The sequence below is a fragment of the Ochotona curzoniae genome, unplaced genomic scaffold, assembly GCF_017591425.1.
Source record: "Ochotona curzoniae isolate NIBS_2020 unplaced genomic scaffold, NIBS_Ocur_1.0 contig_4514, whole genome shotgun sequence".
NCBI classification, from domain to species: domain Eukaryota; kingdom Metazoa; phylum Chordata; class Mammalia; order Lagomorpha; family Ochotonidae; genus Ochotona; species Ochotona curzoniae.
The window spans coordinates 6258753-6395605 of record NW_024466312.1 but is presented as its reverse complement, the minus strand read 5'-3'; the positions used below and the strand labels follow the sequence as shown (position 1 = coordinate 6395605).

Below are 136853 nucleotides of genomic sequence, written 5' to 3'. Positions count from 1 at the left end.
GCCCAGCAAAACCTTGCCCATCACACACTTGGCCATCAAGCACACCAGTGGGAGCCGCAGCCTCATCAGGGTGACCCCCAGAAAGCCACACCAGGTCCACCCCAGCCCTGTTTCCTGCATATGCTGGTATGTCCAGCAGACTAGTCCAGGAGGTCCCACATCCCATCCGGTTCTCATACACACCCATGGGTGCAATAGTCTCCCTCAGCCCAACTGACTCCACTATCCAGCTCATACACTGTGGGTGCTGCCACCTTGTCCAGTCAAGCCTACTTCCATCCCTGGTTCTCATGCTCACCAGGGAGAGATGCAACCCAGAAGAGGGGTACCCAGTTTTCCTACTAGGCCCACTCCCAGCTCCAAATCTTATACTTTCCAGGTGCTGCTACGATCCAGTCTGACATGACTTGCCCCAATTCCCAGCACTTGCCATCAGAAGCTGTGGCAAAACCCAATCAGCCTGAACTTATTCTGGCTCTTGCACGTACCAGCAGATACAGTGGCCTAACCCAGCCTGGCTCTCCCCCTAACCCAGCTCACATGCAGATCAACAGATGTTGTAGCCCTACCCAGCCTTGTCCGCTCACCAACCCCAGCTCTTACACTCACCAGTGAGAGCAGTATCCCAGCAGGGGAGCCTCTGCAGCCCCCTAACAGGTTCACTCCCATCCCAGGGTCTAGTGTGCACCAAGGGATGCTACAGCCCAGTCTGGGATAGCCTCACTGGCAAGTGCTGTGGCCAGGCAGGAACTATAACCCAGCCTAGTCTGGGCTGCCCCAGCCTCAGCTCTCAGGCTCACCGGGGAAGGCTGCGTTCTGACAAAGGAACTCTCTAGGCTTCTCTATTAGACCACCTCCAAGTCACAGATGTCACAAGTGTCGGTATGTGCTTGGCCCAGCCTGACTGGGCCTGCCTCCTGTCCTGATGTTCACTAGGTGCCCAATTGGCCAACACCCATTCCAGCTCTTACCAGTGGATACTAAAGCCTAGTCCTTCCCCAGACATGGTTCTTATGTGGTTCAGTGGGTGCTATCACCTAGCCCAGCCTGTTCCATACAAGTGCTATGACCTAGCCAATTCTGGTACACACCCAGACCCAGGCCACACACATGACAAGGGATGCTGCAGTCATGTCCAGCCTGGTCCATGCCTCACCAATCCCAACTCTTTTACGCACCAGTGGGAACTGCAGCCCGGCAGGGGAGTTCCCTTAGCTCCCCAACCAGGCTCGCTCCAGCTACAGATTTTGTGTGTGCCAGTGGTTGCTCCAACCCAGCCAGGCATGGCCACCCTTGTCTTCGTCCTTGCCATTGGATGCTGCAGCCTGGCCTGGCCTGGCTCTCCCTGAGTTCCAACTCTCACCAGTGGATGCTGCAGCCTAGCCCTGCACAGCCTGCCCCCATCCCTGTCTCTCACGCAAACAGGCAGGTACAGCAGCCTAGCCCAGCATGACCTGCACTCTGTCCTGGCTCCCACACATGCCAGTATGTGTTACAACTTGGTCTGACCCTGCCCAGTCCACTCCCGAAGCCAGTCCCACACTGCTGACAAGTGGAACAGCCTTGCATGGTTTGGACTGTACCCAGCCCCAATTCTTGTGCTAACCAGAGAGAGTTACCAGAGCAGGTTCATTTTCATGAACTTGGTTCTCTCTCTTGAGTTCCCTGAGAAGAAAGAAATCCAGGCACAAATATCCATGGTCCAGAGCACCCACCACATCCTTTCGAAGCAACGATTTCACAGCTTCTAGGTGAGAGATGCAAGAATTCAAATCTGGTCCAGGTTGATGTTTCATCCTCCACCATTAGGAGGCAGCTTGAAAGATAGGTGCCGGGCCCGGCGCGGTGGCGCCAAGTGGTTAAGGTCCTCGCCTTGCATGCCCGGGAACCCATCCCGGCAGCCCCACTTCCCATCCAGCTCCCTGCCTGTGGCCTGGGAAAGCAGTCGAGGATGGCCCAAAGCTTTGGGACCCTGCAGTTGCCCCGCTCACTTGGGGAGTGAATCATCAGATGGAAGATCTTCCTCTCTGTTTCTCTCTGTATATCCGCCTTTCCAATAAAACATAATAAAAATAAATCTTTAAAAAAAAAAAAAGAAAGAAAGATATGTGCCTGCTTGTTTGATGTGAAGACACAAGAGCATCAGGACAGAGACGTCCCCATCTGATCCAGCTGCCTGAAAATCTCTGCCTGACTTCCTTCCTTTCGGCTGAAGGCATTGAAACCCTCCTTTAAAATGCAAATATCATCTGAGAAACTTGACACATAAATCATTGTTTGGCAGACATGCCCACAGGCCCATAATCTGAGGCAGCTTATCCATCATTGCTGCCATTCTCCACACTGTGCTACCTGGAGACGTGTCTGGACTAGACAACGATAGGGAGGGGACACCTGGGTTCTGAACTCCATGCTTTCCCCTGCAAAGCAAGGAGGGGTATATTTGATTTTCCACACAACCCCAAGTCCCCGTGCCCCCTGCACTTCACTGAATGTGCCCTTTCAACATTGGCTGTTCAAATGGCCACTGTGATGGCATTCTGAGATGGAGAAGGCAAAGCCCACCCTTTTAGAAAAGAGGTGGGAGGGGAAGCCATGGTGACACAGCCTAGAATGCCACCCCCATCAGGGTGCCTGGCTTGAGCTGTGGCTACTCTGCTTCTGATTCAGCTGCCTGCTATGTACCTGGGAAGGCAGCTGAAGATGGACCAAGTGCTTGGGCCTCTACCATCCATGAAGGAGATTAGAATGGAGTTCCTGGCTCCTGGCTTGGGCCTAGCCTGGCTATTGTGGTCATTAACCAGCAGATGAAGATCTTGTTCATTTTCTGTCTCTCCTCTTTGTCTTTCCCAATCTCTCTCTCTGCATAATTCTGCCTTTTAAATACATTAATATTTTTTAAATAAAAAAGAGGGAGATAGATGAAGAGCTATTGCTCTTTCTCCTTGGTCTTGAACTTCCAGAACTGTGAGAAGTAAATTTCTCTGTCAGTTTCCCAGGCTAGGGTATCTTGCATGACAGCGCAAACATTGGCAGGCACTTCCCACTGCCATCAGAGGGCAAGCCCAACCTTGTACACATGACCTGGGAATCCCAGCACAACAGAGAACCTGCTCTGCCCTGCCGTTGGCATTTAACCCAAGTCTCTTTGCTCTGTTTCAGCTGCTGGTTGGGGTTTTTTTTAACTCATTAGGCAGGTGAATCTTTTTGAAGTTCTCGCTTAAAGCAATTTGATATTCAGGCAGTGCGTGTGCACTGGAAAGTCAGAAAACTGTTCATGTGTGAGCCTCTCACTCTATGCCCAGTACCAGCTGATGGATGCAGCAGTGCCCCCGAGCCCAGAGCCCTGCCTGGCAAGCCTCATCCCCGCTAAATTGAGTTATTCCGACAGCCTTTGATGCTCTGGCTTTTTTCTCCTAAGTGTGCATATGAAAGCTGAACAGCAACATAATTTAATTCTTCAAGATTTTCTTTTTAATCACTAGGGTGACTTTTGAGGGGGAGATACAAGGGGAGAAAAAAAAGAGTGTTGACCCCATTTTCTCAAGCTGAAATTGATTTAGCTCAAATAACTCCTGGAATTTGAATTAGGTATTTTTCTCCTGCTGGGCGTGAAATTCAGACTTGGTTTTCTGGCAGCTGGGCACAGCTGTACTACCCGTGAATCCAACGTGAACTGGAGGAAGTTGGTATGGGCTAGGACAGGACCCCACAACTCTGAGGCCCTGAATCAGTACTGACATGAGAATGTGATCACATCCACATTCCTGTTCCCCAAGGAAAACAAGACGGTGACCAAGAAGTAAGAATGGAATCAAAATGACACAATCACTGTTGCCTAAGAGCTTCTTGCAAAGGCCCAGCGCAGTAGCCTAGTAGCTAAAGTCCTCACCTTGCACGTGAGATCCCAAATGGGCATCAGTTCATGTCCTGGTGGCCCTATTTCCCATCCAATTCCTTACTTGTAACCTGGTAAAGCAGTCGAGGCCAGCCCAAAACCATGGGACCCTATACTCATGTGGGAGACCTGAAGAAAGCTCCTGGCTCCTGGCTCCTGGCTCCTGGCTCCTGGCTCCTGGCTCCTGGCTTCAGATCGACTCAGCTCTGGCTGTTGCAGTCACTTGGAAGTGAATCAACGAACAAATCTTCTCTGTCTCTCCTCCTCTCTGTACTTCTGATTTTCCAATAAAAATAAATAAATCTTTTAAAAAGGAAACGGTGTGCTATGAAGTAGAGCCTGCTTCCCCTTGAGCCAGATGTGCACTCAGAGCATTGTTGTCTAGTTACTCAATGAGCAAGGGACAACTGTGTGTGTAACCAGGCACCTTGCTAACCTGAGCCAGCTAACTTCCCCAGACAAGGACTGAATTTATAACTATACATAGAGCACGGTGGTCTAGTGGCTAAAGTGGACCTCGCATATGCTGGGACCCCGTATGGGCACTGGTTCTAACCTCAGCAGCCCCACTTCCTATCCAGCTCCTTGCTTGTGGCCTAGGGAAGCAGGCAAAGACGGCCCAAAGCCTTGGGACCCTGCACCCACGAGGAGACCTGGAAGAGGATCCAGGCTCCTGACTTCGGATCAGCTCAGCTCCAGCGTTTGTGGTCACTTGGGGAGTGAATCAACGGATGGAAGATCTTCCTCTCTGTCTCTCCTGCTCTCTGTGTGTATCTGATTTTCCAATAAAAATAACTCTTTAAAAAAAACTATACATATTTCCATACAATACAATTAGGAACAATAAAACCAACCTGAATTCTCCTACCAAAAACCATTCTTGGATATGCCAACTAAGCAAGGCATCTCTGTTGAGCCACCAGCTGCTTCCCCCCGCCTGCCCACAGCCCCTTATCTGCATGTGCTTGACCCAGGGGCACTCTGGAAATGGAACTCCAGAGTTGCACAGCTGTGCTCACCTACCTCCAGTTTAAGGTCCTTTAGGCCAGGACAGGACTGGTCTGGATCCCCAGACCCCAGACCCAGCAGATGTCACCATCAGAGAGGCTAGAAGGAGGCAGGCTAGGCCAGGGTGAACAAATCCTGCTCTCAGACTCCACCCACCTTATTCGCAAGGGTAAGGAGTCTTCCAAAAGTTCGTGGAAAGTATGTCTTATGAAAAAAAGAGTTCCAAACATTTTGCACAAAACAACCTTATCTTGATTCCACAGCCCCATGAGATGTGTGAAGTGCGCTGGTATTTCTTTTACGATTCACTCATCGCTTCCGTTTCTAGGTGACCGCTGGCTGCTTGCAGCTCTGTTCCTTGATCAAATAACACGGTCTTTCTCTCAAGGACAGGGTGTATTTCAAGAAGCATGAACATTTAACATTTAATTTTCCAGCTTTGCTTTCTTCAGGCCTCATACTTAATCACATGTTTCCTGGAGATGGAGAGGGAGAAAAATCTTACCCAAGCCACGGCCACTCCCTCAGGAAACCAGGAAAGGGGTAGAAAAAAAAGCTTCCCCAGCTTGAGACATGATTAAAGAGTCAGCAACAATTCAGTCCATTTTAGAATTACTAACTGAAGCGGTGACAGTAATTGCCCCAGCCGGAGTTGGCGACTTCATATGCTCCTGTTTGGATTAGTGAACAGTTCAATTCCAAGACGTTGACTGTAAATCCCAGCACTGCCGGCTTCTCTCTGCTGAGCAGCTCAGGACTGTGTGAAGTTGCCATTCACGTTCAACATCCTCTGAGGGACAGAGATAAGTGAGTGAAAGACAGGAGTATTTGAATAGCAAGCGGTTTCCGGCAGCCTCTCCTAGGCCCCGGGGGCACCAGTCACCATGAGGCTGACAGTGCTCATGCTGCCACTGGAGCCACCTTTGTGTCACCTTTGGCTGACACAGCAGCATGATGGAGGACAGTAGGGAGCTTGAGCCCCAGCTCCACCGGGGACACCCCACCCCACTCCTGTCCCCAACCCCCATGTGTCTCTCATGTCACGTGGTTCCTCTCTGTCTCTGCTGGCTGGATTCGTCCTGCCGCAGCCTCCCCATCAACCTCCTGGTCACGTCCCTCTGGAAGGACAGACCAGCACCACTGACCCACAAGGAGATCCGGGAAAGGACTTACTCACAGAAGCTCACATGGGGTTGTGCTTGCTGCTAAATCACTTACATCAGAAGCCAGATCTCAGCTGAGGCTGCAGCCACATCAGTCCATGCTTGGAGTGTGTGTTCATAATGTATGCAGAAAGGGGGCTTCCCTAAATGCCATGCCAGTTAAAGGTGAGCAGCCACGGTTATCTGCTGGCTGCAGCCAATGACTGCCTGTCCCCTGGGAACCCAGCCAGGAAAATGCCAGCTCCTTTTCTGGCAAACAGTTTACATGGCTCGATTTATAACATGGGGTCCTAACTTTACATCCAAACACTGCAGGGCCCCTGGCTGACTGCTGAGCCCTTTAATAAGCCAGTGTTTTCTCCAGTGAAGCAAGATGGTGTTTTTCTTCCCTGTCTAAGCTAGAATAAAAGAAGGGCCACCCCCAAGGCTTTAGTAAGGTGGGAAAGAGACTCTAGGAGCTTGCTAATGCCCTTGACCTTCACACTGATAGGCTTTGTGCTAACAGGGGAAAGACTCTTCGTTCTCCCACTTTTTACCCTGGACTGGTCCCAGGAAGCCAGGCCAGACCCAGAGGTGGGCTTCCCATAAAGTTAACAAAGCCCCCCTCTCTGAAGTTCTGAATGGGGTAAGGGAAGGGAGGAAGAGTATGACCTAAACATCAATGATTTTTGGGCCCAGCGCGATAGCATAGTGATTAAAGTTCTCGCCTTGAACGCACCAGGATCCCATATTGGCACCAGTTTTAATCCCGGCAGCCCTGCTTCCCATCCAGCTCCCTGCCTGTAGCCTGGGAAAGCAGTCAAGGACATCCCAAAGCCTTGGGACCCTGCACCTGCCTGGGAGACCTGGAAAAAGCTCCTGGCTCCTGGCTTCGGGTCAGTGCAGCACCGGCTGTTGCGGTCACTTGGGGAGTGAATCATCAGACAGCAGATCTTCCTCTCTGTCTCTCCTCTTCTCTGTATATCAGCCATTCCAATAAAAATAATAAATAAATCTTTAAAAAAAAAAAAACAATGGTTTTATAAAAAGTTGCAAAAGTAAGATTTGAGGGTTTTGTCGTTCTTTGTCAAGGCTCCTAAGAAGATGTCATCTTCTAGTCTTTCACAGAATTCAAATCTCCTCCCGCACCCACCAGACCTGGGACTGCAGGTACAGTCCCCTCGCCCATTTGTGTGACATGAGGTCACCCTGCTGACACTAACCGGCCCACAGAGGAGAGGGGTCAGGGGGCATCTGGAAAGCTGTAGATGCTGATCGTCCTTTCTACTCTCAGTGGTGAGATACACAGCCACAATATTCTGCAAGCAAGCCGAGGTCACTGCGACTTGGGTCACTCCAATCACCTAGCAGAACACTAACATCAGCTTCCCAAAAATATACCCAGAGACCAGCTCCCCTTGCCTGCTGCATGTTCTCTACCTGCAGTAGACACCTGCCCCAGTGGGCTGCCCCTTCCCTTCCAGGGCCGCCATCCCAGGTTCCTCTCTTACAGTCAGCTCTTGTTGCCTGGTGGCCTCCTGTTCTTTCCCCTGGTCCTGTTCAACTCCTTCCAGCTTCCACGCGCCACCTTCCCCTCCTTTTAAACTCAAGACTGAATCCCTGTAAGGCTCAGGTGTTTCTTTCTCTCATTCTCCCTCCTGCCTCCACTAGCCCGAGTGCCGGCCCACTGCTCAACAAAGAAACAAAGCCCCTTTGTATTTGTGCTAACAATCATCCAAGTATTTGCCAAAGAGTGAGCCTATAAAAAGAAAAAAAAAAGGCATCAAAGGGGTTTTACTCCTGTCCCTCCAATCACTCATTTGTTCATTCAACAGCTGAGGCCAGCAGAGGGACCAGTGCTAGCCATGGGCATCAAAAGCAGCCGGGGAGTTTGTCGCAACACAGCCCCAGGTCCAGGGCTACCCTGTGGATTTGCAGCAGCTCCAACGCCACCCTTGATGGTGCTGCGCTGCTGGTTGAAGGCCACGCTTTGAGGAGCACCGCAGCCCTCCTAGGAGGCCGATGGATGCTGGTGTGGGATTCATAAGCCACTGGGGAACATTCACAGTGCACACATTCATGTCTGCCTCAGGGCCTCTGCACCTGCCTTGCCTCTGCATCCTCTTCAATCCCCTCTACTACCCCATCCTCCCGCCATTGCTTGAGGGCTTGAGACTTCATCAAAGTCTCCCTATGCAGCCATCATTTGCACAAAGACAAAGAGAGAGTGAGAGAGAGAGACATGCACATACTGTTCTCTATTTCAACTCCATATTTCTTTATTTCATAGAACTTTCCAGAATTTGCTCTGGGTATTTTTTTACTCATCTTTCTCAGTAGAATAGAAATACCCTGTGTACATGCACACTTCCTATTTTATGCTCCTATATAGCCTCAACACCTAGCATGGAGCCTGGGAGACAGCAGGTACCCTATAAAAATGTCAATCCATCAACTAATTCTTCTGGAAAGTATTCAGTGAGTTCCTACCCTGGTTCTGGATGCTAATGGCACATCAGTGGACAAAACTCACAACACACACACACACACACACACACACACACACACACACACACACCTCCTCTTCTTAGAGCATGTGCTTTCACAGGAGATTGTTAATGACCAAACACCATAATACATTACTATATTGTGTAATGTGCTGTTAGATGTTAAGCACAAGAGAGAAGGATTGGCAGAGTAAAGGGAGTAAGATGCTTTGAGTGCGGGAGGTTTAGATGAGGACTGAGATTTTAAATTTAGCGACCAAGGAGAAGACAGTAACACTTGAACAGACCTCCAAGTTGAGAAGATGTGCCATGTGGACATTTTAGCAAGAGCTCTCCAGTCAGGATTTAAGCCCCTAAAGCAGCACTGAGCAATAGAACTTTCCAGAAGTGACTGCAACACTCCACTCCAGTGCTCACTAGCCACCCACAAGGGATGTGGAGTCCCATGCAGTGGATTAAGTTGAGGGTGAAGCGAAGGAGAGACTTTATCAATATAATGGATGTGAAAACCTCTCCAGCAGTCAGTTTTCAGCTCAAACGAAGAGACACAGAAATAAGAAAACACACGTACATAGGAATGTTCAACCAAACATCATCTACTTATGTGGTAAAGTTAAGGAGCTTGAGATTGGCTTAACCAGGGTTTGGTTTGGTTTTGTTAGTGTAATCCCTGCCTAAGTGACCGTGTGCTCATAATCCAAAGCAAAGGGAGATTTATAGACATGTAGAATGAAAATCTGATGTGACCATGAACCCAAACATGAAGACAATGTCACCCCTAGCAAAGCCAGAAGACAGAAGCGACAATGCGAAGACTGTTCCCTCGAGGCTGAGTGGAGCACAGGCCTCCCCAAACCAGCTCAAGCACAGCGAGGCTGTCGCCCCTCCAGTCGTGACACAACTCGTTGCTCTTCTTGAAGCCCATATATCTGTGATCATTTCTGAAACTGACACTGGATAATTAGATTCACTCGGTACTTGAATCCACAAGACACAAGAGCACAGTCTCTGGTGGCAGAAGACAGAAGATCTGTTAGGGTCCTGATCAGGTAGTTTCCATATGTAAGTGTTAATACATGGTGATTCTCTCCTCAACAGCATCATTGGAAAGTGAGCCACACATGTATCTTTAGAAGCCATTTCTGGGGTCAGTGCCATGGCTCAACAAGCTAATCCTCCAAAATGGGGTGCCAACATGGCTGCTCATGTCCTGGCTGCTCCACTTCCCATCCAGCTCCCAGCTAATGGTCTGTGAAAGCAAGCAGAGGATGGCCCAAGTCCTTGGGTCCCTGCACCCATGTGGGAGACCTAAAAGAAACTCCTGACTCCCAGCTTTCAGACCAGCTCAGCTCTGGCCATTTTAGCCATTTGGGGAGTGAATCGGTGGATGGAAGATCTTTCTATCTCTCCTTCTCTCTGTAAATCTGCCAAAATAAATAAATCTTTAGAAGACTTGAGGAATACATAAATTCATTATGTCTAGATGGAGTATGTTTTTTTTTCTTTTAGAATGGCTGATCAGTATGCCTTAACAAATTACTTATTTCTTTGAAAAAATAAATAAATAAAAGTAGGAGATGAACCCAGGAAGATGAGACAGAACAGCAAAGACAAACGCAGGAATTTCAACTTTTGCTTCAATGAGTTAGGATTTGTTCTAAGTTGTTCTGAAAACAGTGACCCAATTTATGCCTATAAAAGGATTCTTGGGGCTGCTCTTGGGGTTTGACTCTGTCCCCCAGAAACTCCTGTGTAGGAATTTAATCCCCAAATTCGGGAGTGAATGGTATTGGGAGGTGCAGCTCTTGGGAGGAGACGGGGTCCTGAGGATAGACCCACAAGAACGGAAGAGAGGCCTGAGCCAGCACACCTGCTCCATCTCCACAGGATGTGACGCAGCAGAAAGGCCTTCCCCAAGCAGGCGGCAGCTCCAGGCTCACAGACCTCCCAGCAACTGGAACACTGAGCCAAAGAAACTTCCACTCCCGTAAATTGCCTGCTAGCTCTTTCAGCAACAAAACACCCTCAGACAGTTGGGTGCTGACTGGGGAGGGAGGGAGACATCTCAGAAGGCTAGGGGAGGCAGCCAGGTCAAAGTGGGTCAGATCCGGACAGCAGCTGTCAGGGAGGCGTTAAGTGTCCGCTCCTGAAAATATCTTGAAGGTTGAGTCCTAAGGATTCCTGACAGGCACTGATTCAAACGTAGATTATGCTCCTAATATATGCCAGGCCTTTGCTCCCAAGTGCTTAGAAACTCGACTTGCCAGAGACACACCAACCAACCCTTGACTGTGTGAGCCATTCGCAAGACAGATGGCTCCGCAGGGCATTCCTTCTCTCCATGTCCTACAATTTGGTCTTCAAATATTGCCTCTTCAGACCCGAGCCACTCTAGACCACTGGCACTGTGAAATCTGTTGTTATTCTCCCATTACTCACCCACCAGTACTCCACGGGACCCACATAAAGAAAATAGATGACTTGGGACTTCCATAAATCCTTCATTCTCCTGTTTTATTTCCCGTCCATCACCTCCTCATTTATTCTTAATACTCAGGTTTTTTTTTTTTTTTCATTCAAGGCCAGGTCAGCTCCAGAGGACTTCCATCTTCCTGCTCCCAAATCTGCCACACACCCCCATCCTCCGGGGACACACAGCCTGAGGGTGGGGGATGGGAATCATCTGTCTTCTGTAGCCATACGGATAAGATGCAATCACTACTGTGGTCGGCATTGTTGTGCTTTGGAAGCTAATTAAGACAATTAGCTATTAAATACCAAAAACCATTAAGCTAATTGAAATAAGCCATATGCAGTTTGCACCCTTGTGTAGACAAAAAAAAAAAAAAAATTACCATGTGGCTAGATGGTGGTACTACATTCTGATGCCAAAATAAATCAGGGAATATGGGCGCCACAGATAGACATGTCCTAGCACCCCATCATTTTAGTGCCACAAATTGTTTCTCAAACACATTTGATTTGGGGAGCTTTTGACTTTATTGGGAAAGAAAGCACAGTACATCCCTGTCTAAATGTTTCTTTCAGGCTGTAAAACAGCAGCAGCATGCTGTTGCCCTGCTTCTGACCCAACCCTGTAGCTCAGTACAGCATCCAACGAGACCCAAAGGAGAACAGCAGCCTGCTCAGGGCTTGTCTGGAGTCCATCTTGAACTTAGCTGGATCTCCAGGCAGAAAGGCAGCACCCTGTGATTTTAGGCTATGCCTGGCAGCCACAGGTCATGTTTGTAATTTCCAAACAAGGGGAAGCCCACGGAGAGTCAAAGATGTTCTATAAGTAGTGTGTGTTTATCTGGAACGTTTTCAACTTCATGCATCACAACACCCAGCTAGAATGTCCATTAGGTAAAAAAATGAAGCTGGTCAGAACGACCAGGAATTCAGGGACTCAGCCCCTCGAATGACAGTGGCTGTCTGCATTTCATCCTGGCCTAGCTCTGGGTGCAGGGAGGCTGCCCCACCTCTGAATGGCAGGACACACGATGCCAGTGTCTGTTTGGTAACTCACGTAGATAAAGACGTATCCTCCCTGGCTGTAGGCAACTGCCTAGGTGGCCTTGTACCAAAACAAGTGCTGCACTGCTGGAAAAACAACAGCCAGGAGCTGGCAGGCATTCTAGGCCTGGCTAATGTCAAATCTGTGTGAACTATAGTAGTGGACTGGCATAATTGCTTATTTTTGTTCATTTGTTTATTTCTAAGATATGCAGGGAAGGTGGGGGATGCCAAGCTTGGACATGCTGTCCCTGGCTCCTGGGAGGGAGGTGCTGCAGATTGCCCAGGGACAAGGATCTGGGGACATGTTCCAGTAGGGGCCCCTAAGGGCATGTTTGACTTCTGGGGGCTCCCAGGGATCAGGCCACTGTCCTTGCGGGTGGCTGAGGAAGCTGAGGCAGGGTGGTTTAGGGGAAGAAGCCAGAGGGCACATCTGGATCAGACCAGGACATCTCTAATGTGGGAGACCTGGGCTGGGCTAAGTAGCATCATGTGCTCTGGCTGGCACACATGAAAGTTGGAGCTGGAGGGCATGCCTGGCTAAACTAAACCATAATATATGCCCACGAGTGGGCCACGTCAGGCTGGGCCACAGCACTTTCTGGATCACGAGAGAACTGGAGCTGGGGGCAGATTCTATAGCAGATTTGTGGACTCACCTCTGAGGGACTACAGAACCCACCAGCTTGTGCAAGACCTAAGGGTGGTGATGGGCCAAGCCAACTCATCAATCCCTGAAGGAACCTGAAACAGGAAGGAGGCCAGGTTGAACCAGGCTACAGCACCCACCAGCACCTACAAAGGCTGGGACTGAGAGCAGGCCATACCAAGCAGGGCCACAGCATCTATCAGCACATATGAGATCCAGGGATGGGAGTGGGCCTGATAAGGTAGCCTGGGAAACTCCCCTGTCCAACAGCCAGGGCTGGGAGTGGGTCAGGCCAGACAACGCTGCAGCACTCATCGTCAGATCAGATCCGGGGGCAGTTCTGATTCGGCCAGGCCACAGTACCTGCTGGCAAATGCAAGAGTCATGATGGGGTGTGGGCCACCCAGGGCTGGGCTACACTGCAAGACCCTCCAGCCAGAGCTGAAACTGGGGACAGGATAACCTGAGCTGGGCTGCAGCACCTGCCAGCAAATGTGAAGACTGGTAGTCATGCCAGACGGGGCTATAACACCTGTCAGCACATGTGGGCTCAGTTTGGGGATGAGCCAGGCTGGACTAGGTTATTGCACCCACTGGCACATGTAAGAACCAGAACAGGCATGAGTCAGCTGGGATAATCCCACTGGCAAGTACCAGTACTGGGTGCAAGTCACATCAGGCTGGACCACAGTACTCCCTGGCAAGCACAAGATCTGGGACTGGGAACAGGCCTGGTAGAAGAACTGTGGGCACTCTCCCACTAGATTACAGCTCCTACTGGAGAACACAAAAGCCAGGGCTAGGAGACGACCAGGATGAACAAGGCAGTGGCACCTGTTGACGTGATGTGTAGGCCAGGCCTGAAGGGCAGAAAGGGTTTAACTAATCCATAGCACCCATGGGTGTGCATGAGTGGTAGATGTAGGCTGGGCCAGGCTAGGCTGTACTGCATACCAGCACATGCAAAAACCAAGGCTGGGAGTGCGCCTGGTAGGGATTATTGGGGGTCACTCCAACTATGCTGCAGCAGTTGCCAGTGTGTGTTAAGACCAGGCCTGTGGCAGGCTGGGCTGGGATAAGCCTCAGCACCCACCAGTTCTCATCAGAGATGGGGCTGGGGCCAGAACTGACCAGGCAGCTACATTCACCAGTATATGCATTGACTGGTGCAGGTGAGAGACTGAACCTAACTAACCCTGCACTGGATGACGCACACAAGAGTCAAGTCTGAAGTCACCCCACATGTAGCTTTGTTGGGAGGACTCCCCAGCTAGATCACTTATCTCTAACCCTGGCCACAGGAAAATCGTAGGACATGTGGGTCCAACCTGGGAGTACTTGTGGCAGGACTGGGCCTGCTCAGTTGCTGATGCCTGTGTAGTGGACAGCATGCCTTGGCACACACAGGGGACAAGATGGCCAGCTCATCTAGGCCAGCAGAGCATGTCGAGTGCCTCATCAGATAAAAGAAAGCAGAATAGGTTGGAGAATTCCCCTGCCCAAGTGTCTGTGGATGTACTAAGGTGAACTTGGTCAGGCACAGACTTCAGATAGATTTTCATTCCTGCTGCAATGAAGCCAACAATGTCTCAGAACTATCAAAACGGGGGCCTGGCACAATGGCTTAGTAACTCAATCCTTGCCTTGCAAGCACCAGGATCTCATATGGGTGCCAGTTCATGTCCCAGCTATTCCACTTCCTATCCAGCTCTTATACTAATGGCCTGGGAATGCAGCAGAGCATGGTCCAAAACCTCAGGAACCTGCACCCACATGGGAGACCACAAGAAAGCTCCTGGCTCCTGGCTTTGGACATGTTCAGTTCCAGCTGGGGAGTGAACAGAGGACAGAAGACCTTTCTATCTCCTTTTCTCTCTAAATCTGCCTTTCCAATAAAAATAAATCTTAAAAAAAAAAAAAAAGGAACTATCAAAACCACTCACATAACACCCTCAGGCCACACTGGGCCTCTAAGAGGTCATCAAAGGACCATCCCCATCCGCAGGTGCTGATGTAGTTTGGTAGCAAAGAGCAACCTCCTCCCTTCTCCCCCACTTTGGATATAGGAAGGAAAAAAAGAAAAAAGAAATGAAACATTTGTCCCAACCATCTTCTTCCAAACCTCAACCCTCTCCATTCTAATTGGAGGCCCATATGGGTGCACATTCCCCTCAATTATGTAAACAATATTAAAAATAAAATAAACTTTTAAAAAAGACATATTCTCCATGTATCCGAGTACATACCCAGTCTTTGGGCTTATGGGATAGGATGGCTGATCTGGAGCCCAACCACAGGCACACCTCTTCCCATTTCATCTATGGCTAAATGGCCCCAGGAAACCTAAAAAGAGATCTAATTCTAAAACTCGCTTTTCCTTGTAGCTTCGCCATCCTGTCATTTGTCCACTGTTGGTTCGCTCCCCAGCTGTCTGCAATAGCCTGGGCTGGGTCAGGTAGAAGACAAGAGCCCAGAACACTGAGTCTCCCACTGGGTGGCAGGGATCTCAGCACACAGCCATTGCCTGCTTCCTCCCAAGGTGTACATTAGCAAGAAGCTGTATCTGAAGCAGGTGCATCAAGAATCGAACCCTACACCTCACTGTGCAAAGCATGCAACATCACTTCTGCTCCAGACAGCCACCCCAAAGCCAATCTGACAAGAAGCGCACCACTCAGAAACTGTAACAAGTCACTCCTGGGAGGGGCTTCCACACATCACCACTGAGCCTCGCAGGAGCCTGCTAGTCCCCTTTTGTCCCTTCCATCACATGAGGACAAAGCAGTAGTGCACACCTGCTTTGCAAAACGAATTCTCACCAGATGTTGAACCTGCCAGAGCCTTGCTCTTGAACTTCCCAACCTTTAGAACAGATCCCTACTGTTTGTAAACTCCCTACACTAAGGGATTTTGTTAGAGCAACAGAAACAGATGAAGACAGAGCCCAAAGTCATCACAACTTACCCTGCTTCCTTAGTGGCCAAATAACCCCCTCAGCCAGGGTGTTTTGTGGCAGTTCCCTCCCCTGCCTTGCTGCCCTATCTCCCTTTAAGGGGCACACTGGGTTCACTGGGTGGAGCGCACTAACCAGCCTGATCTGGGGAACCAGATAATCTTACTGCTTCCCTACTCCCCGAGCCCCCACTCCCTTCCTGCACACTGAATGGCAGGCTAGAAAAAAGGATTGTATGTCCTTGAGGATGGCGTTTATCACAGAAAAGACCACGCTGAGGCTTACCTGGGCTTTGAAAATGAGTATTTGATTTATTAAATGTATGTGTTTAGAAATTTATAGCTCCACCTAGAGCTTATAAATCAGCTTCAGAAACTTATTATCCTATTTGTAAGTCTAGCAAATATTAACATTCCCTGTGAGAGAGTTTTTGATTAATGCTCAATCCCATTTATAGACTTAGTTAATTAAACCCCTTTAACATCTTAAATGGCATTTGTAAATTGAATATATTCCGTTCCTTGTTAAGGTCTTTATCTGACTGACAAATCTGCCCAAGCATGAAAGTGATTCTTAAAGATGTATTACATTCAACACTCAAAAAAAGGGAGGGGGGAATCTTAAATACTCTTACTCATCCAAGCCAAGTATAAACTTGGGAATATATCTACTTAGAAATTCCAAATTCACAAATCTCAATAGATGATTCAACTAGAATCATTCAAGCAGACAGATATTAGGGAGCTCAAACAGGCCAAGTTCTCTTTCAGACCAAGTATCCGTGAACAGCTACAGGTGCACAAACTCTTCACATGGTAAAGAATAAATCTTGTCATGATTTCCTTAAACATTTGTGTACTTCACTCTTCATTTTCCCAATGCTACTAAAATGTCTAACCACACACACACACACAAAGACTTCTTTTCTCAGCTGAGATGGCGAATAAACCAAGGATTCGGGGTGGGTTCCAGTTAAACCCTGGCTAGTGACTCTAAACTTACAGGGTCTAGACCAGCCCCACTTCCTGTCTCTAACCCCCTAACTGAAATGTGGAGGTGGCTGAGTGGCCCAGGCCCAGAGATACATAATTGATTATTCAGATTCAGGCTGGACTCCAGTCACAACCCCAGACTGGTTACATCCTTAAGGTGAAGAACTAGAGAAGAGATGTATTTGTTTAACTCGTAGAGGATCCTATGTCTTCTTCAATCACTTCTTTTCTACTCTTGTGGATATTCAAGCTTGCCATTGAATTCTGCTTCTCTCTCACAGATTTGTCTGAAATCCAAGACCATTCTCCAATCCACGGCTCAACCCCACCTGTTCCCCCAGCCCACTCTCTGGGGTCCAAGTTCTTCATTCACTGGTAACGGAAAAGTGGATCTGCACTCTGTTCAACCTAAGCTAAAGGAAAGGTTCCTAAGCCTATTAATTTTTAAAGTTGTATTTGTTTTTATTGAAAAAGGCAGATTTACAGAGAGAAGGAGATAAAGAAAAATCTTCCATCTGCTGGTTCATGCCCCAAATGGCCACAATGGCTGGAGCTGAGCCTTTCCAAAGCCAAGAGCCAGGAACTTCTTCCAGGTCTCCTATATGGATAAAGGATCCATCCTCCACTGCCTTCCCAGGTCATAAGCAGGGAGCTGGATGGGAAGTGGACAATTGGGACAAGAACCAGCATCCATATGGGATCCTGGCATTTGCAAGGTATTAGCCAATTAAGCCATCATGCCAGATCCAGCTTACTGTTTTACCAACAGGCTATTTGGGGGTTCCCAGAGCCTCACAACCCCTGTTCCCCACACCTCCCAGCTGAGCGTGGCAGTGATCAGTGATGCCTACGTGAACAGTAAATCCACACAGGAGGTGCTGGATCCAGTTCTTTTATTCTAATTATCGGCTGTGTTTGAGATAGCAGGTGCTCCCATCTGCTGGTTCACTCCCCAGATGTCCACAACAACTGGGTCTGGGCAGGTACAAAGCCAGGAGCTGGGAATTTAATCCAGATCTGACACATGGCCAACAGGGTACCTGAGCCAAGACCACAACCCAGGACTCCCAGCTTCCAGTCCCCAAGCACAGTGTCCTTAGCAGCAACAAAGTCAGCAGAGCGACAACGGAGCCCAGCCCAGGCGCTAGGATGTGCTGAGCACAACCCTTTCTGTTGCGTGGCAAATAGAATAGAAATAAGCATGGGTCCTGCCCTGGAGCTTATTTTCTAGAATAAATATGCACACCATGTATTTGCATTTCCAGACTAAAGAAATACAATAATAAAAATAATAGCTTTCAACTACAGTGGGCATGGGGTGCAAATCGTCCATGAAAACAGAACATATTGATTTGGAACACTGATTCTCAACTCAGCCTTTGTATCTGATTCTCAGGCAGAGGATGGGGGTGGGGAATTTTTTTTTTTTTTAATCAGCCTGTGAAGCTAAGACACAGATATTGCTCAAAATCCCCAGGCGATGCCAAGACACAGACAGAATTGAGACTCTGGCTGAAAACAATGATTTCCTATCACGGTCACAATTGTGCCCTATACACCAGCTAACCACATAGATATAAACTTAACACTTGTTTTTTAAACCAGCCCATTTAATTTTTTTTAAGATTTATTTATCTTTATTGGAAAGTCAGATATATGGAGAGGAGGAGATAGCGAGGAAGATCTTCCATCTGATTTACTCCCCAAGTGACCGCAATGGCCGGTGCTGTACCGATCCTCCAGGTCTCCCACTGGGTGCAGGATCCCAAGGCTTTGGGCCGTCCTCGACTGCTTTCCCAGGCCACAAGCAGAGAGCTGGATGGGAAGCGGGGCTGCTGGGATTAGAACCGGCACCCATATGGGATCCTGGTACATTTCAAGGTGAGGACTTTAGCTGCTAGGCCACCGCGCCAGGCCCCAGCCCATTTAGTTTTAATTCATTTGTCTTCTTTATTTGAGAGGTGGAGAGACTGAAGGAGAGAAAAGGAGCTCCTGTGCACCGCTTCACTCCCCCGAGTGCCCACAACAGCCGGGCAGGGCTGGGCCAGGGCAAAGTCAGGAGTCTAGAACTCCATCCACGTCTCCCATGTGGCGGCGAGAACTCTAGAACTTGAGCCAACACCTGCTGCCTCCCAGGGTGCACTTGAACAGGAAGCAGAGATGGGATTCGAACCCAGGCTATGCTACATGAAATGTGACGTCTTGACCACAAGGCCAATCACCCACCCCTCAATTGCTTCATTTTTAAGTTATGTATTTATTTTCACCACATCCTACGTACGCAAGACAGAGTAAAAAGTCAACAGTGAATGTGTCCGTTCCACTGTTTGCTAATACATATGAAAAAGCCTGGTAGCTATCTTTTAATATTTATTTATTTATTTAACTTAAAAGTCAGAATTACAGAGAGAGGGAGAGAGACAGGGAGAGGGAGGTCTTTCATCTGCACGTTCGCTCTCTAAATGGCCAGAATAGCCAGTTCAAAGCCGGGGGCCAGGGGCTTCTCCTGGATCTCTCGCGTGCATTAAGAGACCCAAAGACGAGAGCCATCCTCTGCTGCTTTCACAGGTCATAAGCAGGGAGCTGAATCGGAAGTGGAGCAGCCAGAACACAAACCAGCACCCATATGAGATGCTGACACCACAGGCGAAGGGTTAGCTGGCTATGCCACTGCACTGGGTCCACCATTAAAACTACCCCAGCAGTATCTAAATTCAGCTCCCATCTCACCACTGGTGTCCATCTCCACTTGGAGAAACAGTGTGGGAACTCGGATTCCTAGAAGCAGCCTCATCCTACCCCAGGGCTGGATTCTTCCCAGCCATTTTAGGGATTTACCTTGTATTTGTTGGCACAACTCATTAGTTGTTTTTTTTTTTTTTTTTTAAGTTTCCTGCACAGGCCACATTCATTATGGGACAATTCCACCCCCTTCAAAAGTCCAAAGCCCAGGGACCAATGCTGCAGTGTAGTGGGTTAAGTCTACGATGCCAGCATCCCATAGGACTGCCAGTTCAAGTCCCAGATCCTCTGCTTCTGATCCAACTCCCTACTAATGGCCTGGGAAAGCAATAGAAGATGGCCCGAGTGCTTGGACCCTTGGACCCACATAGAAGAGCTGGATGAAGCTTCTGGCTCTTGGCTTTGACCCAGCCCAGTCCTGGCCATTGCAGCCATTTGGGAAGTGAACCAGCAGATGGAAAATATCTCTTTCCCTCTCCCTCTGTCTCTCCCTCTCTGTAACTCTATCTTTTGAATAAACAAATCTTCAATAATAGTAAAGTCTCACATCTTGACCAGCTGCTCCGGGCCTTGCAGTCCAAGCTGGAGGTCCCCTAGGGAGGAGCCATTTCCTGGGGATGTGTCCTTGCCTACCACCCTCCCAGCCACCTGTTCCCAGCCCCTGCAGAGCTGCATGATCTCCTCTGCAACATGGAGCCTGAGGACGGCCATGGTGAACTGATGTCACAGGGGACTGTACACATTTCCACCACATTTCCCCATGCCCAAGCACGAAGAGGGGGCTGCAGACCAGCATAGACATCCATGGGTCCCTCTGCTACCACGGAGTGGTTTTCTAGCGAGACAGATAGGACTTGAAAACCTTAAGGAAAGCGGAGACCCAAGATTACGCCCCTATTGAGAATCCCCTGGCCACAGACTCAGTATTCCTCAGCCAGGGAGAACCCAGTACCCACCTGGACCTCAATTCCTACCAAAGAACATGCTCAGATCGTGGTGAAAGCCGTAACTAAGCATAAAGCTCCCTGGCAACTCTTACAGGATGTTCCCAGGGTAGCCAGGATTTGGCATCGGGGGCTGGGCGGGGTGGGGAGAGCAGGGGGAAGGAGATGTGATTATAGAGCTGATTAAAATGCAGGTTCCCAGCATCTTAGCACAAGTTCCTTGGGTGGCTCTGACACAAATGGGCCCCAGGACACACAAAGAAACTCCCCGCTAAGGGGCAGGGACAGAGCTGGCCAGGACAACAGAAGTTGCAGAAAAGAAGGTGGGGACACCAAGGCAGCCCCAGCTCCCCAGGAGACAGTGTGCCAGGAAGCAGGAGATGAGCTGGGCCCCCATACCATCCTGCTCCCATCATCAGCACTCCAGGTAGCTGTGGGTGGAGGAGGAACCCGCAACAGAAATAGGACACAGAGCCTTCATGTTGGCTGAGGCTCTGGGGCCAGCTCTTGGCAGGGCCAGCCTCCCATCCCCCCAAGCGCAGCTCCTGCAGCTGTTATAGAATGGCCCTCTCTCTCCTCTCCCTTCCCCTGTCCCCTCCCCATCCTATGGAATCACCACCATCTCCAACCTCCCACGCTCCTGTAAGCACCAAGATATTCTTACTAACAGGCACGGTGAAAACAACAGCTGTGGCCGACACAAAGACACATGAGACCCAAAACATTCACCCAATTCTCTTAAAACCTTACTGGGTCCCGAGTAGAGCGGCTCTGTGATCTCTGGGTCCTTCCTACCCTCGTCCTGCTCACTCCACACCCTGTGTCCAGGCACCACGGGATGGGGCAGGACTACCAAGCCCGCTCCCTCCGGGCCTCCTGCCATCTTACACACCAGGGGAAGACAACAGGTGCAGGCAGAGCGAGCTGTGAGAGCAGAGGGGCGTGGCAGGGCACATTCAGGGAGCCTGGTTTTGTTTCCTCCTCAGATCCCCCTCCTCCATCAAGCTTCCCCCAGCTCTGAGCCCTTGCTGCCAGCCAGCCCCTGCCCTGCCTCCTCTCGGTCCCTCATCCCCCAGGCTCCTACACCCTGTGCCAGAGAGACTGGGTATTAAGATGCACCCGGGAGTGCCTCTACACACCCTCCCCCACCTGCCACAAACCTACCCACGACTCAGTTAGCACTTGATCAAACGTTGTTCAATAAAAGGAAACAGTTTCAACAAAATTAGAAAGAATCCCAGCAGCCGTCTCCCATATGAAATCTTCCTCCCCGAACATAAATGCTACAAATAGCAGCGCCTTCTCTCCGCTCACACAAGCGGTGAGTCACGCAACTGACCGCATCCTCTCTCCATCATTTCATTTATGCATCTGGAACTGAAATTCCTCACTTAGCATTTCCCCAGCTTGCTTCCTGGATCCAACCCACCATTCAGTGCTGGCCAGAAACCGCTTTATTGTGGTTCTCATCAGTGGCTTCACCCCAGCTGTGTGGGCAGCGTCTGGCACAAGTGTCCTTGAGTTCGCTCTCTTTCTCACCTGTCCCTGGCTGCCCGCCCTTCCCTGGGAGAGCTCCAAGTGTCAACAGACACAGCCATGATTCAAGTCACCTGACAGGATAAGAGAAGAGATGTCACAGCATCTGCCAAACGGGACACATTATTGCCTGCATCTGTGCCCTCAAGGAAAGGCCCCCGGGCGGTCCAGGCAGATGGCCCTGGAGCTGTGACAGCCAGAAGCTGTCACACATGCCTCAGATGTCTCCAGTGAAACAAGGAGATGTCAGACACCCTTTTGGCTCAGCGTCAGAAAGGGTGCCAGCCCTGCCCTGTGCTTCAAGGGGGGCTAGAACATGTCTGAGGCTGACAAACGCTCAGCGCAGCTGCCCAGGAGGTGGCCATAACCCCATTCTCAGGAAGCAGAGGGGAGAGGAAGTGAGTGAAGGACTCCAAGTCCTTACTGGAAAAGATCTCCTGGCACCTGCCCCCTCCCACTCCTTAAGCCAGGTAAAACAGCTAGCAGGGGACCAAGGTGTTCTAAAAACCATCACAGCTTCTGTGCCCTCTTTAGCCACCTCTCCTGGCACATCCTCCAGAGCCGAACCTTCAGGGCCAGCTAGGGCTCACCTCTGCTTCAGTCAGGTCCAGGTCTGGCGACCCACACCCCAGGGAGGGGATGCTCAGAGGTCCCTGGAAGTGGAAGTCAGAGCACATCCAGGTACCAGTGTATGATGTGGCAGAGAAAGTCACTGCCTGGGACACCAGCATCCTACATGAGCCCCGGCTTCCAGAACTGGCTGCACTATTTCTCACCCAGCGGCGGAGGATAGTTCAAGCATTTGGGTCCCTGCACCAACACAGGAGACCTGGACGGAGTTCCAAGCCCCTGACTTCAGCTTCTGACTTCAGTTTCTGCTGTTGGGGCCAGTTGGCGAATCAACTGGCAGATGGAAAATCTATCTTCCCATCTATGTAACTCTTGCCTTTAAAGCAAATGCATAAACATCCTTAAAAATAAATAAGTAGGCCAGCACAGTGGCATATAGGCCCATCATTTCCTTGCAGCACCAGCATTCCACACAGATGTCAGTTTTACTCCCAGCTGCTCCACTTCTGGTCCAGCTCCTTGCTAACGGTCCAGGAAAGCAGCGGAGGATGACTCCAGCGCTTGAGCCCGAGCATCCACATGAGGGACCTGGAAGAAGAACTGGCAAATACAGCTCTCTCTCTAACTCTTTCAAGTAAAAATAACTCAGTCTATAAATAAGTAAATGGTCCCCGAGGACAGCTCTCTGGCCATCTCCACCCATCAGGTCCCTTTTTAGGTGTGCACCTGTCTCATTATTCCCTGGTGGCTTCCATGCCCATCCTGGCCCCCTTGGCCCTCTCTCCTATCCATCAGGAATAAAACCCCTTCCCCCCCAGGCCCAGCACAGGGCAGGAGGATCTCTGCCCTCCCTTGGCAAGTGAGATGGGAAGGAACAAATACTCACACCTGCTCCAGTGACTGGCATGCCAGGCTCTGATGCTTCTGGGGAAGGAGGGCTCTCCTTTTATTCCTTCTTAAGATTTATTTTATTTTTATTGCAAAGTCAGATATACAGAGAGGAGGAAAGACAAATAGGAAGATCCTCTATCTGCTGGTTCACTCCCCAAGCAGCCACAACTGCTGGAGCTGAACCAACCCGAAGCCAGGAATCTGCTCCAGGTCTCCCACGCAGGTGCAGGGTCCTGTGGGCCACCCCCAAATGCTTTCCCAGGCCACAAGCAGGGAGCCAGATGGGAAGCGGGGCCACCAGGACCAGAACTGGCACCTATATGGGATCCTGGCACATTCAAGGTGAGTACTTCAGCCACTAGACCACCATGCTGGGCCCCTTTGTTCCTCTTTTAAGATTAATTGGTTGATTGATTTGATTTGATTTCATTTGACTTGAAAGAGTTACAGAGAAAGAGATCTTCCATCTGCTGGTTAACTCCCCGAAAGACTGCAACAGCCAGCACTGGGCCAGGCTGAAACCAGGAGCCAGGAGTTTCTTATGGTCTTCAATATGGATGCAGGCGCTCAAGCCGTTGGGCCCCATTCCGCTGCTTTTCCAGGCAGGGAGCTGGATCAAAAGTGGAGCAGCCAGCGTCCATATGAAATGCCTGCACTGGTGGTCACCGTTTAACCCCTTACACCACAGTGCTGTCCCCATCGCCATCTGGCTCACTGAAGCCTGAGCTTTTGTGTGGCCCACACTGCGCTCTTCCCCTTCCGAAAGCCTCCCACTCCGTGCAGTCGCTATTTTATGGTTGAGTCCTCAGCTAATGGCCAAGAAGAAATGATTGACACCACCTATGCCCAATGCAGAGTCCAGTCTCCCTGGCTCAGATAGCCCCCTTTTCCCCTCCGAGGGTGTGGGAGAGGGCCAGGCCCTTCTTCAGAAGCCAAACCACATCAAGGCCCCAAGGAGAGCCAGGCTGGTGCAGGAAGGGTTGGAATAGGAGGTTCCCACCATGTCTTTGCCTGGAATCAGCTCTGCACGCGGTAGGCATGGGTGCGGCTGACCTTTCGAAATTCCACCCTACCTTGGGAGAAAGGTTCCTGTCCTCACGTCGACCAAGGCGGGCCAAGCACAATTAGAGGCCACCCGGCGCCAGAGGCCCAGGGAGCAGGCGCCCGGAGAGAAAGGCGGCTAATCCGCGACAGCTGGGAAGGCCCAGCTCCAGACCAACACAGCAAACAGCCCACCGCGGCCTACCGTTGGGGAACTAAGCTGTTGGCCTGAATGCACACGAGAACGGCACGGCAGAATACGCAGGGAGCGGAGCCAGCTCCCAGAGAACGTGTGGGGCTGAGGGAGCCCCCGTCCCGGCTGTCCAGAGCAACCCGGGACCGCAGACATCCGCCGCCTCGCCCAGACCGGAGGAAACCGAAGGAACGCAGCGGGTCCAGCAGGTGGCAGTGCCGCGCCTGCTCGTGACCACGGGGGCCTTGCCGTGTGCGGGAGCGGCCACCAGGGGGAAGCACGAAGGACGGAAGGCCTCCTCAAGGTGCTGGTTGCCTAGCAACTGTGCCGCACCGGGCTCCCATTTCCACCTCCTCTTCCTCCTCCTCCTCTTTCTCCTCCTCCAGGCCTCCCAGGTTATTTCTGGCAGAGCAGAGATTGTTGCACAAGGAGCGGCCTCAGGAATCCCAAAACTGCCTCTTTTAAGCCAAGAGAATCTATAACGGTCCCAGGGACCCCAAAGCCAGCCCTGAGCCCTGAGCCCTGGAGCCGGTCTGGCATCCTCCGTGGCCGAAGTGGGCCAGCCTTCCTCCCCGTCTCTACAGCCCCATCCTTCCTAAACAGGGTTGGAGTTGCCAGCCAGGGTGACCTTGGGCTTCCTGCTGCTCCTCAGCTGCATTTGAGGGGGTGCTGCGGGCAAGATAAGCACTGCCCGCCAGCTCTGACCTGCTGTGGCCCTGACTGCTCCCACCCCACCCTCTCCAAGGACTCTGTCCTTGCCTAAAGCTTCCCCCCAGTGCCCATGGCCTTGATCATGGAATTCTCCCCTTGTCCCCCTTCCAAATTGATAAGCACAACCGGAGAAGAAGCCAGAGGCGGTGGGTGGGGAGGGAGAATGAGAGGCAGACGCCAGACAAGGAGTGTGGTTATAATGAACGCAAAGCCTGTGCTGGTCTATGGGGAGGCTGCCTGTGGCCAGCCCCAGGAGGAGCCCCGCGGGAAGCCAGGGATTCAGGCCCAGCTCGGGGTGCAGAGGAGTCCCTTGGCTCTGGTGTCCATCATACGGGCATGTGCAGCTCATTGTACTCGTCCTGGCCGTCCTCGTCGAAGTTGGGCTCGGCGTCTTCCGAGTCCAGCTGCAGAGGCAAGCGGAGAAGGGCAGAGTGGGAGAAGCAGGGACACAGCAGGCTACTCCCCGCCCTGGCCACTCCTGTTGCCTCTTTCTGAGGGGACCATGACCCCAAGTTGCCCAAAACCTGCAGCCCAGACACAAGGCACCTGCTGATCATAACATTTGTCACAAGGGTGGAGCGGGTCCAGCAGGTGGCTAGACCCATGGCCACTCCTGCTCCTGCTCCCCTGGTCTGCCACATTTCAGCATGGATGCCCTTCTTCCAGCTGCTAAGGGGGACAGGATGGACCCAACGCCCCCCTGAACCTTAGGTGCTTTTGCTCGGCCCACAGCCCGCACAGCTGAACTTACTCTGTCCCAAACCATTATACTGAATGCACTGCCTGGATGAGCACTTAATCTTCCCGACAGCCCAATGTGGCAGGACCCCCTCTCTCCCCTCCAACCATGTAACCTGCCTAACATCACACAGCCAGCAAGTGGCCCGGTGGAGATACAGCAGCCAGGTCTCTAGCTTCAGGACCCACCTGACTCAACACTGCCCACCCGGTCAGAAGCCCCCTTCTCTTACTGCCTGTAGCTCTCTCTCCTGGAAGAGCCGGGGCAACAGGCAACGCCTCAGAGGCACCGTGAGCAGCAGCAGGAAGGGGAAGGCAAGGGAGGCCGCCGTGGACTTGACCACCCAGAGCAGCACGATGCAGGCCAGCTGGATGCAGGTGAACAGGTGCATCCGCCACGTCTTCACCTGGAGGGCAGGCATGGGACCTCACCACGTGGAAGCCCAGCCTGCTCCCGCATCCCAGCCATGCCACTCTGTACATCATGTGCACCTGCAGCCCCAGGAGCTCCCCTCCCCACCCCCACCCCGTGCTTCCCGGCCTGACCTTGGTCACATAGGGCTGCTCAGGGTGGTGCTTGGCTGGCATGAAGATGAGCAACAGGCGCTGGGAGAGCTGGATGCCAGACAGCGACGTGACACCCATGTACAGGAAAATGCCAAAGAGGACAGCCAGCGGGATGCGACGCAGCACCGCCCCCATGACGATGGACAGGCCTGTGAGAGTGACACAAACCCAGCCGGTCCCTCAGGCAACCCGCCAGGGTGGACACACCTGGTGTGCCGCAGCCAGCCCCATGAGGACGGACGGGGCTGGGGGCAGCAGGATGCAGGGTCTCATTCCCATTTATAGAAGGCGGGGAACCAGGGAAGGGCTGGGAGGAGGCTCCAGGAGCACCGGGCAGCAGGGCCAGAGGGGGCGCTGGCCTGAACGTGAGCACATTCAGAAGGGAGTGGGCAGGCGTGGGACAGAGTGGGCCAGGCTGTAGGCTCCGTGGTGGAGAGGGGCTGCGGGGCCGCGGATGGGGTGCGGGGAGCAGCCGCGCTCTCACCCACGAGGCTGGCGATGAGCACCCCGGTGACCCGCTGCTCCCGCACCTCCTGAATCTGGGGTTTGTCGCCCGGTGCGATGGCAGTGCGCATGACGGTGAGCGCGTTGACATGGGTGACGGAGCGGACAGTGGCGGCGGTGAGCCACGGCAAGCCAAAGAGACCACAGAGCCCACCCAGGGAGCCGATCAGTAGCAAGTCAAGGTGGAAGCCGGAGCCCTTGAGTAGCCTCCGGGCCTTCTGGCTGACAATGAGCCTGCAGGGTGACATGGAGAGGCGGGGCTGGGCCGGTTCCCTCTTTCCATCCCCTCCTCCCCCGCAGCCCCATTCCTCCACACTGGAGCAGAGCCATGTCCTCGCACCGTGGGCAGTGTGGTACTATCACAAACACTTGATCCTGGCTCTCACCCATCATTGTGTTGGGCGACACATGTGTGCCTGGATAACGAAACACACTGTCCCCGGCGCTGACATGTGCCACGATGCACGCAGGGGTGGTGACACTGTCCTCAGGCCAACACACCTGCCCCAGCTGCCTGCCCCATCCCCTCCTCCTGCTCTGACCTAAGGACCGCTGCACCCCTAGACCAGCACTATGCCCCTACCTAAACCCTGACACCAAGCCAAGGAGAGAGCCCAGCCCCTGCCCCACCCAGCCGGCGCCCAACCCACTTACGCTGTGATTTGTGTCTCCATGAAGATGAGGATGAGGACCAGGAGGGCAGGGACAGCAGCCGCCACCATCATCCAGGGTGGGAAGGGCCGGGTGCTGCCCAGGGGCGGGATGAACCATGTGCGCTTGTGAGGCGAGGTCACCGAGAGGCCCGTGGGCACCGTCAACTTCTGCGAGGCAGGGAGAATGCAGGGCTCGAGGCCGCAGCGGCATCCCCGCACCAAGAAGGCCCCTGTGAGTTCTCAGCCCCCCACAGCAGGCCAGGAGGAGCTGACGCGTAGACAGGTTTGGGGGAAATTAGCGTTGCACCCTTTAAAGTCACCGTCATGCCACGGGTGTGGTGAAAAGCAGAGAAGGGACACATCTCGCTGAGCCGAGACCCGGCCTCCAGCCCCACACCCCAACAGGTGCTTTGAAAACTCCAGGGGCTCCTCCTCGCCCCACCCACCCAACACTAAGCTGAGTTCCAGCACTGCTCCTGGTGCCCCCTTGCTGGCCGCATGTAGCCAGGGCTCACGCACCTGAGTGTAGGTGTCTGTGATGGAGTAATCCACCAGGACCATCACGAGGATGGAGATGGGGATGCCAAAATCTCCAATGATGCGGCGCGCCTGCCAGGAGGGGAAGGAAGCAGAGGGAGGTGGAGGAGGGGAGGGCCACAAGCACCTGCCTGGGACCCCTCTTTCTGCCCCTGACCCCTGCCAAAGGTGGCACCCCCCCACACTTGGGGGCACCACAGCCAGCAGCCACACACCTTGCCACCCAGGAAGCGGCTGTTCCTGAACTTTCGCAGGAAGAAGGCGATGAGGAAGGTCCCTAGCATGAGGATGAGGGAGAGCAGGGCTGTGTTGGGCTGGTTCCGGGGGCCTGGCGGACCCTCGGTAGGCGGCAGGGCACTCCCGTTCAGCTCCAAACCGGCCTCTGGAACTCCTTCCAGCGCCCCCTCTGGGGGGTAGAAGGGCAGCAGGGGGTGCTCTGTGAAGACCTGGGTGAGGATAACAAGGGACATCTCATCACCCACCCTAGTTTCATCACCAGTGGGACCCGAAGAGATGACAACACACATTCAGCCACAGCTTGCGCTTGCGCATGCGCACGCACATACACACAGCCCTCCAGTCAAAAGGACCCGAGGACCGTTGGTCCCTCAGCACAGAGGCCGCGTCTCTGGTCCATCACACAGCTGTGCTAGTGCATGCTCACTGTACAACCTCCTGCCGGCCACCTGCAGCCTTTAACAGGCATCCCTCCAGCTCTGACTCCCTTTCCTCCAGCTCCGACCTGGCCCAGGAGTCCCCATTGCCCCAACAATGCCCTCCTCCCTTCTTGCCCTGTCTCCTGCTGTCCTACCCAAGGCGCTGCCCACCCCAATGGCTCTCCAGTGGCCACCTTGTAGAGCTTGTGGAAGGTCTCATAGATGAAGATGAGTGAGATGAGGAAGGCGAAGATCTCCTGGGTGAACGGCGAGATATAGCGCACCAGGAAGCTGCCCTCTGCGGCCACCAGGGCCAGCACGAAGACCACCAGCCAGAGGCCGACCCACACACGGCCAGTGAGGTACTCCAGCTCCTGAGCTTGGCAGAACTAGCAGGGGAAGGCAGCAGGTCACCCACAGCTGGTCTGCCCTGCTGGCTGCTGCCTTGTGCAGCTGCGGGAGGGGTGCCTACAGGGACCCATCCGCCCCTCCACCAGGCAAGCAGGGCAGCGCACGGACCAGACTCTCACCTTGAAGAAAGCCTCTTCAAAGACCAGCAGAGGCCCAGAGAAGCCCACCACCAGCAGCGGCTGGGCCCCCAGCAGAGAGAAGAGGACGCCCAGCACAGCCGTGGACACGATCAGCTCTGACACGCCCATCAGCCCTTCTGTCTTCTCCCCTGGGGTGGGCATGCTCAGTGGCAGGCCCTCGGCTCAACCAAAGTAAGCCGACGGCCCCAACAGCAGCAGGGTAGCAGGAGGGCCCCCTTCCCGTGGCAACCCTCTTCCCTTCAAGAATGATCCCCTGGGTACCTCCCGGCACTTGTCTCAGCCTCCTTACTTTATAACCAGCACCCTGGCCCAGACACCCTGCAGGTGACAGGGGCCCTTGAAGGACCCGGAGGAGCCCCTCACCTAGCAGCCCCCCGAAGGTGATGGCAGGACTGAGTGCAGCGAAGTAGATGAAGAGCACAGCTGCCACGCACTGCGAGTGTAGGGCGTCCCGCAGGTCGCTAGGGTACTGCGGGTACCGGCGCTTCACGTCCCGAATCAGCCCCCCGAACACAGAGCCTGTCCGCAGGAGGGGGTCGTCTTCAGGGGCCACCTCAGAGCCCCCCATCTCCAAAGCCAGCTCTGGGGGAAAAAGGGAGCTGCTGGGACTCGGACCACGACCCCCACGCCTGCCACCTACCCAAGCCCAGCCTGCCTGGAAGGGGGTGTGTGTGTGCGCGCGTGCTGACCTTTCCCAGGGGCCAGGTAGCCGCCCCGCGTGGTCATCTCAACCTTGGTCTGCTCACGCTCCCGCCGCTTGCGCAGCAGTTCACGCTGGAACGCAGCCACAGAGCGCAGCAGGTCCCGGCCTTCTACCTCCGATGGGGGGATCACGATACTGCCATCCAGGAACTCGCTGATGGCGCTCAGCAGGTCCTGCCGGTCGTCCGCCTGGTAGGCAGCCTCATGAAACAGCTGTGGAATGGAGTGGAGGGCAAAAGGGGCCGGATCAGTGAGCCAGTTAAGGCAGAATCCGCAGCCACACCATACCACTGCCATCTACCAACACACATTCCCCACATGGCAGTCCAGGCCAGGAGCCCTGACCACCCCCCATACCCCAGGGCCTGCAGGTACGCCCACCAGCAACCCCTAAGGAGGCACCATGTGGTCCACCTCACAGGGGCCCCAAGAGCCATGCTGAGTGCACCCCACAGGTAAACAAGGGTTTGGGACATCATCACCCCTGGCATTGAGAAGCTATGGTAGGGAGTGACCCCCCCCTTTAAGGCCTACAGCCCCTCCAAAGCTCTGGTACTGGACTGCCTCAGTTACCTGCCACAGCCCCGCAGCCCCACAGCCCCGCAGCCCCGCAGCCCCTCAGCCCCATAGCCCCACAGCCCAGCAGCCCCTCAGCCCCACAGCCCCGCAGCCCAGCAGCCCTGCAGCCCAGCAGCCCTGCAGCCCTGCAGCCCCGTGAACCAAGAGCTCCCCCACTAACAGCCTCCAGAGCATAGCTCCCACCCAGGAGCGAACCTTAGCCACCCTTCCCTCCACGCAGGACCCCAGGGGAAGAGGTCTGGGAACCCTGGCTTGGGGCACAACACCAACCTTGTCAGACATGAGGGTGGCAATGGAGCGCCCCAGCTCATGATAGTCGGTGCTAATGTGGCTGGGTCCCAGCATGACGAACAGGAAGCGCACTGGCACAGGGACCTCCAACACTGACTCCAAGAGCACAGCCTCACTCAGCCGCACAAAGGCAGCCGCTGGCTGCTCCAAGAAAGGCACACAGCCTGGCGGGAGGGAGGAAAGGGGGGACAATGAGGCATGGAGCGCTAGGCAAAAGGGAACAGTCAAAGCAGACTCAGAAGTGGGTATCAGTTGGGGTTGGCATGTACAGTTGAGCAGGTTGTACACTGCATCAAGAAACCCCCAATGGGCTGGGAGCAGCGCCCTAGCATCTAAAGTCCTCGCCTTGAAATGTACCAGGATCCCATATGGACGCCGGTTCTAATCCCAGCAGCCCCGCTTCCCATTCAGCTCCCTGCTTATGATCTGGGAAAGCAGTCGAGGACGGCCCAAAGACTTGGGACCCTGCACCCCCACGGGAGACCAGGAGGAGGCTCCTGGCTCCTGGCTTTGGATCAGCGCAGCTCTGGTCATTGTGGTCACTTGAGGAATGAATCATCAAATGGAAGATCTTCTCTCTGTATATCTGACTTTGCAGTAAAAATAAATAAATCTCAAAAAAAAAACAGAACCCCCCCTCCCCCAGCTACAGGGTCCCTCCTCACTTCTATGTCATGAGACTGCACCTGCTGGTGCAGGAGCCAGGAGGGGGCCTGGCTGAACACAGAGGAGGTGGAGCTCAAGTCAAGCACTGCGGGTGGCAACAGGGGCGCCCAGCCCTTCTCACCCACGAGCACAACGGTGGCCTCAGCATCTTCGGGGATCTTCTGAAGCAGCTTCAGGCTCTTCCCCCGGTGGCCGTCTCCCCCAGGCATGTGGAGGGGCTTCTAAGGACGCAGAACTGGAATAGGGCTGGGACCCAGACCGCAGGCCATGGTAGGCCCTCCCACCCACCCCCAACGCCAGCCCAGGGCTGAGGCCCCCGCAGCCCCCACCCTCCCAGCCTGGGGTCTGCACCCCTCCTCGACACCCAATCCCACCCCCTCAGCCACGTGCTGGCACTCAGATGGCTCCCCCAGCTCGGCCACACCGCCCAGCTAGATCCCTATCCTTCAGGGACCTCAGCACACACAGCCAATCCCGATCTGCTCAGCAACTTCACACCAGACCCAACCCCTTCCCAGGCCCACCCAGTCCATGTCCACACGAGGTCACTGACCTCCCTGGCGTCTGGGTCATGAGGCCAGAGCGGGGCTGGCTCGCCCACATCATCAGCAACGGTGGGCACAGCGCCGTCGGGGCCATGACTGGGGGTTGGATGATGGTTTCCCAGGACGGAGTTCACGCTGGAGCTCGATGGGTTTCGGGGGAAAAAGCCACTGTCCTTGTCATCGTTGGGATGGCTGGGGGAAAGAGGAGAGGCAGGTTGATGGGGGATTGCATTAGATGAGAAGCAGACGGTCGGGGCTTCCAACAGCTACTAAAAGGAATGGCACCCTCATGCGCAGCCTGGGAGGGTCCCCCAGCCCCCCAGCCCACACCTGTGTTTCAGCAGCAATGTGCGCAATACACTGGCCCTGTCCTCCGGCCGGATCTGGTCCGACACAATCATGGTCTCCACCACCAGGTGCGCAATGCCAGGCAGTGTGGTTTGCTCCAAGTCCAAAAGGGCAGCTCCTAGGGGTGTGGCCAACAGAGGGGCATGGGCCCGTCCACCCACCCACTCACCGCCACCTCCCACCACACCACCTTGCTCTTCTAGGGCAGGCTGGGCGAGCCAAGTGCCTCAGTGCCTAATCAGATCCACAGCTCCATGGGCCAGTACTAAAGACCTACTGTGTGCTGCATGGGTACTGAACATCTACTGGGTGCTGGGCACAGTACAAGACACCTCAGAGCTCACAGGCTGCTAAGGCATGGGATCTCCATGGCCCCAAAGGAGCAGCCAGATCTTGTCTGGGCTCAGGAGCCCAGGGGTGGGGGGAGGCAGCAGGGGCCAGGCACCCAGCCCAGGCTGAGCTATGTGGGGATGAAGGGGCCCAGCCCAAGTCCCCACCATGGGCAATGGTCCTCCTGAGTTCCAGCAGGCTGCGGAAGGACAGCGAAGCCACGTGGGGCTTCCCCCAGCGCTCTGTCTCCTCCTCCACATCCTCCTCAAACTTGATCCAGCGTGCTGTCTCCCGCCAGTGCGGCTCCTGGCTGCGATCCAGCATCAGCTCGTTCAGTTCCACGAACACCTGGATGCCAAGCACAGGGACAGCTGGGACGAGCAGGTCAGGTGCAGGACAGGGAGACAGGGCTCGGGGCAGAGGGCATACAGAGGCCACAGCCCCACACTCTGGGGTGCCACACCTCATGTGGCCTCCGGTCAGGCTGCTGTTTCTTCTTCTTCTGGCGTACCGTGGGGGCCAGGCCAGCTCGACTGCCCCTCCCACCCTGCACCCGGGACGGCTTCTTCACCAGATGCCGCCGCACGCCAGGATTGTCCTCCAGTCGATGGCCTGCAGGGAGGAGCGAGCGCCTGGTGAATGCAGGAGAGCCAGGCTCAGGGCCACCCCAGGCTCCTGCTCTGCCCAACCAGGCTAACGGGAAGGCACACACGTCACTGAGGGACCAGGCTGCCAGGACCACAGCCCACAATGTGGCTATCACAGTCGTCAGGAAGCAAAACTCAAGAAGGGAGAAAGATCAGCCAAGTGTCAATCAAAAGGAAGACCCCAGCTATACCTCCAGCTAGTCCCCAGCCCATCCCCAACCCTGGGTGGACCTTGAGGCCCTGCCACCGTCACCACCCCTCCCCTAAAGTCCCTGTAACTGACAGGTGCCCCAGGCACTAAACTCCCAGCACTTCCCATGGGCTCACCCAGTAGGTACATACCCTGCACACTCAGCAGGGCTCCCCTCCCTGCCACTCTACCCCTTGTCCCAGGCCGGCAAGTAGGCCAAGGCTTGCCACTCAGTTACTTACAAGCTGCTGCCCCCGCCAAGGGACTTAGCTGGCCCCCGGGCTGCCAAGGAACACAGTCCTCAAAGTCCAGCACAAACATCTCCAGGTCCTCAGAGGCCAGGGAACCTCCCGGGCTGGGGGCTCGATTGCCAGTGGGGCCCATGCCTTCGGCGTCTCCTAGCCCAGGGCTCAGCATCCCATTGGGCTCTGTGGTCTCCTCCATTAGTGCTGTCATTGTCCCGCGCAGTGGCCAAGACCTCAGTCCCTGCTCCTTACGGCTCTCCTGGGAGGCCAGAATGGTCTCCTTCCAACTGGAGCGGCAAGTGGCCAGCCCTCCCGACCCTGACTGACACCCCGTGTCCCCAAGCCTGCTCCTTGTCCCTGTCAACTCCCCCTGGGTCTGTAAACAGGTCCTCCCTTTGACCCTCCCATTCTGCCACCACGGCTGCTGCTGCCACTGCTGCCATCGGATTGTTCCTGCCCCTGTCCTCAGGCCCTGGCAACTTTCCATGACGTATTGAGCTCAAAGCCCTACCCTTCCCTCCCCCTACCCCACCCACAGCCTGAGGAGGAGGAAGAGAAGGGCAACAGGGCGGGACAGTGATGTGATGGCCCCGGCCTCGGCACGAAGCCCTATGCACGATGACAGGTGGCACAGAAGCCAGGGTACTGATAAGATGGAAGGAATGTACCAAGATCACAGCCAGGCCTGGCCGAGGAGGGGGCTGCAGGGGTAAGGAGCGCCTGACACAGGGAAAAGCAGGGTCTGGGTGAGCAGAGCGGCCCGGCTTTAGCAACCCTAGCTTGAAGGGGAGTCCAGACCTGGGGGACATAGGGAGAGGGGATCCCTCATTCCAGGGGTGACTCAGAGGACAGAGTCGGGCCTGCAAGGTGGAAGTGTCCCAAGGGCAAACCTCAGCTTTGGCAACCAGAGAGGTGGCTGTGTGGGGCAGCACTGACCTCACGCCATCAGCCAGGGATGCTGACAGGGCCCTGGCCCCTGGACAGGGGCTAGCAGACACTCTCAGAGGTCCCTGGCAGGCCAGGTGTCCCCACGGGGGCGTCCCAGACAATGAAGGTGCCCCAGGAATCACTCACTCTTCATGTCATCCAGGTCCGCAGAGCCCAGCATCCGGGCCTCCGCCTCATCCGTGGGCACCTGCTGCTCCGGGCCCCCCGGGTTGCCTAGGGCACTGCCTGGACACAGCCGCTCCCTCAAGTCGTAACTGGCCGATGGGCTCCAGGGCCGGGTCTTCTCCCCAGCCACCCGGGAGGCCCGGGTTCGCGGGCTGGGGGAGCTGGAAAGGCAACGAAGCAGCCTTGGACTTGACAAACTTCCCAGGAGGCCTGCAGCACTAGCCAAGGCCCTCCCGGGCACTAGCCAAGGCCCTCCTGGACAGAAAAAGAAGCAGGCCTGGCTCCCCACCCCCACCTCCATCACCCATCACTCCAGTCCTTCCCACCTCACTGGTACCCCTCCTCTGCCTTCATCCCCATCTTCTTCCTCACTCCCTCAGCTCAGCATCTCCTGCAGAGTAAGCCAGGTGGACAGAGAAGGCTCCCCTCTCTTTTCCTCTACTCTTCTCTCTGGGGTGAAGAAGAGGGTGACCTTGGGTTCTGCTCAGCTGGGGCCCAGGACTAGTACCTGACCAAGTGCTGCGGGCTCTTGTCAGGGTGTGGGCCCACTGCAGGCAGCGACCTGGCGAAGGTGGCCCTCCCAGCCAGGCGTGGGCTGTCATCCTCATCACTGCCTCCGATGGAAAACTGTGGATAAACAGGTGCAATCCAGGCCCTGCCTCAACTCACCTGCCCCCGTCCCACCATATCCTCACCCCTCTCTCCAAGGCACAGACGCTACCTTTGCCTTCTGGGGGGACCCTGAGGTTGGGGGTTCCACAGGTTCTGCCTCAGACTCCCCTTCCTCTTCTTCCTCTCCCTCCTCCTCTTCCTCATCCTCTTCGTCATCGGCCCCAGCTGCCCCTTCCTCCTGGATGGGAGGGGTGCCCTCCGAAGGGGGAGCAGAGGTCTTCTCCTTTTTCCGCTTCCTCCTGGAGTGCCGGGCAGAAGTGGCGGGCAGCCGCCGCAGTTTATGAGGTGGAGGCAGGCGCGCCGAAAGCGGGTGGTGGGTGTGGTGGGATGTGTGCCGGTGAACTGGGGGTGCAGGAGAGCCGGTTGAGGCCCTGACACAGAAGGGGGGCCCCTCCCTACCCCAGGGAAACACACCCCATTCTAGCTCAAGGCTCAAACAAGAACACCCCCAGTGCTCCCCACTCCACCCCTGCCCCGCCCGACAGAGTGTCCAGGCTCCTGTCACAGAGGAGGCCTGGTTAACATTGGGGAGAGGAGCGATGGAGAGGGACCATCATGAAATGGGGGTGGGGAGAGGAGGGCATGAGACAGCAGGAAGGACAAGAGTCACTAGGAGGGAGATAGGGCAGGACCAAAGACAAAGACGAAGGTCAAGAGGGGAGGCCCAGGCCCATTACCCTGCATCCACCCTATTCTGAGCCCCCCACCTCCCCGGCTCCCCAGCAGGTGGTCACGTGATGGGTGAAGGAGGCAGGATGACTTAACATGGCATGGTGGCCCAGCACAGAGTCCAGCACAGTGTCCGGCACGGGATGGCCCTGGGTGGCCAAGCCGGTGGTGAGCGCAGTGATGGGGGCGCGATGAAGGTGATGATGGTGAGGGCAGCCACACTAGGGGGGCCCGGGGGCTACCCACACGCAAAGTCCCGCTCGCTGAAGCTGCGGCTGGGTTTTTCCGGGTCCCAGGCCGGGGGTTTGCTGATGAGGTCCCCAAACCTGCTCACGGCCAAAGTCTTGCCCAAGTCATCGTCCTCCTCCTCCGTGTCTGGACTCAGAGGGGGCTCCTCCAAGGGTACCCGGACCTGCTGGGCCCAGACGGCCTCATCTAAGGACCCCAACTCCAATCTGAGCTGAAGAGGTGGGGAGGTCGACAGGCTCCCTCTTCCACAGCAACCCCTTTTCCTGCACTCCCTTCCCCCACCGGCCTGGGGCAGCACCCCAACAACCAACCTCTCCCAGGCTCCTGGGAAATACCAAGCCCGTTGCTTGGAGTGCCAAGGCTGGCCAGAAGACGAACCTTGCGCTCCTCTGCACCCCCACCCCACCCCCGCGCATCGGTCACCTGGGGTAGCGGGGAGGCGCCCCCGGGCGGCGGGATCCGTCCATTGGCCATGGTCAGGGACGCGGCTTGGGAAGCTCTGGCTCACGAAGGAACCCGAGACCCGGGTGAGAAGAAGGGGGCGTTGCGGGGGCCTAGTAGAGAGTCCTGGGGGAGGAGGAGGGCGGGGTCAGGATCCCCGCACGGGGGCTCCCCCCACTCCCGGCCCAAGCGCGTCCCCGCGGCTCAGCCCCTCCCGGAGGCGGCCCGCACCCCGCGTCCCGCCCCACCCCACCGTACCTGGGGGCTCAAGAGCCTGCAGGGCCCCGGCCGATCGCCGTGCCCCATGTCCCTCCCCGCTCGCTCCCAGGCGCGGCCGCCGGGCTGCCGTCCGGCCTTTCGCAGCGCAAAGCCGGGCGGGCTCGGGCGGACGCAGGCGCCGGAGCCCGTAGCCCGGGGCTCCACCTCCTCGCGCTCGGCCCGCAGCTCTGCCGCCGCCGCCGCCGCGGGGCCGCACAATGGGAGCAGCTGGGCCGTGACTCACCCCGCCCTGGCCGGTGCGGGGCCCCAACTGCCCACACGCTCCTGCTCCAGGGCGCCCCACACGTTGCTGGAGGCGGGAGCTCGGCCCTACATTCCCACAAACCCCCAAGTTCATCCCCTGCCTCCCCCTTCTCAAGCACCTTTTTCGGAGACCTTTCCTTCCCCTTAAGCTCTGGAAGGGACCTCCTCCTCTTTCTTGGGACCTGAGAGCCACAGGAAGAAGCACCTGGAAGAAGCACTGGCCTCATCCCTCAAGGCCTGGCCTCTGCAGCCTGGCACCGCCCACCCTGCGTTTGACCTTGGCACCGTCTACTACCTGCATCCCTGGGCCTCAGCCTCCCCCATCCGTAGCCAAGAGGAGCTTGTGTTGGGGGTGTTCTGAAGTTGCGAGGACCTCTAAGATTCAAAGACTCAGTTCCCACACTAACTATCCTGCCCCCTTGAGGTTACACCTCATTTTCAAGGGCAAAGGTCTTTGGAAGGAGGCTGGACCCCAGGCTGACCCCAGCCCTGGGCACCTAGCACAACCTCAGTTCCCATCAGTCCCTTGGGGAACACCTGCTGCAGCCTTAGGCAAGCATGAGGGGGAGCAGCAGGAAGAAGTGAGGTTGGAGCTGCAGGTCAGGATGAGGTGGAATGGCCTGGCCTGGGATCAGACACACACTCTGGGAAACAGCAGCAGAGGATGGGGGCCAGGTGTAGAGGAAAGAAGGCAGAGGCAAGGCACTGTGACCTTGGCATGCACCTTATCTTCCCTGAGCATTTGGCCTGCTCAGCCCAAGGAGAGAACTTCCTCAGTGCAGGGCAATCCCAGGGGATGGAGGGATGGGAGCCAGCACAGCTGGCCACCAAGCCCTGTGCTGGCTAGGCCCTCCCCACATCCCTGCCTCTTCCAGGCACCGGTGTGCTAATCTGCTACAGCCACCGAGTCTTTGCAGTATTGGTGTGCAGAAAGCGACTGTCCCAGCCACCACCATGTCGCTCACTCCTGCAGACCAAGTTCATAGCCACAGCCATACGTCCCTGCCTGGTATCATAGGTGAAACAGGACACAGAGGTGGGAGGCAGCTCCCCAGCAGGTGGTCACATGATGGATGAAGGAGGCAGGATGACTTAACATGGCATGGTGACCCAGTACAGAGACCAGCACAGTGTCTGGCACAGGATGGCCCTGGGTGGCCAAGCTGATGGTGAGCACAGTGATGGGGGTGCAGACATGAATGCAGAGTGGGCCCCCAAACTCACAGGTGGGATCTACTACTAATCAGGGAAGGATGTTACCTTCCGAAACAGAAGTCTTCTCTCTCTCTCACACACACACACACACACACACACACACACACACACACACACACTGCTACCTCAGAATATACCTTATTTAGAAGTGTTGTCACAGACAGTAAAGAGACCAAAGGTGGGCCCTGGTCCCCTAGGCTGAGTCCTCACCCCAAGAAAGACCAAAGATGCAGGTATAGTTCCCCCAGGACCCTGGGAAAGTGGCCAGTCTGCAAACATTCACCATGGCTGAGCCAGAAGCTGGAAGAACAGCTCACCTGGCCCTGAGAACACTTTGATCTTGGACTTGCAGCCTCCAGAATCATGGGACAATACATATCTGTTGTTAAAGGCACTCAGATTGGGGGTACTTCTGATATAGCCACTCTAGCAAACTGATCTATTCTCCCAACCCACTAACCCTAATGCTGAGTCAGGTCACGTGGCTCCCAAGTCTCACTGTGACTGTGACTTTTGGCAGGGTCTCTTTGCTTCTTCCAAGATCTCTCCGGACCTTGGAGCCTTTCCCAGCTGAGCACATGGCAGAGAAGGATCTCTAGTCTTCAATCTGCCCTGGACAACTTGGTCCCAGCACCTCTCCACTAGCTGGGGGTCGGACAACAGCTAGAGCTGTCTGGAGCTTCAGTCTCTCCCCTTGCACTACCTTCCTTTGCCCTTGACTTGCCAGGGGTGATGGAGTGAAATTACTTCCCAAGAGCCTATAGAAACCCATGCTCACCTCTCCTGTGAGGACAGATGTGGGAGATGCCGACACCCTCCCATTGCAGACTCAGGCTTTCAGAGGTAAAGGTGAGGACTTTCCATTTGCCAGCTCAAATCCCCCTGGCATCTTGCCTTCACTGCACACCATTACTGTCAATCCCCTGCAGTGTATTCCTCATGGGGTCTTCATTCCCATGACAAAGAGTGCCCTCTGCATACACAGAGGATGGCATCTCCAAGCTTAGACCCTGCAGACACTTAACTGGTGACAGGAAAGGTGGCAGCAGAAGTAGAAGCTAGTTCAGGCAAGGTTGGGACTCACGCTCTGCCCTCCCTCAGTTGCTTTGACTTGACCTTCGCACCCTGCACCTTAGCATCCCAGGATGCTTGTCTGGCGTAAGTGATATGCCACCCAGGCTTGGAGAAACAAGGACGGCATTGCCAATGTTCCCCACCAATGGGCCAGGAGTTTGCTGGGTGGCTTCCTCTGGCAGCCAGTCCCTGGAATCACTGTCTCAAGGTCCAACGTGTTGGGAACTACACCACGATGGCATTTATGTGTCATCTGTGGCATTTATGTGTCATCTGTGGCATCTACATTTTGGTCTTGCCCCATATTCTGAGATCTCTCTTGCCAAGGAAGAAGCCAAAAAACACATGCCCTGGCTCCCTTGCAGCTAGGGTTCAGCTGTGGTTCACACCACTCAGTCTCAACTATACAAAGCCTCATTCAGAAGCAAGCAGTGTGCACCATGGAGCAGCATGAGAAATTGGACCCTCTGCCAGGAAGGGAGGGGAGGGGAAGGGAAGGGAAGGGAGGGGAGGAGAGAAAAGAAAAGAGAAAAAGCAATCACCTTCTCTGGTCTTTCTAGTTTGACTGGAACAACATTCTAAGATCCAGATCTCTGGCCTGTCCTGCTCCTTGCTGGACCCACCTGGGCAGGCAGGCTTGCTTTGACTTCTGTTGTGTGCAGGAATGGGCAAGCAGGAGAGAAGAAATTGCCTTCAAGCCTTCCTGCGCTTTGTTCATTCAGAGCCAAAGCCTTAGGGAACAGAGGTGAGTTTGCAAAAGGAAAGGGAGGGGCCCGGTGCGGTGGCGCAGTGGTTAAGGTCCTCGCCTTGCACACCTGGGATCCCATATGGGCACCGGTTCTAATCCCGGCGGCCCCATCGGCTTTGCGCTCACTTGGGAAGTGAATCATCGGATGGAAGAAAAAAGGAAAGGGAGAGGGTTAGCAAGAGGGAGCTTTGCCAACTGGAAGACAAGGAGGTCCCCAGCCCCGTGGGAGGAGCCTTGAAATAAAAGGTGGGTTGTTCTGCAAATATTGTCAAGTAAGATCCCTGAATAACCCAGAGACTGACACATTCATTCTAGACTGCATGCCAGGCATGGGTTCCAACTGGCATGGCCCCTGTCCTCAAGCAGCTCACAGACATGCAAACACATAACATCCAAGGCAAAGCACAGTTAGGAACATTCAGGTGGCAGGGAGGTGACAATGAAGCAAAGACCCGAAGCCTACACAAGACTCAGCCATGCAGTGAGGGGTGGGTATGGAGCAGCGGGGGGATATGGAGGGAGAGCATTCAGGGCAGAAGCAAGGCAGGATCCAGTGTTTCTCTACTAGGAAGCATTCTCCCTGAAAATAGTGCCATAAGAGAACAAATAAGAAATGGGTGGGTAAACCAGGATGAACATTCTAGAAGGCCTAGTAGACAATGTAGTTTAAGGAGAAAAGCACAAATTCTGCCACAGCTGTAAATGGTGACCACATGATGCCATGGCTCAATAAACTAGTCCTCCACCTTGCATGCCATATGAGCACTGGTTCATGTCCCAGCTGTTCCACTTCTTATTCAGCTCCCTGCTTGTGGCCCAGGAAAGCATTAGAGGATGGCCCAATGCCTTGGGACCCTGCACTCATGTGCGAAAACTGGAAGAAGCCTCTGGCTTCACAGCAGATCAGCTCCAGCTATTGCAGCCTTTTCGGAAGTGAATCAGCAGATGGAAAACCTCCTCTCTCTGTCTTTCCTTATCTCTGTAGATCTGTCAACTAAAAATAAAAACTTAAATGGCAACCACACATCTCGTTCAGGCTGGCCAAGCTAAAGGCAAAGAAATGATTGGCACACAAACTGCCAACAATGCAGGTGTTTGCAACTGGCTAGTGCTTGGATATCCTCTTTCTGGAATCTTCACTCCTCCTGGCTGGCTCCAAGGAAGTACCTTGAAAGCAGGAGCAAGTCTAGAGCAGCTTTGCCTCCCTGCCTCAGAACCTGGCACCATTTCGAGAGCTTTAATAAATGTCTGTGGCTTTGGAGACAGGTACAAGAGTAATTATAGTAACTAATAAACTGAAGAAGTTTATGTGGAAGACAGAGAAGGCATGGACCCGAAGGGATCCGATGACAAGTGATGGCCCAAGCTCGCTCCTGTCCCCTGAAGTGTCCCTCTAAAGCATGCTGGGGTAGCAGCCACTCATAGACATGTGGCTCTGAGGCAATGGCTTCCCCACCCAGTGCCTGCCAGGAGCGTTCCTTGACCACAAAGCGGCTTGTGGTTAGCAGGCTATTGCTTGTTTGCTTAGCCAGTACATGTGTAATGGTTCCCAGTTCACTCAGCACATCCGTGTCCATGGGGTCACTCAGCTGTTCTGTACAGGTAGGTAAGCTATTGGTGAGTTTTACCCTGCCACCGTGGGATGGAAGCAAGGGAAGTTGTGTGCCTGTGGTCAAATAGCCACAAAGCTATGACACTATCCTGGATCTTTAAGATCCAAATTCTCTGTGTCCTTCTCCTACGTCACACTGATACCACTGATGCCAGATACCACACAAGCCCAGAGGCAGGGAGGCAAAGTGGGACATGGAACAATGGCTGAGCTCACAAGCGCAGCTAAGCAGCATGGGCAGCCTTCCATAGGCCTCCACAGCATACTGACAATGGAGGGGATAGATGTCACGCCACCTCCAGATGAAATGTCTCCTTGGCAAGGACCCTGCCACACTGAAAATGTGACAGAGCTCTATCCAGTTTGCCCATTTACCTCCCAAAATCTCAGGAATCCACATTCACATCACTATAGACCACTGAGCTTCACAGGGCCTCACAAATGTTTAAATATAAATGTTGTATCTGTAATAGAGCTTATGTTTTATTGGGAGCCAGAACAGTGATATATTGGGTAACGCTGCTACTTGTGGTACAGGCATCCCATATGGGCACAAGTTTGAGTCCCAGCTGCTCCACTTCCAGTCCAACTCCCTGCTAATGCACCTGGGAAAGCAGTGAAGGATGGCCCGAGTGCTTGAGCCTCTGAACCCCTCAGAAGCTCCTGGCCCTGACTTTGGACTGGACCAGCCCTGGCCATTGCAGCCATGAGAAGATTCTGTCTTTTCCCTCTCTCCCTGTAACCTGCCTTTCAAATAATCTTTTTAAAAAATCAACTTAGAAATCTCAATACCACTTGCCCCCTTCTGCCTCATTCTTGTCTTCACTCCCTGTTCCCCGCACAACCAATCTGCTCCTCCCTCTGGAGTCCACCACCATGAACATGGTATTCCATCCCCTCCTGCCTCCTTTCTACAGGAGACACAGCAAAGGGTCCTGAGGGCCAGTTTTGGGTCCTCTTTCTAGGAGCCAGATGGCCTCTGCTGGGCATTCTTCGTGCCAGCCAGCCTGAGGCTAACTGATATGTGTATGAAATAGATAAGTGCCTACTGGAGGGGAAAGGCCAGAGTGAACGGACAGTGCAGGGACAGGTGGGGCAAGTGTCTCTTACCACCTGTGCCCAGCATCAGTGGCACAGCAGTCGCTGTATGGTGGGCCGCAGATGGCTGGGTCCCAGGAGGAAGTGTGGCTGCCCACGGTACCTGTTTCCAGCTTGAGTGAGACTCCAGCAGCAGGCGTCACGGCCTCCGCCTCCTACTCCCTGACCACTCCTCAGCCAACACCAAGTGAGTGCATCCAGCAGAGCACCTCCCCACAATGGCTGCAGAGGACTTTGTGGCATTAAGATAACCAGGGTGCACAGCAACTAGGAGCACCAGGAAATAGATTTGGCTCCTCCTCTCTCAGCTGCCTAGGGCCTCACCTGGGTCTACAAATTACTCCGTGACTGGGAGACTGTTCTAGCCTGTCTGGTTCATGACCTGACCCAGCCTCTGGGCCGGGGCTTGCACGTGGGTCTCCTAGTGCAACACAGTTTCGGGCCAGAGGCTAGGACCTATCTCTTGGACCAGAACTACTCACAGATGGGAGGGGCTGCGCGTGGCAAAAGCACAGACAGTGAAGGGGTGGTGCACATCACCAAGAAAGTGGACTAATATTTTGGGAAGTTCTAATTTGCTTCAATTAAAAATTCAGGGCAGCTCGGAGCAAAAGAGAAGTAGGTGAGTTTACTTCCTGAGCCTCTGCCCAGGCCTTGCTGGCCCTCAGCTCCTCTGCCTGGTACCACAATTCCCTACCCTGGCAGTGTCTCCCGACTGGCCAGCTGCACAGGTCAAACTGTTTCCTCCCCACTCTCCTGTCAGACCATGCCAGGGCCCTGCTGGGGAGAAACCAATATTAGAAACCACCCTTTGCATAGGGAGCTTACAGATGCACAAAGAGGACAAGCTCAAGCCTCGAGGGAGAATTTAGGAGTCAGGGATATAAATGCAGCTCATTGTTTAAACGTTTGTCCTTGGGTACAGGACATTTTTTTTTCCTGTGTTTATTACTTTTCACTTAAGTTTTAAAGTAAGAGCTGTTTCAATAACCCATTTCAATTTCCAAGCATGTTAACTGCAAGGATTTAGAGATGTGGTAGGCTGGCTAGGCCAGGGCCACAGGACCACACCCGCTCCCAATTCTGCTGTCCCACCAGGCAAGCAGTCGACACACTAGCCAAAGCCTTGGCCAGACACAAAAAGTGGGCAGGACTCCTCAGAGAGCCTCACTCAGGGACAGGAAGCAAGAGCCCAAGGGTCACACTACACAGGTCAATGGGTGCCACCGCACCCAATGTGTTCATCCTTGGATTCAAGAAACACATTCCTGGGGGTGGCGCTGTGATGGTAACAACCATTATGCAAGCCAGTTCAAGCTGCTCCACTTCCCACCCAGTTCCCTGCTAATGTGCCTGGGAAAGCAGCAGAAGACTGCCCAAGTGCTTGGGCCCCTGCACCCTGTGGGAAACCCAGAGGAAGCTCCAGGCTCCTGGCTTTCAGATGGATTCAGCTCCAGCAGTTGCTGCTATATGGGAAGTTAATCCTCAGATGAAGTTCCTTCTGTCTTTCCCTGTAACTCTACCTTTGAAATGAAGAAAAAATAAATCTTTAAAAACATAAAACAAATTCACACTCAGCCAGGCTCAAGTTGTGAGTGGCGGGTTGTTTAGCTAGGACCCTGAGGGTTCATACTTGGTTCAAATCAGCTTAAGCCAAGGGGGTGGTGCTTCCTTCAGCTCACATAACCTAAAACTCAAGGGTGCCCACCTTCAGGGACAACTGGGCCCCAGGGCTCTAAGACATCTTCCACTTTCCACCTGCACTGGCTTTCTCCCTGGATGGCTCCACTTCCAGGAAAGCCATCCCCTTGCGGCCAGCAGCTTCCAGGTTGTTCCCAAGAAATCCACAAGCAGGAAACTTTATCAATAACTCCAGTAGAAGATCAGGACTGACAGGCCAAACCAGGCCACCTGACCAGTCCTGAGCCCATCACCACAATGAACATGCACACAAGCATATGCGCGCGCGCACACACACAAGTGGAGCTGGAAGTAAAGCAGTCAAGGACCATTGGATGAGGTAGCCCAGTGAGAGGGCAGGAGCAGAAAGTTCTGGACGTTGACCTCTTCCTCCACAGCTCAACATTCCCCCAGCCACCCTTCCCAGTGGCCTGAGATCCCCACTAGTTCCCACCTGGGATTCCAGCATGTGAATCCAACTGGCCCAGCTCACTGTAGCAGGGAGTCCATGCTGGGCCACAAGATGAGTCTCTGCCACTTGCCAATCAGATGCCTGTGGTTCACAGGCTCCACTTAATCCCAGGAGCCAGGGCCACACAGAGTATGGCTGGAAGTGGGCCCTTACAGCACAAACAAGGCTGCTTGGGCTGCTGATCGGGGAAGAATTACACTCAGAGTAGTTAAAAGAGGTTGGGAAAATTGGTTGGGCCATGAGTGATGCATCTAAGCACCACCACAGACACCTGCGATAGAAACAACTTTATTAGTACCTGAGAAAAAGTGCAGGAGGAACGCTCCTCCCAGCCACGTGGCCGGATCCCCTGGGCCAGCTAATCCAGAGGCCAGACCACTTCTCCTCTTTCCCTTCCACCCAGTGCCACCTGGTGCCTCACTGGCCGGGGCCCAGAGGCCAGAGGGGTACACAAGCAGAGCCTGGAAGCCAGAGAAGAACCATCCATGGCATGGTTTCTGAGGTCTAAGCCACAGTCAGAGGGCGAGTCTCATCATCGGTCAAGGTCCTCCTGGGTCACCGTCCGTAGTCCAATGGAAAACAGCTCTTCCCAGGGCTCCCGGATCCAAGCCAGCAGGGCTGTCAGCTGCTCCCGACACACAACACGGAGTGCCCAAAAGCTCTCCAGCCGTGACACCTAGCAGGGTGAGCAAGTGGGCTAGGTGAGACACATGAGGGAGGACTTGCAGCCCCTTCTCTGCTCAAGTCCTTTCCCCGGCCCCAAGCCTCTGTCAGTTCCCAGGAAAGATCTGGCCTCCCTGCTTTGTAAACTGAGCCCCAGCAACCTCCTCAAGAAGCCTCCAGAGGGCGTCCAGGATTAGTTCTAGTCCCTTTCCCCACCCGGGACCTAAAAAATGCCAAGATCTATAATCCACTCCAAGGAAGTATGTGTTGAGTTCCTGCCTCTACCACTTGGTAACGTCCCCAAGCCTCATCTGTAAAATGGGATCAAGTCCCAGTCCTCCTCCTCCTGGGGCTGTGAAGTGCACAGGGCTGGGACAGTGAGCCCAGCTAGCAAACCCCAAGCAGCTGGGGCCTAAGCAAAGGCCTCCCTGTTCATTTGTGATGGGGCTCACGTCCTGGGTGTTCCCACGGCCAGCTGCCTTGCTATCTACCTGCTGTTCATCCTCACCTGGCTGTATCCCAGATCCCCATACTCTGTGTATGTTCCCTCATCAGCAGTTCATCCTGGGCTGCGATCCCCACCCTCTCCAGTACCCCAGCATCATCTCCCCACCCTGTCTTCAGAACTCCCACCCCCTGCCCTCCCTTCCTCCCTCCCCTCCCACCTCTGTGCCCCCACCTCATCATAGAACACCAGGCGCAGGGCTTCGGGGGCTGCACGATAGAGCAGCACCGAACTCAGACTGCTTAGAGGCTGCTGGCCCCGCACGTGCAAGGAGGGCCCGGGGGCCTTCTCAGGGGCTTCGCCAGAAACTGTTGGAAGAGGGGGCTCTGCCAGGGACCCTGCAGCATCCTCATCTAACAGGTACAGTGTAGACAGAGTCAGCAGAAGGGACACAGGACATAGAGAGGGGCCTGCAGGGAGAGAGGCAGGGTGAGGCCCACAACAGAAGCCAGTGGAAGGTCGGGGTACTCCACCCCACTCCCAAACACCAAACCCCAAACACTTTCCAAACACCAGGGATCTCTAGTTTCCAACCTCTGAGGCCCAAGCCGAAGGAGTCTGTGCCAGTGCCCTCCCAGCCCAAACAAACTGGGAGTCCTCTATACCCCGACTCCTCTACCTCACTTCACAGACAGCCTAGACCCCCAAAGCACAAGGGTCTAAGCCACTCAGGATGCAGGTACCTCCTAGGACCACCCCTAGAAGCCGGGAGCCAACCTCTGAGTCCAGCCTGGGCTCATAGCACTGGCTACAGAAGTGAGAGCTGTCATGGGGCACTACAGGGGCTGCTGGCTCCAGGGGTGGGGCAGGGCAGCACGCAGACCTGACCTTCCACCAGGAACAGGCGAAGGTAGAAGAAGCGGGGACTCTCCAAGGAAGAGTCCTTCTCCAGCAGTGGCCTGGGGGGAACATGGCGGACACAGGAGGGTCAGTTGGCAGGGGGAGGAGGAGTTTAGGGGGCAATGGGAGGGAAGGGCTGGCTCAGGAGGGGGCCCAGGGTCCCCAGGGAGGTGTGAGCAGGAGCACGGGTGGCAGGACCATGTTTGGAGCTGCCCCACCTATGCCTCCCATGACCCACCAGAGTCGGTGCTGCGGGGTCACCTCCTCTTCTGTGGCGCTGACACAGCTCCTCTGGGTAGGGGGCAGAGACCCCAAGACATCTGCAGAGAGCCAGTGGGTGACAGGGAAGCCTCAGCAGGCCTAAGCTCCCCAGCCTAGTTCTCCGCCTTTCAACCTCTTCCTGTTCTCTGCAGTTCTCAATTTCATAAACTGGCACAAGCTCTGTGACCACCTGCACCACCACAGGGTGCACTACTGAAGGGTGCCAGGCTTGGGGAGCTCAGCCCTGAGGGTCCCGTCCCAACCTCCTGGCCTCTCCCTTCCCTGGCTCACCCAGCAGCTCCTCAAGGAAGATCCGGCAATGCCTGGCATCTCGGGGCAGCAGCACGCAGCCGCTGGTCCCGGCTGCCCACTCCAGCCGCAGGCTCTGCCCCGCCAGGCCCAGCTCTAGGCCGCTCAGATCCTGCAGGGCAACAGCCAGGGTCGGCTGCAGCCAGCCGGCTGGAGGCCCGCTGTGGAGGGAGATGGATCAATGACGCACAGTGTAAGGGCTGAGACGGAGAAGGAGGCCCCGGCTATGCTCCCGGCTCACTCACCAGATCTCCCCTGTCACCTTCAACAGATAAAGCCTGTGATCGGACACAACTACAAGGCCCAGAAATTCTGTGAAGCCTGCCAACACCACTGGCACCTAGAAACCAGAGAAGCAGGGAGGTGGGTGCATGTTTCTCCCCCAGCCTCTTCTCACTGCCCTGAGTCCACCCCATCTGTGAAGCTGGCCTTGAGCTCCGCTGCCTCTCCCTCCCACAGCCACTGCCCTCACTCTGCCCCCGGGAGCTTCTCTGCCAGTCATTGCTGTCTCCAACCCACCCAGCGCACTCTGCTTCAAACCCCTCAGTGGCTCCCGGAAGCCCACAGGACCATGCCCAAGGCCTTAGCAACCACACACCGTGGCTCCTCACCCCAGGCTGCCCTCGCCACTTGCTGCCCCCTCCCGCCTCCATGTCATGCTCCTTTTGTCACCCCCACCTTCCTTTTCCTTCCAAATTCTTAACTCATCTTTACCACTCAGTTTGGGCAGTACCTCCAAGGAGGATTCCTAACTCATGTGGGATCCTTCGCCCAACTGCAGTCCTTTCCCACTGCATGACAGTCACCAGGCCCTTTCTCCAGATGCTAAGATCAAGGGCTTGCACTCCTTAGCATTTGGTACGCATCAGGTGCTCAACAAACAGGCCGAGCAGCACTGAGCATCTGTAATGGCACCAGCAGCCCCCATATCAAGTGCCACGTGCCACGTGGAGCACTTCACTAACCTTCACTCTCATGCCACTCCTGTAAGGCAGGTGTGATCCCCAAGGGAAAAGGGCAGCAACCAAGGTTCAAATACAGCCACAACAGGACATTAACTGCTGTAGTGGAAACCCTGGGTCTGGCTCAACTTCCCATGGTAGGAACAGTGGGCACCAGGCTGCAGTCTAGGGGCCCTGGGCAGTATCTGGTGGCACAAACCTTGATGCAGCACTGGAACTCCTCCTGGGCATCACTGAACACCTCAACATCCAGGAAGAGCCGTAGTCGGTGGTCCACGGAGCGCAGGCCATGGCGCTCGAGGGCTGGGGGCAACCAGGGGACTGTCAGCCACCTCTGGCAATGCAGACTCCATCTCCACCCACCTTGCCCTTCCCCTCCATCAAACCCACTCCTGTCTGAGTCACCGCTACTCACGGGGACTCAGGCTCCAGCTGCTGCGGGAGTGGGAGCTGCTGGGAGCCTGATGCGAGTCGTCGGCAGTCCCAGCAGAGTGGTCGCTGTGGCCAGAGGGGTCACAGGCAGCGCCTGGGGACTCACAGGGAACTGGCGAATGCTCTCCCTGGTTCCGCTCCCTGTCAGGGCTTCTCCCGGACACAGCCAGAAGAACCACATGGTCGCTGCCACAGTTTGGACACACAGCAGGAGATTCTGCAGGGCAGGGCAGGGGGGAATGGATGCAGGCCCTATGAGCCCCTCCGCCCCTTCTGCACATCACACACAAGCTCCCCACCACTCCGTGACACTCCCTGCCTGGTCACAGGCCTCCTGCCAGTGCTGACAGCTCTGGGTTCACACACTGCACCATAACCTCCAACGGCAGTGCCCCCAGCCCCATGAGGGCCAGGCTGGACACAGCTTCCTCTTCCTCACGCACCCCACCTTCTAACCTCAGACTAGGCCAGACTCAACTAAACCCTGCTCTGGCTCCCTCCATGCTCCCATACTCCTGTATGCAGAATAGGAAAAGCGTTGACAATGCTAGAGCCAGATGTGGAGCCGACCCCAGCTCTGCCTAGTAATAGCTCTATAGTCAAGGCACAGAGACTCGGGCATGCCACTGGGCTCTATGAGGACAGCTGAAGGGAGGAGGGCTGAAGTCAGCTGCAGGGAGGGAAGGCAGGCTCAGAGCAGTTCAAGGTGCCAGAGTCCAGGCCAGGGTCAAAACTCCCTTCTCCTGCCTTCAAACAAACAGAGAGAAGACTAAACAATCTACACCTCCCACCCAAGGCCACCCAGCTGCAGGAAGCCATGGCCGCTACCAAGTGGGGGGGACCTGCTCCGTGCCAGGGATCTGCCTGTCACCAAAACATGCCATGAGGATGGAGGGAATCCCATTTTCTCGGTGCAGATGAGGTAACTGGTGTTCAAACAAAAGGAGCCCCTCACACAGGTAGCCTTCACTAGTAACGTCACACAGGAGAGACCCCCCAAGGCCCAGGGCTCCAGAGAGCACCAGCAGGGCCCAGGGGAAGCTGGGGCTGCCGCCATCATCCGGGTTGTACTGCTGGGTCTGCCTGCCAGGGCATGCAATCACCTGGACAGCAAAGCAGGCCTCCACTCTGAACCAAGTGGACACCCCTGCTCAAGCCGCTGCCAAGACGCAAGCAGCTGACAAAAACCAGGCATCTCAACACAGCAGGAGATCAAAACTGTCTCCTTCTTCAAAGACATTGCTTTTTGCTTGGCCAAGAGGAACCTGCTTGGAAGAATAGACTGGAGATGCCACAAGGCACTCCTGGGAATCAGCTAGCTTGTCAGGTCAGTCAGGAAGGACAAACCCGCAACCAAGCAGGGGGCAGCACTACAACCCAATCCTGCAGGAAGGGCACCTCCGGGCTTGTGCTGTTTCTGCAGCACTGGCCAAAACACCAGAAGGCCTCCAGGTTGTGAAAAAGTCATGGGTGTGTCACAGCAGGCAGGAAGACGGCACTTCCTGACCAGAGGGGAGAATCAAGAAGTCCCTTCTCCTTTTTGTAGTTTCTGCTTTCATTCTTGAAAACCCAGCAGGCGGGCAGGTTTTGGTTTCTGTTCCAGCACCCTGCCTCACCAGAGTTCCTCTGCTCCCTCCCCAGCCCAACTCTGCAGCAGAGAGGTCAAAGGCAGGGTAGGTACCGACCTGTCTTTGCACACAGAGGCCTCCAACCTTCCCCGCCACAGCGCAGACACTGGAACCTGCCCCTGGGCAGCTCCTTGGCTTCCCCAGGCAGCTGCTGCTGAGCTCTGTCGGTCACTGGGGTTAGGACAGCAAGCAGCTCCTGGGAGGGGCGGGGTGAGGGGATGCAGTTCAGAGGCAGCTGAGAGCAAGAGGATTTCCCATCAGCTCCCCAGCCTTGCAAACCCGGCTCTAGGCCCCATCACCTGGATGGCCACATGGGCATCGGGCTCCAGCACCACATAGCGACGCAAGCGCCGGTCAGGGCATATATAGGAGAAGCGCAGCAGGAGGACGGGCGCCCCAGGGAGCAGGCCTGAGCCCTGTACAAGAAGAGGGGACCAGGTGGAAACTGTGGGGCCTGGGGGTGTCAGAGTAGCAGTGTTAAACCAAGGGCATGGAAAAACACGCACTCAGAATCCCGTCTAAGACCTTGTGCTGGCATCCTAACTCTAGGGTCCAGCACAGCCCAGCCCTCACCCTCAAATGGGCTCCAGCATACCCTCGCCAACACACACACACACCAGCACCACTCCTGGGCTCCAAGCACCCCCAAGGACCGCAGCAGCAGCGCGTCCAGTGGCTGGCACGTACCCACAGGCCACTCCATCCTCACCTGGGGCCCTGGCTCCTCCTGGGCTGGCATCTCGGATTCCAGTTCGGCGGACTCCAGGCACTGCAGCTCCAGCCGTTCCAGAGTCCGGGCTGCCTGAAGTTCCACCTCAAACAAGTGGGCAGCAGTGACCCGGAGAAAGCACTCCTGGCCCCGCAGCCCCTTGGGGCCCTGCAGGCGACACACCAGCATGGGCCGGCAGAGCTCCGCTGAGAAGAGACCAAGAGAGGAGGCCTGGAGGGAGGGAATGTGGCCCCAAGACTCCGGCCCTGCTGCCAGGCTGGCCGGTCCCCATTTGCAGGTCATCCAGCATCACTCCTCCCAGCTCCTCCTACGGCCTTGCAGTACCCACCTGCTACTTCCTTCTGTACCTGCTCCTCTTCTTCCTCCTCTGCTTCCTCCTCTTCTTCCTGCTCCTCCCTCTCCTCTTCCTCCCGTGGCTCCAGCCCCAACCTTCCCTCCTCCGACATTTCTTGGGGGGAGAGCTCGGTGCCTGCAGCTTCCTCCTCTGGGGGCAGAGGGCTGGGCAGAGGCTCTGAGTCAGGGGAGTCCCGAGGAGGCGGTGGTGGTGGCGGTGGCATGTTGCAGGCATCAGCTTTGGAGGCAGCCGGAGTGGCACTCCCATAGGCCTCCACATGGTTCCTGTACTGCAGCCACTCACAGCCGAACCTCTCCCGGAAGCTGTTGAGCAGCTCCAGCTCCCGGTGCTGCTGCACAAACCACTCTGGGCAGGTAGGGGAGGCAGAGGTGAGTGGGCTGCACAAGGGAGGCAGCAGGTATCCCCCGAGCAGCATGTCCCCCCACGTGTGTGCTCTCACTTGCTGGTCACACACAAGCCAGCAGGGCACAACCCAAGCTGCCCTGGAGAGTCACGATACATAATCATGTTATGCAAGCTGCTGCAATCCCTCAAGAAAGAGACCCCATGTTTAACCTGGCCCCCCGTAAACACATATGCCCACAAGAGCTCCTAATGAGAGGACCGTGACACACTGCACAGCTGACATTCCTTGACAACCTTTGGTCAATGCTGCTGGGGGCAGGTACTTCTCTTTCCTCTAGTGTAAACTGACCTTAAGATCTTCTGGAATGTTCCAACCCACCTGACAATACCTCCTCCCATCATAGTGCTCAGGGGTCTAAGAGAACCAAGTGGGTAGCAGGGTGAGTGTCTTGGGCCAACTCACCGGCCGGGGAGGGGTCCAGCGTGCGCGGCTCTGGGTCTGTGTCACTGGGCTCGGAGATGCTGGCCCTCCTCACTCGCACTCGGCTCTGAGAGCAACATGACAGAGGTCTACCCAAGCCAGGGCTGCTGGCACTGCCAGCCGTGGCCACTCCAGTCTAGCACAGCACAGCCACTCCAAGGGGGTAAGGCTTCCCCACCACTCCCACGTCCAGGAATAAAAGCAGTGTTACCTTAACCTTCCGCAGTGGGGGCTGGGGCACAATGCCCCCTGAGGAGAGGCTGTCACTCAGCTCAGGGCCACCTGAGGTTTCGGTCAGACTCCCTGCTGACCAGGGTACAAGAGGGGCAGGAGGGCCCAGCCCTGAGGATGCAGGGGTCTGGCACATGACAGGGAAGAGAGAAGTCAGGATCAGGGAGCACCTGTGCCCAGCCCACACCAGCCCAGAGTGTCCCCTGGCTGCCCCCAGCTCCCTTGGCGGCACCCTCCCTTCCAGCAGCCCTGGCCACCCAGCTCCTTTGCCCCTACCACACTGACCTGGAAGTCCCTCGCTGACAGGACGCGACCATCAAGAAGGAACTGAGCAGGGACAGAGGGGAGACGGAGCGCTGGGGGTGGAGCCGGCCCAGGTGGCTCGGTGCTGACAACAGAGTAACACGGGGTCCAGGCCCTGGCCCCTCCCCAGGGATGGCAAGAGGGCGCCGGGAGGCAAGACCGAGTGGGAGGGGGAAAGCAGGGCACACATAGGACAATCACTCACACCAGAAGTCGTGTCCCTGGCCCGCGGGGACAAGTACTGCACGGTGGCCGCTCGGTGCTCAGGGTGGAACCACAAAGGATTCCCCTCCAGGAAGAGCTGAGGGAACAGGATGAAGAAATGAGGGGGGCCTGGGGTCTCCCCAGGTGTTTGAGGGAGCAGGCAGCCACCTCCAGCCCAGTGGGGCATGGCGGACACCCACAGCCCACCTTGCGGAGCTCTGTCAGCAGCAACAGAGGGGACAGCTCCCTGTGTCCTTCCAGCAGATTGTACGCCACATCCAGGTGCCGCAGGCTCCTCAGCTGCTCCAGGCCTGGAGCAGAGACAAAAAACGAGGAAGGGCATGTGGGTGCCAGCAGGCACGGTGGGGCGTGTGCCAGAGGAGGGGGCTGTGGAAAGACTAAGAGGAATAGCTCAGCCCTCCCCGCTTCCGAGGCATCTCAAGGCTCACGGTCCTGCACACCCTTCCACCTGTGTCCCGTGCTCACCACGCAGGCTCTGGAGCTCATTGCCTCGTAGTATCAGGATCCCCAGGGCAGCTCCCGAGGGCCCCATCCTTGGCACCGAATGCAAGCGGTTGTAGGAGATGTCCAGATAGTAGAGCTCCGACAAATCCTGGCAGGGGGGTAGGAGACAGGATCACGCCTTAACCAAAACCTGACCGGGGTTTTCCGAGCCCCTTTTTGACTCAGCCTTGACCTTGCTTAAGGAATTGTTTCCTCCACCCGTTCCCACTCCCGTGGAAAGAGCAGAACAAATGCCAGCGTGGTTCCTGAGAGCTCCAGACCTCAGCCCTGGCATGCCACTCCAGTGCCCTTAACTTCCTGCCTAACAAAACTCAAGGCTACCCAAGATTTCATTCTTGGTTCCAGCCAGTGCCTGATGTCCCAGGCTCTGTGGGAGGCTGGGCTCCCTAACCCACTCACACTTCAGGCTTCCAGGCCACACTGGGGCCATCCAGGGACACAGAGACACCCAGAAGCAAACAACTTGAGGCTGAACACAACCTCATTTGCAACCAAGCGTTCTAACCTTAGTCATTGTTGGATAGTCACTGGTTCAGCTGATGACTTTCCTAAAAGCTCCTGTAACCAGGGACAGGTCAGAGCACTTGCTTCAACAAGAAGGGACTGTCCACCTCACAGCCCAAGGAAAAGAACCATGCCATGTAGCCCAGAGTCGTTTCATGGCACCGCTTAAATCACCATGGCCTAAGTCAGGCTTCCAAAATGGGCCATGGGAAAGCTGATAGCTCCTAAAACTGCCAGCCAGGATCTAGGAGGCAAAGAACTGTGAGACAGAGCAGGCAGGGGCTACTTCCGGTTTTCAGAACTTTTTGCTTACAACATTGCTGGTTCTTTGATGTTCTCATTTCTGGACACGAGGAACCTCTTCCCCTTTGAGGTTAGTCATGACTCACAATACGGTCCATTGTGCTTTAGTGAACAAAAATGAAACATTTCTCTTTTCCCCTCAAGAATCTGGACTCCCCCTAGCAGGTTGTTCCCATTTGCCTGGAATACAGTTATAGACATCAGTTTGTTAAGAATCTGTCCTCCACGGGGCACAACCTAACTGGGAAAGCTGATGATCTAACTAGGCCGATAGGGTTTTAAAGATCTTAAGCTAAAATTTATGGAGGTTCACAAACCCTCTTGGAAAAACCAGGCATGCCAATCTTCCCAATGAGTCATAAAGGTAACTTCCTGCCAGACCTTGGGACAGAAGGCTATCCTGGGTATTTTAAAGAGGAAGCTTTGGGCCTGGCAAGGTAGCCTAGTGGCTAAAGTCCTCGTCTTGCATGCACTGGGCTCCCATACGGAGACCAGTTTGTGTCCCAGCAGCCCTGCTTCCCATCCAGCTCCCTGCCTGTGGCCTGGGAAAGCAGTTTAGGACAGCCCAAAGCCTTGGGATCCTGCACCCGTATGGGAGACCTGGAAGAAGCTCCCTGGATCCTGGCTTCGGATCAGCTCAGTTCCAGCTACTGTGGCCACTTGAGCAGTGAATCGGCGGACAGAAGGTCTTCCTCTCTCTCCTTCTCCTCTCTGTATATCTGACTTTCCATTACAAATAAATAAATCTTAAAAAAAAGGGGGGGGGGGGGTATTTACAAATCTGCAGGCTGCAGGTAAGGCCTGCTGGCAAGCTCTTGCCTTGGCTCCCTAGATCTTTTCTTGTTTTTTGTTTTTTGATACAGTTTAGTTGACAACCTAAATCTTTTAAAAGTAGTCTGGGGTAGGTGCTGTGGCATTGTAGCCTAAACCTCTATTTGTAGTGCCAGCATCCTACATGGGAAAAAGTTTGCGTCCTAGCTGTTCCACTTCCAATCCAGCTCCCTGCTTGTACACTGGGAAAGCAGCAGGAGATTGTTCAAGTCCTTGGGCCCCTGCACCCATGTAGGAGACCCGGAAGAAGCTCCTGGCTTCAGATCGGCCCAATTCCAGCCATTATAGCCATTTGGGGAGTGAACCAGCAATGGAAGATCTTTCTCTGTTTCTCCTCTCTGAAACTCTGCCCTTCCAATAAAAAATAAAACACTTTTTTTTTTTTAGTCCATTCTGAAACTGATTTTTAAATGTTCTACCAAAGTAAACTTAAAAAGGCATGTAGTCGGGCCTGGCACGATGGCACAGTGGTTAAGGTCCTCGCCTTGCACGCCCAGGAACCCATATGGGCGCCGGTTCTAATCCCGGCAGCCCCACTTCCCATCCAGCTCCCTGCTTGTGGCCCGGGAAAGCAGTTGAGGACGGCCCAAAGCTTTGGGACCCTGCGCCTGTGTGGGAGACCCGGAAGAGGCTCCTGGCTTCGGATCGGCATAGCATCGGCCGTTGCGCTCACTTGGGGAGTGAATCATCGGACGGAAGCTCTTCCTCTCTGTCTCTCCTCCTCTCTGAATATCCACCTTGCCAATAAAAATAAAATAAATCTTTAAAAAAAAAAGGCATGTAGTCAATTACCTATGTAATCACACCTATGTGAACAAGCAGGTCAAATCTACTGAGACCAGGCTGATTTTGTGAACACAATCTTACTTTTATTGTCTTCAATCAATCCAGGGGTAACTAAAGATAAAACTTGTTTGTTTCAGTGAAAAAAGTTATTAACATATCCAGATTCTAGTCCTGTTCATTTTCTTTTTCCTTTTTAAGGATTTATTTATTTGAACGGCAGAGTCGCAGAGATAGAAAAATTCTCCCTTCACTGGATCACTGTCCAGATGGTCACAATGGCCAGGTCAGAGCCAGGAGCCTGGAGCCAGGAACTCCATCTGGGTGGTGGGGGTTCGAGCCATCTTCTATTACCTTTCTCAGCACATTGGCAGAAAGCTGGATTGGAAGTGAGCAGCCAGGACTCAAACTGGCACTCAATATGAGCTGTTGGCACTGCAAGCACTGGCCTAACCCACTTGGCCCATACAGGTCCCCCAGTCCTGTTCATTTAGTGTGAGGTTTGATTATCGACTGGCCAACAGGACTGGGTCCTGCCTTACACATTTTGTCAGCCCTCAGCAAATTCTCAATTCTTCTAGTTTGTTTCAATACTTGCTACAATTCTCAAAATAAACGCTGCCAGGTTTTCATCCCTCCCTCTTGATTCGGCATCACTGAGAATGAAAATCAAGACTGCACTAAGCTCTAGGTCACCCTGTAGATAATCCGTCCCTGTCCCCACCCTCAACCAGAATCTGAAGAAAATGCCAGTGAGCTCCAACCACACTACTGCATATCACATGAAGAGGCCTCATCACACAAAAGACTGTGTGTGAAACATTACATGCCCAGAGCTGCTGCACCACTCCCACCCTAAGGGGCCCACTCACTAAGACCACAGCAATTCCTGAATCCTCAAGCTCTGCTCCAGGAAAGAACCAGGACCATGACGCTGAGGCCAGGGCAGCAGCAGAAACACTCACACCATGGCTCAAGAAATCCATCAGACTGCCCCCACCATCCTCTTGTCCCCTTGGGAGATGCTCAGAGCTCAACAGTGAGGGATCTTCCCAGCTGGGTGCCTTTGGGACTCAGAAAATGGATTTATAGTCTGCTCCAGTCACTGATCTTTTTCTTCGCATTTCCATAGAAATGACCTCCATTAAATGTTCACATCATCCAGCAAATATCCTCTATTATTGAGTCTCACTACACAGTTCAGTTGGCCCTTAATGAACAAAACTTTGTCAGGCAAGAAACGAATTGACATTGCTCAGACGAAAGACAAATGTCTCTCCCTGAACAAGGACCAAAAAGATTCTCATCTTGACCAATTCTAGTTGAGCCCTTCTAAAAAGCCTCTTTTTTGACTGGGCCTCAACCTTGGTCTATAAAAAAATTAAGAATACTCAACACAAATTCAACATAAATTATCTTTTTCCATATCTTGCACAATGATTCAGTGGCTAAATCCTCACCTTGCATGTTCCCAGATCCCATTTGTGTACCGCTTTGTGTCCCAGCTGCTACACTCCCCATCCAGCTCCCTGGTTGTGACCTAGGAAAGCAGTGGAGAATGGCCAAAGCCTTGGGACCCTGCACCCATGTGGGAGACCCAGAAGAAGTTCTTGGCTCCTGGGTCTCCCATTACCTCAGCTCCAGCCATTGCAGGCATTTGGGAAGTAAATCAATGGGCAGAAGATCTTTCTTTCTGTCTCTCCTTCTCTCTGTAAATTTGCCTTTCCAATAAAAAACAAATAAACCTTTAAATATATATATGTAAAACAAATTATCTTTTTTCCAGGATCAATATTGTAGCACAGTGGGTTAAGTTAATACCTGTGACACTGGCAACCCATACAAGCACCATTTTCAGTCCTGACTGCTCCACTTCTGATCCAGTCCCCTGCTAATGTTCTTTAAAAAGCAGCAAAAGATAGCCCAAGTACATGGCACCCTGCAACCCATGATGGAATTTCCATGCTCCCAGCTTTCAACTGGCCCAGTCACAGCTGCTGGAGTCATTCAGGGAATGAACCAGGCAATGAAAGATCTACTTTCTTTCACTCTCTCTCTCTAATATATATATATATATATATATTATATATACATATAATCTTATATATAATATATATAATTATAATAATATTGTAATAATTATATATAATATATATTATATGTATATATATTATATATACATATAATCTTAAAAAAACATTATTTCTATTTCCACAATAAAACTCTTGTGAGTATTGTGGTATTTCAGGGTAAGCTGCCACTTAGGATGCTCATGCCCCAGATTAGCGCGTCTGGGTCCTAGCTCTACTTCTGACCCAGCTTCCCGCTAACGCACACTCCAGGAGACAGTGGGTAATAGCTCAAGTACTTGAGCCCCTGCCACCCATGTGGAAGACCTAGTCTGAGTTCCGTATTCCAGTTCATGAACAAACAATGGAAATTATATCTATCTCAACCTCTGTCACTCTGATTTTCAAATCTATTTCAAGAAAAAGCAGACTTGAAGCAAACTGGGAGACCTCAATTGCTCCCAAGTGGCTCCCAGTTTAGGGCCACCCCAGTCTCAGCTATTGCAGGCAACTCGTGGATCAACCAGAGGATAAGCAATCTCTGCACCTCAATTTGCCTCTCAAAATAAAAAGAACTTTGGACAAAGATCCACGTGCCTCCCAGCAGCTCAAGCCCACATCCTCAGGATAGCTACCCCGGCACCCTTAAATTCCTACCAGGGAAAACTCAAGCTGCCAAATAACTGACTACTTGTAGCAGCCAGCACAGGGCCCCTGTTCCGCAGTCTCTGTGGGATTAGGGGCCTAACAAGGCTGAGGTACCCAGGTCAGCAAGCCCAGAGGAGTTTCACCAAGCCCAAAGCCTCCTTCTGCTCTTTGTGTCTACTTCCCTGGCTCTGCTCAGGCCCTTGCCACTCACCCATCTAATCTCCTTTTTAAAATGCCCAGTGGGGCCCGGCGCGGTGGCACAGTGGTTAAGGTCCTCGCCTTGCACGCCCGGGAACCCATATGGGCGCCGGTTCTAATCCCGGCAGCCCCGCTTCCCTTCCAGCTCCCTGCTTGTGGCCCGGGAAAGCAGACGAGGACGACCCAAGGCTTTGGGACCCTGCGCCCGTGTGGGAAACCCGGAAGAGGCTCCTGGCTTCGGATCGGCATAGCATTGGCCGTGGTGGTCACCTGGGGAGTGAATCATCGGACGGAAGCTCTTCCTCTCTGTCTCTCCTCTCTGTATATCCGCCTTTCCAATAAAAAATAATAAAAATAAATCTTTAAAAAATAAAATAAAATGCCCAGTGACCTCTGCACAGATTGAACTGGAGCTCAGTTCATGTTGGACCTTCTTTCCTATTATAATAGTTTAGTACTGATCAAAATCTGCCCATTCTTTAACTAGCACCCAGCTTTGTTCAATGTTGACAGGGAAATGGGACAACATGCAAAACAAGTGTTTTACCAGACTCTCAGCCTAGGCCCTGGTCTACACATTTACTCTCACTCTCTTATACAAAAGCACCTACTCAAGGCTGACATAATGGCTCAATTGGCTCTATGTCCATCTCCAAGCACAACTTCCCATATGGGTGCCAGTTCCTGTCCTGGCTGCTCTACTTCTCATCCAGCTCCCTGGCTTGTGGCCTGGAAAAGCAGTACAGGATGACCCAAAGTCTTGGGAACCTGCACCCACATGGGATACCCAGAGGAGGCTCCTGGCTACTGGCTTCGGATCAACTCAGTTCTGGTTGTTACGGCCATTTGGGGAGTGGATCAGCAGATGGAGACTCTCTCTCTCTCTCTCTCTATCTCTCTCTCTCTGTAATTCTGCCTTTTCAATAAATCTTAAAACAAACAAACAAACAAAAAAAAGCAGCTACTACTATGATTGTTACTTTAAAGGTGAAATAACAAGAAGTTACCTAATTGGCCCCAAGTGACACAGGCTGTCAGAAACTGAGATCTGAACTCCACTTTGTCTGAGCCCCAAAACAGCACCCAGAGGTGATGTCACCCAGTGGGAAGGACAAGGTGGCGGATGGGGCCCAGGAGAGAGTGTGAGAATAGTCAAAGGCCCAGGCTGGTAGGGTTGGTCAGCTGTCAGGCTGCGTGCACTCACCATGAGGAAGCCCTTGCAGTCCTGGATTTGATTGTGGCTCAGCTTCAAGAAGCGCAGAGCTGACAGGAGACGCTGAGAGGGTCGGGAAAAGAAATGGAAAAACACAACCTCACTACAAGGACACCACACCAGCCCACCTGCCCTTCTCCCGGACCGCCATCCCCAAGGTACTCACCAGGGAACTGTCTAAGGCCGTCAGTGCATTGTAGCTGAAGTCAGCAGAGAGCAGGGCCAGCCAGGGGAGGGCAGAGCACAGGTCCCCTCCGCAGGCTGACAGTAGCTCCTAAGAGGAGAGACAGGTGCATCTTTACTCCACTGTCACCCTCCTCACCCTACCAAGTCCGCGCCCTCCCATCCAGCCATTCTGGTCCTGTGCACTGGACTCCATCTGAGGATACGTGCCTCAACAGAACTTGGGGATTTGTCTTCAAGGGTTTTGCCGTGGGGATAGGAGAGAAGCAGCCACAAGAATATTTAATTCACTGCAAACCTCTGGACAGGGACAGAATGCGGCAGCAGCATGGGGGTGGGGGGGTGCAAGAACGCTGGAGGGAGGCAGGAGCGAGGAAGGCAGCAGAGAACAGCAATGCTTGCTCCCCTAGGTCTTTCAGGAAGCATCAGGAGCCACCTCCTCCTTCTTACCTCCAAAGCTTGCATGCTCCTGCTGCAAATCAGGGTCTCCAGCTGGGAGTAGATGGCGCGGAGGCCATGCAGGCAGTGGAGGGGGACACCTCGGAGCTAGACAGGGAAAGGGAGAGAGGGAGGAAGGGATAGGAAAGGGGAAGGGAGAGAAGGAGAGGGGAAGGAAGGGAGAGAGGAGGCAGAACTTCAGAGAAATCAAAGATCTCATCCCTACCTCCCCAGCGATGACAAAGCCCAGCTAAGACCAAGGGAAGCACTGAACAGGAAAATGAATGGACACCACACACTATGGGTTTGTACACCCAGGCCTGGTCTCCCCACCAAAAGATGCCACCTCTTTCCCCAGAGGTTGCCCCAAGTTAGGTTTCATGCACCACCATCACGCCCCAGTGCCCTGTACCTCCAGCTGTCGAAGGGACTTGAAAGGAAAAATCTTGATGGGCCCCGGGAGGCCAGGACCAGGGATGTAGACTAGCTAAAACGAAAACACACTGGTCACTATGGCATGGCAGATCTCCCTCCTGGAGCACAGGCACCTGCATCTCTGACATTAGTGTATCCTGGTCCTGCAGATGTCTTGCTCCCTTGACCCACTTGCAGCCTCATCCTTCTCCTGGGCTCTTTGTCCATCCCCCATCTCCACCCTGCCTGCCCCAGCACCTTGAGTGATAGTGTCTTCTGCAGCACATCGAAAAGGAACTGGAGCTGGAGGATGATGGGCGAGTCAGCAGGATGGGAGGGTAGAGCCACAAAGCCCGTCTGGCCCGGGCCCCAGGGCCCCAGGTACAGCTCAAACACACGTGTCAGCTGCTGCAGCGTGGCCGTGAGCAGGCTCAGCGTGCTACAGCCAGACAGCACTGCGTCTCCTGCAGAAAGGGCAGGTCAGGAGAAGGGCTTTCCTTTTATTCTGTCACTTTGTGACCCCAAAAGACATCCCTTCCCACCCCAATCACAGATCTCCCACTACAGGATCAAAGGGCTCCCCATTGCATCTTCAAAAAAGTCCTAATGATTCAACCTAATGCATGAAACGATTTGGCCACACAACTCTAACTACTATCTGTAAAGTTTCTTTCACCTTCTGCTCAAATAAGCCTGGTCTACTCCACTTGGATTCACAGCCCTCTCATTCATTCATTCATTCATTCTCTCTCTCTTTCTCTTAAGATTTATTTATTTTTATTGCAAAGGAACATTTACAGAGAAAAGGAGAGACAAGGATTTTCCATCTGTTAGTTCGCTCCCCAAATGACTGCAATATAGCCAGAAATGAGCTGATCTGAAGCCAGAAGCCTCTTCCAGGTCTCCCACACGAGTGCAGGATCCCAAGGCTCTGGGCTATCCTCTGCTGCTTTCCCAGGGCATAAGCAGGAAGTTGGATGGAAAGTGGAGCAGCCAGGACATTAACCAATCCTAGAACTTGCACAGGGAGGATAAGCCAACTGAGCCACCACACCAGGCCCCGGCTCCCCTCCCCCCGGCCCCCCACTCTCACTTTCTGATACATCTTCTGCTGCTGCTAAGGACTCACAAGAGCTCTCTTACTTGTGCTGCTAGGCTCAGCTCAGGGCCAACCTCCTCAGGCAAGCCTTCCCGGTAACTGCTGAATGCTCCCACAGCCACTTCGACTGAAAGCTGGTGGGAACACTTCTTTTTCGTTCTCTTTTCCTACATTTATGGAAACTTTTGAAGAACCCTAAAGGGCACGTGATAGGAAGAAGAATAATAATGGATTATATCATTCAAGTGTTGTTATTGCTCTTTTTGTTAAAAGCCATCCCTCTCTCTCTCTACGTGGAAAGTCTCCTTCCTGCCAAGGGCCATCCAGGTATTTACTGAAGTCACACAAAATTATCAGTTTAAAAATCAGCATGCTATAGACTGACTAAATTTCAAGCCCCACCTGCAGTTGTGTTGGCAGGGACAGACCAACTTCGGGGCTTTAAATGGTCTGTGGGACAGACATTCACCATCCCACAAAATAATCAGGCTGGAAGGCCTAGCTGGCCACCTCGGTATCCATGACTGCCCTAAAGGAGTCCGCTGTTGGTGAGGCATGGAGAATCATTCTTTGACTTTAAAAGGCCAGAAAGGAAGGATGCTGCGGAAATATCACTCCCACTCCTTTCAGCCAAGGATGGCATTTGATGTAAATACAGTGCGGTGTCAAAATCAGGAAATGTGAAGACACAGCCGTGTTGTCCAGACAGACGCCTGCAAGTACTTCACAGTCCACACTCAAGACGATTCCACCACCACAAAGATTTGCTGGTGACCTCTTCATCACACACTCACACACCCCACCAACCCTAAGCCTTGGGGCCAGCTTGGATGTTGATTGAACAAGCCCTGCAACCTCTCTCATAAAGGATCTCTATGTACCAGAGACGCTATGTGGTTCAAGGACTCGCCTTCCTTTCTGTCCTCAAAGAGGAAGTTCAGCAAGTGCAGAGTATCATACAAAGTGCATTACGATCAACACAACTACGGTATTAATACAAGCCAGAAAACAGATTCCACCATACCATCAAGCCCAGAAGGGTGGCCAAGGTTGACCAGTAACAAGTGTCAGATGATTCTGTAACTCTACCGAAATCTTCAAACATTCCCAAAGGGAGAGGCCTTATTAACTGTCCTGCAGATGGGAACACGGAAGTGCTAAGGAGTCCAGAGTCCTGACTGAGATCCTACACCTGGGAGAGAGTTACTACATTGTCTAAAAGCCAGCCCCATGGGTGCATTCAAATGAATCCCGGGCCCACACAACGGCTCAGTGCCTAGACACTTGCCTTGCACAAGCTGCCTCGGCATCCCATATGAGCGCCGATTCATGTCCCAGCTGCTCCACTTCCCACTCAGCTCTCTGCTTTGGCCTGGGAAAGCAGCAGAGGACAGCCCAAAGCTTTGGGACCCGGTACCCTCAAGGGAGACCTGGAAGAGTTCCTGCTCCGGCCTTTGTGACCACTTGGGGAATGAACCAGGAGAGATCTTTCTCCTGTGTGTAAATCTGCCTTTCTAATTAAAAACTACGATTTTTTTAAAAATCCCCTCAGGAGCTCTGATGTCCTGTGAGGGTACCACACACGTCAAGTCTGAGAGTGGGTCAAGTGAGACTGACCCCAACTCTTCCATTTCCACGAATTTTATCCAACAGTGAGGATGACCAGTCCCCGGTCTGGCAGGTATCAACCAGGTCCCTCGGACAATATCACAGGATTGCAGGCTGTACCCTGCCAGAGACCGGACCCCGAAAGCAACCGCGGGCGAGCAAATCGCTACTCGGAGATGCCAGAGGGCCGGGCGCAAGCCCACTCGGTCCGAGGCCCTTCGTCACCGGAAGGCCACTCACCCGACTCCCGCAGCAGACCCGCAAGTTTCCACACCACCGAGTCCCGCGGGGCGGTCGCCATGGCCACAGGACGCCGGGGGCGGAGCCTGCGAGGAGGAAGTGGAAGAGCCCTGGGGTGGGGAGTGCCCAAACCTCAGGCGTCCGGAAACGATCAAGAAGGATGAGCGAGAACGAGTGTCCTCCGGAGTGCCCTCTCCATGGGCACTGAGACCCGTCCGGCCACACCGACCTCCTGGCAGGCCCGGCTACCTGACCCGCAGCCAGAGCGCCAGGATGACCAGGAAGTCCCGCCCCGGAAAAGCACGCTCCCCGAGCCGGAAAAACATGTCCGGAGTCGTGCGGACGTGTCCGGGGAGGCGGGTCTGGCTGGCTCGGGGCGCTCCTCCTTTCGTGGGGCGGCGCCTGGGGTGCGGAGCTTGGGTCTTCCCGGTTGCCCCATGGCGGCCCCTCGAGGCCACCTAGGAAACCTTGGCTGCTTTGCCGAGTGAACAAGAAATCAGTGTTCAGAGAAATGGAATTTCCTGCTGGTTCAAGGCGGACCATTCCTTTTCCAATGGAAGGAGAACGTGTCTGCCATAGATGTTTTTTGTTATTTGCTTGAGGCTTTTCCTTAGTCTCCCTCCATACTTTTTCTTTTTAGCACCTTCTTGCCGTGGTGCATTGGAGAACGCATCCATGCTTCCCCTCCCCGCCCCCACTCTACCTCCTACCTTGTTTGACCAGGTTTCCTCTGGTCACACACAAATCGAAAGGTTGTTTGTTCCGGATTTGAAGACTAGCCTGACCGAGGCGCCGGCGTTAGTTATGAAGGTCGTTCAATCAGTAACCATCGTGCCACAGGTTCTTGGTTCCCCTGTTAGATTTTTCCAGGTGGCTGCCCCACTGCTGACTTAGGCCGCTGGACCACCTGGAGCAAAGAATTTCTGGAGTCTGGGGAGAGTTTCTCGTATGAAGCGTCCGTTTTCTACCGAGGAAACTCTCCATGAATCCCAAATAGCCAGATTGGAAAGGCTATTTTGAATAGACAACATGGGGCAGACGTTTATCACAGAGGTTTAAGATGTTGCAGTGCTTGGTCACGAAGCACCCGAGTACTGACGGGCTATACTGCTGGTCCCAGCTTCTTGCTGCTGCACAACCTCGTGGCACTAAGTGACGGCCGAAGTGTTAGGTGCTCTGCCTCCCATAGGTGAGACCTGGCTGAGTTGGGGGCTCCACCCTGCTGTTAAGGCCCTCTGGGGAGTCAACCAGCACGTGGGAGAGCTCCCTAACTCTGTGTCTCTGCATTTCAAAAAAAAAAAAAGAAAGAAAGAAAAAAGAAATGTTTTAAAGGGACAAGTTGAGGGGCCAGTGCAATTGTTCCACAGGCTAATCTCCCACCTTCAAGTGCCAATATCCCATCTGGATGCCAGTTTGCATCCTAGCGGCTCTATTTCCCTATCCAGGTCCCTACTTATGGCCTGGAAAAGCAGAAGAAAATGGCCCAAAAGCCTTGGGACCCTGCACCCTCAACGGAGACCTGAAAGACGCTCCTGGCTCCTGGCTTCAGATTGGCTCAGCTGTAGCCATTGAAGGCATTTGAGGAGTGAACCATCAGATCATCCTGTCTCTCCTCTCTGTAAGTCTACCTCTCAAAAATAACTATTTTAAAATTTTATTTTTAGTATTGTTTACATAGTTGAGAGAGATGTATGCCCATGTGGATCTTAGATTAGGATGTGGAGGATCAGATATGGAGGAAGATAGGTGGGACATACATTTCCATTGGGTTTTTTTTATATTGATTTGTTTTCTATTTTAAAGGCAGATACACAGAAAGATTTTCTGTCTATTGGTTGATCCCCCAACTGGCTGCAATGGCCAGAGCTGAGCAAAACCGAAGCCAGGAGTTTTTTCGGGTCTTCCTCATGGGTGCAGGATCCCTAGGCTTTGGGCCATCCTCGACTGCTTCCCAGGCCACTAGCAGGAAGCTTAAAAGGGAAGTGGAGCAGGTGGGATACAAGCCAGTGCCCACACAGGATCCCAGTGGATGCAAGGCAAAGATTTAGCAACTAACCTATCATGCATGGCCCTAAGTCTTTCTTTTCTTTCTTTCTTTCTTTTTTTTTTTTTTTTTGGTTGTTGTTGTTGTTTTTGTTTGTTTTTTTTTCTCCTAAGTCAATAGGAGAGGATGGGGAGAAGACCTCTCCTTGCTGTCAAACCACATCAGCACCCAGGAATGGGAGCCAGTCATTTTATGGGATTCTGGAGACCCTGATATGAGAAAGAGTGTTCTGAATGTGTTACTTGAGTGATTTTGATAGTTCTGAGAAGTTGTTGGTTTCACTGCTCCATGGTTGAGAAAATCTAAGGTCTCTTTGTTGACAGAGTTCACCTTTGTACAACCACCGACCCGGGACATGCTGCTAGCTTGGCCAGGAGAATTATCCAATCTGTTGTTCTGTCCATCCTCTGACAAGGCAGTTGATATCCCCTGCTGGCCTAGATGAGCTGGCCGTCATGTCCCCTGTATGCATCTAGACATACTGTCTACTGCATAGGCATCAGCAACTCAGGAGGCCCAGTCCTGATACATGCACTCCAAAGTGAAGCTATATACTCTGTGATTTCCCCTGTGGCCAGGGTGTAAGTCCAGTGAGTCGGGGGGAAATCCCCCAGGAAACCTTACCTGGAGTGACCTCAGACTTGACTTTTATGTGCAGCCAGTGCAGAGTCAGATGTAGTTTGTCACCTGCACCAGTCAACACATATACCAGTAGACACAACTTAGTCAGTTCCACCTTGCCCCCATAACTTATATGAACCAATTAGTGCTGTGGCTCAGCCCAACCAACCTGCCACCGACCCAGTCCTCATACATATCAGTGGGTACCATGGCCTAGTCGGGGCAAACCCCCACCAGGCCCACCCCTACCCCCGGGTTTGTATGAGTCAGCCTTTGCTGCAGCCTAGTCCAGCCCAGGCAATATCCCATCTGGCTCTCGTGTACACCCAAGGATGCTGCGGTTTAAATCAGCCCAGCCTGCCCCTGGACCCAACAGGTGCTGCCACCGTGTCCAGCCTGGCCCACTTCAGTCCTAGTTCTTGTGCTCACCAACAACAGGAACAGCCTAGCAGAGGAGTGCCCACTCTTCCCCTGCCAGGCAGGTTCCCAGCCCCAGATCTTGTGCCTGCCAAGGAACACCGTAGTGCAGCTGACATGAACTTGCACCCAGTCCCAGTGTTTGTCAGTGGGTACAGCAGTCTAGCCCAACCTGGCTTGCCCTAGACTGGCCAGGCCCAGTCCTAGCTCACACATGCAGCAGCCCAGCAAAAGACTTCCTGAAATTATCCTACCAGGCCCGCTCACAGCCCTGGGTCCTGACTATACCAACAGGTGCAGCAGCCCAATCTGAGATGGCCCACTCCCACTCCCAGGCTTGGCATTCACCAGCAGGTACTATAGTCTGGCTCAGCCCAGCCCATCATCAGTCCCAGCTCTCACCAGTGGGTCCAGCAGCCTAGCTCACCCTGGCCCACCCCCAGCCCTTATATGAACTGGTGAGTGTTCTGATCCAACCCGGCCTAGCCTGGCCTACTCATGCCAGTGTGTGCTGTGGACTGACCCTATCTGGCTCAGACCCAGCTAACACAATGTGCCAATACTGCAGTCCAGCCTAGTCTAACCTGCTCCCAGTCCTGGCTCTCATACTCACCAGTGAGAAATGTGCCTAGTAGGGATGTTCCCCAAGTTCCCCTACCAAGCCAACTCCCAGCCCCAAATCCCATATGTGTCATCAGGTGCTGCTGCCCAGGCTGATATGGCCGGCCTCTAGTCCTGACACTTACTGATGGGTACTGTAGCCTAGCCCAACTGGCCTACATCCATTCTGGCTCTCACTGAAGGGTGCTATAGCATAGCCCAACCTGGCCCACCCCAGACTCAGCTCTCATGTGACCTGGTGGGTACCATGACTTAGCCTGCCTATCCCATGCCCATTCTGATTCTCACAAACATCAGTGAATGCTGGAGCCCACCCCCAGACCCAGCCCACATACATGCCAATGAGTGCACTATCCTTGCTTAGCCTAGCCTACTTGTAGCTCCAGCTTGTGCACTCACCAGTGGAAGCTGCAGCCCAGCAGGGAAGTCCCCAGAGTTCTCCACCAGACCCATTCCCAAACTGGGGTCTGCGTGTGCTGGTGGGTACTTTGAACCAGCATGGCATGGTCCACCTGAAGTCTCAGCTCTCATTGGTGGGTGTTGTAGCCCAGTCCTGCCAAGCATGACCTATACCCTGTCCTGGTTCCCATTAATGCCAACAGGTGTTACAGCCTGGCCCAAGATAGGACCACACAAACACTGAGGAGTGCTGCAGCCTTGCCTAGCCTGACCCACCTCCACCCCGCCCCCATTCTTTTGCTCCCCAGAAGAAGCTACAGACTAGTAGGGGAGTTCCCCTATCAGCCCTCCTCCCAGCCTTGCATCCCTTATGCCAGCTGGCACAGCAACCCTGCTTAGTACTGTCTGCCCTCAGTCCTGACACTTGCATACACTGGGGTGAGGGTGAGGGTGCTGCAACCTGTCCTTACCTGGCCTTCTCCCATCCCCAAACCATATGAGTATCAGTTGGGTTCCTATCAGAGAAGTTCCATCATCTAGCCTGGCTTGGCCCATCTCCACCACTAGCTCTTCACACAAACCAGCAGGTGATATAGTCACAGAGGTGAACCCACAATGCCCCTATAGAATCTGCCCCCAACTTCAGTTCTCTTGTGTTCTGGTGGGTGCTACAGTCCAGGTTGATGTGTCCCACCCCCTTCTCTGACACAGTGGGTACTCTGGCCTAGCCTAGCCAGGTATGCCCCCTAGCCTCAGCTTTTGCAAGCACCAGTGAATGGCAGGAGATGCTATTTAGCCCAGCCCAGGATCTTCCACATGGGCAGGTGCCTTGTCCTGACCCAGACATGCCCTCCAGTTTACTTCCTCTAAACCACTCTGCCTCAGCTCCCTTACCTACCTGTGAGTGCAGTGGCCTGGCTTGTGGAAGACTCTAGAAATCATCCACTGTCAAACATGCCCTCAGCCACTCCCAGTCCAATCCGTTCCCAGACCCCTTCCCTGGGCAATCTGTAACTCCCTCACCTGGGAGTCAGGGTGGCATGTCCCGGTCTGGAGTTCCCCACCTTCCCCACTTGTCTTTTTTTTTTTTTTTAAGATTTGTCTTTTTGGGCCCGGCGCGGTGGCGCAAGTGGTTAAGTCCTCGCCTTGCACGCCCAGAATCCCATATGGGCGCCAGTTCTAATCCCGGCAGCCCCGCTTCCCTTCCAGCTCCCTGCCTGTGGCCTGGGAAAGCAGTCGAGGACAGCCCAAAGCTTTGGGACCCTGCACCCGCGTGGGAGACCCGGAAGAGGCTCCTGGCTTCGAATCGGCATAGTATCAGCCGTTGCGCTCACTTGGGGAGTGAATCATCGGACGGAAGATCTTCCTCTCTGTATCTCCTCTCTGTATATCCGCCTTTCCAATAAAAAATAATAAAAATAAATCTTTAAAAAAAAAAGATTTGTCTTTTTATTGGAAAGGCAGATTTACAAAGAGAAAGAGATACAGAAAGAGAAAAACTTCAGTCTGCTGGTTCACTCTCTAAGCGACCACAACGGCCAGGGCTGAGCCGATCCAAAGCCAGGAACCAGGAACTCCTTCTGGGTCTCCCACCTGGCTACAGGGTACCAAGGCTTTGGGCTGTCCTCAACTGCTTTCTCAGGCCACAAGCAGGGAGTTGGATTGGAAACAGAGCAACTGGAACATGAACTGATGTCCATATGGGATCCCAGCAGATGCAAGGCAAGGATTTAGCCACTGTTGCACCAGACCCCACTTATCTTAAGGAAAGAAAGGAATATACAACTATGTTGGTATAGTTAGCACAAATTTGACATTAACTGGGCCCAGAATGCACTCTTGACTAATGCACTCTTGCTATTGGCTGCTTTTTCTCCCTGCAATGTAACACTTGCCTGGGTACAAAGCAACCTAGGCAACTGCCTACATTAGGAAGGTGCTGGAATAAGTCTTTTAAAATAATTTCAAAGGCAGTGCTTCCTCATGAAGCAGTCATAGCATACTATGAGCCCAAAACCTAAGGTGGTTATGTGAGTTAGGGAGAGGTTCATTGTGAGCTGATGCACTATGTATATTTGAACTGAATAACTTGTTCAGTAACCTGGTGACTGTCAGTTCCCTTTTGAACTTGAGAGAGCAGGTTCTTCCATGCTTTTGTTTATTTTGTTTTTGTTCATTTTAGATTTATTTATATTAGTAAGTCAGATATACAGAGAGAAGAAGAGACAGAGAGGAAGATGTTTCATCCACTGATTTTCTCCCCAAGTGGCCTCAATGTCTGGAGCCAAGCCAATCCGAAGCCAGGAGCTGAGAGCCTCTTCCAGGTCTCCCACGCAGGTGCAAGATCCCAAGGCTTTGGGCTGTCCTTGACTGCTTTCCCAGGCCACAGGCAGGTAGCTGGATGGGAAGCAGGGCTGCTGGTACCAGAACCGGTGCCCATGTGGGATCCCAGCACATGCAAGGTGAGGACTTTAGCTGCTAAGCTACCACATCAGGCCCAGGTTCTCTCGTGTTTTATGCCTCTTCTCAGGTAGGAGACAGACTTTTCTAAAGCTTTTGATGCCACAGTGTCTCCATATTGGTTTCAGCAGTGCCTTCCAGCCCACAGCTATTTTCAGAGAGCCATTCCACTCATGGCTGTAGTTTCTTGCCTTCTAGACATCTGAAAGTGGCACAAAAGAAGCAGCAAAGTAAGCTTGTTTATGGAGGGAGAGCAAAGTAGATCTTGTAAGCCACAGGAAACCAAGAAGTTCTAGTTTCCACCCTGCCTGTGAGGCCCACTCCCTCCCTGCCCTTGGCTGCCGGAGAGGCCTTGGCTGCTTTCCAGAGAATTCTCCCTCGCTTTACTTTATTTATTTATTTATTTATTTATTTGGCCTGAAAATCATTTTCTGCAAATTACTACCATAAGGACCTCAGCTAAAGCAAAAATCACTTTTAAAAAGTAAAGTCTAAAGTATATATATATATAAAAGATTCACTTACCATAGTAGTCAAAAATACATGTGTTGTGGAAGTCTATCCAGACCCTTTTAAGAAACATACCAGGTCTATATGGAAACAAGAACCTTAGGGACATTAAAAATGATCTAAATACATTCTTAAAAACTACCAAGTTCCTGATTTGAAAAGATGTCAATTTAATGCAATTTCAATCAAAATTCCCATGGGAAGATTCTGGAACTTAACAAGTTAATTCTAAAATCCATGTGGAAGACTAAACGCATGAACACAGCCAAGAAATTTTAAGGAGGGGGGGAAAATAGGAGACATGGATAGGGAGCTTGCCCTGCGAGATAGCGAAGGCGCCTGTGAACTCACAGTAACCAAAGCAGGATGTTACCGACAGAGACAGAAAAACAGAGATACAGCAATGGAGCACATTACAGAAACAACCACGATTACTGGTTTTTTTTTGTTTTGTTTTGGTTTTTTTTTTTTTTTTTTTTTTTTGCGCTGTCCATGATAAAATTGACTTTAAAATAGTGGAATAAAGAACAAGTTACTGAACAGTTTTCAGAAAGCCAACTGTTAAGCTGGCAAGAGCCAAGTCTGTTCTTTTACAATCTGCACAGTAGAATCCAAATGGATTAAAGAAATGAAATTTAAAAAAAGAATCTAAGCACCCTTTGAAGTTTGAAGTTCAAATTTACTGCGTCAAAAGTTCATTTCTATATTCAAAAGGTGTACAATGTCATTTTAAAACACTTGATGTTGGAGAACCCTGTGATAGATATGGGGTACTATTCCACACTTGATCTTAGCCAAAAGGCCGAGAAGCGATAGATATGGGGTACTATTGTGGAATTCCATAACACCATGAATTAAATTGTTTCTCAAAGAAGTGTGATGATGTCATGCTCTCAGCTTGGAACCCTGCTTCTGAGTTTGAGTTCCCAGGGTAACATTCCACCTAAAAGCAGCTATGTGCAGCTGCTCCTTCCAAACACGTGACCAAGACCTCCCAGCCCAATGGTGGGTCTCGCCCTTTGGAAGGACAGCTAAGTCACCCGGATCCCAGCCCCGTAGCCAGAAGGAAAGAGCTGCCACTGCCGGCTTCCTTGCCCGCCAAAGTTGTCTGAAATAGCTTCTGCAAAGGTCTCATGATAACAGGAAGGAGGAAGAAGGCCAATCATGATGGTTCAGTTGGCTGGTCCTTCCCTTGCATATGCCAGTTTATATCCCAGCTGCTCCACTTCCCATCCAGCTCCCTGCTTGTGACCTAGGAAAACAGTAGAGGATGACCCATATCCTCGAACACCTATAGCCACATTTCAGAGACCCATAAGAGTTTCTCCTTCTCTCTCTAAATCTGCCATTCCAATAAAATAAATAAATAAATAAATAAATATTTAAAAAAAAAAAAAAAGGAAGGCGGAAACAGTGGGCCAGTTGCTAGCTTAGGCTTCAGGGATGAAAAAAGTGAGATACAAGAGTGATAAAGTCAGCTACATAACGTTACAGATTTCAGATCTGGCCTGCTTGGTTACTGTTTATTTTAATTAATTAATTTAAAGACAGATGGGAGAGGAGAGATAGGTATCAATCTGCTGGCTGCTGATTTGCTACCCAAATGGCTGCACTGCCAGAACTTGGGTCATGCCAAAGCCAGGAGCCAAAAATTCCATCCCGGTCTGCTACAGTATGTGGTAGAATCTCAAGCACTTGGGTCAACATCCACTGCCTTGCCGGGTGCATTAGCAGGGAGCTGGATCAGAAATGGAGCAATCAGGAACTGATGCTCCACTCTGTGATACCAGTGTCTCAAGCAGTGGAATACACAGTGTCAACACCACCCCACCCCAACACTGCATGTTTTGAATAAATATTTTTAAATATTTATTTATTTATTTATTTATTTGAAAGCCTATTTATGTATGTATTGGAAAGGCAGATGTATAGAGAAAAGGAGATACAGAGAGAAAGCCCTTCTATCCTCTGGCCGACTCCCCAAGTGACTGCAATGGCCGGAGCTGAGCTGATCTGAAGTCAGGAGCCAGGAGCCTCCTCCTGGTCTCCCACGTGATTACAGGGTCCCAAGGCTTTGGGCCTTCCTCTACTGCTTTCCCAAGCTACAAGCAGGGAGCTAGAAGGGAAGTGGAACAGCTGGGATACGAACCAGTGCCCACATGGGATCCCAGTGCATGCAAAGCCAGGATTTTAGTCACTAGGCTACCATGCCAGGGCTAAGACAGCTTATTTTGGATTACCTGGGAGCATGCAAGTCCCAGGAATGTTTCCACAGAGGAATAGAAATCATAGTGCAGCTACAGGACATGAGCCATTGCTGTAGGTTTGGAACTCCCTGATGTGACCCCACAGATGCCAGCAGCAGCTCAGAGAGCTTAGAAGAATTCCTCCAAAACAAAGTTTTCATACTTGGCCTGGGTGGGGCTGGAGTAAAATGAGGTTATTTCCTTCCCTTATCTTAATATCTTTATAGAGTGTAGAAAGGAAACTGAGGGAGGACAATGAAGAGGTGTGAGCCTTCCATGCAAAAGCAATTTCTGTGAAACATATCTTAAACTAAACTAAATGAAAGTCCGAGTAAGGATCACCCTGGGACTGAGTGATCCGAGGCTGTGCTTTCTTCCTCAGTCACCATATTGTGGCTCTTGGCTCTGCCCCTGAGATTGATCCTATCACCAAAGTCAAACCCACAGGCCATGGCAGCAACCCTGATGGTGGTCTGACAGCTGTGCTCTGCATGCAGCCCTGACTATGCAGCCGCATCAGAGCCTGGTTCCTGGAGAGACTAAACTTGAGGCAGGACAGGGAGTGGCCAAATCCCAACCCAAGCTCAAGGTGACACCAGAGAAGACAGTGGAGAGGTGGGGGATAGCTGGCTGAAGAAGACCCAACAAAGTAGCAATATCCTAGGGACCCAGCAACAGCTCTAGTCACCTTCCTGAGAGCGTTGGGTCGCTTGCCTAAAATGAAGTGAGAGATTTCGGTGATGAACTAGAAGTACCTTTTTTTCATTGTCTACCCTGAGACACAGAATCCCACAGAATCACCTGAAAAGGGAGTTAAAATGGGCTTGAGAAAGCCCAAAACGTTCAACTTACTTCAGGACCCGCAAAGGAAAAGGAGAGAGGAAGACCACATATTCCATTCAGCCTGGTCTGAAAAGAAAAATATCTGGGAAGAAAATCGGGGTCAAGGCAGCCATGGAGAAGATGTGGAAGTAGACAGAATCTGGACAGCAAGGAAATGATGTTGTTTCCAGCCTAACCTCAGAAGGCCCACTGGCAGTCAGGTGTGTCTGAGACACATATCTTCCATCACAAATGTCCCGGCACACAGGGCCAGGGAGAGGAAGGGAACCACCCACAGCAAGGAGGAAAGCTGCAAAAAGAATAGCAGCAAAATGGCTCTCGTTCTCCGGGAATGGCCACAGAGCCATCACATGACCACCTTGCATTGGCAGCCTATACTGCTGCAACAAATTAAAGCAAATTCAGTTGCTGAAAACAACAAGCTTGCTGTCTCCTAGTTCTCGAGGTCAGAAGCCCAAGACAGGTGTCTATAGGGTTGTGCTCCTTTTTGGAGGCCCCCAGGGGAGGAATCTCTCATCTTGTCTTTCCCAGCTTCACATGGCTGCCCTGGCTATATAGCCCTTGTTTGATTTTCAAGATAGGCTGGATCTTTCTCATACCAGGGACACTCTGACATTGCCTCCTTACTAACACATATAGACCTTTGGGATTACACTCAGCCCATGGGATCACTCAAAATGACCTTGTAATTTTACAGTTGACTGAGCCACAATAATTCCATCTGCCATCTTGCCTTCCCTTGTCCTGTACTACAACATACTCACAGGCATCCAGGATTAGGATGAGGGCATCTTTGGGCCACTCTTCTACCTGCCTCAAAGTGAGGCACATTAGAGTGGTGATAGCTTTGTAAGGGAGGTCCCCAGGCAAGACCACAACCTCAAAACATGCTGCAATATTTGCCCAAATGCTCAGACATAATGGAAAATGCAGCCTTGCCCCATATGACAGTATGCTGATTAATGTTGGAGCAGTGGTCCTGCCAGCAACACTGTAGCTGTGTGGTTTTATGGAAGTACACTCCATGATGTTTGAACCATGATGAAATTACCCAACAAAACACTTTTCAGAATACATCTGTGTCAACAATACCTTGTCTGTAACCTAAAAATAAGCATATAAGTTGTAATCATTCTAGGCAACAGGAGAGCCCTTGAAAGGACTAGAAACCATATGGAATCCCTGAAAGATGTATGACAGGTACAAACTGATTGGAGAAAATGCCAGCCCAAAATGTGTATAGCGATAAACAGTTAAGTCATTTGTTGGCACATCTGTATTACATATTAGAGTGCCTGGGTTCAGCCCTGGCTCCACTTACAACTCCAGCTTCCTGCTAATGCTCAGCCTGGAAGGTAGCAGGTGATGGCTCAAGTGGTCGTGTGTTACCTACACAAGAGATCTGGATTGAGTCCCAGCTTCCTGGCTTTGGCCTGGCCCAGCCCTGTCTGATGAGGCATTTTGGAAGTAAACCAGCAAGTGGAAGAGCTTTGCTTATCTCTATTTCTGTCTCTCTTCACAAAGTGAAGATAAATAAAATGAATAATAGAGAAATGATGACCCCACTAATATACCTGCACCATGTGTCAAAGCATACCTGGGTTTTCTTTCTGTCTCCAGCTTCTGATTTCAGCTACCTCCTCATGCAGATCCTGGGAGACAACGGATGATGGCTCAAGTGCTTTGGTCCCAGCCACCCACCGGAAAGACCTGGCTTGGGCGCTTGGGCCAGCCTGGCTGTTACGGGTATCTGGGGAATAAACCAGGGCAAGAGATCCTCTGTGTGTGTGTGTGTGTGTATGCTCGATTGCTTCCCAAGTTTAAAAATAATTTTTAAATAATTTAAAAATAAAGTAAAACAATAAATGTAGGGAGAGAAAACAACCTTGACTCCAGAGGTAATTGTGGGGAGAAACCAATGGGTCTTGCCTCACAGCGTCTATCCTGCCTGCCTGGGCTTAGGGAATCCTGCTTTGTTTCAGCTTTTCACTTCAATCTCCTGGCTCCAACAGTAGGATACCTGGCCCAGACTAAGTCACTCATTCTGTTTCCCCAGAATGGAGAGGCACATGACCCTAACCAGGCGGGTCAGCTCATTGAACTCCATCCTGGAACTTGTGTAAAGGAACTCCTCCTATTGGGCCAAGGGGTGAGATGAGAGGGGTCTGGAGTAGCCCAGGGCTGTCGTGGACCTGAGATGGACCAAGCCAGTGGACCTGAGATGGACCAAGCCAGGGGAAGTAGAGTCTAAGCATAGATCTTGGTAACATGTTTTTAGCAAAGAATAAAGCAAACCAAGCCCAGCGCAATAGCGTAATGGTTAAGGTCCTCTCCTTGAATGCTCCAGGATCCCATATGGGCACCGGTTCTGGTCCTGGCAGCCCCGCTTTCCATCCAGTTCCCTGCCTGTGGCCTTGGAGGGCAGTTGAGGACAGCCCAAAGCCTTGAGACCCTACACCCGCATGGGAGACCCAGAAGAAGCTCTTGGTTCCTGGCTTTGGATTGGCTTGGCTCCAGCTGTTGGGCCCCTTGGGGAGTGAACCATCGGATGGAGGACCTTGCTCTCTGTCTCTCCTTCTCTCTGTATGTCTGCCTTTCCAATAAAAATAAATTAAAATAAATAAAATTAAATTAAATAAAAGTGTTAACCTTAAAAATTCTTTGTTAATAGACTGCTGATGGTTTAAAAAAATAAAATAAGGCAAACCATAGCCAGCTGTGACTGGGCTTTTCATGAGCCAATAGGTCAGTGTGTTTTGTTTTGCTTTGGGGACCTAAGCCAGTTAAAGCAAGCCTTCTGTTGGCACTGACACCTCATTCTCAGTGTCCCTGATGAGTAGCATTATAAAGAGGGAGCATACATGGCATCCACAGCTCTGGAGTCAGTCCCACGTTGAGGAACAAGGACAAAAAGCTGTCTTTAGCAAGCTTAACACATACCCTTCTGATATGTTAGCAGAATCCAAAGACTCAGAACAAGAGGTGGGAGGCATGGCCCTGAGCACTGGCTCCTAGAATCTGGAAGCTTATGGAACAGCAGAATCCTAAGGAACAACTCAAACAAAAGCCCCGTGAACTCTTACCATTTCCATGATGTCATACGATGAGGAGTGCTTTCCCACAGCACGCAGGCCCAAAGGTTAACCTTGCAATAAGGGACAGCCCTTGAAAGTGCATACATTTGCCTAGCTCTTATGCAAGACTCGCTTTTCTGGCTTTGTCTCAGACTTGTGAAAGCTGTTCCTTGTAACACTTATCTGCTCGCTGGTTGACTTTCCCCTCAGTCCCTGGGCCAATGGGTTCCTTGGGCCCCAGCCCAGGGAGAGGGAAGTTCTAGACCACATGGGGCCCTAAGGGTCTCAGAAGAAGGAAGAGCTTAGGCTCTGTAAGGCAAGAGGAATCTGAAGCCTGAAGGGAGCAAGGGCCACACAGACCAGGTTTGAGCAAAGCCTCCCCCTCTCCCAACCGACTGGGCTCAGGCAACCCTCTCCTCCAATTACCCCCAGAACTCCCAACACACAGAAGGGTTTTTTTTTTTTTTAAAAAAAAAAAAAACAACTTATTTCTTTTTATTGGAAAGGCAGATTTACAGAGAGGAGAGAAAAATCTTCCATGCACTGGTTCACTCCCCCAAATGGCCACAATGGCCAGAGCTGAGCTAATACAAAGCTAGGAGCCAAGAGCTTCTTCTGGGTCTCCCATGTGGGTGCAGGATCTCAAGGCTTTGGGCCATCTTCCACTGCTTTTCCAGACCATAAACAGGGAGCTGGAAGGGAAATGGAGCAGCCAGAACAAGAACCTACATCCATATGGGATGCTGGTGCTTGCAGGCAGAGGATTAGCCAGATGAGCTGCCACACAGAAGTTCTAAAGCTGAGTGGAGATGAAGATGTTAGGACTATGAACACACATGGTTCCCCTCTCCAGAAGAGGGACAGCCTGCCGGGGACCAAGAGCCTGGAATACTCAGAGGGTTCTTGGCTTTGCAGAACAGTAACTCCTTGGTTAGCTAAAGTGGGGGAGGGGGTGACTCAAGTGGGGGGAGGGATGGAATTCCTTCCCCTCACCACCACCAAAGCTGGGAGAAGGGAGCCTTTGACCAATGAGAGACTGCACACAAATGCTCAATGGAGTCCGGCAGCAATAGAAGGTGCTCTCAGGTTTCAGTCTGATGAACTGAACTGCCCAGCCCTTCTAGTCCTCCAACACACACATAGAGGAAACCGGATAGAGCCAATCAGCCGAGAGCCAGGCCCAAGGATAAAAAGAAATAGGGGATAAAGAGGAAAGTGAAAGAGGCAAGGAGGCAGGCCAAAGAAAGGAGGCTTGCAATGCCACATTCTGGAGGCCTCAGCAAAGAGGGCTGTCTGGTGTCACGTAGTGAGTTGTCATCAATCCACTAAGTCCATCAGATTCACAGATGAGCACAGGTCCCCCAGCAGTGGGCTCTGCCTTTCCCCTCCTCCAACTTCAAGAACTGAGTTCCAAACTTCCATAAACAAACCTACAGGGGGCATCAAGGCAGCCAAAAAGGTCAAAAACAAGAATCCCAGGACTGTGGGGCATCCCAGAATCTATACCAACAACTGACCTTGAGCTGGGTGACCATTAGCTAGGGTATGGAGAGGACTGACAGCTGCCTTGCAGCCATGTGGGTGCAGCTGACTCCTTCAGGTGTAGTAATAGGGAGGGCTACCTGATTCCACTCGCAAGAGAGCCAGTCCTGTCCCCCAGAGCAGCTGTTTGTGAAGCATGGAGCATCTTTGTATTATTCCCAAGCATTGTAGCTCTTGAAGGCCAAGTTTCAGGTCAAGTACAGCTGAGCAATATGAGAACCCCCCCCCCATCTCATGCTCCCAAGACCCAGATCTCCCCCACACTCAACCACACAAGCCAAAGAATGCATGCCAAGACATATGCACTGAGTTGTTTATTGTCACAAGTTACCCTAGAACAGAGGGGAACTTTCAGGCAGGAGAGTGGAGGGTGGAAATTTGGAACCATTTATGTTCTGAACACTGCCTTTGTTCCCCTGTGATAACAGTGGGGTTTGGGCCACCAGCCTTGGAGTAAGACAGCAGGACACCTTCCCCCCACCTTCACACACACACTTAAATGCAAGCACAATGCTGTGCGAGAAGATTGGGCACCATCTCATACTTGAAGGAGTAACCGCCATCTGACGTGGTACGAACACGTAGAGACCTCATGGTTCCTGGAATGGCAGCACAGCAAGGCTGGGCTCCTGGCACCAAAGAAAATGCAGGGACTGGGGTCGCGGGCACCCCAGGGATGGGCAGGGGTGTGTCTGCTGGAGTGGACAGCCCACAACCACCGTGACAGTAGTGGAAGATGAAACTGGGAGGGTGCACGATCCACCGGTCCCAGCCCAGCTCCTGGAAGGTGATGTTGAGCGCTGCTCGGTGGCAGTAGTCGTGGGCAGTGGGTTCCTCCGGAGCTCTCTGGAGCAGGCGCAAAGCTGCAGGAGACCAAGGCCAGGGCATCGGGGGAGCCGAGCGGCGGGTTCTATCCCCTCCGCCAGATGGTTTGGCCCGTGTGTGGGCCACGAGGAAGGGCGTGGTCTCAGGCCGGGCTGAGCAGACACAGAGAGGGCAGCGCACCAGCAGCACCAGCACTGGTTGAGTCAGCAGTGGGAGAGCAGAGGCCGCCAGGTGCAGCACAGCCCAGCGAGGGGGTGCCTGGCCCAAGGACATGGGTACAGCCATGGGCCCCCCCAAGGACAGCACCTGCAGGCCTAACAAGGGCTCAGAGCTGTTGGAGATCACCTTGCCCTGCCCATTTAGCCCAGTGTGGAACCACAGCTGAGCCGAAGTCACCTTGTGGCTGCGCATGTGCTCGGACGGCCTGAACATGTACATGAAGAGGTTCTGCTCGGCCTCCTGTGCCAGATGTCCGGCTGCTGGCTGGTCCTCACAACTGGCACCTGGAGAGGACAGAAGGGAGATGGCAACTGAGGAATGTGGCTGCTGTTCCAGAGCACTGCGGCTGTGCCAAGTGCTCTACTCAGTGCCCTCCTTACCCAGGGCACAGACGTCCCATTTCTTCTTTCATCAGTAAAGGATTTAAAAGAAAAACATGTGACATGGCCATCTTCCCTCTCATGGCTTTTCCCACTTATAGGCCCATCAGCAACGTGTTGCTGTTTCCGTTCCCCGACACAGAGAACTGATGGACTTGAGGTGTCATTCACTGCAAAGTGTGCAGTGGTCATCTTGCAGGTGTGCACATGGGAGTGTGGCAGTCATGGTTCTCTTATCAAGTCAAAGTGTTGTGTGATGAATGAGACAGTTATTCATAAAATAACTGAATACCACACAGAGGAAGAAGAGACAGAAGAAGAAGGAAGTTGGACAGGAGAGGTAGAAGGGGCAGTGAGTTCCCCTGCCTCTGCCTGGGGGTCTGGCCCATGTGTGGACCACCAGGAAGGGCATGAACCCAGGTATGCCCTTAGAATAGAGAGCAGCTAGTCATCTCCCACCCCACCCCAGCAGGTGCAGCTGCCAGCCATCTGCATCCTCACAGGCTAGCAGCAGTTCCAGGGCTACCAGTGGGTGTCACACTATTAAATAACCACTCTTATAAATTCAGAATAACTGAGACATTTGGTAGGTAAGAAAACTGAGACTTAGAAAGGTAAAGGGATGTTTCAACTCCTAAGTTGGCCAATGCTGAATGCCCAAACCATATTTTTCCCTACCTGCTGCACTAGGGTTGAACTGAGGGTGTTGGGGTGGGAAGTGGGGGGGAGAGAGGCTCTTCTCTAAGAGAGAGCTGTGCCAGGTGAATAAGAAACACCACCCAGGCCGGGCCTTGCTCATTCTGTTGATGGAACATCGGTCAAGGAGCTAAGATGGGAATCTAAGAGAAAGTAGGACTCATCTGCTAGACACTTTCCCACTGACTCTTCCGTATCCCTGATGTTACCTAGGGCTGACACCGCAGGCAGAAGCAGGAAGCAAGAGGGCAGGAAGAGGCCGGAGCTCTGTGTCTCCCAAACACTTCCCATAGGCCACTGTGTTGCTCCATCCTAACAGGTAGGAGTGATCACCCCCATGTCGCAGATGACAAGAAGCTCCTTGTTGCAAAGCCAGCTGAGGGGGCAGTGCTGGGCTTGGAGTCCAGGTCCATCTGGTCCCCAAACCCAGGCATCCCCCCAGTGCCCCACCCCAGTTACCTGTGGTTGGGAAAAGGATGGCCTGGGAGACATCCTCCTCCTCTGGCTCCGAGTTCCGGCGTGAGAAGCTCCCAAGAGCGTGTCTTCGGGGTAGCCGCCTGACTGCAGGAGCCTCACCTTCCCCGGTCAAAGGAGGGGGCCCCAAGGCATCCAGGAACAGAGCCCTGACCTTGGCCAAGATGAGCTCCCGGTCCACGTCCGGCCCGTGGCAGCCATGCCCACCCAGTGGGCACAGCAGCAAGAGAAGCAGTAGAGGCAGCTGAGACACCATAGCTCACCTGGCGCTGCCAATGGGGGAACCCACACCCTTCCCTTGTGACCCTTCTCTCAGGGTCTGCCTAACGCCTCCCAGCTCTCCCCTCCCCATCGCACCACCCGCCCTCTTCTACCCTTCTTACCCCAGTCTTGCCCAGGCCTTCCCACGCCCTGCAGTCCATCGTGCCCCTGTCTGTGGCATTGAGACCTATCTCTGACGCAGACGTCTGTGGCCCTGAGCCTTATCTCCCACTCCCGCCAAGAATGAGGAGGAGGGGGCTGGGGAGGGCTTTCACCCCAAGTGACCTGACCCCTACACAGAAGCATGCCACCTCTTTCCCCTGCCTGGGAGTAGGCACACACACACACACACAATGTTTCACGTTGCAGCACCCAGCACAGTGGCGATATCGGGTGGGACAGCAGCCTAGAGCCTGGAACCCGAGGTCAACCAGCCCCAGAGAGTGTCATTTGTCAGGGACACAATGCACCACTCCTTCATCCTGGGGGGGGGGGGGCCTTTCAACCCCAGCAGCTGGAGGGGGTGGGGGAGCAGAGGGGGAAGGGCTGGAGCTGGGACTGGGGCCCCGGCAGGGGGCAGGTGGTCCTGCCTGCTCTATACTTAGCCTGGAGGAGCCAGTCTGGGCTCTTGTCCTCCAGCTGTGTCATCAGAGAATATTTTTGGGATTGGCAGCTGCAGGCGCCTCTACCACTCAGGGCCAGAGTCTAGCAGGCGGGCAGCTGGGGACCTGGCGGCTGGAGGGGGAGGGAGGAGGGGAAAGACGCCCAGGCTGTGGGAGGGGGCTGGGAAGAGAGCAGGAAGCCAGGCCGCGCAGGCCGGGCAGGCTGCGGGGCCCCTCGCTGGAAAGGCAAACAGGAAGGACTGCCCCCTGAGCTCCCGGCTCTGGCTAGGGAATCGCCGCCGCTTGCCGCCGCCGCCGAGCTGTAGCTGCGGGCCCAAGGGTAAGCAGGCAAGCAGGCGCGGGCGGCCGGGGCAGAGTTGGGAGGGTCCCCGCTCCCGGGGCCCATCCAGCGCTGCCTCCGGGCTCCCGGCCTCGGAGCGTCCTCCGCCCGGTCCTCCTCCCCCGCCGCAGCCACTGCGGGCAGCTTGCAACCGCCACGATGAAGGCGGGCTCGGGAGATCAGGGGAGCCCTCCATGCTTCCTGCGCTTCCCGCGGCCCGTGCGGGTGGTAAGCGGTGCTGAGGCCGAACTCAAGTGCGTGGTCCTGGGCGAGCCGCCCCCCACTGTGGTCTGGGAGAAAGGCGGCCAGCAGCTAGTGGCCTCGGAGCGCCTGAGCTTCCCGGTGGACGGCGCCGAGCACGGCCTGCTGCTGAGCAGCGCGCTCCCCACCGACGCGGGGGTCTACGTGTGCCGCGCCCGCAATGCGGCCGGCGAGGCCTACGCCGCGGCCGCCGTTACCGTGCTGGAACCGCCGGCCCCCGAGCCAGAGCCCCCGGTGGCCGAGCACCCGCTGCCGCCGCCCGGGACCGGGGAGGGCGCCCCTGTGTTCCTGACGGGGCCCCGATCGCAGTGGGTGCTGCGGGGGGCGGAGGTAGTGCTAACGTGCCAGGTGGGGGGCCTCCCCGAGCCCACGCTGTACTGGGAGAAGGACGGGATGGCCCTGGACGAAGTGTGGGACAGCAGCCACTTCGTGCTGGAGCGGGGCTGCGCCGAGGGGTCTCCGGGCGCCAGCCTGGAGCTGCGCATCCTCGCGGCGCGGCTGCCCGACTCGGGCGTCTACGTGTGCCACGCCCGCAACGCGCACGGCCACGCGCAGGCCGGCGCGCTGCTCCAGGTGCACCAGCCACCGGAGAGCCCGCCCGAGGACCCCGACGAGGCGCCCGCGCCTGTGGTAGAGCCGCTCAAGTGCGCGCCCAAGACCTTCTGGGTGAACGAAGGCAAACACGCCAAGTTCCGATGCTACGTGATGGGCAAGCCCGAGCCCGAGATCGAATGGCACTGGGAGGGCCGCCCGCTGCTCCCCGACCGCCGGCGCCTCATGTACCGCGATCGCGACGGTGGCTTTGTGCTCAAGGTGCTCTACTGCCAGGCCAAGGACCGCGGCCTCTACGTGTGCGCGGCGCGTAACTCGGCGGGCCAGACGCTCAGCGCCGTGCAGCTGCACGTCAAAGGTAGCGCCTGGCCTGGCGTCGCGGGTGGGATTGGGGATGAGGGTGGAGTGGGGGGCCGTCCCAGTGCCTCGAGCGCCTCCAGGAGGCCTTGGCCACTCCGGCACCCTCGGTGACCCGCGCCTCCCAGCGGGTTGGGGGAGGGGCTCCGCAGCAGCACTGCCCCCACCCCCCCACACACACACCTTCACGCTCCAAGGCCTTGGATTTGGTAGGACTGCGGGGCACTGGGGAATTCTTGGAAATTTCTCAAGTGATTCCGAGGTAGATGGTGAACATCACGAGAGAGAGGTTGAGTGCCCGACCATGCTTGTTCAGTGGTGGGCCGCCTCTGGGGTGTGTTTATTCCTTACCCAACTGAACTCGCTTCGCGCGCCCCGACATAGACAGATGAAAGGAACGTTTCCTGAGTGAGGCCACCTCTCCACCTCTAGGCCCTGCACGTATGATGCCACTGGACCACCCAAGGGGGCTGTGGGGCTGAACACACACATTGCAAGTGGAGACGGCTTTCTTAGCAGATCCAGTGTCCGGGCCCTGGTGGGGGGAACAACTCCTTCACAGGGAAAGTAAAGGCCGGGGTAGAAGGGAGAACGGACAGCAACTGGGGACTTTGCTTTTGTGAAACCATGCCCTGTGTTTGAAAGAGGCAGGGGAAGGCTGCACAATTGATGCTGCTAAGGCTAGTCGCCAGTGATAGAGAATAAATGCTGAAGTTACCCACCAGCAGAAGACACAGAGGCGAACAAAAGGCATACCAGGTCACCCTGCAAGTTGCCACTCTCCTTCGTGGCATTTCATAGCATCTTGGGGGATGACTGCCTTGCTGGGGTTTATCTCAGCTTGCTTTTCTTTCTTTTTTCTGATTTATTCATTTTTATTTTAGAGGCAGATTTACAGAGGGAAAGAGATAGAGATCTTCCATCTGCTGGTTCACTCCCCAAATGGCCGCAAGAACCAGAGCTGAGCCAATCAGGAGCCAGGAGTCTCCTCTGGGTCTCCCACGTGGGTGCAGGAGCCTGAGGACAATCCTCTGCCACTTTCCCATGCCATGGGCAAGGGAGCTGGACGGAAAATGGAGCAGCTGGGACACCAACCAGAGCCCATATAGGACAACGGTGCTGAAGGTGGAAGATTAGCAGGCTGGACCACTGCGCTGGCCCCCTACCCCAGCTTTCTCACTCAGAGGAAGTTCTGTAGACTAGCCTGGAAGCCAGTCTAGTCTATCCACTACTCCCCCCTACCTCCAGGCTACAGCGGCAGTCTCGCTGGCACACGACTGGCTGGGCTGATGTTGAGCCCCAAGTCCATCTGAAAGACAAGAGGAACTTCTGGAGGCTGCACACCAAAACTGGCTTCTCCATCAATTACCCCTGTGGCCATTGTTAGCACTGCATGTTTTTGACACACAATTGTGGGAATGATGAAAATATTTTAAAAAGAAAGTTGAGCCCAGAGCCTGACAGGATTTGCAAGGTGCCTCCTTCCAGGGGAGGGGGTGCTACCGGAAACAGAGTTTGAAAATCACTGGTCTCCTCTCTAGGCCCCTCCTCCCTCCCTCTCCTCATCTTACAAGCAAGGAAGCTGAGACATGGGCACATAAGCTCAGGGCAATGGCAGGGTCAGGTGAGAATTCACGGCCCTATGACTTGCCTGTGGGTGGTTCGGCTAGAAATCCGCAGTGCCTGCTAGCTATGGGCCAAGAGCATACAGCCCAGGCTAAGGCTCCAGTCTTAAGTCTTCCCGGTTGGGTCCTCTCTCCCAGCGGTCTCCGTGTCTTCTTTGTTGGCAGAGCCTCGCCTCCGCTTCACGAGGCCCCTGCAGGACGTGGAGGGCCGGGAACATGGCATCGCTGTGCTGGAGTGTAAAGTGCCCAACTCCCGCATCCCCACGGCCTGGTTCCGGGAGGACCAGCGGCTGCTGCCCTGCCGCAAGTACGAGCAAATCGAGGAGGGCCCCGTCCGCCGCCTCATCATCCACAGGCTGAAGGCGGACGACGACGGCGTGTACCTGTGCGAGATGCGAGGCCGTGTGCGCACTGTCGCCAACGTCACGGTCAAAGGTCAGCTGGCCTGCAGTGGCTGCGGGAGGAGGCAGAGGCCAGCAGTTGCCCCCGAGCCCAAGTTGATGGATCTCCGTCTGCATCCCAGGCCCCATTCTCAAGCGGCTGCCCCGGAAACTTGACGTCCTGGAGGGCGAGAACGCCGTGCTGCTGGTGGAGACGAGAGAAGCCGCGGTAGAGGGGCGCTGGAGCCGTGATGGGGAGGAGCTACCAGCCACCTGCCAGAGCAGCTGTGGCCACATGCACGCCCTGGTCCTTCCCGGGGTCACCCGGGAGGATGCTGGTGAAGTCACCTTTAGTCTGGGCAACTCACGCACCACCACTCTGCTCAGAGTCAAATGTGAGAGGAGAAGGGGCGGGCAAGGCAGGAGGGTGACCAGATACCCCAAATGAGCAGGGAGAGCCAAGTGGTAGACAGGCTGGGCAAAGCTCACCTGGGAAATCCTGCCTGTGTCTTAGGCGTCAAGCACAGCCCTCCAGGACCCCCTGTCTTGGCTGAGATGTTCAAGGGCCACAAGAACACAGTCCTGCTGACCTGGAAGCCTCCAGAGCCAGCCCCAGAGACCCCCTTTATCTACCGGCTGGAGAGGCAGGAGGTGGGCTCCGAAGACTGGATCCAGTGCTTCAGCATCGAGAAGGCTGGAGCCGTGGAGGTGCCAGGGGATTGCGTGCCCTCAGAGGGCGACTACCGCTTTCGGGTCTGTACAGTCAGCGAACACGGCCGCAGTCCCCATGTTGTGTTCCACGGTTCTGCTCACCTCGGTGAGTCATACCTGCCCCACAGCAGCTGGCCCCTAGGCACATCCACCCCCTTTTGGCCCCTCCTTCTGTGTCTGTGCTGCCCTCAGAGTCTCCACTCTGGTTCTGATGGCTGCCCCGTGTCCCTGCCTCAGTGCCCACAGCTCGCCTGGTGGCAGGTCTGGAGGATGTGCAGGTATATGATGGGGAAGATGCCGTCTTCTCCTTGGACCTCTCCACCATCATCCAGGGCACCTGGTTCCTGAATGGGGAAGAGCTCAAGGCGGACGAGCCCGAGGGCCAGGTGGAGCCTGGAGCCCTGCGCTACCGAATAGAGCAGAAGGGCCTGCAGCACAGGCTCGTCCTGCGAGCCGTCACGCACCAGGACAGTGGCGCCCTGGTCGGCTTTAGCTGCCCGGGTGTGCAGGACTCGGCCGCCCTCACCATCCAAGGTGGGTGCCAGCAGGGACTGGGAAGGATGGAGATGTAGCCTGGGGCAGGTGGTGAGCTGTTCCTTCTTGCATCTGGCCCAGCAGAATGCAGAGCATCTCAGATGTGGTCAGTTTCAACCCCTATGCAATGTCCAAAGGCACTCCTTACTATCTTTGTCAGCCTCACGGGCCCAGTTGTCTGGAATGCTTTGGGCTTTATGGAATCTGTCATCTCATTTGCAAGAGAGACAGACTAACTTCCTGTCCTATTAGCTAATCGCTAATGCTGTCATCACTGCTTCCCACCTGCTGCTGTCCCAGTCACTGTAAGATGGATCTTTGGCTATCCCCATTTTTAAAAATAGATCTATTTATTTGAAAGGCAAAGAGACAGAGGGAGAGATATTCCAGCTCCTGGTTCCTTCCCCAAATGGCCACAATGCCAGGGCTGTGCCAAGTCAAAGACAGAATTCCAGAATTATTTCTGAGCCTCCCATGTGGGTGCTGGGGCCAAAGCCCTGTGCCATCCTCTGCTGCTTTCCCCATACACATTAGCAGGGAGCTGGGTTGCAAGTGGAAAAGCCAAAATTCAAACCAGCATCCATGTGAAATGCTGCCATTGTGGGTGGTAATTTTACCGGTTATGCCATAGCACCAGACCTGGAGTCTATTCCTGTTTTATAGATGGGGAAACTGAGGCACAAAGCTGTTAAGTGACTTGACCAGGGTTCACAAAGCTAATGAATGGTGGGTCTAGGTTAGGAACTCAGGCAGCCATCGCTTCTCGGCCTTTTGGCTAAGATTAAGTGTAGGAACTCAGGCAGCCAGAATCACATGATGCTATCCATAGAAACCAAGAGAGAGAGATGGAAATGAGCCATCCCCCACCAGGGTTCCTGGGGCGGGGGGGTTGACTATTTGCAGAGCATGCTGCTGGAGTCTGCTGTCTAATACCCTTGGAGTTTATAGGAGCAGTCAAGGACCAGCAACTCCCCCGCAATGGGACCTGGAGGTGGGGAGCAGACAGAGGACAGGCAAGGTGACAAATACCCAGCCACCACAGCAGCATTTCCATGTCAGAGTACTCGCTGTCATTGAAGTCATATGCAGGGCTGATTGTAGGAATACAGATCCCCGGGTTCCTATTCACATGGGTCTTGGAAATCTGTAGCCTTGATAGGCTTCCCTGGGAATTCTCATGCTCATGGAAACCATTGTTCAGAAAGGTGACTGGGAGGCCCAAACCTCCCAAACCAAGGTGCTGACTGCTGCCCTGGGCTTATTCGAGGCAGAGCACGCTGCCCCTGATGGTTCTGCATGTGTTTGCCTTTCCCCACACAGAGAGCCCCGTGCACATCCTGAGCCCCCAGGAGAAGGTATCATTGACCTTCATGACCTCGGAGCGGGTGGTGCTGACCTGTGAGCTCTCCAGGGCCGACTTCCCAGCAACCTGGTACAAGGAGGGGCAGAAGGTGGAGGAGAGTGAGGCGCTGCTGGTGAAGCTGGATGGGCGCAAGCACCGCCTGATCCTACCTGAGGCCAGAATCCAGGACAGCGGCGAGTTCGAGTGCAGAACGGAAGGGGTCTCTGCCTTCTTCAGCATCACTGTGCAAGGTCAGGAGCCCTGTTGGCTGGGGCTGCTCCAACTGGAAACGCCCATGGAGACCTTGCCCCTGGTCTGCCCTGGTTAGGGGCAGGGCAGACGGAGGCAAGGGGTGGTATGGTGGACATGGTTCCGATTGCTGGCACTGCTTAACCCTCTCAGGCACCAACATTCTCTGCACCCCTGCCCCTCTCCTCCTCTCTGCTGGGTTGGGTCAGGAAGTAAACATAATGAAGGCAGAAAGAGAGGGGGCTAGCATTCGTAGCGTAGCTGCTCTGTGCCAAGTACTAGGCCAGAGTCTTTAACAATATACTGCTGCATTTCCTCTCCACAAATAGCAAGTTCAAGGTTAAAAAATAACTGAGGTCCAAAGAGGTGTGGAGACATTCCCATGGTCCCACAAGCAACACACAATCTAGCTAGTGTGCACGCCTATGACTGACAGGGGTGGGCATCTCCCCAGTGATTAGACCACAGTTATCAGAAGGTTGGCGATGGTCTGACTGCTTCAGGAATGCACGGGGTTCCTACTGTAAAATGCATCTGCCCAGGCTCCCTAGAGTAGATCAGCTCTCCTGAGCATCTTCTCTCTTATAATATTGGCTTCAGAAGTAGCAGCCCAGGAACCACAGATTCTCCCTGACCCCAACCTGGCCCCTGTGCCTGCATGCACCTGGTAACCGAGAACTCTGCACCTGCAGGAGTGACTGTCCTATTGCCACCCATTGGGCCTTCCTCCATCTGCTGCCATTACGGGAGGGAGGGGTTCCTTGTAGAAGAAGCAACAAGCCTAGCTTGGGTGACTTGCAGCTGTAACCTCCCCGGCTTAGTGGTGGGTGCTGTTGCTGTGTGGCTCCCTCCCTCCATGTCCTCTCTGAGCCACCTGGGACCCCTGGGAGACCTGCAGAGCACACCCAAGGGCTTCAGGACCACCTGCCATGCCCTTGAGATCTCACGTCCCTGTCCTTGAGCTCCCACTCCATACTCAGCATGTCCTCTCAAGCAGACTTTTGTCTTCCAGCTACGCAGTCCCAGGTGGGACTCAGGTCTCCAGGGTGAGAAGGGGGTGCGCATATCTGTGACATCCGACTCTGCTCCCCTCCCTCAGACCCCCCAGTGCACTTCGTGGAGCCCCGGGAGCACGTGTTCGTCCATGCCATAACCTCTGAGTGTGTCGTGTTGAGCTGTGAGGTGGACCAGGAAGAGGCCCCGGTGCGCTGGTACAAGGATGGGCAGGAGGTGGAGGAGAGTGACTTTGTGCTGCTAGAGGTCGATGGTCCCCATCGCCGCCTGGTGCTGCCTGCCGCCCAGCCCCCAGACGGGGGCGAGTTCCAGTGTGTCGCCGGAGAGGAGCGGGTCTACTTCACAGTCACCATCACAGGTGGGGGGCTGGGCGGGCCACAGCGGGGCAGGAAAAGGGGGCGTGTGCCTCTGTGGGAGCAGCTGGCACTCTCTTGGCCTTCCCAGCCCTGGCCACCCTCCCCTGAGCTGATGGGACCCCCTGACCCTGCCCTGTGGTCAGGAAGCGAGCTATCACCAACACATGGGGCTCTGCTGCACATGTCATTGGGAAAACCCTGTCTTCTTAATTCTCCTGAGGAAAAGAAGGGAGTTCAGCAGGGGTGACAGGGCAAGGGCAGGCAGCCCGGGGCACTAGAGAGGTCAAAGACCTCAAAGAGGCTTGTGGGGCAGGAACCCCAGCTTCACATAGGGACCCAGCTGTCGCCCACTTTGGTTTTTGTCCCTTCTCTGAGGCAATCCGGAGAAGGAGAGGGTGCCACTGCAGCTCAGTCTCCCCAGCCCTGCTACACAGCACAAAGCTTTGTGTACTCAATGACTGTCTGCCTGGGACAGCTGTGTGCAGGGGGCTGGCTGAGCTACTGGAGGGCAGCTCCTTTTCAGCAGGTGGCCCACCTCCCAGGAGGTGGAGCAAGGGGTTTTGAACCAGAGAGGACAGCAGGGAGGAGGGGGGGGCCTGCCTCGGCTCCCCCTCCATGCCCAGTGGCAGCTGTCCCTGCCCTCCAGATGTTGCCTCGTGGATCGTGTACCCCAGCGGCAAGGTGTATGTGGCAGCTGTGCGCCTGGAGCGTGTGGTGCTGACCTGTGAGCTGTGCCGGCCCTGGGCTGAGGTGCGCTGGACCAAGGATGGCGAGCAGGTGGTGGAGAGCCCGGCGCTGCTCCTGCAGAAGGAGGACACGGTGCGCCGCCTAGTGCTGCCCTCTGTCCAGCTCGAGGACTCTGGCGAGTACCGCTGTGAGATCGAAGATGAGGCAGCCTCCTTCACGGTCACCGTCACAGGTGTGAGCCCACCCTGGCTCGTGGAGTCCCGATCCCTGGGTGTGTTGGAGGGTGGGGGAGGCAATGAAGGCTGAGGGTGCATGCACTAAAATCTGCCCAGGGTCCCAGTGGGGGCATGCAGGCTCCTCCCCAGTGCCCAATAGCACAGGAAGTGGGTGTATTCCACATGCCTGGTTCATTCCCCTGGACAAGGGACTGGAGTCCAGGTGAGTAATGCAGATGCGAATGCCTGTCCACAGAAAGCTGCCAGTTTATCCAGCAGGGCAGCCGTTAACCAGGGGTCGCAAACGCGCCATCTCTGGGGCCCCATGCAGTCCACAGATGTGTTTTGTTTGGCCCACAGAGTCTTACCAAAGTCAGGAAAGTGCAAATAGCAATCCGGAGTTAAACGTCCTCTTGAGAAAGCCGAAGACCCGGCGGCTCTGGTCCCGCTTTCCCCCGTGGCGAAGAACAGCTGGCACTGAGTAGCAGCTACCCCATAGCCTGGGGCCCACATTCCTCTGCCCTCTCCCCACCCCTTCACCCCCTTTTCCCCCAGATCTCTGCTAACCCATCCTACCTGACCCCACCAGGCATTGGAGTTTGCGACCCCTGTGTTAAACCAATAAACATTCAAATAAATGCTCAGTGACACCTCGTGATAAGTGCTGGGAGGGAAGACAGCTGGCAGAGAGCTGAGCTGAGCAGGAAAGTTAGGGAGGGCCCTGAGGGGATCCCCAGTTCCCACATGGGAACCAGCCCTGGGTTGCCTCCTGGGTATTCTGCTGCCCACGCAGTGCTGCCCGCCCCAGAGTACACGGCCCAGTGAGAGAGCCAGAGCAGCTGCAGGGTCTTAGCCCTGGGAGCCCAGCCCTAGGCAGCAGGTAGCACCTTCTTAGCCTAGAGAGCCCAGAGCTGGGGCAGCAGGTGGCACCTTCTTAGCCTAGAGAGCCCAGGGATGGGGCAGCAGATGGCACCTTCTTAGCCTAGAGAGCCCAAGGATGAGGCAGCAGGTGGCACCTTCCAAGCTGGCGCTGAAACTACAGAGATGAGGGCACAGGTGGAGGTGGGAGAGTATCCAAGGCGGGAACAGTGCAGGACAACTATGGAAAGAGACTTTGAGGTAATGGCTCACAGTATCAGTCCCAGTGTGAGGTATCGGGTGGGGGTGGAGGTCCTGGGGAGCAGGCAGCTCCAGGTGGCACAGAACCCAGATGGCTGCGCTGGTACAATTGTCCTGCTGCTGGCCCAGAGCCCTGTCACCCTCTTCCAGCCCAGGCTGAGTGGCTAGGGCCCCATACCCCAATGCTGTCCATACCCCCAGAGAATGCAGCCTGACACACGCAAGTCCACAGTGCCAAGGAGGCCCTCGGCACCTGTTCTATCCTGTACCAAGTCACCTTCACCTCTCCCGCAGCCCATCCCTCCCTAACCCTGGCGGACACAGTGCTCACATTCCAGCCCCCATTAGGGCTCCCCTCAAAACACAAGGCTGTTTGCAGGGAAGCTCAAGCAAACGCTGCCTCCACATTAGGTCACTGTGAATCAAAATGACACGGAGCCGAGGGCTCATGGCCAGGTGCCCCGTCCCTACACTTGCCCTCACCTCACCCCCAGGCAGCCACCCTCTATAAGGCTCCTGGCCTGCCTCAGTCCAACACAGTTGGACTGGCTCCTCCAAATCTTAGGGCAAGGCCATTTGTGGAGGTGGGTTGTCTGGGCTTCTGGCCCATGACTCTTGGATTATGTGGGTGCCCTGCCCCTACAAAGGCCCAGGGGGGATCTGCAGTTCACGAGCCCAGCCACAAGGGGGCAAAGCACTGAGAGAATGTAGGAGAACCAGGATCTAGGGTCTGTGGCAGGCATGGGTTCAGTACATTGGCCATTTCTCTTTTTATTTATTTATTTAGATTTATTTTTTAATTTATTTGGAAGGTAGAGTTACAGAAAGAAAAGGAGAGACAGAGAGAGGTTTTTTCCACCCTCTGGTTCATTCCGCAAATTGCTACAACAGCTGATGCTGGGCCATGCCAAAGCCAGCTCAGAACTTCTTCTCAATCTTCCACGTGAGTGCAGGAGCCTAAGCATTTGGGCCATCTTGTACCACTTTCACAGGCTGTTAGCAGGAAGCTAGGTTGAAAGTGGAATATCCTGGACTTGAACTGACGCCCGTATGGGATGAGGGCATTGCAGATGGAGGCTTAGTCTGGTACACCCCAGTGCCAGTTGGACATAGCCCCTTTCTATGGAAGAGTGGCCAGCACTTAGACATGAGCTCCCAGAATTGGCATCCAGTGCCCATGAGCCAGGAGTTGGAGGAGCGGTGGGGAGCGTTCCTAGAGCGCTACTGGCAGCACTCACAACACAGCTGCGGGACAGCATTGCTGAGTTCCTGCAAACTTCAGCTGGAAATGCTCTTGCAGAGTCCTCATCCCCACCCTGATTCCAGGGCTGCTTCCTCCTGCCTGGAGGAGGTGTGGCTAGCAGAGACCCTAGGCAAGCTGCCTATTCACTCTGGCCCCTGTTCCCTCGCCCAGCAAACAGGGCTGGAGCAGCAGCCACCTCCCAGGCCAATGTTCCACGTGCCTCTAACTCCAACTGCAAGCTGTGGACAAGGGAATTTCAGAAAATGTGGGGAAAATACAGATGATGCCACACGTGGAATGGCAGCATTGGCTCCTACAGCCCAAGGATAGGCACTCAGTGATTCTTCAGATGGCACCTGCCCTCCTGACCATCGAATGGGCCAGCCTTTGTGCACCTGAAGAAATGTGTCTTTGCATTGTTTTCCCATGAAGTTTTGCAGTACCATGTATAAGTGTTTGCTGTTAGAGACCACAGTCATGAAGTCCAAAAACTTTGCAAAGGTTTTTGGCATTGCTGGTCATCTCAGTATCACTGGTGCTTGCCAGCAGTAAAGCTATTCCTTGCTCTCTAATTCTCCAACTTGGGGTAACTTTCTAGGTCTGTAAGATACACATCTATCTTTTCACCCACTTATGGTGGATGTGATACAAACTGTGCTTCAGAAATGGGGTTGCAGTTGGTTATGGAGGATTACCCCATTGGGGGTGGAGGGAGAAATACGTCATTTCTGGTCTCTAAAGAATTACAAATTCTCCAACATTTCCAGCATCAAAGATTTCTGAAAACTGATTATTGCATATATTGCTACCTGTCATTCTTTTTGTTAGTACACTCAAACTATGGGGACTCCATGCTGCCCCATAACTTCAAAGAGACCGCATCTGTGACAGCCTGTGCTTGCCCCCCAACTCCCATCTGCAGAGCCGCCCGTGCGAATCCTACACCCCCGGGACGAGGTGGCCTTGATCGCCGTGAGCTTGGAGTGTGTGGTGCTCATGTGTGAGCTGTCACGGGAGGATGCCCCTGTGCGCTGGTACAAGGATGGCCTGGAGGTGGAGGAGAGCGAGGCACTGGTGCTGGAGAGCGATGGGCCCCACCGGCGCCTGGTGCTGCCCGCCGCCCAGCCAGAGGACGGGGGCGAGTTCGTGTGTGATGCGGGTGATGACTCAGCCTTCTTCACCGTTACTGTCACAGGTGGGTCATCTGCCAAGTGCATCCCACAGCCATGCACCTGCTGGGGAGTGGGTCATGATCACTAGGTGGACTGAACACCCAGCGATGCCCCCTAGATGATATGGTAGCCGACACCACTCCCCAGAGCTGTGCCTGCGGGCGAGCCCATGTGTCTCCCCTCCTTGTTTTGCCCACCCGCCAGCCCCACCAGAGAGGATTGTGCACCCCGCAGCCCGCTCCCTGGATCTGCAGTTTGGGGCTCCAGGCCGTGTGGAGCTGCGCTGTGAGGTGGCCCCAGCTGGATCCCAGGTGCGCTGGTACAAGGATGGGCTGGAGGTTGAGGCCTCGGACTCCCTGCAAATGGGTGCTGAAGGGCCCATCCGCACCCTGACCATGCACAATGCCCAGCCTGAGGATGCTGGGGAATATGTGTGTGAGACCCGGGATGAAGCCGTCATCTTCAATGTCAGCCTTGCTGGTGGGTGTGCTCCTGGGGGTGGGGATGAGCCAGTGGGGCGGGGCGTGGAGGTAGAGGCAAGCATGCATATCTGACCCCTGGCTCGCTCTCTCTGCAGAGCCCCCAGTGCAGTTCCTTGCCCCAGAGGCAGCCCCTGGCCCACTGCATGTGGTTCCTGGGGAGCCAGTGGTGCTGAGCTGTGAGCTCTCCCGGGCTGGCGCACCTGTGTCCTGGAGCCACAATGGGAAGCTGGTGCAGGAGGGTGAGGGCCTGGAGCTGCAAGCCGAGGGTCCCCGCCGTTCCCTCTGCATCCGTGCTGCAACCCTAGCCCATGCAGGTCTATATACCTGCCAGTGTGGGACACAGCCAGGAGCCCCCAGCCTCAGCTTCACTGTCCAGGTAACAGGTGAGTCCCAGAACTGCAGCCCTCAGCATGCTGCCACCTGCTAGCATTCTAGCCCACCTTATCCACCCCTTACCCTACCCTCCTCACACCCTCCCCTTCACAGAGCCTCTCCCTCCCCAGTGACCTCCAGCTCTAACCCCCCCCCCCCACAGAGCCCCCCGTGCGGGTGGTAGCCCCCGAGGCAGCCCAGACGAGGGTTCGAAGCAGCCCAGGTGGGGACCTAGAGCTGGTGGTGCACCTCTCCGGGCCTGGGGGCCCTGTGCGCTGGTACAAGGACGGGGAGCGCCTGGCGAGCCAGGGACGCCTGCAGCTGCAGCAGGCCGGGGCCAGGCAGGTGCTGCGGGTGCGGGGGGCACGGAGAGGGGATGCTGGGGAGTACCTATGCGACGCACCCCAGGACAGCCGCATCTTCCTCGTCCGTGTGGAAGGTAATGGTGCACCCCTCACTCTCTTTGAGCCTTGGAACCCCAAGGACCAGCCCTCCCCACTCCAACATTCACCCTGTCTTCTCCTTGCTGTCTCTGGCTCATATCCATGCATGCATGACTGTTTCTCCTCTGAGAGCTCATGACTCCTCTCTCCAGGAACCCCAAAACAGCAGGAGGCCCAGCCCAGCAGTTAAGAACAAGGGATTGTGGCTTCAGCCTACCCAGGTCCCAGTGGGGTTCATTGTCCCTGTATTGTGCAATGTTAGTGGAGCTGCAGCTCTGTAATGAGGAGACCGTGGTGACAATTCAGTGCCACCAACAGGGCAGCTGGTGACAGTCTTAGGGAATCAGAGAGGTAGGAGTCAGGAGGCTACTGAGAGGAATCGACTATAAGGAGTGGCAGTGAGTTGGGCAACTGGGCCTGTGGGACATCCCTGTGGCTGCCAACTTTGTAGAGGGGTGATGGGAATGAATGTGAAGCATGGGGTGGAGAGGAGAGAAGGGGCAGGGCCAGCCCCTAGCTCAGCAGCTGGTCTCACACCCAATCTCCTCCCAGATCCACCACCTGTGAAGCTGCTCTCTGAGCTGACGCCACTCACTGTCCATGAAGGCGACGATGCCACATTCCGCTGTGAAGTGTCCCCACCAGAGGCCAATGTCACCTGGCTACGCAACGGAACCCCTGTCACTCCGGGGCCGCAGCTGCAGGTGGCCCAGAACGGTTCAAGCCACACGCTGACTGTGCGAGGCTGCCGGCTCGAGGACGCGGGGACTGTGACGGCACGTGCAGGGGACACAGCCACAAGCGCCCGGCTCCATGTCCGAGGTTTGGTGCTATGGCGGGCAAAACAGTCCTGTTCACCCATTCCTCCACCCCCCCCCCCGCCGCAGCCCCCTGCAGCCTTGCCCTTCTGTCTGAGAAACCCCTGGGTGGGGGCCAGGTGAGCTCCAGGCCCTGCCCACGCTCCTCCCGGCTCCATGGCTCCCTTCATTCCCCCCTCCCCAACCAGAGACAGAGCTGCTGTTCCTGCGGCGGCTGCAGGACGTGCGGGCAGAGGAAGGCCAAGATGTGTGCCTCGAGGTGGAGACCGGCCGAGTGGGTGCAGCAGGGGCCGTGCGCTGGGTGCGAGGCGGGGAGCCTCTACCGCTCAACCCTCGCCTTTCCATGGCCCAGGATGGCCTCATCCACCGCCTCTTCATCCATGGCGTCGTGCTGGCTGACCAGGGCACCTATGGCTGTGAGAGCCACCACGATCGCACCCTGGCCAGGCTCAGTGTGAGGCGTGAGTGCCCCATCCTCTCCTAGCCTGCAGCTTGCCCCTCCTGGCTGACCCCAGCCCCTGCAACACCCCCTCTTCCCAACACCAGCACCAAAGTGCCCCTGGCCACTGAGTGAAGTCAGCCCTGGCCATTCCCAGTCCGTGGCTGGAATCCCAAAGCAGATTGCCCAAAGCAAAAATGTGTCTTTTTTCTAGTGTTTTCTACTTAGACGTCCATGTGGCCTTTGCATTTCTGTTTCCTATTTCCAAGACAGCTTTGCTATAAACATAAATACGCTACTGCAGAAAAAAAAAACTACCACTTTGTTCATGCTTCAGTCATGCCTGCTCAAGAAGCAGGGTGGGAGGGTATGTAAGCCAGCAAAGAGCACCCTTCACCCGAACCTGCTCAACCCGGAGCCCTCATAGCTGTATGACCTCAAGCCAGCTCCAAAACCTCTCTGACCCACAGCTTTTTTATGATGGGGCTGCGTCATCTCAAGGCTCCTTAGCTGAGACACAGACTTTGGTGGACAGCTGGATCTCATTTATTGAAGGCCACTGGTCACCACAGTCAAATCCCATCTCAGTGCTGATCTCCTGCCTTGCACAGCTGAGGAAACCTGGGCCCAGAGAGCTTGAGAAGTTTGCCAAAGGTCACACAGCACACGAGCTATGCAATGGAACTGGGTTCCCACCCCAGGCTCCTGACCCCGATTTCTGTGCTCCTCCCCCGTTAGACTCCTCCCACCAAGTCTGGCTGGACCACCTGCCTTCTTCCTGCACCCTGGGTCTCAACTTGTGATCAGAGGTGGTGCAGGCAGGGAGACAATGTCCCCGCTCTGCACGCCTGCCCAGAGCCCAAGCCCTCCTCTTCCTCTCTTCCCATTCTCAGCGAAGCAGCTGAGGGCTCTGAGGCCCCTGCAGGATGTGACCGTCAGCGAGGGGGACAGTGCCACCTTCCAACTGGAGCTGTCCCAGGAGGGTGTGACAGGGGAGTGGGCCCGCGGCGGAGTCCGCCTGCAGCCAGGACCTAAGTGCCACATCCACACCGAAGGCCACACGCACCGCCTCGTGCTCAGTGGTCTGGGCGTGGCGGACTCAGGCTGTGTCTCCTTCACGGCGGATGCCCTGCGCTGTGCCGCCAGGCTGACTGTGAGAGGTGCGGCCCCTCTGGGTCCTGCCACCTGCCTGCTCACCTGTGTGGCTCTACTGACTGTCTGGGTGTGATGACTGACTGCACAACCTGTGTGACCCCCACTCACCGTGCCTGTCCCTGCGTGGCCCTCACTGACTATCCCCCTGCCTTCTGCCAGAGTGTGACTGCCCTGAGCCCATGGCCATCCTGTGTGATCCCAGTTACTACCAGGCTTGAGTGTGACCCCCTCTGACCCCACCAGCCCCAGGCTCTGCTCCACCATGAGCATGTCTGCCAGTATGTGGTCCCTGTTATCTGCTGACCTGCACATGCTCCTCTGGCCATTCCGTGTCCTCCCCCCTGCTGTCCACTGACACTGCCTCTCTTGGGGTGACCTCATTAGCAGTTCTGCTGGAGTGGCCCCTAGTTTGGCTGCCAAGCCCAGTGTGTTATACACTGCTTGTACCTGCTTTATGAGACCCTACTGCTCCTCCGATCCCATTGTGTCTCCCCCAAGCCAGGGCCTCCCACTGCCCTCTGCAACTGAGCCTTGCCCTCCTCCACTGGCCATGCCTGCCTATAAGCAACTCCCTCAGTATTCCTGCCTCGGTTCCCTCCACTCTCTTCCAGGCCCCACCATGTCCCCTACTGACCCTTCCAGTGCTGCCCTGTAACCCTGTGGCGTGCCCTACAGATCTCGCATACTGCCCATACTCTGGTAGCTCCCCTCCCCCGCCCCCCCACTAATCACCTTGTCTCAATATGTCCACCACTTAGCCATTATGCCAAAGTGCCTTGTTTGTCCCTGCAAGCTGGGTCTCCATTCCAAGCTTGCCCCTGTTTCCTTGGCATGGCCCTCCCTCTCCCACCCCTCCTCCAGAGACCCCAGTGACCTTTGTGCGGGGGCCACAGGATCTAGAGGTGACAGACGGTGACACAGCTACGTTGGAGTGTGAGCTCTCCCAGGCCTTGGCTGATGTGACTTGGGAGAAGGTCAGTGCCCAGTCCCAGGCCCCGCCTCAGCCCAGAGCACTCTGACCGAATACCCACCACCCTCACAAGGCCCCTAACAGAAACAGCCAGTACCGCTCCTGTGCCTAGCGCTGTTAGCACTGCAACGGTGGGACCAGCAGGCCCTGAGGGTCGCAGCTGCTTGCCCAGGGGCAGACAAAAGCAGGATAGTGTCCATGTTTAAATCCAGAATCTGGGCTCACCTGTCCTGTGATCAAATCAGCGCCCGCTTCTGTACTTCTGGGGGCCCCCCTCCCCACCCCGCGCTCTTCCCGGACCCCAACATCTCCAAAGGAGCCCTGGCGTGTGCCCCCGCTCTGCATTGGGAACAACCAGATTCACGCCATTAAACACAGGGCATCCCTAGCCGTGCCTCGAGAGTGCTTGGCGTCCATCTACAGGGTGGAGGCCCCAGCGCCCCGCTAAGCCTCGCCCCCCGCCCCCCAGGACGGGCGCGTGCTCTCTGCCAGCCCGAGACTCCGGTTCCAGGCTCTGGGCCCGCGCCGCCTTCTACAGCTGCGGCGCTGCAGCCCTTCGGACGCTGGCACCTACAGCTGCGTGGTGGGGACGGCTCGCACCGGGCCCGCACGCCTGACCGTGCGCGGTGGGTATGGGGCGAGGGGAGGACTGTGCACTTGCTTCGGGCACCGGGTGTCTGGGCAGGGAGGAAGGGTGTGGCCTGGCCCCTCTTGCCCCGCTTCACGACCCGGGCTCCACCCCCAGAGCGTCAGGTGTCGGTGCTCTCCGAGCTCCAGGCGGTGCGTGCCCGCGAAGGTGATGGCGCCACATTTGAGTGCACAGTATCGGAGGCCGAGACTGTGGGGAGCTGGGAGCTGGGTGGCCGTCCGCTGAAGCCCGGAGATCGCGTCCGCATCCGACAGGAAGGTCTGGCTTCTCATCTAGTCTTCTCCGGCGCCTAGCCCCCGATCCGAAACCGCCCCATTCGGATAAGCCCCGCCTCCTAGCGCCAAGGGGTCCCGCCCCCCCGCACCGGGTCCCGGACCGCGCGTCCCTGCCCTCGGCATCCCCGGTCTTCCCGCTCCAGTGCGGACTGGCCGCGGACGGCCACAGTCACCCACCCTCACCCGTGGAGCCTGGAGCCTGCCCCAGCAAGCAACTCCGCCTTTTGAACATCCCCCTTCGCCCGCAGGCAAGAAACACATTCTGGTGCTGAGCCAACTGCGCACAGAGGATGCCGGCGAAGTCCGTTTCCAGGCGGGACCCGCCCAGTCCTTGACTCAGCTGGAGGTGGAGGGTGAGCAGTGGGAGTGGGAGCGACCGGGAAGGGATGCTGTCCGCTGTTCTGAGACCCGACAGCTGCCTAGCTGTCCTCCCGGCACTGTCCTGGGGCGAGTCAGAGAGCGCCACGTACCCCGGGAGGAGGAGCTTTTGGGGTGCGGGGCACAGAGCGCTGGGGTCAGGCAGGGGAGGGACATATCTTGCTGAGGGGGTGGGCGTGTGTCTCTGAACTTGCTCCGCCCCGCCCCCCAGCTTTGCCTCTTCAGATGTGCCGCAGGCCGCCACGCGAGAAGACGGTTCTGGTGGGCCGCCGGGCGGTGCTGGAGGTGACTGTGTCTCGCAGCGGAGCCCACGTGTGCTGGTTGCGGGAGGGAGCCGAGCTGTGCCCGGGAGACAAGTACGAGATGCGCAGCCACGGCTCCACCCACGGCCTGGTCATCCGCAACGTACAACCCGAGGACCAGGGCACCTACTGCTGCCAGGCTGGCCAGGAAAGCGCGCACACGCTGCTGCTGGTGGAGGGGTGAGTGACACTCTGGGCCTGGAGGTCAGAGGGGCTGCCAGGCCTACACACACCTGTACAGAAGGTTGTGTAGGACTTGGGGTGGCAGGTGGTTCTGGGATGTGTTGGAGTTGAAGGATGGGGTATGACGTGGAGGGTGCCCTGAGTTTGCTGCCCTCGCCTTTTCTGTCCTGGATGAACATCCTGTTTCTGCCAGTTCTCCTTCCCACCTACCCACCACCATTAGCACCTGCCCCTTATCCCCTCAGCGTCATGCCCAGTTACCTTCTGCCCCTCTCAGCAAGTCCAACATCAGCCTAGGCAGACGCTGCTGGGCCAGTCCAGTTCACTATCACCTACCCCCACCTGTTCTGCTGCAAACCTTTTCATTTGATTCAGGGGTGGCCCAGGCAGCTTGGGCAAATGCCTGGGGCCCAGCTCTTTCTGCTTGGCTTCCTGGGCTCTGCGGGGGGGTGGGGGGGCAGAGGGAGGCAGCACAAGGGAGACAGGTGGTGCTTGCTCTCTCCCAAGCCCCACATGGCTCCATTCCTCTGCAGGTAATTAGGAGGACGGACACCAAGGCCAGGCAGGTGCCCTTGGACAGCTCGCAAGGCGTGTGCCCTCCCTCGGGGACCCTCAGAGGCAGTGGGGTAGAAGGGCTACACAGGGAAACCAGAGGTGTGCAGTAAACAATAAAGTGCTGTATCTGCTTGCCCTGCCTCTCTGTGTAGTATGCAAAATCAGACTTTGCCGAGTGCCACAGGATGGGTGCTGAGTGACCCGGGGATTAGAGGGCTGCACTCCACACAAGTGCCAGTCACTGGAGACCATCACTCCTGGCAGAGGCCACGCAGTTTGGCACGTTTATAAAAGATGTCAGAGAGGGCATGGGGAGGGGTCAGAAGCATGAGGTGTCTCCGGTGGCATGGTGGACACCAGACATGCATCGTGCATTCAGAGCCCACCCCGGCCCTCCACCCTTCCCCCACCAAGCCCAAGGCAGCAGCACTGCCCCCCACCCCCGCCCACCCCTCCCTGTCCCTTGCCACTGCCCCAGGGCTGGTGGTTTCACAGAGGTCAGGGGACCAGAGAGGCCTGCAACTATTTGCAAAACCCTCAGATGTGGTTGGCCAGGAGGCAGAGCAGTGAGGAGGCCACAGGCCACCTCCACGTGGACATGCAGGAGAGTGGCCTGCAGGGCTGGCCCTGAAGAAGCCTTACCTATCCAAAACCTGTGGCAAGGCTCCCAGCAACCCCTCCAAGCCCACCCCCTGCACCCACACACGCACACACAGGCAACACACACAACCCTGAGCACACCCCCTGCGGGACTCACACCCGGGGGTCCCCAGGAGCCCCTCTAGGAGCCTGGGAGAGGCCTTCTGTCATGCCTGAAGCCCCCAATAGAGCCTTCTTCTACAGGCCGGGTGGGCGGCCCTCTCCCGAGAGCCTGCAGGGCCAGGCAGGTTGGGTGCTGGCCTCAGGGCTCGCCCAGGCCGGCTGAGCTGGTGACTGTAGAGTCTTGACGGGCAGGCTGTGGCTATACCCGCACTGGAGGCCCTGAGCAGGCTGTCAGCGGCCCCCGGGAGCCGTACTCATTGTCCGTGTCTGTGGGCGAGGCCAGGAAAGAGCTCAGGGAGCTGCCAGTCTGCCGGTCCCGGAAGCTCTGGATGTAGCTCTGTGGAGGAGGCAACACAGGCATAAGAGCCTCACTGACGCCTGCCCTGAAGTCCCCTTTCCTTGCACCCATCAAGCCTGGCACTCCCCAGGCACTCCCCTTCCTGCCCCGCAATGGCTATTCATAGGGGGCGCTCTAGAGCTGTGTCTGGCATGCCAAGGCATAAAAGCTCTGATGGATGCATGGACATACCCTATGCCTTCTGGGTGACCACCTGCCGCTAGGGAAAGCCCATCCTGCCGCCACAGCTGCCACACTTTCCCTTGCTCCCTTTGGGTTTGGGTGGGGGGGGACTGCTCAGAGTACTCACTGGTGAGAGGACATCTCCGTTGAAGCGCTTGATGGGCACTGGCCTGCGCCGGTAGGCAGGATCTGGTGGACCAGGCCTCGCAGGGGCACGGGTGCCTCTGGGCAGAGCCCGCGGAGGTCGCTTCTTCCGCCTCTTCTCCTTGCGTTCCTCTTGCTGCCGAATCCTCATGAGCTGCACACGTCGTCGCTGCCGGCTGATGACCACTGCAGTGGGATGGGCAGAGGGTCTCAGGGCCCTTCTTCTGCCCTCCCACAAACCCCTTGTCCGTATCCCACTTCCACCGGGCACTTTTCTTTCCCAGTCTCTCATCCCCCCAGATGGGACTCCCGTCTTTGCCAGGGATGCCCAGATGGCCCCAGCTGTTAGCCGGCTCCCAGTCCTGACACATGCATGACTCACCTAGGCCAGCTGCTGTCCCAAGGGACAGCCCCAGCTGCTTCCTCCCTGCTATAACTGCCTCCCTTGGGTGCTTTCTACACTCTGGAGCAGAAGGAGTGCCCCAAAACAGTGGCTCAGATCACGGCCTCCGTTCTTGCAAACCCTCCAATGGCATCACATCAGCCCTCTAAGACTCATATAGTCTGATTCTGATGCCTGGATCTCACCTTCTCCCCTTTGAACTAGCCAACCTCATTTCTTCTCAGGGCCCTTTCCCCTGCTGTTCCCTCCTCGCAAGTTCTCGGCTGGGCTCCTATCCTTCATGTTTTTGTTGAACATGTTGCCTCCTCCTCCTGGCAGCCCTCCTTGGTCACCCTAACTATAAGGTCACTAATTCCTAGACTCCTGTGCACCTCTCTCATGGCACTCTGCATAACTGAAACCATCTGACCTGCTTGCCTGCCTGTTCTCTGATCTCACCCACCCCAGAAGGACAGCCTGAGGACAGGGGTCTTGGCTGTATCCCCAGGGCCTGCAACGGGGTTGGCCCAGAGCTGATGGCACACGCATTGTTGTGGGGTGAAAGCTGGCGCACGGGGCCTGTCTTCACAGACCTTCTGCTGCTGGCATGTACAGCTTTTACCCCTTACTGTTCAGTCATTCAGCACCCCCTCCCAGCACCCGCCCCACCCTTCATCAACCCCACCCACCCCACCATCTCTTTCTCTCATGCCCACGTCGGCCGTACCCTCTCACCTTCAGTGTGCGAGTCCCTCTCAGCCGTTACCCGCCACTGCACCACCACACCCATGAAGCTGAGCAAGGGCCACAGGGCTAGCAGGGCCCAGCTGCGCCAGCAGAGTGGGGGTACAGGGGCGGCCCGCAGCCGCTCCACCACGTAGCGCCCCAACAGCAGCAGCTCGGCAAAGTAGTCAGCGGCAGTGGCGATGAGTGCCGCCCCGGTCACGGCAGTGGCCAGGGTGGTGAGTGGCCGAGGCCAGCGCAGTGTGAGCAGGGCGCAGAGCAGGCCGCCTCCCAGCAGCAGCCCCAGGGGCCCCCACACGGAGCCCGGCTGGTAGTAGTGCGCAGAGCCCAGCAGGGCGGCAGCGGCGAGCAGCAGGCCCAGCAGCAGACCCACCAAGAAGAGGCCCACGCTGCGCACCAGCATGGCCACCAGCCCGCACAGCAGCCCGATGCCCAGAGCGATGCCTGCGCTCGCCCCAGCACTCAGCTGCGTCTCCAGCACACGCTCTCGGTAGCACAGCAGGAAGATGATGACCGAGCCGAACAGCAGCCCCGTGAGGAAGAGCACCGCCTTGAAGCAGCGGTAACCTGCAGGGGAACAGAGGCTTGTGACAGGGGCGGCAGGGAGACGTGAGGGCTTGGGGACTGGAGATCAAGATGCCGAGGTCAGGGAAGCAGGAAGCTCCCCAGGCTGAAAAGGAGGAATCACTGAGAGAATGATTTGGGGTTTCCTGGGTTTGGGGGCCTGGATGGCCAGAGTGATCTGAGACAGCTCAGGGATGTAAGAAGGGAACCAGTAATGGGACACTGGGCATCTGTGAGATCCTAGGAGTCAGGGGAGCAGGGCACTGGGGTCCCTGGGGTGGGCAAGCACTGCTGAGAGAGCATCGTGGACACAGGCTCATGGAGAGCGGACATTCCTGGGGTGGCAGGGTTTCAGAAATCAGGCATTGCTGGAAGGGCTCAGGGAAGGCAGCTTGTCAGGAAATAGTTCTAGGATCGGGGGATAAAGGCCCTTTAGGTCCCAGGGGAAGGATGGAGGTTGTTGGGAATGTTCAAGGGGTTCTGAGGAACAGTCTCACTGAGGCCAGATAAATGGGGTGATCAGGATGGCAGCACGGGGGTAACGAGGACCAGAGCTGGGATCACAGAGGGGCTTGGGCCATGGTGGGTGGGTGTAGTGATGGAAGAGAATGAGACAGCTGGAAGTCACAAGGACTTATAAACTACTGTGAGAAACCGGGATTGCAGGGAAAACAACAGAGATTATAAGACCTTCAGGCCCCACTCAGAGGGCCTGTAAGAGTAAGGGAGGTATGTCCCCCCAGAATTGGGAAGATGGAAGCCAGACATGAGGGCTGAGGGGTCAGAGAGAACCAAAGGATAAGATAATGAAGAGATTTGGTTCCTGGAACGAAGGCGAGAACAAATCCAGGAGGTGCTGGGGCGGCAGAGAGGAGGAGGAGGTCAAGAACTCTGAGTCCAAGAGCTTGGCAGTGGAGGCATCCGGTGCCAAGGAAGCCCGGAACAGGGAGGGAAGACTAACCCGAGAACTGTGCACAGCAGCCGCCCATGGCTGGCGGACGAGACAGACTCCCTGGAGGCCCAAACTTGTCCCGAAGCTGTGTGTGGGCACGGCCTCCTGCCCACTCTGCAGTTCGTCAGCCCGGAGGCTGGGGGTGGAGAGATCGGCTGGCTCCCCGCCCTGTCTACTCACCCATTCCAGGAGGAGGTGTGGAGGTGGCAGCGCACCAGTCCTGCCCCATTCCTGCCCAGCCTAAAACCCCACACCTGCAGCCTCCTCAGCCTGCACTGGCTGCTATCAACAATTCTCCTACCACGGGCTTCCTGTGGACCCGCAGTCCATAGTACCCACTTTTGAAGTTCTGTCAACTCTTTTCTTTAGAGTCACTGAACACTTACTCAGGCTCCCACTAGTCCCTATGACACCTCTGTGCAAGTTAGGAAAGGGAAGGTGGCTGTGGCAGAGCACGCTGGATGGCAGCCCCCACTCGGACAGGTGTCACTTTCAGGAGTTGCTCTGCATCAGACATCTAGTGGGAAGGACCCAGACTCAGTCACGCTCCTGAGAGATCCCAATGCTTTCTGACAGGAGAGACCCAAAGGAACATTCACCATAATAGCTACTACTTACACAGCGCCTACTCATTCTTGTAACAACCCCTCCTAAGACCAAAACCAGGGTTCCCACTGCTCAGATAAGCTTTAGCTCAGTGAGGTTAATATACCCAGGCATCACCATCAGCTTTCAAATATGGACTCTGGGAGGTCTACAAACAATGTGGGATGAAAGAGAAGCAAGTTTTTCAGGGGATGCTGGTGGGCTTTGAAGAAGGTTGCAAAGCAAGGGCAGAAAAAAAAAAAAAACCCAGAGAAACAGGTGAGGGACAGAGGTCAGGGGATCTCACCGAAGAAGCAGTAGACAACTCCGAACAAGCAGCTCATGATGCACACGAGGGCTGGTAGCGCCTGGTACCTGCGCTCCAGGGGCTGTTCACAAGGTGCACCCCAGAAAGCATCATCCGGCTCAGGGGGCAGCAGCTGGAACCGCAGTGTTGCCACTGTGCCCGGCATAGCGCCGGGAATGCGAGGAGGTCAGCCTCCCAGGTCCACCTGCCCGACAAGGGAGCTGGGGTCAAGCAGGAGTTCCCCCCAGGATGGGAGTGGGAGAACTCAGCAAGGACGCTGTGGACAAAGGAGTGCTGGTACCCACACCATGAAGCTTTGGGAGCTCCCTAGAGTGGGTTGGTGGGGGGAAGTAAAGACAAAGAGAAACAGGACACCGGGCTGGAGGGGCTGGCACGAAGTTAAAAAGGGGGACCTGGGGGGGAGGGCGCGCGCTGCAGTGGGCAGGAGGCAGCCAGGGGACCAGGCTGTGGGAGGCTGGCTCTGGCATTGTCCAAGATGTACCTGCGCTGGCGGCGATCTGAGCTTCGGAGCCCAGGAGGCTGAGCCGGCGCCGGAGGGGCTGGGGTGGCAGGGAGCCAGGGGCTCCAAGTGACTGGAGTCCCGGCAAAGTCCGTCGTGCTGCGGGGAAGGGGTCTGCTGGGCCGCAGAGAACGGTCTTTGCGCGGCGCCGTCACCGCTCCACCTCCAGCAGCGCCTGGCACTCCAGGCCCGCGGCGTCCGGGGACCGGGCCCGGGCCTGGAGAAGGGAGAAGAGCAGGAGCAGGGGCTCGGGCCGCCCCGGAGCCGCGGCCCCATGCCCTGAGACCGCCCGCGGCCTTTGGTGCTGATGGACAGCTCCGGCCGCGGCTCCTGACGTCACTCAGGGCGCACCACCGGCAGGGGAGGGCTGCCTCTGACGTCACCCGGGACGCACCAACCGGCCGGGGGGAGGCCGGAGACTCCGCCCCCGGCGCCTCGCTCGCGCGCGCTGAGGAGGGGGCACTTCCGGAGGTCCTTCCCCTTTAACCTCCCTCCGCCTCTCGGGTGACTGCAGCCCGAAGACCCCGCCCCCGGGGGCGGGGCCCTCGCAGTGACACGTCGGACAGCGGCGGCCGAGCTCCGGCGCCGAGCGCAGCCGGAGGGTGGGGAGCCGGGACGCGGCGCGCGGGATTCGGCTCCGGCCGCGGGCTCCGCTCGGCGGGGCGGGAGCGGGCCCGCCCGCTGGGGCCCGGGCCCTCCGGATCCGCCCCCTCCTCGGGCCCGCCCCCTCGGAGCCTCCTCGGGCCGCTGTGGGGCTGCGCGGGTGGCCAGGGGCCCGCGGTCCGGGCGCCATGCGGGCATCGCTGCTGCTGTCGGTGCTGCGGCCCGCGGGGCCCGTGGCCGTGGGCATCTCGCTGGGCTTCACTCTGAGCCTGCTCAGCGTCACCTGGGTGGAGGAGCCGTGCGGCCCCGGGCCGCCCCAACCCGGAGACTCGGAGCTGCCGCCGCGCGGCAACACCAACGCGGCTCGCCGGCCCAACTCGGTGCAGCCCGGAGCGGAGCGCGACAGGCCCGGGGCCGGCGCCGGCGCGGGGGAGAACTGGGAACCGCGAGTCCTGCCTTACCGCCCCGCGCAGCCCGGCCAGGCCGCCAAAAAGGCCGTCAGGTTAGAGATGGGCTCTGCCGACCTCAGGCCCCTGGGCAGCAGCCGCGGCGCGCGGGGGAGGCCCCGGGGCCGGGTTAGGCTCCGGAAGGAAGGGGCTGGCCGGCCAGGAAGTCTTTGGGCCCTGATAACTTCCTATAGTCCGGCTTTCCCGGGAGCGGTGGGGCCACTCCGAGGCCCCAGGCCAGCCTGGACTGAACTTGTCCCGAACCCTTCCGCTCCAGGGGACCCCAGGGACCCTCTTAGCTTCTCATCTGGGTGTTTGGGAGGCCACGGAAATGGCTGTACCTAGAGAGAGGGACAGAGCAGGGAGAGAATGAAAATCTGCCCGTCCCTGAATCTCCGTACCCAGGTGGGTGACCAGGACTGCCTGGGAGTGAGATGTGAGGGGCGGGGTTAGTGGCTCCTAAGGAGCACTCAGTTCCAGTTCTGGCCCCGTCCCCTCTAGTCCCAACCTGCCTCTCCTACAGATACACTCAGCTCCCTCTAGCCCATCTACTGCTCTACCTCCTGTGGGACGTATCTATAGCATAAAGGCGCGCGGGTGTAGGAAACATAGCCGCTCTGTGCTTTAAATAGATGCAAACAGTCCCATTTTACAGATGGCAACATAACGCCCTCAAGGGCACATTCCTACTAAGCAGTAGAACCAGGAATCTGGCCCACAACCCATCTCTCCTGTTGCATGATTCCCTGGGAGAAAGAGGCCCTTTCTTGCTCTGCTTCCAGGCCAGGAACAAGCCCCGGGGGTGGGGGGAGATGGGACCCGCTGCTGCCTGCGTGTGAGCTGCCTTCCACATGCCCCAGGGGTCTGTTTGGTAACCTTGTACCGTGTCCTCCCGCAGGACCCGTTACATCAGCACGGAGCTGGGCATCAGGCAGAGGCTGCTGGTGGCAGTGCTGACCTCGCAGGCCACGTTGCCCACACTGGGCGTGGCTGTGAACCGCACCCTAGGGCACCGGCTGGAGCGTGTGGTGTTCCTGACGGGCGCGCGGGGCCGCCGGACCCCACCGGGCATGGCCGTGGTGACCCTGGGTGAGGAGCGGCCCATCGGGCACCTGCACCTGGCGCTGCGCCACCTGCTGGAGCAGCACGGCGACGACTTTGACTGGTTCTTCCTGGTACCTGACTCCACTTACACCGAGGCGCACGGCCTGGCACGCCTCGCCGGCCGCCTCAGCCTGGCCGCCGCCGCCCACCTCTACCTGGGCCGGCCCCAGGAGTTCATCGGAGGAGAGCCCACGCCGGGCCGCTACTGCCACGGCGGCTTCGGAGTGATGCTGTCGCGCACGCTGCTGCAGCAGTTGCGCCCTCACCTGGAAGGCTGTCGCAACGACATCGTCAGCGCCCGCCCGGACGAGTGGCTGGGACGCTGTATCCTGGATGCCACTGGGGTGGGCTGCTCCAGCGACCAGGAGGTGGGAGCGCGAGCCGCCTCGGGGCGTCTCCTGTTTGGGCCTTGGCGCTGCACCCTAGAAGGAGGCCACGGGGTAGTGGGGCTTGCCAGTCCTGTTGTGGTCCAGGCTCCCCTTCCCCATGCTCTTGGATCACTTGCTGACTCTCCAGAGACATCTGTCTTCATCCGGCCTGGTGGAAATCATGATGCTCAGGGTGGTTGTAGGGATTGGAGAACAAGCAGGCGGTCAGTGTCGGGTACTGGGCAGCTCACAGATGAGTTAGCAGAAACCCGCCCAGGGCTCATACAGGCTCAGCGCTAGCCAGGGTAGTCTCATGGGGACAGAAGTCTGCCCGCGCATCCCTAGGGTGACTGTGAGGGTAGGGCCTGGGGGGAAAGGCAGGGAACCTGTCACAGACCCAGTCCCCCTTCTCTCCCCAGGGAGCACACTACAGCTACCTGGAGCTGAGCCCTGGGGAGCCAGTCCAGGAAGGGGATCCCCGCTTCCGCAGTGCCCTGACAGCCCATCCGGTGCGGGACCCCATACACATGTACCAGCTGCACAAGGCCTTTGCCAGGGCTGAACTGGAGCGCACATACCAAGAGATCCGTGAGCTGCAGGTATGTTGTGGGCCTCGGGAGGGATGTGGGGAGGCTGGGAGGAGTCTTACAGACCCCTGGGGACATAGTGCTGCTGGGGTCCGAGAAACAAGCCCGCCTCCCAGCTGGTCTGTCCGGCTTATGGGAAGGCCAGTGACGGCCTGGGTGGGCCACATGACCCCCGTTGCCTTTGCTTCAGCCACTCGCCGCACCCCGCCCTCCCGTGTGCTGACCCCTGTGGGCCCTGCCTTGCTCATGCCACCCGTTTTCTGCATCTAGTGGGAAATCCTGAACACCAGCCGCCTGGCAGCTGACGGTGAGCGGTTGGCTGCCTGGCCCGTGGGCATCCCTGCGCCCTCGCGCCCAGCTTCCCGTTTTGAGGTGCTGCGCTGGGACTACTTCACGGAGCAGCACGCCTTCTCCTGCGCCGACGGCTCGCCCCGCTGTCCTCTTCGCGGGGCGGATCAGGCGGATGTGGCGGACGTCCTGGGCGCCGCCCTGGAGGAACTCAACCGGCGCTACCACCCGGCGCTGCGGCTGCAGAAGCAACAGCTGCTGAACGGCTACCGGCGCTTCGACCCGGCGCGCGGGATGGAGTATACGCTGGACCTGCGCCTCGAGGCGCTGACCCCACAGGGCGGCCGCCGGCCCCTCACGCACCGGGTGCAGCTGCTGCGGCCGCTGAGCCGCGTGGAGATCCTGCCCGTGCCCTATGTCACCGAGGCCTCCCGGCTCACGGTCCTGCTGCCTCTGGCGGCGGCCGAGCGCGACCTGGCGCCGGGCTTCCTGGAGGCCTTCGCCGCGGCGGCCCTGGAGCCCGGGGACGCAGCGGCCCTGACCCTGCTGCTGCTGTACGAGCCGCGCCAGGCCCAGCGGGCCGCGCACGCCGACGTCTTCGCCCCAGTCAAGGCCCACGTGGCGGAGCTGGAGCGCCGCTTCCCAGGCGCCCGTGTGCCCTGGCTCAGCGTGCAGACAGCCGCGCCCGCCCCACTGCGCCTCATGGATCTGCTCTCTAAGAAGCACCCTCTGGACACGCTGTTTCTCCTGGCCGGGCCAGACACAGTGCTCACCCCTGACTTCATGAACCGCTGCCGCATGCACGCCATCTCTGGCTGGCAGGCCTTCTTCCCCATGCACTTCCAGGCCTTCCACCCGGCTGTGGCGCCGCCCCAGGGGCCCGGGCCTCCGGAGCTGGGCCGCGACACGGGGCGCTTCGACCGCCAGGCGGCCAGCGAGGCCTGCTTCTACAACTCCGACTATGTGGCGGCCCGCGGGCGCCTGGCAGCCGCCACGGAACAAGAAGAGGAGCTGCTGGAGAGCCTGGACGTGTACGAGTTGTTCCTGCGCTACTCCAGCCTGCACGTGCTGCGCGCCGTGGAGCCGGCGCTGCTGCAGCACTACCGGGCCCAGACGTGCAGTGCCCGGCTCAGCGAGGACCTGTACCACCGCTGCCGCCAGAGCGTGCTCGAGGGCCTCGGCTCCCGAACCCAGCTTGCCATGCTGCTTTTCGAGCAAGAGCAAGGCAACAGCACCTGACCCGCCCTGGGCCCCCTGAGCCCTAGGCCTAGCCACACCCTGCCCACCCCCTCTCCCCACCAGGGGCCGCCTGCTGGCCTCTCCGGACATCGCTGGGCCCGGAAGAGTCACTGGTCCCTGTGCCTTTGCAGGCGGTAGGGAGAGGCTCTGGACAAAGCCTCGAGAGGAGCTACACCCAGAGCACCCCCTTCCCTTTCTGCCCCAAGTCCACCCTCCCCATCCCCCAACCACCCCCTTGTGACGCTGCTGATTCGGCCTGTGGCCTCGGTGTATTTATGCAGTACTGTTTAGTTGACTCCAGCCCTGCTGCCTCGGGGGCAGACCCTGGGGCCTGGGCTGCAGCGAGGAGAAGGGGAGCTGACACAGGAGGAGGGGATGCCTCAATTTTTTGCTTCTGGATCCCAATGAAGCCCTCCTCTACCCCTCTTGAATAAATTGGCTCAGTGTGGACTAGGAATTCTGAATTGTTGAAAGGTAGGTGTTGGTGGGGGAGGGGAGTGTGTGAGGATGAAGTCCCCCTCCCCCACAGCTTGCCCCCCTTGCTGGTGCCCTGCTTTTCCTTCTAACCCCCAGAATAAGTCATGCATATGCCCAGCCGCCCTCCCCATCCCAACAGGCGCGCACACACACAGAGCCTACTGTATGCTTCTTTATTCCCAATTTCGTCAACACTTTATAAAACCAGCCGGGAAGGGGGAAGGGCTGAGAAGGCTTCCCCCACCCCCAACAAGCTCAGTCAAGGCCCGCAGGGGCTCCTGCCCCCTCCCAGTGCAGGGGCATTTGGGAGCTGAGCCAGGCCTGCTGGGTCCCCCAGTTCCCCTGCCCAGAGAGGAGTTGGTCCTGGAGAAGCCGCACCCCCCCAACCCCAGGGGGAGAGCAGCCCAGCACTCCTGGCTCCTGGGGGCTCAACCTCTTCTGTTAATGCCTCGGCTGGGGACCCTGGCTTTCTGGGAATGGCCCACCCCATAGCCCCACCCACCACCTTCTAATGGGTAGCCCCACCCCAGCCCTGGCTCCCCTAAGTATATACAAATGTACAGAGGGCTTCACGCCTGGTAGGGCAGGCTGCGTCCTCTACCTCTTCATCTCTGCTTCCCTCCAACAGGGGCCCCTGTCCAGGGGTCTTCTTCCAGCCCTCCCTGGGCACCAGCCTGGGGGTGGGGGCTGTGCACCAGAGGGACAGAGCTGTTGATGTCGGGCTGGATGAGAGCAGGCTCTGAGTCCTGGTCCCCTGGACGAGCTCCGCCTCCTCCCCTTTCCCTCCTAGGAGCTGGAGGAGGAGACCAGGCTGGGATCAGAGGAGGGGGATCCCAGATGCCCAGATTCTTTGCACAGCACCAGCCTAGCAGGCAAAGTCTTCAAAGAGGCTGCCCGGAGTGCTGTGGGGGTGGTGGTGGTTGGGAAGCAGGCTGCTGGCACCCCCGCCCTCAGTACAGCCTCGGCTCTGGCAGGGGCTCTGCAAAAGGAAAGTAAGTGTGTGTGTATGTCCATGTGGCCTTGCACGGCCAGCCCTGGGACCCTCTCCCCCAGAGACAATGCTCTGCAGTCTCACCTGCTCCTTCAGCTCCTGCAGCCCCAAGGTGGAGATGCCCCCAGCAGAGGTTCGCAGTGGGGTCTTGGGCTGCCGCCATGCCCGCTTCAGTCGGTCCCAGGACACCTTGAGACAGGACACAGCAGTGGGCTCTAAGCCCCTAGGCCTGCTGGCCCGATCTCCTGACTCTTCAGCGCCCTCAGGTGGCCTGGCCAGGGAGGGCTCCAGCCAAAGTCCAGCTCCACCCGGGCCTCTCCCGACCCCACCCCGCCTCCCAGGGCCCCTTACTTCATAGATGTAGTCGAGAATCTCCAACAGGGTGAGGATGCTGGCACCGATGAACAGGCTCATCTGGCCCCCAAGATCTCCTGGGGATCAGAGTGGCAGGATCAGAAGGAGCCGGGCTGGACCCAGCCTCCCCCACCAGTCCTGGGGCAGGGGCAGAGGCCGGCCTCACCCAGCAGGGCTGACAGCCCATAGGCTGCTCGCTGCTCCACAGCTTCAGAGGTGAGAGCCTCAAAAAAGACATCCAGCACCAGGAAGTTCTCCCTGTGGGGAGAGGAAGCAGGGCACCCTTGGGGACCCCCTCCTCACTAGGTACTTAACAGCCCAGCAGATCCTGATGCAGACCCCCTGAATTGGGGAGCTGGTGAGTAGCCTCTGGGCTTGAAGGCAGCCCTCCTGCCTCCTGTAGTGTTCACTCTGCATCATACTTGGGCCACTCTAGAACCTTCGGTGGCTCCCTGCTACACATCCGTCCATACTCCCTCAGTGTTAGAGACGTGTCCATGTTTCCACCGCCGTGCCTTCCAATCCAAACTACCATTTGCTCTGCTCTTCTCCATGCAGGCTCACCTCGACATAACATCTCACAGCTCTCTACCCAGCTGCTTCTCACACCCCTGCTTCTCCTCCAGCCCCAAGCCGGGTCCTAAGAGGCCTGGCTGTTGTCCGTCCCAGGGCCTGGAACTCAGCACTATGCCAGCAGACCCAGGCCCACTCACAAACTGCCCCAGGGGTTTGTGTCATCATCATCTGTTCTTGTGGGACCCAACCCTGTGCCTGGTACCCGGATCAGGCCCTGTACTTGCTCAGCTGCTGTTGCCTGGCCCCAAGTTCAGGTAGCCCTGCTGCAGGCCATTTTGTCCCTGTCCCTTCCTGCCTGGCCTCGTTCCCTCAGCACCGTGTTCATGTGACATGCATTTCATAGTCTGCACGTTGCTGAGAGATGAGAAACTGAAACCAAGGGTGCCCATGATGACAGGGCCGTGGAAATCAGACATGAGGTATCAGAGGCCCATCCTGGAGGCGGGGACATACACAGCACCTGAAGAATGGGCAGCTGGTTGGCAGCTGTGGGGTGGGCATTTGGCCCTACAGTGAAGATGCTGCTTGGTAAGCCTGCCTCTGTTATCAGAGGGTGTGGGTTCGAGTCTTCCTTCTGTTTCTGTCAGCTTCCTGCTAATGCAACCTTGAGAAGGTAGCAGTAGGTGGCCCAAGTGCCACCCATGTGGGAAACCCAGATGGAGTTCCTGGCTCTTGACTTCAGCCTGGCCCAACCCTGGCTGTTAGGAGCATTTAGGGAGTGAACCAGCAAATGGAAGAACTCCCTCTCTGTTTCTGCTCTCAAATAAAACTAATAAAGAAAATAAAAGGATTGGGAGTGTACTCCTGGCAGGCGACTCACCATGCACAAGCATGCAGCCCAGTTACACACACACACACACACACACACACACACACACACACACATGCTCCCATGCAGCTACATGCATGCACACATAGGCACAGGCACCTACCGTATGTAGGTCACATTGCGGTTGTATTTCCTTGCCAGGTAGCGGGCTGAGCCCCTGTTAGGGATCCTCACCATGGAGATCTCCTTCCCGTAGCGGGTCAGGTTGCAGGGAGTGGGGCAGAAACACGGGCCCCCGGAGCCCCCACCCAGCGAGTCTGCAACACAGACGCACCCACTGCAGTGGGGGAGGAGCCTGCTCCGAGGCAGGCAGATCCACAAGGCAGGTCCAAACCAGCTCTCCCCCAACCCGACATTCCTGGAGGACAGCAGGTGGAGAACCACTCCCCCACATCAGACTCCCCAAAAATGTAGGGGTCAGCAGGCCCTCTTCCACAGGAGTAACTCTTTGCCCCCTCCAGAAGAAAGGGAGGGTCTTGCAGCTCAGAGGGAGTTGCTAAAGCACGTCAACCCCACAGAGCCTCAGACACGTGAAGACACTAGGATGGGTGGACAGATGGATATGCTGACAGACAGAAGGGCAGATAGGACGCGCATGCCTGATACACTGCATTGCCTCTGCTCACTCCTCATCCTCCTGTGTGTCCCAGGGCTGACCTCTGGCCTTGGGCTAGATTTGGTCGATGGGAAGCCTCAGCAGCATCAGAGGGCAGGAATGCCTAGCAAGTGTCAACATACTTCTTTCCCCAGCACCCTCCCTGCCAGCCCTCAGGGCATGCCACAGGACTCTGGGTGGGCGCCCCAGTGTTCCCTGCCTGCCCAGCACCTCAGGGCACGCCACAGGACTCTGGGTGGGCGCCCCAGTGTTCCCTGCCTGCCCAGCACCTCAGGCCTGGAGCAGGAAAGCTCCCTGTGTGGCTGTCGCCTTGGGCTGTCCCCACCCCTCTTCATCCAGTTGTTCTTTCACCCAACACTCTTCCCCTGCCCTTTGGTAGGTGGCCTGGGGGTATGGCTTCTCCAAGATGCCATCCTGCTGCTCCAGAATCACAGATCGTCCCTAAGTTCCCGTCACAGCTGGAGAACTACCCTGAGACCTGGCATGCACCCCACTTCAAGTCCTAGTCCCCTATGGCTCACCGGAATATCCCTTGGCCTTCTCGCACTGCCTGACGCCCTTGTGGGTGACTCAGCCTGCTCCATGGCTCTCACCCCTCCCTGTTCTCTGCCTTGATGCTCAGCTACACTGTCCAGCCCCACAGACACAAGCACAAGCTCTGGCAATAAAGTCTGCAACACATGCTGTCTGCACCACCTAGAACGCGTCCTCCACTGCACCTGGCTGGCTCCAAGTTGCCCCAGGAGCCTTAGTCCTAGATAACTTCCTCCAGAAGTTCTCCCTGTCTCCCCTGCGCATCCCTCCTTGGAATGCGCCTTGGTGCACCCCTGAGGTCGCCCTCTTATGGCCATATGGCGTGACAAGCCCTGTCTGCAACCTGGCCATGCAGTAAGCTCCACAAGGCAGGGCTCTCACCCCACTCTCACCTCCAGCAGGCTGTAGCGGTTTGGAGAATGAATGCATCTATAAATGAAGGGATGGGTGGGTGGATAGATGGAGGGTGGATGAGCTGTAGATGAGGAGGACCTGTGGACAGAGGGGCTGCCTCACCCACACTGCCAGCCACCCGGGCGTTCTCCCTGAGACCAAGGAGTTGGGCATTTCACTTGGTTGAACTGGGGCAAGAAGCCTAGGTTTTTGGATGCAGTCCTGGATTCTGCCATCCCCTACTCTTCTGCCTCCACTTACCCAAGTGTCTGAAGTCTGGGATAAGGTCCAACCCTCCAGAAAGAACCCTCCCCCCAGGAAGGGATCAGGAGGAGAGAAGGCAAGACATCAGGAGGAAAATAGACACAGGGGGAGGGCAGGGCAGGGGCAGGCAGCACGGACCCAGGGTGTGGTCGGCACACTCAATGTAGATATTTGGTGGACAGATGGTCTCGTTGCCTAAAAGAAGAAAGACAATCAGTGCTGGAGCCTGTGGTCCCTTCTCCACACCAAGCACACATCTAGATGGGAGCACACACACACACGTGTGTGTACACAGATGTTCATGGATGCAAGCACACCCAGAGAAGCACACAGAACACCTGCTCAAGTTGTAAGCATGAATGCATGTGTAAACGCAAGCAGGTGCACACCTGCACACACACACATACTAACATTTACGTACATGGATCTGCGCATGCAACTCCCATGGACACACAAGTCCACACATGTACACACATGTTCATGCTCACAAGCATGCATGGAGACATGTCAACACTAGGAAAAGCCCACGCTCCCTCCCACAGGTGTGGGTGTGCACATGAGGGTGTTCTGCCCTGAGGCTCCGGAGCCCTGCAGGGTGGCACACACCTGGCATGTGCACCATCCGGCAGTGGCAGCGCTGGAGCACAGCTTCCTTCTCACAGCGCAGGCGGCAGGCAGACACGCTGTAGGCAGAGTAGCCCTGAAGCTCCGGGTACCTGAGGTCACTCTCAGCCCGGCAGTTGCCCCAGGGCTGTGGCAGGTAGGTCAGCTGCAAGAGGTGGAGGACAATGAGGTGCCCTGGAGTTGGGGGCGTGCCAGCAGGTAAACAGGGAACTTCTGGAGGGCAGATCCAGGCTCAAAGGCATATAGGTCTCATGTCCCACCCCTGGCCCAGCTGGCAGCACTCACCCGCTGTTCCTGGCAGGACACGAAAGTCTGGAAGCCCGGAGACACGCCGAAGCCCAGCTCATGGATGTAGGGTGGCTCCTCCTGGCTATGGATCTGCACCCGGATGCCGGCCTCAAACGATGTCTCGTCTGCCGGCAGAGATGGACACTTCTGCATTTCAGCGCCATGGGGAGGGCCCCACCCGGTACCCAGCTCGCATGCCCAGGCCTGCACCCTCTGCCCCTGCCCTGCGTACTTGTCTCCCGCCAGATGGGCAGGTACTCCTCCTGCTGGATGTCCAGCATGATCTCCAGGCCACTGCCCATGCCTCCTGCCCGGCTGGGCAGCGAGCTCTGCGGATCTGCGTTGAAGGTATAACATTTTCCATAGCGGGTATAGACCTGGGGGTCGGGGAAGGAGAGTGGAGATAGGGCTGACACCACACGCCGAGGTCGCTAGCCTCTGCTGTGGACCACAAGAAATGACTGTCTCCCAGCTTGGCATTACAGCCCAGCCTCTCCCCTGAGCTCCACCTTTTCCATGCAAGATGAGAAGGCAGTAAGAACCGTCACTGGCTCCCCAACTCCCACCAGCCACCACCTTTACTCCAATTCCCAAGTCAGAATCCTCCAAACCACCTCCCTCGCCTCAATTCAGTCCTGCAGCGGGTCCTAGAAAATTCTAATCTGAAGCCCACCCATTTTCACAATCAAATCTTCCCCTAACAGCCTCCATTTTTCCACACCCGCCCCTCCCCCTCCTCCACTTTGGAATGCTCTTTCCAAAGTTCTCATAGCCAATCACATCACCCGTCGGCGCTTGCAAGCTGCTGAAATAACACAACACAACTTATATAAAGACAGCCAATACCAGCCTCTGCTGGCATTCCATATAGGTGCTGGTTTGAGTTCTGGCTACTCCACTTCCAATCTAGCTCCCTGTTAATGGCCTGGGAAAGCAGCAGAGAATGGTTCAAGTGCTTGGGTCTTGGGAGCCCTGGAAGAAGCTCCTGGCTCCTAACTTCAGAATGGTCCGGCTCTAGCCATTGCAGTCATTGGGCGAGTGAACCAGTGGATGGAAGATGTCTTTGTCTCTCCTCTCTCTTTGTAACTCTGCCTTTCAAATACAAAACAAATAAATCTTTAAAAAGGAAGGAAGAAACCAACCAGAATGGCTTCTCTCTTCCTGGAGAATGAAATCAAATTTCCTGTCTCCCCTGTCACTCCACCCCTGAGACAAAAGTCTACACATGGTGCCCTTGCCTCCTTTGCTCCCCATGTTGTTCCCTAGCCAAGCTTGATGTCACACTCATATCCACCCACAATTATATGTAGCAGCACCTGCCACACACCCAAGTTTGTGGCTCATTGTTCACTGCCTGACCTGAGATGGGCTGGCTCATCTACTTGTCCCCTTGCGCACGGTGGATGCCTCTCTCCCCATCAGAATCATGCTGCACCGCAACCCTGATTCTGCCCGGCATTGCCCCCCTCCAGGGCGGGACCCACAGGACGATTGTATGAGCATTCACGGGGCACGAGGACTCAGCTCCCATGTCCGCCGGTTGTTCTCCTGTGTGGACGCCAGGTGGCGCCAGCACCCAGGAGATGGATGACGAGGCTGGAGCCGCAGGGATGGGAAAGACGTTGCGGGAGAAAAGCCGATTGTAGTTTCCGCCTGCCAGGTTCACCCCACAGAGACGAGCCCCTGGGTCAAACCCATCACAGGCAGCACCTTCCCTGGGGCAAGGGGTCGGCGCCCTCAATCACTCGCGCGCTCCCCCTCCCCTCTCCTTGGGAACGGCTTCACACACTCCAAGAAGTTGGAGCAGTGGCACCAGCTGCGTAGGAGAGGAAGGGGCGCTTCCAAGGGGGCAGGGAAACATGTTGGGGTGGTCTAGGCCATTGCAGGGCAGCATTAGGATCCCGCCCTGCCCGTCCCCGGTCCTACTAAAGCACCCGAGATCCCCACCCCCTGCAGGCCTTCTGTCCCTCTGCTACCCCAGCTTGGATAAAAGACTGGGTGCAGTCAACCCTGCCTGCTTCCTCCACTCTGCACACAGCTATGGGTGGGTCTGATCATTTCCGGGGTGCAAACCGCGGTCCAAGAGCACCAGCTAGGGAACAGAGACCAGGAACTTGGCCTGCCTGAAGGCTTCCTCTCACACCATAGGGCTGGTATCCATCCCAGCCCATCCAGGTGAGATGGGGAAGGATGGCACCACCTGACACCTGCTTTTTCATCCTCTCTCCTATTCCTTCCTTCTGCACCTCCTCAGTGCACCTACTTGCTCATTCCCTCTTCATATCTGCTGCCTCCACATCTGCTGTCTCTCAATTTCCAGCTGCCTCCACACTGCTCCTGCTCCATCATGTCCAGGGAGGGTGGGGCTGGGGAATGGCAGGGGCCATTCCCAAATGCTCCAGGCCCTGCTCTCAATCCTCTGATCGAATCCTCTCAACTGCCCTCTGACTTTGATGTTATCATCTCCCCATTCTACGAATGAGGAAACTGAGACTTGGAGAATTAGGCTGATCTGCCAGTTTCCCAGGACTAGGACATCTTTAAAGTACAGATTCTGATGTCATGGACTAGGAGCAGGCAGATGGGACAGAGCTGAGATTCTGCCTTGATTCTGTGTTGTCACAACCTGCTGGCCCACAGCCCTAAACAGAAAGGTGCTATCTTAATGGGGCAAGGGTCCAGCAGGACAGCCTGCTCCTAGACATGGGGCTGGGTGCCAGGTCCCCTGGACTCTGCCAGCATGTCAAGGGAAGATGTAGTGACTATGTTAGAAATTGGCTTAATGGAGACTCATCACGATAGCCTTAGCGCTAAAGTCCTTGCCTTGCGTGGGCCTGGATCTCATATGGGCATCAGTTCATATCCCAGCTGCTCCATTTCCCTTCCAGCTCCCTGCTTGTGGACTGGGAAAGCAGTAGAGAATGGCCCAAAACCTTGGGACCCAGCACCCACATGGGAGACCTGGAACAAACTCCTCACTCCTGACTTTGGAATGGCAAAGCAGCTGTTGCAGCCACTTGGGGAGTGAACCACAGGAAAGATCTTTCTATCTTTTGTTCTCTCTGTAGATATGCCTTTCCAATAAAAAATAAACAAAACAAATCTTTTTTTTTTTTTTTTAAAGAATTGGCTTAATGAGCAGATTAAGCCTCCACCTACAGTACTGGAATCCAATATAGACACTGATTTGAGTTCTGTTCTACTTCCCATCCAGCTCCCTGCTTAGCACCTGGGAAGGCAGTAGAGGCTCCAGTAGATCCTCTTTGGGATGGTACCTGCATGGAAGGCCTGGAAGAGGCTGCTGACTTCGGATCAGCTCAGCTCTGGCCACTGTGATCATTTGGGGAATGAACCAGATGGGATACCTCTCTCTTTGTCTCTCTACTCTCTGATTCTACCTTTCAAATAAAAACAAATACATCTTTAAAAAAATATAACACAAGGGGGAAAACAAAGAACTGACTCAAATCTCAAAGAATCCCACTTCTTCATATTTGGGCCAAAGCAAATGCTGGGTTCGGCTGGTGCTAAAATGCCAGCTTTGCATGCATTTGGCAGGGTAAAGGCCAAAGCATGGGTCGCATGGGGGACCCTAAGGAGAAGCTGCTTGCTGGTGTCCCCCAGCAGCTGGCACCACCTCGACAGAGCCCTAATGCCATGCAATGTCACGGTTCTGCTGCGGCTTGGCCTCCCGCTTGAGAGCCCAGGGATGCCATCAGAAGTGTTGGGGATGAGGCCTCCTCCCCCCAGCAGCCCCACGGTGGTCCAGGCCCAGGGAAAGGCTCCTTTGATGCGCTTTCTCCTTTGAGCCGCTAAGGAAGCTACATGGAGTAAGTTCCTCCCCGGCTAGGACAAGAAAAGTGGCTCTATCAGGCATGGCAGGGGGGTTAGGGAGAGGAGGGCATACACGGCATGGGGTGAACGGCTCAGTCACAAGCTGACCTGAGTGTGGCAAAGTGCAGTGTGCAGGGAAGGGCTTCCTGGAGGACCGCGGTGACCTTGGCTGGGTCCTGAGGCAGCCTCCCTAGCCCTTACACCTGCTGTGCCCACAAGATGCTGAGCCCTGTTTGGGGCTGCACAAGCTGGGTTCCTGGCACATGAGGTTAGGAGGTAGGGGGAGCAACCCAGACCTGCAGGGGCTCCCCTGGAGGGAATGGCCCGGTCTGACAGACAGGATGGAGACCCCCTGCACGGTCCAGGTCGAGCTCACTGCTGGGCAAAGCACTGCGTTGCCGCGGAGACAGTCCCCGGGCCAGGCGCTGGCAGCAGCAGTGGCGTTGGAGCCGCCAGCTCCTAAGTGGCAGAACTCTGGTGGCAGCACAGCCCCCAGCTTCTGCCATGGAGACGGCACGGCCGCTCGGCCACAAGGTCCCAGTGGCTGGCCGCGGCCGCCTGCCTGCGCTGGCCCGCGTGACCCTGGGTGTATGAGAGAATGGAGAGCCTGGGGCTCGGGCCCAGAAAGGGCAAGGTACACCCAGGTGCAGACCACCACCTCGGGGCTCTCAGTACCCAGGGGCTCTGTCCCCTCACCTCCTGCGTCCTTGCTTGTTGCCTTTACTCCCGGGCCCTCCTGCCCAGCCCCAGCCAGGGCACATGGCTCCCCAGAGCAGGCTGGAGACAGGATCGTGTGGCACAGGATACAGGTACCCTACATCCCCATCCTCTTCTAGCCCACTCTGACCACCCCACCGCCAGGGCTGGCCTGGACCTCAGCTGGAGCTGTCTTCCCTAGCTTCTGTTTACGGGTCTCAGTCTGTTTCTGAAGAGCTTCTTTTATCTCCTTGGCCCATGTGCCCCAGCACCTGGTGCCCTGTCCATCTGGGTGCTCTCTGCCCCGGCCCTCTGTGACGCTCTCATGTTGGCCTTCCTTGTGCTTCATCCATCCTCAGTCTGTGTCTCTGGGTTTCCTCCAAGACTTGACCCCTGGGATTGAGGTTCTCCAATAATCCCTCCCCATCCAGTCTGCCCTCCTCTCGACCTGGGGTCTGCCTCAGATCAGAGCTCAGCACAGAACAGTAGAGTCTGTTCCCCGTCCCTCAGCCTGGCGAGCTCCACCTACTCATAGCTCCCCCTTCTCCAGACAGTACTCCCCCAGCAGGCTGGCCCTCTTCCTGGCCCGCCCGGTCCCCTGCCTCCGCCACCCCCTTCTTACCCCAGCCCACAGGGTTAACAGGCAATTAGCAAGGCCAGAGCTCAGCACCCGTGAGCTGGAGCGCCCTGGGCCGCCAAGAGATAAGAAGCAGCCAGAAGCAGCCCGAGGCCAGGCTGCACTAATCCCAGAGCTAATCTGCAGCCTGGCCTTTATCTCCACCTCCTTCTGGGCACTCTGCCTCTGCCAAGGCCCTGGCATCTCCTGTGCACCCCACTTTTCCATGGTAGCTTCTGCTCCCTTCCTTTAAATATCCTCAGCCCTCCCTGATGAGATCCACCTGCATGCCCCTCCCTTCGTCCCCTGGAATAACCCCCTTCCTGCAGCAGTGTTTAGGCGTCAAGGGGCACTGGAAGGGGTACAACTTCGTCAGCCTGGTACTGTGACTAGCTCCCCAGGGTCAGACAGCTCACAGTCCTTGACCTCCACTCGGACACACAGCCTCCCCTGTGCTGCGTGGGTGGGGAGGCATTAGAAGGAAGGTGACATCAAGGCCCAGCACCTAGGTTACTCAGCCCCACCCCACACTGCACAGGCTGGAAACAAGGACAACCCCCGCCAGGTGCACGTCCTAGGACCCTCAGGGCTGGGGACAAATTCAGATGCAGAACCTGGTCCCCCTCCCCAGCTAGCGGCAGTACTTATCACTAATGTTCCTCCAAGGGAATCACGGGTACCGGGCCACCGATGGCCTGCCAGGCTTAACAACCTCGCTGCACCCCAGTTTCCTCACCTGCCAAGTGGGGGCAGAGACAAAAGATTGATGTTTCCATTGAAAAGCAGAATTAGGAAGAGAGGTCTTCAATCCTGGTTCATCTCCCTAAATGCCTGCAGCATCCAAGGCTGGGCCAGGCTGAAGCCAGGAGCCAGGAGTTCCATCCCCATGTCTCAGCTGGGTGGTGGCTTAAACCCACATCCTTACCTCCCAGGGGCCTTAGCAGGGAGCTGGGTTGGCGGGTACTCTGATAGGGGTTGTGGATGCCCCGAGAGACAGATGAATGTGCTATACCACAGCGCCAGTCCCATGGGGCACAGGATTCTAAACCCAGCAGGACAAAGTCCAAAATCCGTCCCTTCCTGCCACTTCAGGTGTGTGATTCAACCCCACTGCTGGGCTCGCTTGTCGGCAATAGAGGACCAGTGATTCCCTCTTGGAAGGAGGCATGAGGCATGAGGCGGGCAGGGATGGTCGGAGGGACACACAGCAGTTGCTCTAGAGTTCAGAGTCCACTTGATAGCAGAGTTCCCTGCCTCTTTGGCTTTGAATGCTTGCTCACCCATTCTCTTAGTGCATCACAGCCAGGGTCAAGATTCTCCATGCTGTTTTTGGAGCTGCTGAGGTGATGGAGCCCGCTCAGGGCAGAAGCTCCCCCATCACTCTAAGATGTGTTGTCCTGCCAGGTGGGAAGCTTGACCTTGCTCACAGGGATGGGAGGGCTAGTCTGTAGCATTCATACTCCGTGGTGGAAGCTCTCTGATCCTAACCACAGGCACTCCTCGGGGTGCTCTGCGGAAAGGATGTCCATCTGTAATCGCAATGGCTGGCATTCCCAGCCATTGGTGCCAGTATCAATTCCAAGGATACAGTAGAGATAAATTCCTGGAGCCTCACAAAAACCCTTAGACAGACACCTGCCATCTCCAGTCCCCATTTGACAGTCAAGACAATGGAAACACAGGGAGGGTAAGGAGCCTGACCCATCCACATCATGCCCACCAGTGGTTTTGGCCTCAAGTCCCTACTCATATCCACTGCCCAGCCAGCACGCACCTGCCAACGGCAGGTGCCAGGAAATGGTGTAGCTGTCAGACAACCCCGACATGTGCGACACCAGCCACCGCTGAGCCTGTGCCATGTGCCAGGCACTGTGCTGGGTGCCCAAAAAAGCCTCAGAGAACAAGAGCCTGGGCTTGAGGAGCCAGCTGCTTGGCTGCCGAGGTGTTTATTCATTCAGCAGGTGTTTGTTGGGGCAGGTATTTGGTGCGGTGGTTAGGATGCTGCATGGTATGCCTGTATTTCAGAATGCTTGGGTTAAAGTCCCAGCTCCCACAGCACCTGCTAATGCACACCCTGGCAGATAGCAAATGACGCCTCAGGGAGCTGGATCCTTTGCCACCCCGTGGAAGACCAGGAGAGAGTGTCTGGCTTCTGATTTCTGCCTGGCCTAGCCTCACCTGTTGCAAGCATTTGGGGAGTCAATCTTTTTCTATTTTTTAAATAAATAGAATATTTTAAAAATGTGTACAGTGCTTGTTGAGCATCTCCATCTCTTCCAGGTTCGAAATGCCAAGCCGACTGCAGGGAGCAAAAACGGATGAGCCCAACAGCCAGGTGGATGGTCACACATTACCAGTGATGGCCCAATGCTCTCCCAAAACCTGCAACAGCAACAGGAATCCAACTCGGATTCCGGGAAAGTCTCTCTGAGCAAGTCCCTTCTCAAGCGACAGAGAGAAGCCCGGCCCCTTCTGCAGCATAGCTGCTTCTGCAGGTGCACGTGAGGACCTCCAGCCCCAAATCAGCAAAACTCCAGGATCACAGGTTTTGGAAGGCAGCATCCTCCCCTAGGTGAGACCAGGAGGCTGAGTTCTCAGTGCTGGCTCAGATGTAAATGTGGAAGCCCTTGGACCCCACCAAGGCACCCCCATGCAAAGCACCCCCAGGCAAAGCACCACATTTCATGGAAGAGGAGACCGCAGGGCTCCAGGACCAATCAACAGTCAGACCCCATTCTCCAGAGGGCTGCCGTTTTAAACCCTACAAAATCAATTTAGCAGGCTGTTGTTACAATATGTGTAAGTGCTAACCGGGGGCTCCCCAGCCATTCCTGGCCCCTGCTGTAAAGTTGTTGGTTACTAGTTCGGCTTCCATCTTGGAGCAACGCGCCCTCCTACGGCTGAGAAGGTGGCGGTATGCGGAGTGGGTGTGTGGATGTGCGCCCACCAGGGACTCCAGCGGCCACAGTCCGCGCGTACTCCCGCACCGTCCTCTGCGCCCGCAGCACAGACCTGGCCCGCACCCAGAGTGCGGCCCCCACGGGCCGCGCCGCGCTCCCTCCTGCGGGGCAGGCATCCATCAAGGCGTCCGGGCGCCCTCCCTCCAGTCTCCTCCGGGCTCCTCGGCTCTCCTCCACGGGTTTGCCTCATTTGCATTCCCTCGGCTCCCGGGCTCCTCGGCAAAGTGACCTCCGCGCACACAGCAGCGCCAGAGGCTTCCACCGCCGAGGGAGACTCCGCCGCCCGCCGCCCGTCGCCACCGGGAGAGGGCCGAGAGGAACGGCAGCCCCGAGAGTCGGGCAGGGGTCTTGAACGGAATGGTGGTTGTGGTGGTGGTGGTCTGGGGGTGCTGCACACGACGGCGGTTGGCAGGTAGAAGCCCGAAGAAGCTGTAAGCCCGATAAAGCAGGGGCGCTGCAGGACGCAGTGGGATTTGAACCCGCGACCCCAGGTCCCCAGCCTGAGGGAGTGAGCTTTAGAGCTCGGCTTCCGGATTTTCTGCAAGCTGTGTCCCAGAATCGGTACCCTTTGCTTGCTTTGAACCCCTGTTCTTCCAAATGTTCCTCCACGGTGCCGGGAGACTCCGCAGGTCCCCCTCCTCCTCCACAGAGGGCCCAGCACAGCCCCCCGCCGCGCCGCCTCCCGTCCCCGCACCCCCCCTTGGTATTTACACCTTTCACACATTTGTAAGCTATTATCCTGTCCACGCTTAGTCACCGCTGAGCCAAGCGCCACGGATTTAGCTCCTTTAATCTTTCCTCCTAAATCAATCCTCCATTTCCCCTTAATCATCCCGTGGCTCCTCTCTGAACTCTCTCGCTGCTGCCTGGCTGCGGCAGCCTCTGCCCCACTCTGCGACTGCTCCCACCACCCACTCCACACCCCAGCCCCAAACGGTGTCCCCAAGGGCACAGGGAAGGAGCATTTGAGGGGTGGGCAGGATTTCCAGAGCCAGTGCCCAGCCTGCTGGCCACCTCCCCCCCCACTCCGGGGGCGGAGGAGGGGTATGGGGAGCTGGAAGGTCCCCTCCCCCTTATATTCTGGACCTTCCACTCCCCACCCTCTGACCTCTTCCTCCCGACGTCGCTTCCCCTCCCACTCCAGTCCCCTCTCTGAGATGGCTCTGAAAGACCCCAAGTCTCCAGCTGGAGCTGCCAAAAACAAAACAAAGCAAAAATCCCTCTGCAGGTCTTCTTCCCTCTGGGCCTCCCATCTTCTCTGTCCAGCTGTGGGGGCGGCAAGACCCGGGAGGATAGGGGCTGCGGATGAATCACCCTCGCCCCCTCCTCCCGGGGGACTGTCATCTCTCCTGCCCACCCACCCCCTTTGCCACCACGCAGTCCAGCCGTAACCACGGCCTCGCTCGAGTGGCAGAGAGGGTCGCGGTGCCGGCTGCTTCTGGCAGGAACTTATTCCCATCCCTTCCGCACCCCCCCAACAAGCCAGGACCTGCCATCCACCACAAGGGGGAGCAAAATCCTCCCAGGAAGACCCTCACCACCCCGGGTGGGGGCTTGGGGGAGAGCTCCCAGGAAGAAGCTGGAGCAGGGTTAAGAAAGAAGGAAGATGGGAGGGGCCCCAGCCAGGCCAGGATGAGGGGGCCATTTCTCCAAATGCTAATCAGCATCTTCCGGCAGGGCAGGGAGCCGCTGAGCTGGTAATGAGCCCAGCTCTGGGCTGATTCCTGATTAATGAAGAGGCCACGGGGCTACAGAGGGGGGCAGGTGGGGCACTTCCTTTGCAGCACCCAGTGGGTCACCTGAGCAGTCGCGGTCTCTGTCCTGCCATTGCTGGACCACACGGCTCCACAGCCTAAGCAGCCGGGCCGGCGAGCGCCCCCTCCAGGAGAGCCCTAGAAGCCGCAACTGAAGGAGCTGGGGTGATGGCAGGCAGGGGGACCCTAAGGCAGCTCCCCTGTGCAGTTCACAATCCGAAGGAGTTTGATTAAGATCGTCAAACTCTGGAGCTGCTTTTGATAAAAGTGCGTGAGAGCTGCCAAGCTGTTCCTTGGTACAGGGGGTGACAGCCAGAGCCCAGGGCAGCTCACTTCTCTGAAAACTCCACACTTCCCTGCTGTACACCTTCCAGGACAGGCCCAACCCTGGAATCAATTTTAAACTCAGTGTCCTCTGGGTCTGTGCCTTGGGAAGAGACGGGCCTATTGGGGGCAGAGGGCTGCACAGGGGTCAGTGTGAAGCTCATCTGATAGATGAGTGGTTGGATGAACCGCCGAGGGAGTCCTCTCTCTTGCAGAGCCAAGGCAAGGGTCAGCCCTTAGATACCATGGTCCTCACCGGAAGGCCAAACTTTGGGATGAGGATGCAATCTAAAGCTGCCCCTTCCATGGCCAAGGACAGGAGTTGAGGGGCAGACTTCAGTACTGGCCTGGCCACACCAGGGCTAAGCCAAGTTCTGGGATACTGCCAGGGTTACTGCCAGGTTCCCCAGCCTGAGGGCTGGGATAGCCAGAGAGTGACTGTGGGGTCGTCGCCTGCTAGTCCCCTTGCCTCAGTGCCATCCCGGGTAGCGGCTGGGTGGGGCTGGGAGAGGAGGGGGGAGGGCTGTGAGGGGGACTGCCCAGCTGGAAGAGGCCTTGTCTAATTGTGCCTGATTAGTAGAGAGGAAGAGAACAGGGCGAGTGATTAATAGTCACGGCACTCAGCAGCCTGTGGGGAAGGAGGGTTGGGAGGGGGAGAGCAGCCTGGGATCTAAAGGGGACGGATACAGCGAGGCACCCACAGGCCCTGGTCTCCTGTCCTTCTTGGAGGCAGCCTGGCCCCTGAAGTCTACTGCTGTACTCTATGAGACTCTCCACCTCACCCCCACCCCATGCCTCAATCTTCCAGAGGAATGGAAAAGAGCAGGGTTGGGTACTACACCAACCTTTGCCCACACAGGGTCTGCAGGCAACCCACGTGCCCTACCCCCAGCTCAGCCTGGGACCTCAGGCCAGAGAGTCAATCACAGCCCCAGTCCAGCCTCAGACATCCTTTGTGAGTTGCATTCCAGCCCTCAGAACCCCATCTCCCAGCACCACTGTGAGCCGCGCTGTCCGAGATGGCAGCCACTGGGCACGCACGGCTTCTCTGAAATGGAAAACTCATCTTCCCCATCACACTCATGGTGTTGCCAATGTTCAGCAGCTGAGTGCGGCCAGGGACGGCCAGACCCAGGACATCTGCATCCGCAAGAGCTGTTTTGTTGCTGGCGCTGATCAGGAAGGTGCACGCACACATTGCACATGTGTGTGGAAGGATGGTAGCCAGTGGGGGTGCTGACACAGAGCAGAGGAGGGTGCTCATGGAGAGGGGAGACGTGGTAAAGGAAGGTAGCCACAATGTCACTGCTTGGGTCAGGAACCGGTGGGCAGGGTTGAGAGTAGCGAGGTTAAGCATAGGCAGGTGCCAGAAGGGTGGCAGCATAGCTGACCCTAGCATGGTGCATACTGCATGCTCCAGGCAGGGTGTGAAGCTCTTGACTGGAATTTCCCTAATCTTCAGGACAAACCCGAGGTGTTTAGACTCTAATTCCCAGCTGACAAATACAGAAACGTGCTCATGGAAAGCTTTGTGGCCTCTTCCAGGACTCACTGCTTAAAGGATAGAGCTGAAGTTGGACTCTAAAAGACAAAGAAGGCTCCAGACCCTACCCACCGTACCTCTGCGGTGTTCTGCCCCAGCTTGGAGGAGACACTGCACAGCGGCAGGGAGCAGAGGGACACCCTTGCATTTTACAGCTAAGGAAAGGAAGCAAGGGAGAAAGAGTGGGTTGTGCCCTCTGGGAAGCATGCAGCTGCAAGGAGGGAGCGCCCTCAGACGGAGGAGAGCAGAGAAGGTCTGGGCGAGGGCACACATAGGTAGTGGTGGAAGCAGCAGACATGGCTGCGAGTGTGTTGGCATGAATGTGCAAGAGAAAGACAAGAGCTGTGGAGCCCAGCTGGGGGTGGGCAGAGGTGGGAGGGAGAGGGCACAGCCTCTCCTCCCTCTTTCACTTCCCTCACCTCCTCTCTAAATCATGCCCTGCCTGCCTCATCCCTTCAGCCTCCTCAGCCCGTGTCAGTCTGGAAAGGCCCACCAATAGCTTGAACTCAGACCCTCCACTGTGTGCACCTGCCTCACCTATCTGTCCTGGCCCCCTGAGATTAATTCTTGCATGCTTGCTTACACTCTAAGGGTTCCTGTCCCTGCTCCAGGCAGCAAGCCACCTAAAGACAGGACCTGGGCCCTGGAGTTTTTCTTATCTGCTATCACCTGCTCCCACTACCACAGTTCCCAGTAGGGAGCCCAGCACACAGTAGGTAGGCAGAATCAGGGCAGGGGGTGGGGAGTGTGTGTGGAATACATGGATGGACTGGCTGGGCTGAATGGGTGTAGATAAAGGGATGTTGGGGAGAGCGGGGTGAGAGCTGTGACCGCAGTAACAGAAGCAGGAGTGGCAGCTTAGGGGACTGGGGGAGGGCGCATTACCGGGAGTAAAAATAGGCTGGAAAATGTGACATTTATTAACTTGGATTCCGGACGAAAGGTCACAGCAGAATGGGGAGTGGGAATGTGAAAACAAGGAAGGCAACAGAAAACACACACCAGCCCCTTTCCGAAGCCCGCAGCTGTCACCCACCATCTCACCACCCACAGCCTGGCAGCTACCCTGCCAACCAGTTCACGTGCCCATCATGGGCTCTCTGGCCTCACCAGACAGTTCGTGGTGGACCCTGTATCCCCAGCGGACCAGAGGCCGTTGGTCACAAGCCCCTCCTCCACCCTTGCCCCAGGAACACCTGGACTCCCTTCTCTTCCCCACAGCCTAAACCAGGCATTCCCATCCCAAACTACAACTCCACCCCAGCCCCAGGCCTCAGACTTCAGGAGGTTCTACTCTCCTGGCTGAGGCCAGGATTCCAGAGGCACTCACCATCCTCCTCAGGGGATTCCCTGTCCCTGTGTCCTCCTGGCACCCCCTCCTTTCCAGGAGGCTGGGCAGGAATCCTCTGCCCCCTCCCCTCACTTCCTCAGTCCTCTCCTTCCCTTCCTCCCCTGCCCTCCCACTGACATTTCATTCCCCTTCCCTGCCTGTGCACAACCCCCTCCCCAACTCTCACTCAGGGACACAAAGACCCCATTGATTTCTGCCCCAAGAGCACCTGCTGAGACTGGGCTCAGAGGAGACCATGAATCCTAAAGGCCACACACACACACACTGCACACCCTACCACCTCCTTGGCAGCCCTCCCAGCCCCAGTATGGGGGAGCAGCGATGTGCCCTGGATGAGGGGGTGTGCAGCTAAGCAACAGGCAGTGTCCCTGACTCTTCTTGCAATGCCATCCTCTCTTCCCATCCCTTGCTTCTGCCTCCTCCCTGCCCCAGCCCATGGCAGGAGGCCTCAGACCCTGCACATGTATTGGGGATCAGGAATCTGGTTGGAGCAGTGAGCGAGTGAGGACCAGGTGGGGGTCAGGTGCTGGGCTGTGATCAGGGAAAGTCCACTTTGCTGCTGGAGGCTGGGCAGTGCTGAGCACCATGTCGATGCCATGATGCCATACATTTGCATATGCACAGGGCAGTGGAGGTGGCCAGGATGAGAATACATGAATCCACAGTGCTGGGTGTCGGGAGAAAGAGCACTGACAACCTGCAAGACACACACACATGCCTGGGGGACAGGGTGGGTGGCAGGGGGAGATACATGAGACTAGCTCAAGCTGACTCCACTTCTGGCCAGGATGCATGTCTGTGACCATGCACATGTGAGAGATGGCGCCAGCAGCCCCTTGCATGGCAAGTGATACTTGGGCTACCTGGGGGCCAGGGGGTGGATGTTAGAAGAAGGACTGGGATCCACAGCATGACCTATGCCCCACAGCTAAGCAAGGGCTGGGTCTCTCTGGGTGTGTGTGAGGGTGTGGGTGTGCAGGTGTGCATGTGGCTGTAGTGACAGGGATACGGAATGGCAGTGTGCAGGGACCCATGTCTCTAAGCAGCAGCACACATGTGTGTGTGTGTACACCAACAGAGAGGGTGACTTAAGCCCATCAAAGGGAACGAGTGAGTCCCGGCAAAAGAGCCAGATTGGGCAGGGGAGTAGCAAGAATGGGAGATGGAGTGGGGACTGGCCAGTGGGAGAGTCTGCAGGGGGCAGCATGAAAGAGGGATGTGTGTGGATGCCTGCAAAGGGGGGGCGAAGGCCCAGAGGCAGAGAAGGGACACTGGCTCCCAGTGTAACCGGAGCCTCACTCCCTCTAGCAAGTCTGCAGGGCCAGCTTCCCAAGAGGCAGCCCCTCAACCTGGCTATAGCCAGGAACCCCTCCCAACACCCCCTCCCCATCACCTACATCTTCTGGGAAGAAGCACCCCTCCACCACCACGAAGAAAGAACAAACAAGAGCCAAGTAGTGTGAAAGGGGGCCCAACCTCGAGATGGCACATCCCCAACCCTGCAAGCTGACCACCAGCCCCAAGACCGTTGGGCCCATCCCCAGGGTATGTCCCACCTCCCTCTTGGTCCCAGCCCTGCCGAAGCCACAGGACCAAGAAGAGAGCATCGACAGCTGCTCCAGGGTAAGCGCATAGGAGCGCTGCTGCTCCACACGGCTGGGAAGCTGGAGGGAAACTCCTGGCGTGGGGGAGACACCAGGCCAGCCTCTGGTGGCGGAAGGCAGGGAAGCCCTGTGGAGGATGCCCGCCCCTCTCCAACACACACACACACACCACACACACACACACACACACACACACACACACACACACACACACACACACACACACACGCTGGCAGCACTCACCACAGAGAAGTTGCTGGCAGAGCAGTGGTGCCCACTGAAGTTGCAGCTCTTGAGCATGTCGGCTAGCTGGTGGCCAGTTCGGTTAAGGATGTCGACCATGTCTGGTTCCGGGTACCGCAGGCCAGCAGCACGGTGCCCATCCCGGTCTTTGGGGGGCAGCCCTGTCAGGTTGGCCAGGTGAAAGATGTCGGCATCACTGAGGGCTGAGTGCCGGAAGCGGTTGATATTGCAGAGGGTGACGGCCGGGAAGCCTGCCACCGGGGCTGGGACAGCCGGGTCCATTGCCACCAGGTGAGGCCGAGTCAGGTAGCCCCAGGCCAGGCCAACAGCCTGGTACAGGAAGGCTGCCAGTGAGGTGAGTAGGGCAAGTGCCCACAGGGCTCTCCGTGGTCCGTGGGGGCCTGGGCCACAGGCCCGGCCCAGCCCATGCAGGGTGCTAGTGCTGGCGAAGGTGGCCAGGTCGCGGGGGGCTGCTGCCCCTGGGGCAGCCCCCAGGAGGCTTTGCTCATCCCCTGCCTCTTTCTCCTTGGGCTTCGCATCTTCCTCAGCGAATTTGATTTTGCACACAATCTCAATCGGCATCTGTCCCCGGCTGCTGGGACCGGCCTCTCTGTCCTGCCCTCCCTCCCTAGCAGGCAGCCCCGTGCCCTCCGGAGTGGCGGCGGCGGTGGTGGTGGTGCTAGTGGTGGTGGTGGTGGTGGTGGTGGCGTTGGCGACGGCGGCGGCGGCTGCTCTTCTAAACTCAGGGCAAAGCGGGAGGAGGACAGGGACGGGGTGGGGGCCCGAGGTGGGGGAGTCACTCCCACTCCCAGCGGCTCCGCAGCCCTGGTGCGCTGCCGCCTCTGCTGCCTCTGCTTGTCTCTCTCCTCGATCGTCTCCTTGTGGCTTCCCTTATCAGCACCAGCACAGCTGTCAGCCCCTGCGTGTGTCCCTGCGAGCGAGTGAGCGAGTGAGCGAGGGAGCGAGCGCTGCTCCGCCACGCCGCGCAGCCCCAGTCGCTCGGCTCAGCATGTGCTCGGGAGCCCACCCCATGCTTAATAATTCAGGACATGTCAACAGCGTTTCACCGGCGGCACCGGGAGCAGGAGCCAGGCCAAGGACCGGGGTGGCCCCCAGCTCAGGACAGCAATCTTGGGAATGGGACTGCCCGTCACACCCTAGCCACTCATGGGGAGGATGGGGGAGTGCCCCAAATGTCCACCCAAGGCACCCAGGGCAGGGCATGCTGCCCAGGGTGCCTGGCTTGCTCTGCTGCTCTCCTAGCTCAGAGCTGGGCAGGGTCAGTTAACTCTGTCCCCCACGTCCTGGCCTCCCTGACTCCAGCCCCTGGCCACCACCTGATCCCACTACCCCACTCACGCAGCAGCTTCCAGAAACTCCTTTATAGAGAGCCACTTGTTTGAATGGGAGGGGAGGGGAACAGAGAGAGGAGGGCAGGCAAGAGAGACCAAGGGACCACAGGGACTCCACTGAGATCTTTGGCCTTCTGGGGCTTTACTCCAGCACCCACTGTAGCCTTGGCTCCCCGGGGAGGCTGGTTGTGCCGTTTGCCAACTGCGTGCTAGCTTGTGGCTGGGATGGAGGGCATGCTGGCTGACTGGCACATCTGTGGCCACTTTGCTTCCTCAAATTTCTTGTCACACTGGTTTGGAGGCAGGGTGCTGAGTGAACTGGCTAAGCGTCAAAGGGAAGGGAAGGTAGGTGTGTGATAGAGGAAGAAGAAGAACCCCAAGGCAGGAGTTGGGAGGGGCGAGTATAGGGACAGTGCTGGGCTTTGGTGGGAAGGGTGCTAAGCTAGGGAGACTTGGGAGGGTGAGGGGACTGGTTGAGTGGGCTAGGGGAGCCCCTTGGCAGCCTCTGTCTACTGCGGGGGAAGCAGACATGTGGCTGTATCACAGGCAGAAATGGGGATGCATCGGTGCCCCTGGGAGGTGGGGAAGACAAGAGGAGCCGCTTGTGCTCTGCGGGGCCATGAAAGAGCTTGAACCCTGATGGGGAGCAAGCATTTGCCCCCCCAGAGGCAAGGGTGGGGGGCTGATTAATCGGGGCGCTAATGAGCAGCCAAGAGAGAGGAAACTTGGAGGGGCGGGGGAGTCGGCTCCATCGATCCGAGCCGCGGAACCAGCAGCAGGGAAAAAAAAAAAGTGAGAAGAGAATCGATCTGAGGGAAACGGCAGCTGCCGGGGATTACAGCCCGAGGTCCACCCGCTGCCCAGCGGCTGGCCCTCCCTCCCCTGCGTCCAGCCTGGCCCAGGGGAGGGACCAGGTCGGCTGGCCCACGGGTCAGGGAACCATGCATGCACACATGATGTCCGTCCTGGCTGCACAGGAGGCCAGCTTGGGGTCTCTATAGGAGGGAGCCCACTCGGCTACACTGGGCGCCCTGTCTGCCTAGCTTGTCCCTAGCCTCTTCAGCAAAGTGGCTTCCCCACCAGGATGTCATGGACCTGGGTTGGCTGGTGCCCCAAGGTGGAAAGTCGAGACCCCTGGGCTAAATAATACCTCTCTTCTGACTGGGGGCATGGCCTCCAGGAAGGTGAACATGGGGTTGGTGCCGGCAGCAGCTGCTGAGTTAGCTTCAGTCGGTCCGGGTGGCCGCACATGGTCCTCTCCTGTGTCCTTCCACCCTGGGAGACTTCCAGGCCCCCCAAGCCCCACCCACCAGCTTTCCTCCCATTCAGCTCGCTCTTTTCCCCTTTTTCCAATATTGATTTTTCCTTTACTGGGTGTGTTTTTTTCCTCTTTCTTAAAAAAAAGTGATTTAATTGCTTTTTTAAGGTTACTTCAGTCTGGGGCTCTGCCAAGAAAGTGGGAGCTGCCCCCTAGGCTCTGCCCAATGCTCGTTGCTGCCCTGGCATCGGCGCATGTCTCTCAATCCCTTGGCTGCTCACTGAGATCTCGGGGTCACACCCTCCCCTACCACACACTCTGTCCTTCTGCTGGCCTGCAGGTGTCTTTAGCCACTAAGGAATGGAGGTGGCAATGGGGATGCAGGCAGTGAGGGAGGGGATTGTGGAGAGGCCAGGCCACAGAGCAGGAGTGAGCTGGGTGGCTGTGCTGGGTGGAGAGTGAGCAGTGAGCTGCACACATACTTCTCCACTGCCCTGCTGCCGCCGGGCCCCCCAGGAATTCAGTGAGGAGCCCTGGGAGCACCGCCTCCCTCCCATCCTTCCAGCCCATGTCTTGGTCTTGGCCTTTCCCTAGTCCTCTCCAGCGCCCTGCTGCTCCCCCCTACAATCCCTACACACCCTCCTCGCCCCTGGCCCTGGGCCCCTCTCCTCTCCCTCTCCTGCTTCCCTGCCTGCCTCCCTCTCTGCCCGGCTGCAGTTGGGTGATAATCTCCCTCATTTAGCCTCCCGGCTGCTTCCCCGGCTCATTGCCCAGCTGGTCCCTGGGGCCCGGCCCAGCTTCTTCCCCACCCCCACCCACAGTCCTGCATCCTGGCTCCCCCAGCCCCTCCCTGGCTATCCCCCACCCACTCCCTGGGGACCAGCTGCCCTGGCAGTGAAGCATCAGGGCCAAGGATGGGCAGCCAGGATTGGA

General features: G+C 56.0%; 7 protein-coding genes across 11 annotated transcripts; 2 read left to right on the top strand and 5 right to left on the bottom strand.

Annotated features, from left to right (window-relative positions):
- Nucleotides 1-25519: 25519 nt before the first annotated feature.
- SLC4A3 (solute carrier family 4 member 3) lies at nt 25520-37562 on the bottom strand. The gene is made up of 23 exons (XM_040986576.1): nt 37445-37562; nt 37169-37312; nt 36743-36908; nt 35877-36169; nt 35664-35782; nt 35117-35316; nt 33424-33572; nt 33128-33308; nt 32613-32748; nt 32291-32474; nt 31859-31958; nt 31051-31235; nt 30189-30414; nt 29863-30081; nt 29479-29627; nt 29143-29337; nt 28508-28738; nt 28275-28364; nt 27757-27923; nt 27083-27336; nt 26578-26747; nt 26265-26438; nt 25520-25697 (listed from the first exon to the last, which is right to left on the bottom strand). The coding sequence occupies exons 2-23, from the start codon at nt 37217-37219 to the stop codon at nt 25620-25622; spliced, it is 3717 nt and encodes a 1238-aa protein (XP_040842510.1). The 5' UTR covers nt 37220-37312; nt 37445-37562; the 3' UTR covers nt 25520-25619.
- Nucleotides 37563-45088: 7526 nt separating this feature from the next.
- On the bottom strand, nt 45089-65219 carry LOC121160613 (serine/threonine kinase 11 interacting protein). Its single transcript, XM_040986575.1, has 24 exons — nt 64913-65219; nt 62224-62429; nt 61964-62038; nt 61564-61659; nt 61097-61204; nt 60922-60993; nt 54343-54469; nt 54064-54167; nt 53858-53953; nt 53635-53676; nt 53330-53476; nt 53101-53185; nt 52266-52637; nt 51917-52122; nt 51507-51623; nt 51265-51403; nt 49563-49796; nt 49347-49450; nt 48431-48525; nt 48168-48346; nt 47854-47935; nt 47604-47674; nt 46950-47185; nt 45089-46283 (listed from the first exon to the last, which is right to left on the bottom strand). Exons 1-24 carry the CDS (start codon nt 64971-64973, stop codon nt 46140-46142), a joined length of 3198 nt encoding a protein of 1065 aa, XP_040842509.1. The 5' UTR covers nt 64974-65219; the 3' UTR covers nt 45089-46139.
- A 14965-nt stretch (nt 65220-80184) lies between these two features.
- Nucleotides 80185-82539, bottom strand: INHA (inhibin subunit alpha). The gene is made up of 2 exons (XM_040986435.1): nt 82269-82539; nt 80185-81017 (listed from the first exon to the last, which is right to left on the bottom strand). Exons 1-2 carry the CDS (start codon nt 82537-82539, stop codon nt 80185-80187), a joined length of 1104 nt encoding a protein of 367 aa, XP_040842369.1.
- A 796-nt stretch (nt 82540-83335) lies between these two features.
- On the top strand, nt 83336-101770 carry OBSL1 (obscurin like cytoskeletal adaptor 1). Of its 3 annotated transcripts, XM_040986432.1 has the most exons (20): nt 83336-84657; nt 86447-86716; nt 86805-87056; nt 87176-87478; nt 87610-87906; nt 89227-89499; nt 90597-90869; nt 91514-91786; nt 95054-95326; nt 95508-95783; nt 95881-96168; nt 96321-96596; nt 97153-97422; nt 97607-97879; nt 98751-99017; nt 99874-99986; nt 100452-100608; nt 100728-100889; nt 101155-101259; nt 101496-101770. In XM_040986432.1, the coding sequence occupies exons 1-20, from the start codon at nt 83646-83648 to the stop codon at nt 101768-101770; spliced, it is 5688 nt and encodes a 1895-aa protein (XP_040842366.1). In that variant the 5' UTR covers nt 83336-83645. The 3 variants fall into 3 exon arrangements, with proteins under 3 accessions (XP_040842366.1, XP_040842368.1, XP_040842367.1); XM_040986433.1 differs by lacking the exon at nt 96321-96596 and having other exon boundaries at nt 83646-84657; XM_040986434.1 differs by lacking the exons at nt 95054-95326; nt 95508-95783; nt 95881-96168; ... (7 more) ...; nt 101155-101259; nt 101496-101770 and adding an exon at nt 92130-92409.
- A 1250-nt stretch (nt 101771-103020) lies between these two features.
- TMEM198 (transmembrane protein 198) lies at nt 103021-108139 on the bottom strand. The gene is made up of 5 exons (XM_040986430.1): nt 107787-108139; nt 107285-107489; nt 104868-105443; nt 103734-103936; nt 103021-103423 (listed from the first exon to the last, which is right to left on the bottom strand). The coding sequence occupies exons 2-5, from the start codon at nt 107448-107450 to the stop codon at nt 103286-103288; spliced, it is 1083 nt and encodes a 360-aa protein (XP_040842364.1). The 5' UTR covers nt 107451-107489; nt 107787-108139; the 3' UTR covers nt 103021-103285.
- Nucleotides 108140-108517: 378 nt separating this feature from the next.
- Nucleotides 108518-112896, top strand: CHPF (chondroitin polymerizing factor). 2 transcript variants are annotated; one of them, XM_040986573.1, is made up of 4 exons: nt 108518-108909; nt 109752-110325; nt 110745-110924; nt 111183-112896. In XM_040986573.1, exons 1-4 carry the CDS (start codon nt 108596-108598, stop codon nt 112437-112439), a joined length of 2325 nt encoding a protein of 774 aa, XP_040842507.1. In that variant the 5' UTR covers nt 108518-108595; the 3' UTR covers nt 112440-112896. The 2 variants fall into 2 exon arrangements, with proteins under 2 accessions (XP_040842507.1, XP_040842508.1); XM_040986574.1 differs by lacking the exon at nt 110745-110924.
- Nucleotides 112897-113598: 702 nt separating this feature from the next.
- ASIC4 (acid sensing ion channel subunit family member 4) lies at nt 113599-133996 on the bottom strand. Of its 2 annotated transcripts, XM_040986429.1 has the most exons (10): nt 133311-133996; nt 118618-118762; nt 118383-118510; nt 118080-118242; nt 117612-117668; nt 115770-115923; nt 114428-114519; nt 114259-114338; nt 113992-114096; nt 113599-113895 (listed from the first exon to the last, which is right to left on the bottom strand). In XM_040986429.1, exons 1-10 carry the CDS (start codon nt 133890-133892, stop codon nt 113782-113784), a joined length of 1620 nt encoding a protein of 539 aa, XP_040842363.1. In that variant the 5' UTR covers nt 133893-133996; the 3' UTR covers nt 113599-113781. The 2 variants fall into 2 exon arrangements, with proteins under 2 accessions (XP_040842363.1, XP_040842362.1); XM_040986428.1 differs by lacking the exon at nt 117612-117668 and having other exon boundaries at nt 133311-133954.
- Nucleotides 133997-136853: the final 2857 nt, after the last annotated feature.

What these genes read in the sequence shown, in the direction of transcription:
- SLC4A3 (XM_040986576.1), bottom strand. Translation starts at nt 37,219, where the DNA reads ATGGCCAATGGACGGATCCCGCCGCCCGGGGGCGCCTCCCCGCTACCC. An exon ending in GGTCCCCCCAGAAGGCAAAG is followed by an intron (nt 35,783 to 35,876) that starts GTAGCGTCTGTG and finishes GTTTATCCACAG; the next exon opens with TTTTCCATCGGAGGCAGTGA. An exon ending in CACCTTCGGGGGGCTGCTAG is followed by an intron (nt 29,628 to 29,862) that starts GTGAGGGGCTCC and finishes TGCCCACCCCAG; the next exon opens with GGGAGAAGACAGAAGGGCTG.
- LOC121160613 (XM_040986575.1), bottom strand. Translation starts at nt 64,973, where the DNA reads ATGGCGACCGCCCCGCGGGACTCGGTGGTGTGGAAACTTGCGGGTCTG. An exon ending in CGGCCTTAGACAGTTCCCTG is followed by an intron (nt 60,994 to 61,096) that starts GTGAGTACCTTG and finishes CGACCCTCTCAG; the next exon opens with CGTCTCCTGTCAGCTCTGCG. An exon ending in TGAGCTCCAGAGCCTGCGTG is followed by an intron (nt 54,168 to 54,342) that starts GTGAGCACGGGA and finishes TCTCTGCTCCAG; the next exon opens with GCCTGGAGCAGCTGAGGAGC.
- INHA (XM_040986435.1), bottom strand. Translation starts at nt 82,539, where the DNA reads ATGGTGTCTCAGCTGCCTCTACTGCTTCTCTTGCTGCTGTGCCCACTG. An exon ending in CATCCTTTTCCCAACCACAG is followed by an intron (nt 81,018 to 82,268) that starts GTAACTGGGGTG and finishes TGTCCTCTCCAG; the next exon opens with GTGCCAGTTGTGAGGACCAG.
- OBSL1 (XM_040986432.1), top strand. Translation starts at nt 83,646, where the DNA reads ATGAAGGCGGGCTCGGGAGATCAGGGGAGCCCTCCATGCTTCCTGCGC. An exon ending in CTTCACCGTTACTGTCACAG is followed by an intron (nt 95,327 to 95,507) that starts GTGGGTCATCTG and finishes CCCACCCGCCAG; the next exon opens with CCCCACCAGAGAGGATTGTG. An exon ending in CTTCAATGTCAGCCTTGCTG is followed by an intron (nt 95,784 to 95,880) that starts GTGGGTGTGCTC and finishes CTCTCTCTGCAG; the next exon opens with AGCCCCCAGTGCAGTTCCTT.
- TMEM198 (XM_040986430.1), bottom strand. Translation starts at nt 107,450, where the DNA reads ATGCCGGGCACAGTGGCAACACTGCGGTTCCAGCTGCTGCCCCCTGAG. An exon ending in GAGGGACTCGCACACTGAAG is followed by an intron (nt 103,937 to 104,867) that starts GTGAGAGGGTAC and finishes ATCCCACTGCAG; the next exon opens with TGGTCATCAGCCGGCAGCGA. An exon ending in ACGGAGATGTCCTCTCACCA is followed by an intron (nt 103,424 to 103,733) that starts GTGAGTACTCTG and finishes CCTCCTCCACAG; the next exon opens with AGCTACATCCAGAGCTTCCG.
- CHPF (XM_040986573.1), top strand. Translation starts at nt 108,596, where the DNA reads ATGCGGGCATCGCTGCTGCTGTCGGTGCTGCGGCCCGCGGGGCCCGTG. An exon ending in GCCGCCAAAAAGGCCGTCAG is followed by an intron (nt 108,910 to 109,751) that starts GTTAGAGATGGG and finishes GTCCTCCCGCAG; the next exon opens with GACCCGTTACATCAGCACGG. An exon ending in AAGAGATCCGTGAGCTGCAG is followed by an intron (nt 110,925 to 111,182) that starts GTATGTTGTGGG and finishes TTCTGCATCTAG; the next exon opens with TGGGAAATCCTGAACACCAG.
- ASIC4 (XM_040986429.1), bottom strand. Translation starts at nt 133,892, where the DNA reads ATGCCGATTGAGATTGTGTGCAAAATCAAATTCGCTGAGGAAGATGCG. An exon ending in CGCAATGTGACCTACATACG is followed by an intron (nt 114,520 to 115,769) that starts GTAGGTGCCTGT and finishes CTCTCCCCACAG; the next exon opens with GGAGAACTTCCTGGTGCTGG. An exon ending in TTCTCGACTACATCTATGAA is followed by an intron (nt 114,097 to 114,258) that starts GTAAGGGGCCCT and finishes TCCTGTCTCAAG; the next exon opens with GTGTCCTGGGACCGACTGAA.